This window comes from Hyperolius riggenbachi, chromosome 2 (assembly GCF_040937935.1).
Source record: "Hyperolius riggenbachi isolate aHypRig1 chromosome 2, aHypRig1.pri, whole genome shotgun sequence".
Taxonomy (NCBI): domain Eukaryota; kingdom Metazoa; phylum Chordata; class Amphibia; order Anura; family Hyperoliidae; genus Hyperolius; species Hyperolius riggenbachi.
This window is the reverse complement of record NC_090647.1, coordinates 319687643-319831821: the sequence shown is the minus strand read 5'-3', so window position 1 is coordinate 319831821 and position 144179 is coordinate 319687643. Positions and strand designations below refer to the sequence as shown.

General features: G+C 46.1%; 1 protein-coding gene across 1 annotated transcript; it reads left to right on the top strand.

The window, feature by feature from the left end:
• The first annotated feature begins 35673 nt into the window (after nucleotides 1–35673).
• LOC137544401 (pancreatic secretory granule membrane major glycoprotein GP2-like) lies at nucleotides 35674–125813 on the top strand. The gene is made up of 12 exons (XM_068265469.1): nucleotides 35674–35729; nucleotides 95923–96002; nucleotides 103696–103719; nucleotides 109858–110049; nucleotides 110162–110263; nucleotides 111000–111220; nucleotides 113665–113825; nucleotides 113943–114185; nucleotides 117487–117643; nucleotides 117763–117826; nucleotides 122196–122225; nucleotides 125517–125813. The coding sequence occupies exons 2-12, from the start codon at nucleotides 95954–95956 to the stop codon at nucleotides 125576–125578; spliced, it is 1305 nt and encodes a 434-aa protein (XP_068121570.1). The 5' UTR covers nucleotides 35674–35729; nucleotides 95923–95953; the 3' UTR covers nucleotides 125579–125813.
• Nucleotides 125814–144179: the final 18366 nt, after the last annotated feature.

Genomic DNA, 144179 nt, shown 5'->3' with positions numbered 1-144179 from the left:
TAGTTTTGGTGCCCAGCGCTGTTTTCTTTCTACTACATCAAATCAGAGACTGCGTCTGATAGCCCTGATAGAAAACAGTCTAATAACGCAAATGTCCCCCACGTAGCTGACACAGCCCACTTCCTGAACTCAGCTGCGTAGACTTCTACCGGATCCTTACCCTGACGCGAAGTCTTAAGCTTCCGGTCGGCAGTAGAAGCAATGTCCGGATCATCGTAAATTATGGCCATGCCCTGCCTGAAGGCTATATGCCCATGTTTGAGAATCCCCTGACAAAAGGGTCTTAATAAATGTAATTCTCTGTGCCTCAGTTCCTGATAAATTGGGTCTTAACTCAAAATACGACATTACTCGATTTCTAAAGTTCTAAAAGTCAGATCTATGACCAGAAAACCTTTCGGGTACAGACATACACAAGTCTGTAACTAGAGGAGATCGCACTGCATTCACAGCCGTTTGAAGGACCTGTATGGATCCAGACAAAGCAGTAATCTGGGTCTGATGACCGTCCAACACCCTGATGAAATTCTCCACCAAGGTGGTGAGTGCATCAAGACGGCTGTTGAGTGCATCCATTTTGTTTTTCAGGTCTGCCATTCTGTAACGATTGATGTCAGCACACAGAGAGAACCTGATTATTGATGATCTGCAGAATCATCAACAATACAGATGTATACTTGATTATGGATGATCTGCAGAATCACCAATAATACAATTATGACTAACCTCTGGACACCTAATGAAGTGTAAGTGTTTGGTGTAACTGTAGGCTATCTCCCGTGAGGCGGGAGACACAGGCAGCTCGGCCAGGAACCACCTGAGGGGCAGGTGGCCCTCGGCTGTGCAGGGACTATCTCCTTGTGAGAGGGAATAGAGAGAACCTGGCAACCAGTGATACTTGGTGATCAGATAACAGACTGTACGGCAGCCAGGGGACTCCAGAGGAGTAAAGGCCACTGGCTGCTAGCAGGCCGGACTCTCTGAGGAGCAGGAGTCCTAATAGCTAACTGACACTTGGTGGAATAGTGTCACAGCTAGTACAGATAGACTGAGCACTCAAGGGATGAGTGACAGCCTGGAGGGTCAGGCAGGCAAGGTCGGCAACACACGAGCAGATAAGGTACAGAGACAGAAGGCTGATTCGGTAACCGAGTACAGGCAGGGTTTGGCAACAGGTAGGCAGATATGCAGAGGTACCGATTTAGAAAGCAAGAGAGAGGTCAACAGAGCAAATAGTCATAACAGATATAACGCACAGTCCTAGGTCCTTGGTCTCGACACCCCGGAACTGGTCTAAAGTATAACACAGCAATGACCCAGTGATCCTAAGCTTGGGTGTGAGGTCCTTGGTCTCAACACCCCGGAACTGGTCTAAAGTATAACACAGCAATGACACAGTGATCCTAAGCTTGGGTGTGAGGTCCTTGGTCTCAACACCCCGGAACTGGTCTAAAGTATAACACAGCAGTAATCTGGCTAAGTGTGAATTCCCAGGTCCACCTGGTTCTAACACACTGTGGGATCTGACTGAGGTCTGAGTGCTCACACGTAAGTATTCGCAACGGCAGACAACCAGAGACTGACCAGCAAGATCTATATATACTGCAGCGCTCCTCCGCGCCGCCCTGCTCCACTCAGCCAATCAGTAACCGCGCTGGGATCAGCTGATCGACCTGATCAGCTGATCCCTCTCCTACTGGCATAAAGGGCTTGCCTTCTAGCGCGCTGTGTGCACTAGAAGGCCCAGGCAAACCAGATGTATGCTGCTGTGCGGCATCCGCCGGTCTGAACGCGGAGACAGCCGCCCCGCTGCCAGACCGCGCGGCGGCATCTCCGCAATCCATTACACACTGACATTAGCCCAAATCCTTCTAAAATTTTTCTGCCACTCCTCCAGAACAGGGAACGGAGAGGCCCTCACGGAGAGGCCCTCAAGGGGGAAAATTTGGGAAACTTCCCATTGACCACCTGAAAAGGCGCATACCCCAGAGACTCATTCCTGAGATTATTATGTGCGAACTCTGCAAATGGTAGAAACTCTACCCACTGGTGTTGGGCCTTCGCCACATAACATCTCAGGAACTGTTCCAAGGACTGGTTGATCCTTTCTGTCTGACCATTGGTCTGCGGGTGGTAACCCGACGAAAAGGACAACGACATACCCATCTTTTTACAGAAGGCCCGCCAGAATTTCGAGACGAACTGGACCCCTCTGTCTGAGACGATATTCCCTAGAATACCGTGCAATTTAAAAATGTTTTGCACGAAAGATCAGCCAATTCTTGGGCAGCAGGGAGACCCTTCAAAGGCACAAAATGGGCCATCTTACTGAATCTATCAGTGACCACCCATATGACAGTCTTTCCACTGGAAACCGGAAGTTCTCCCACAAAGTCCATGGAAATATGCGTCCATGGTTCCTGAGGGGAGGGCAGAGACTGTAAGGTTCCAGCTGGAGGGGGGGCGTGTCCGGACCTTGTCTATGGCGGACGCTTAATCTCTCAGCTCCGTGCTTCAGCCAGACACAGCGACTACAACCCCTGCCGATCCAGCAACTTTCTCACCCAAACTGACACATGGCGACGGAAGAATCCCCAATGGACACCGAGGCCTCAAAAAAAAGATAGTTTGCCATCTCCAGACCGCAGAAGCTACCGGAGATGTTCGCCGGCATACAAGCACGCGCAGGCCTCAAACATGGTGCCGGCTCTCACAGACCAGAGACCGTGCTCCACAGCGTGGCCACCGCTGACACCGGGGAACCTTCAGATCTCTCCTCTCCCCACCAAGACTCCTCTCCGGACTCTCCCTCCTCACGGAGCCCAGTGAAATCTCGCCCCAAACTGGGAGACACGTCGGTAGAGGTAAGCCCCGCAAGTGCTGCTGACCCCCCAGCTTCCTCCACTCCCATCCCGGCTCCGATCGAGCAGTTTCCTGCCTCTGACCAAAGCCTTACACAGGCCTACATGAAGGACCTTCTTCTCTCCCTGAAATCCTCACTAACCAGGGATTTCACTGACATAACTAACCGCCTACAGCAATCTCTCTCACTGGCGAACGGAGGGGGCTATTCCGGGTGTCTGGAATACCCCCCCTGCACTGAGCTGTGTATTCAGCCAGGGAAGCCCGCATAATATAAACAGTCTCATTCTCCCTCCCTTCTTACTTCTGGTGCCTCCCTCCAGCTAATAGAATGAGAGAGGCAGCCGAGCTTCCCCCACAAGAAGATGCAGCCTGCAGTGAGAGAATGTTGATTATGGAGTCTCGGACTCTCCACAGCACAGAAGTGTCAGACATGATGCATTTAGAGGGCAGGCAAGCTAGTAAATATACACAGCATGATTGCAGAGCTTGCCCTGAGGATCCGTGGGCAAACATCTGTCTGGTCTCTCCTCATTGTTAGAATGACTGCATGTGTGGATAAGGTGTTAAACAAGTTGAAAAGTTTTTGACAGTCCCTAGACTCCAGGAGGACTACTTTCTAACTTGTGTGGGAGACTGGCAGGGACAGGAGTCATATTACAGGCAAGTAGCCTGTCTGATGTGGGACTGCAATACAGATAAGTTCTCTGCTCCATCTCAGGCTATTCTCAATTTCTCCACTCCTCTCTCTGGGCTAGTGCAACGCCAAAATGACAATAGCAATCGCTAGCAATTTGTGAGTGTGATTTTGTGAAGCGATTTTCAGAGCGAATTTTGAATGAATCGCTCAAAAACATGCTACATGCAGTATATGTGCGATTTTGAAAAAGTCACAACGCTGCTGTGAGAACACTGTCATAGGGTAACATTAGCCAAGCGCTTTTCAAATCACTGTCGATTTGAAAAATGCTCAGAAGCACTCTTGAGCCTTGATTCACAAAGCGGTGATAACTCAGTTATCACGCCTAAAAGACTTTAGGCGTGATAACCTTTGCACTAGCAAAGTTATCACCGCTTTGTGCTCTAACTTGCGCGAAGCTACCGCGCGTACGCGCGCAAAGTCCCATAGGGCTTAATGGGAGCTCCGCGCGAAGCGCCGGGTGCTGCTTGCGCGCGGAAAATTCGCGCGAGTTTCTTCTTATCATGCCTAAACTGAGTTTAGGCGTGATAAAGGGGTTTTCACTCGCGTGCAAACACTTTGCACCGCTTTGTGAATTGAGCCCTTGGTGTGCACCAGCCTCCTTCATTCACCTTTGTTTCCCTCTTCCCCTAGTGATGGCTGTGTCTTCTTGTCATACAGGAAAGCTAAAAAAAAGTGCAATTCTGGTGAGGCAAAATATTATTATTTAGTATTTATATAGCGCCGCCATCTTCCGCAGATGCATTTATCCCTGCATCATATGGGTATCACTTGCGCTATGTGACACTATGTGGCATATTCCACTGAATTGTCCAAACTAAGTCTATCTCCCGTTCCTCTCTCGGGGAGTTGTTCCAGCGCTGTACCCCGTTCAAATTTGCTGCTACCAGAAGCCCTCAGAAACACTCGTGTCCTTGAGAACTTCCAAAGATAGGCAGCTCCGTAATACGCCAGCGCACTTTTTGTGTGGAGCCACCTGTATTCGGAAGCACTCGAGGACATAAGTGCTTCTGGACCTTTCAGGAATCCCCCCCTTAAAAATCCTGCGTTTGCCCCTGTCTCTCCAGCCTAGGAGATAGAATGGCACTGGTAGAAGATTCAGTTAGTGCCTTAACTATAGAACATAACAAAACAGTGGACTATATCTCAGAATCTAGCTCGGATATCTCATGGCTGAAATCTAAGGCTACGGACTTAGAAGATCGCAACCGCAGTTGCAACCTCAAATTCAGGGGGATAGCAGAATCGGTGGGAACTGCACAGCTCAGAGGCTTTATTAAGCAATTAACAGATACAACTCTTGGCCATTTATCTGAAATAGAACATGCCATAGAGAGAGTCCACAGGCTGCCGCGTCCAAAAAACCTCCCTGAGACAGTACCACGTGACATCATTTGCTGCTTCCAATTTTATACTACAACAGAAGATCTCCTTCAACACATTCACATGAAAGGGCAACTCCCAGAACCCTACAACAACATAAGTCTATATGCTGACCTTTCCCAAGCAACCCTGCTCAAACGGAAAGAGCTACAACCTGTCACGAAAATACTAAGGGAGAACTCCATCCCCTACAAGTGGGGATTCCCCACCAAAATTCTGATTCAAAAAGAAGGCAAAATGTTCGCAATCTTGTCAACTGACGACGGATACAAGCTCCTGCACTCCTGGAATATACAGATGCCAGAAAACTCTCCCAAGCCTTCAAGAGGAGCACGAGCAAACTACGTCCGATCTGGCAAAAAACACCATGAAGCTGCCTGAAGCACATGTCCATACCTGGCTGAAAACCTATGTTTAGTTGGCTACTCCTGATTTTTGTTGTGCCAACTGTTTTTCCCCCACCTGGAGATGTTAGTAGTAGTATCATGCCCAAACTGATCCCTACTGCAGGAAATATACGCTACCTCAGAGACATACCCTCCTGGAATATATATCAAACACATGTATCTCCGCACAACTTGCCGTTGTCCCTCTCCCAACCCCCTAGTCATGGCCTGATAAAACCAACCACAGTCCTCTCTATAAAGTCCCCAAACAACCCAATTCTGACCTTTCATCCACCATGACTTTAACATTTGTTTCCATCAATGCCAAAGGTCTTAACCACCCAGTGAAACGTTTCTCCATGTGGAAGGAAGCAATGCACCTTAATTCTGACATTCTCCTTGTTCAGGAGACCCATCTGGTGGAAAACAAATACCCTCCATGTTCTCACCCCAACTTTCCACACATCATTCAGAACAATTTTCAAAAGAAAAAAAGAGGGGTAATGATCGCTTTCCATAAAGATGTATCAGTTGTCACCAAGCTCATCGAAACAGACTCCCAGGGTCGCTATATCCTATTTTCTGGTTCCCTTAATAACTTTCCAGTCACCCTTCTTAATATTTACACCCCCAATACCGGCCAACAAAAATGTCTGAAAAAACTTATTTCCAAAGCTCTTGCTATACAAAACGGAGCTCTCATAATAGGTGGGGACTTTAATTGTATTAACCTCCTTGCCGGTTATCCCGAGCTCAGCTCGGGGTAACCTGCGCAGGAGGATATCTCAGGCCCCGCTGGGCCGATTTGCATAATTTTTTTTGGTTACAAGCAGCTAGCACTTTGCTAGCTGCTTGTAACTTCCGATCGCCGCCGCTCGCCGCCGATCCGCCGCAATCCGCCGCGCCGAGTCGCTCTCCCCCGCCCCAGAGCCCTGCGCTGCCTGGCCAATCAGTGCCAGGCAGCTTTGAGGGGCGGATCGGGATTCCCTATGACGTCCCGACGTCCATGACGTCGGTGACGTCATCCCGCCCCGTCGCCATGGCGACCGGGGAAGCCCTGCAGGAAATCCCGTTCTCAACGGGATTCCCTGCATACTCTGATCGCCGAAGGCGATCGGAGTGGGTGGGGGGATGCCGCCGCTTAGCGGCTATCATGTAGCGAGCCCTTGGCTCGCTACATGATTTAAAAAAAAAAAAATTAAAAAAATGTGCGGCGCTGCCTCCTTGCCGGATTTTTTAGACCGGCAAGGAGGTTAACAACCGGTCACTAGACACTACCAGCAGTCATTCACGATACAGATACACTCTTTCCAAATTTCTTCACGGAGAAGATTTGTACGACACCTGGAGAGTCCTCCACGGCAAAGAACGAGATTTTACTTTCTTTTCATCGGTACACCAAGTTTATTCAAGAATTGACATGTTTCTGACCGATAGACATACTCTACAATTAGCTAAGAAGGCCGACATCCACTCTATCTCCTGGTCGGACCATGCAACAATAAGCTTAGTTATCCAACTTTCCCCAAGACCAATTTCATCCAATGGCTTCAATTCATCAAGCATTACCGCATTCGGTAATGCTGAAAACAGCTGAGTTAACGGAGCACTTAAGAAAATGTTAATTCATCAAAGCTGTTACCGAATGAGAAGCTGAAATGACAGAGCAATGAGATAAATTACCGACTTGTGCTTAACACATGTCAGCAAATGTCAGTAAATGTTAATTCATCAAGGTTACCACATTCGCTAGCACATTCGGTGTTTATCTCCAGCTCTCCCCTGTCCTTACAGGCTTCAAAAGCCTTCTGTGTGAATGTTTTCATGATTAGCAGGAGCAGGCAGCCAATAGAAACAGCCCCTGTTCTCCTGCAAGTGCTGCTGATAGGTGCTGATAGGCGTAGGCTTCTTCACACAAGCTTTTAGACCCCCCAGGCAGTGAGCAGAGAGAACGGGACAAAAGATATCCCCAGATGTCCTTCGGTCGTTTAACCCTTTGAGTCCCTGTTTGAATATGCAAAGATGCAAGTGGTGAAATCACCAAGCATGGCATTTGTAATGTCTCCAGGAAGTTTATCTACGTTGTGGCAAATAAGTAAAATGTTAAGAAACACTGATGGACAGATTCAGAGCAGCAGAGGCAGTATAAGTAACAGTAAATATAACACGTTTACATAAAGGGATGTCTGGATGCCTTCTATTGTTATCAGCTTGTAACAACACAGAGACATTCCAAGCTGCTCTGCACCACTCTGCTGTTATCTAACAGCCTTTGATGAACTGAAGCCGTAGTACTTCGGTAACTTAACGAACCTCTACCACACATGTGAAAATATTGATGAATTAGCACAGTGAAGTGTAAAATACCGAATGCGGTATTTTAAGGACTGGGATTTTGTTATCGAACACCCTTTGATGAATTGAAGCCAATATCTGGAAAATGAACACCTCATTACTACTCCCGCCCGCAAATGTGAAATTACTAGCTGACCACATTCAAGAATTTTTTAACTTAAACTCAACGGAGGAAGTTGGAAGGAGCACAATTTGGCAGGCCCACAAAGCCTTTATCAGAGGAATCTTAATTAAAATAGGTGCCACCAGATACCCCTCAACCGTCTTCTAAATCTATAGAAGATTTCTTAAAACACCTAAACTTACCCTCCATTTCAGACCAGCAAAGAGCTAAATTAAATAACCCAATTACTGTCTCAGAAATCCTAAATACTATCTCAAAACTAAAACCCCAAAAAGCCCCAGGCCCAGACGGTTTTGCAAATGAGTATTATAAAATCTTTACTAGAATAGACGTCTCAGCCAACACCTCACTATATATTAATAAAGATCTCTCAAAAAATCAATTTATCTCATGGCTCAGAGTGGTCTGGCTATCAAATTGTAAAGTGTAGAGGAAAAGCAGAACCCATCTGCAAGCCAAAGCACTCAATGAGTCATGTAATTATCAAAAGTGAAAAATGTTTATTACATAAAAACACCTAGAAAGCAATATATAAAATCCATACATATATGGGCATAAGAAAGGGGATATATTGTTAACGGTCTAAGTGCCTGCGCAGCTCAAAGTCGCAGCCTGATTATATTGCGGTTTTCCTCTAAAGATTATAGAAAAAGTCCACATCTCGCATGTCTTCTATTCATAAGGACTGTGGCCATACAGCTTCAATGATATCAAACAAAGTTCCTCTGGTGCTGGTATACAAAGCTTGTAAACCGTGGTTAAAGTTCATAGATAACTGACTCAGGTGCAGACCAGAATGTCTTGCTGCCAAAGTAAACCGGAGATCAGATATTATATGCGAATCACAGATGTCCAATCGCAACATCCAGGTGCCTAATACATAAGCAGCCCCGTGGGTAGATAACCATTGCTCTTACAAGCAAGTTTGGGATCCATCAGAGCAATGCACCAGCATATCAGTTGCCTGTCAGTAGTAAACAACAGGCATGTGGTGTTGGCGTGCAAAAAGCTAAAAAGCAAAAAGCAGAATATTTGTATACCAGCACCAGAGGAACTTTGTTTGATATCATTGAAGTTGTATGGCCACAGTCCTTATGAATAGAAGACATGCGAGATGTGGACTTTTTCTATAATCTTTAGAGGAAAACCGCAATATAATCAGGCTGCGACTTTGAGCTGCGCAGGCACTTAGACCGTTAACAATATATCCCCTTTCTTATGCCCATATATGTATGGATTTTGTATATTGCTTTCTAGGTGTTTTTATGTAATAAACATTTTTCACTTTTGATAATTACATGACTCATTGAGTGCTTTGGCTTGTAGATGGGTTCTGCTTTTCCTCTACACATTATAAAATTTTTTCCACTCTACTAGCCCCTAAACTCCAACCCATCTTTAATGAGTTTATCTCCTCTGGCCACATCCCACAGGAATTCACCAAAGCAGTAATTTCAGTAATCCCGAAACCAGGGAAAGATACAACAGCTCCTTCCAACTACCGTCCGATCTCACTATTAAATTGTGATTTGAAACTATATGCCAAGATTTTAGCCAACCGCCTAACAGACATACTTCCAGATGTGATAGGATTGGATCAGGTGGGCTTCACCCAGGGCCGACAAGCAGCAGACGGCACGCGACGGATCATAAATGTCCTTCACTCGGCTGGATCCTGTCGAGGGCCTTCTCTCTCCTATCTTTGGATGCCGAGAAGGCCTTCGACAGGGTTCATTGGGGATTCTTAGAAGCGGTTTTAAACAAATTTGGTCTAACCGGAGCTATATTACGCGCTATTATGGCCTTATATAAATCACCTTCGGCACAGGTAAACATCTCAGGATTTTTATCTAAAACATTTATGATCTTAAATGGAACGAGACAAGGATGCCCTCTCTCGCCCCTAATATTTATCCTCATCATGGAGACCCTGGCGGAAGCCATCAGATCCAATCCTCTAATACAGGGTGTCCAGGTGAATACTCTAGAACAAAAAATAAGCCTATTTGCGGATGACGTGATGTTATGTCTATCTACCCCACTTTCCTCTCTTCCACAAGTTTGTAGCACTCTCCAAGCTTTTTCATCAGCTTCTTTATACAAAATAAATGAAAATAAATCATTATTGATGGGCATCAATATACCACCACAACTAAAATCTAAACTCTCAACCATTAGCCCTTTCCCATGGTCCCAAGACTCCATCCAATACTTAGGAATATCTATTCCTTCTTCCACAGCGGAAATTTATAACAAAAACTTCCCTAGAAAGAGTCAAAACTGACTTAAAACACATAGCCACATTTGAATTTTCCATTTCAGGGAAAATAGCAGCCTATAAAATGTCAGTTTTTCCTAAAATACTTTACTATATAAGAACGTTACCAATCCCACTCCCAGCTAGATTCTTTAAAGAACTGCGTAGGATTGTACTAGGCTTCTTATGGAAAGAGAAGAAACACAGAATTGCATACAACACACTGGTGACTCCCACAAATAATGGAGGTTTCGGCCTCCCAGACCTACGGCTATACTACTACGCTAATTTAATAGATATGTCACTACATTGGCTTCTTCCAAACCCCAAAAAGATCTGGGTGTCATTAGAAACCATTACCTCCCCCTGCCCCCTACGAGATTATTTATATCTAACGTGGTTATCTCAACCACTACCCCCTGCATCACACCCCACAATACTAGCAACAAACCTAGCCTGGAAATTTGTTACCTCCTTCTCCCAGGATGTTGACGACCCCATACAAGTTCCTCTCATCCCTCTCTCAGCATTGAAGTCCAGGATCCCACATCTAGATCTAAGGGCTTGGTTGACAAATGGTATAAATTGGGTCAACGACCTATTAGACCAAACTCTAATCTCATTCTCCACCTTACAAACCCAATATGACGTTCCAGACTCCTCCAAATACCCCTACATACAAATATACCATTTACATAAATCTTCCCCATTGAAATTCAAACGACTTCCAACCCACATATGGGAAACCATCCTTCAAAAATCCAATAAACATGAAGGAAACATCTCAACTTGGTATAAATACCTTACCCAAAAATCCTTCAACCCACTACAAAAAGCTGCTAGAACATGGGAAGTAGACTTACAAACTCCGATCTCTTCTCAAACAATTAAATCAGCCTTACTCCAAACCAAAAGATATACCCAAATGCATTACCCACACAGATACCTCAAAGAAAATCCTATATAAATGGTTCCTGACTCCTAGGTTATTATCTTCCATATCTGACAAATACTCACCAAATTGCTGGAGAGCTTGCTCTTCATCACAAGGAACCCTACTCCATATCCTGTGGGATTGTCAACTAATCAAACTTTTCTGGAAACTAATTTCTGAATTACTTTCTCATGTCCTACAAACTCCAACATCTCTTACCCCACAACTTGGCCTACTCCTAATAGGACTAGACGATTTCCCTATTTCCCAAAGGATGCGTATTACACACATCATTTGCGCTGCCAGGCAGGCAAAGTTCAACACTACCTTCCTTCTCCCAATTAAAATCCAGTATCACTCTCAATTTAGAAATGGAACGTCTCTTACATATCAGACAAAACCCAGGCAATGCAATAGATCTCTTCTCAATAGATTGGTCCACATTTCATCCCTCACACACACTAAGTGATTAGCTTCCCAATCCCTCCACACAAAAACCCACTTCAAAGACTAGCGGATCATCAATCCTCATTACTAAGCTTCTGTTCTCAACTCAATCAGTGCCCGACTGTGTATATACGGAGGGAGGCTCCCCTCTTTTCCCTCTGTCAGCCTAATACCAGGCTAGGACAAAGGTTTCGAGTAGTGCACCTTCTCCAGCAGGTAAACGTATCTTAGATATATCTGCTTGTTCTCTGGCTCTGGCTCTCTCCGTAGAGATACCATAGATTCTAGAGTACATGTAGAATGGATGTAAATACTTTGCTGTAGCAGGTATAACTCTAGGCTACATGACATATGGTTCTATTGTTGTTGGTTTGATACTACTCACTCCATTCTCTATAGGAGGTTAATGTTTTCCTTCCCTCCTAACAACGGATTTGTTTGTTTTAAGTAATTACCACTGTGATACAGCTGTTCAACATCAAGTCTTTATTGTATGTTATATGTTTAAAAATTTCCAATAAAAACCTATTGAGAGAAAAAAAGGTTCCGGCTGGAGCCTGTCGGGAGGGTTTGCTCCTAGCACAGACAGAACAAGCTTTAACAAATTCTCTGCAATCAGGTTGTAGAGATGGCCGCCAGACAGATCTATATAACAATTCTTGGGTTCTGGAAATACCAGGATGTCCGGCATTCTTATGTCCATGAAACAGTTGCAGAACATTGGTACGCAACTGACAGGGAACATACAGAACGCCTTCTGGTTTCCCCTTTGGGACCTCCACTTGAAAATGGTTAAAGGAATACTATCGATTGAAACAACTTTTTTTTTAATACTCTATATTAGTGTACACATTACCAGTAGTGCTAGGGACACTTTATTTATTCACCCAGGTCTCTCTGTCGCTATCCTTGCTTAAAAATTCATTTCTCACACAGCTCATAGTAGTTTGGGTCACCCTGAGCTGCTTGGTTACTCTGTCACACAGCTCACAAATATATTTCACTGTGTCACTGACAGCATGCAGGAGACATGAGGAGAAATAGGCTGATCTGAGGTGGTAACAGGTAACTAAATGAGCTGGAATATTGCTGGAATATAACTAGCTATACCACGAGTCTGTGTTTACACTCAGACTGGCTGCCTGCTTGAGGTGATTCACTCCAGGCTGCATCCACTTTACAAGCTGCTGAGAGGGGCAGACCACTGTCTACAATTAGCATTATTAGTATCTTTATCAGTCAAGAGAAGCAAAGATAAAAAAACACACATTGCTAGAATCTTTAACCCCTTACCACCATATCAATAAGATTCTTTCAGCAAGGTGATAATTAAACTATAAACTGAGGAGTTGATAGCAACTCCCCTGTGCAGACACATGGTCTAGCCCTCTGGGAGCTCAGTATTAGATACATTTTGTATCCAACACTGACGCCAAAACTGACGGAGGATTTTACAGCTGAGAGGAACAGCTGTGTGAGGAATCAAATTGCTCCTAGTACTTGTCCTAATGTGTGCTACAACATACAGCATTTAAAATAAATGCATACATCGATAGTATTCCTTTAAGAAGGTTAGCGAAATCTTCCACTATTTCGGTGGCTGCCAAAATGATCTCCTTGGACAGAATACTTTCTGGAGAAGGAGGTGGCGCTGTTTCAGGTTCAAAACAACGTGATAGAGCGTCTGCTTTGATGTTCTTACTCCCTGGTGTAAATGTAATTATAAAATTAAACCGGGAGAAAAAGAGAGCCCATCTGGCCTGTCTGGGGGTGAGTCTTTTGTTTTTTTCAATATACTGTAAATTTTTATGATCCGTGTATACAGTTATTACATTCTCTGCCCCCTCCAACCAGTGGCGCCACTCCTCAAAAGCAAGTTTGATGGCCAACAATTCCCTGTTTCCCACATCATAATTCCCCTGGGCTGAAGAGAATTTTCTAGAGAAAAAAGGCACAGGGATGAAGTTTACCTTGAGGACCTGAACGCTGGGACAAGACTGCTCCAACTCCAACCTCTGAGGCATCTACCTCTACTATGAATGGGTAAGCCACATCTACATGACGTAGTATAGGGGCAGAACAGAATGCTTTTTTCAAAAAAGAAAAAGCCGCACATGCTTCCTCTGACCAATGAGTGGCATCAGCCCCTTTTTTCGTCAAATTGGTAAGTGGAGTCACCACAGACAAGAAATCCTTGATGAATTTCCTATAATAAATCTAGATAAAGTCGGCGCTGAAGGGGTTCACAAGACCTGACTAAGCTGCACGTTCCTAAGAGGGGATCCCAAAACCCTCAAAAATGGGTTAGAAATAATTTAAGTTTGAAGGAACACGCGCTAAAAAGCAATTCATACTTTTATTCACAATCTAAAAATACATGATACAACCATAAATCCAACATCCATCCAGTCCACACACACCAATCTCCCCACAATCTCGCCCAGAACCAGTTTCTATCAGACCCAAATATAAAAATAAAAATAAAATAAATCGCAGAGCTGTGTAATCAATTGATTGATCAATCCTATATGGATATCAAAAAAAAAAAAAAGAGTTCTCTTTTTTCTTTCAATTTTAAGCAGTGCAAGCATCAATTCAGACAGCCGTCCAAGAAATGGAGCGGTGTTTCCAGTCTTCACAAAAAACTTTTAGCTTAGCCAAAGTCTCTGTAACTGTAAATGCTCAATCCAAATAGACTTGGTTTCTCTTTGCGGATATCAATACACAAGGCATGCGATCGATCAAGTTCTGTTTGAAATATATCTGCACAATACGGGCAGGCTTTGCAACAAAATACCTTTATGTAGCACGCTCCTCTCCCGGTCTTATGGGTTGTATACGCCGCCGGGTGCTTCAGAGCTTCTTCCCCGTTCAGCTCCTGGCGTTGGTTGGTCGCATACGTCACTTCCTACTGACAGGTTCAGCGTGACGCTCGCTCTCTCTTCCAATCCGCTAGAAGCTGTTACTTGTGGTGACGTCACCTAAAAGGTATAGGAACTTTGCTTTGTTCAGATGGCCGCTAAGCGCTATCGTGGCCGGCTGAGTTCCTAAACGCTTAAAAAACGGGATATAGTCCTAAAGGATGACCTCTACGCGTTTCAGCTAATTTCCGTTAGCCTTCTTCAGGAGGGTTAATCTCTTTGTGCAAGTTTCTTAACTTATGTAGGTTTACTCATCTGTTGCTACGCCCGTTATGCAAATTGCATTCCTCCCACTCTCTCAATCCGATGATATTCCTATTAACCATTGCCTTGCCTCTATATTGTTTCATACAACATTTGTCCACAAAAATCTGAGAAATATAAATGTATATATACACAGCCCTGCATAAAAAATATTCATACACAGCCCTGCTTTGTCTCAAAAATTATTTCATATAAACAAAATAAAACGCCAAAATAAGAATATATGTATGAATGAATAAAAGTTACTATTACCCATCGTCTCTAGTTACTCATTAAAAAAGGCAAATGTTTCCATTTCACTATTAAGGCCTTTTGGTATCAATGTATCTAGCTGGAATATCCAGCGGGATTCATTTCTAGACATTTTCCTAATAAAATCACCACCCCTCCAGCTCCAGATAGAGGAGTCTAGGAGGATAGTTGCAGGTAAAAGACGTGAGGATTTATTAGCCCCCAAAGAAAAAACAGAATGGGATGGTAGTGACTTTTCCATGATTCTGCAATACACAGCACAGTCCAGTGTTATATCTGGAATTGTCCGAAAACATTGGAGTGTGCTGAAGGAAGATAAGATTTTGGGGGAACTGTTGCCAGCTAGGCCAAGGCTGATCTTTAGAAGGGCACCCAACGTTGGTTTATCTATTGCTTTAGCTGCTAATGAGAAGAGAGGGGAGAATGAAATAAATTTAAAGGGGCGAGGCTTTAAAAGGTGTGGGTTGTGCAATAATTGCAGATCGACACAGAATCCTGGAAAAATTACGAAAGTTGTAACAACTACTGGGGTTGTGTATAAAATTAAAGATCCTATAACATGCAGCACTAAAGGGGTGATATATTGTATTCAGTGTCCCTGCCATAAAAGGTATGTAGGCAGAACTAAAAGAGCATTGCAGGAGCGTATTGGTGAACATTTTAAAAATATCCTTAAGAAAAATGAGAAACACCCACTCTCCAACCATTATAAAGATAAACATGGGGGGAGTCTAAGGGGTACACTTTTTTTCGGTTTGGAGGTGATCAAGAGGAGCTGGAGGGGTGGTGATTTTATTAGGAAAATGTCTAGAAATGAATCCCGCTGGATATTCCAGCTAGATACATTGATACCAAAAGGCCTTAATAGTGAAATGGAAACATTTGCCTTTTTTAATGAGTAACTAGAGACGATGGGTAATAGTAACTTTTATTCATTCATACATATATTCTTATTTTGGCGTTTTATTTTGTTTATATGAAATAATTTTTGAGACAAAGCAGGGCTGTGTATGAATATTTTTTATGCAGGGCTGTGTATATATACATTTATATTTCTCAGATTTTTGTGGACAAATGTTGTATGAAACAATATAGAGGCAAGGCAATGGTTAATAGGAATATCATCGGATTGAGAGAGTGGGAGGAATGCAATTTGCATAACGGGCGTAGCAACAGATGAGTAAACCTACATAAGTTAAGAAACTTGCACAAAGAGATTAACCCTCCTGAAGAAGGCTAACGGAAATTAGCTGAAACGCGTAGAGGTCATCCTTTAGGACTATATCCCGTTTTTTAAGCGTTTAGGAACTCAGCTGGCCGCGATAGCGCTTAGCGGCCATCTGAACAAAGCAAAGTTCCTATACCTTTTAGGTGACGTCACCACAAGTAACAGCTTCTAGCGGATTGGAAGAGAGAGCGAGCGTCACGCTGAACCTGTCAGTAGGAAGTGACGTATGCGACCAACCAACGCCAGGAGCTGAACGGGGAAGAAGCTCTGAAGCACCCGGCGGCGTATACAACCCGTGAGACCGGGAGAGGAGCGTGCTACATAAAGGTATTTTGTTGCAAAGCCTGCCCGTATTGTGCAGATATATTTCAAACAGAACTTGATCGATCGCATGCCTTGTGTATTGATATCCGCAAAGAGAAACCAAGTCTATTTGGATTGAGCATTTACAGTTACAGAGACTTTGGCTAAGCTAAAAGTTTTTTGTGAAGACTGGAAACACCGCTCCATTTCTTGGACGGCTGTCTGAATTGATGCTTGCACTGCTTAAAATTGAAAGAAAAAAGAGAACTCTTTTTTTTTTTTTTTTTGATATCCATATAGGATTGATCAATCAATTGATTACACAGCTCTGCGATTTATTTTATTTTTATTTTTATATTTGGGTCTGATAGAAACTGGTTCTGGGCGAGATTGTGGGGAGATTGGTGTGTGTGGACTGGATGGATGTTGGATTTATGGTTGTATCATGTATTTTTAGATTGTGAATAAAAGTATCAATTGCTTTTTAGCGTGTGTTCCTTCAAACTTAAAGAATTTCCTATAATAATTTGCGAATCCCAGGAATCGCTGCAGTGCTTTAAGCCCAGATGGTTGTGGCCAATCCCTCACAGCAGAGACCTTCCTGGAATCCATGGATAACCCTGTCGTAGAGATAATATATCCCAGAAAGGAGATCTCTTTCGTCTCAAAAACACATTTTTCCAATTTTGCAAATAATTGATTCTGCCTGAGTTTTTGTAACACATACTTGACATGTTGGCGATGATCAGTGAGATTTTTAAAACAAAGAATTGTATGGTCTCGTGGTGCAAAACTCCGACTTGAAATGAGAGAAGAGGAGTCTGACACAGTGGGGACTTTCCTTGTAAAGGAGAGTCATCAATTGCCGTCACATACAAATGTTTTTTCACAGGAAGGACAGGAATATTTAAACTTAACGCAAAATTTAAATCTATAAAATTAGCAGTGGAACCAGAATCTACAAACGCTGTGGTAGGAGAATTTTTTCCCTCCCAATTTATGGAGCAGGGCAATAATATCCTCTCTTGTTTAGGAGGTAAAACGAAGAGTTTCCCGAGTTCCTACCACAGTTTTGTGCAATTTGACCTTTCTCTCCGCAATACATGCAGAGACCTTCTCTGCGTCTTCTTGTCCTCTCAGCCTCTGTGAGGCGCCCGTGGCCTAGTTGCATAGGCTCCTCAGTCTCAACTGTTGCCGAGCTACTAGCCCCTGAACCCATAGTATACATAGGGTACCTGCCCTTCTTGTTATACCTGAGGCGTCTATCTATTCTAATAGATAACGTTATAGCCTCATCTAGATCTTTAGGCTCTGGATGGCTAACCATAACATCGGTTACTGCTTCCGACAACCCGTCCAGATACCTATCAAGAAGTGCATACCGCTCCCATCTAGAGGATACAGCCCATTTCCTAAATTCTGACGCATATTCCTCTGCTGTACTGTGTCTCTGTCTGAGGTTTTTAAGTTGGCGTTCACCCGTGGCAGCGCTATCTGGATCATCGTAGATGACCGCCATGGCCTTAAAAAATTCCTCAACGGAAGCAAGGGCAGGATGCTCATCAGGTAGACCATAAGCCCAAGTTTGAGAATCTGCATGCAACAGAGTCTTAATTAAGGTGACCTTCTGAGCCTCAGTTCCTGAGGACACAGGTTTCATCTGAAATAAGACAGAACTCTGTGGAGAAAATTCTGGAAGTCTGACCTAGCGCCTCAAAAATTTTTCAGGGATGTTTATTTTTGGCTCACTAGGAGCCGGGGGAGGTAGAACGTTAAGTGGTGGTTGCAGCCTCTGGACAGTCTCTGTCGGCTGAGTAATCTGAGCATGCTGAGTAGCCACAGTAAGCTTCAGCTGTTCTAACTCTGCCCTTACGGTCTGAAGCTGATTAACCACCTCCTCCATCTTACTTCTTTCTGGTCTGTGTTTATGTAACGATTGGTGTCAGCAAGCACAGATTTTCTGATTATTGGTGATCTGCAGTATCACCAATAATACAGATGCTATACCTGATTATATGGTGATCTGCAGAACCACCAATAATGCAAGTGTGATGATCCGCTCAGCTGGCTGCACAGGCAGACAGCTGTTTGTCCATTCCTCTAGTCTGTGGGCTGCAGGTCTCTGGAACAGAGACCTGTCTTTCCATTGCAAGTTTCTGGTCTGTTCTCTTGCTGGGGAATTTGCATACATTTGTTATGCAAATCCCCTACCTGCCTTCTTTGATGACTGGCACTATAAGAGCTTTATGTTTCCCAGAAGGCTTTGCTGGTCATTTCCTTTCCATGGTCTGTTCCTGATGGACACTGCTGGAGTGTCAGCCATTGCTATCTAGTATAGTTAATTCCTGGGGGTTGCTTTAGGCTCCCTTTCTAGCCCAGTCAGGTTGTATTATCTGTATTGCCTGTTCTGTCTTGTCTTGTCTTGCCTGTTGCCATTGTCCTGCCCCAAAGGTGGTCGACAGGAAATGGTTCTGATCTCTGTTCTTGGAGTATAGCTGGTGCAGCGGTTGCTACCAGCTATCTCTTCTGTTCTGTCTCCTGGGATCGCGCTAGCTACTTTTCGCTAGCGCTGGGGATCCTTCTGTTCTGCTACTCTGTACCTGGATCGTGCTAGCCACTTTTCGCTAGTGCTGTGGATCCTATCTCTCGCTTGTCCCTGTTTTCGTGTGTCTGTCTTGTCTGCTACGCTTGCTGGAGGCTCGGTGAGGTAACCGTTAAGCAAGCGCTCGCGTCCTCTGTTTCATGTCTGTCTGTCGATGGTTAGTTAGGCGTGCTTGTCTCTATTGTGCTTATCACGTGGAGACCGCGCATAACCGCGTGCACTGTTGCGAATGAGTGCGGTGTTCGCGGTTAGCTAGCATTTGTTATTTTCCGTATCTCCTTATTGTATTATTTGCTGTGCCTTTGCTACCCTCATATTCTATTCTGATCTGCCTTGTGTCACATCTGGCGATCGCACCTCTCGCGATCGCGTTCCTATTTCATATCTGCTGTTGTGTGTGTGCGCGGTCGCGGGGTGGCGACTGGATTGGCGCACACACATACAACCTGTCCCTTTGCTCAATCTCATTCGCAATCGCCTCACTTGCGATTGCGTTCTGCGCTTCGTACAATTCCTGTCTGGCACTTGTGGAGGTACAGAGGATTGGTTCCTCTGCACTCCCCAGCGCCATCTGCCGACAGGAATTTCCCTTTACAGGTGCGTAGCACCTTTTGCTGGGTGCCTGCAAATATACGCTTGTGGAGGATTTTCGCCGTGTCAGCGCACGCGTTGTGCGCTGATCACGGAGAAAGTTCCACAATCGTTACAGCAAGTATAGCGTGACACGGAACAATCGGATGCAAGAAGGTGCTTGGTGCAATAGAGTATCTCTATAGGGCACAGAAATACAACCTCCAGCAAACTGGAACAGCAGACAACAATGATATACAGTATGAATTCACAAGTATTGTGGAAAAGTCCACCACACAGTAATTCCTCAGAGGTGTGGTTACCTCTGAATGGGAACCCCGTGTGTGAGATCCTCCAAAGGACGTAATGGAGGAGTCTCGGCCTCTAGCAGCAAGGGTTTGCTAGAGGCAGTCGTCTCAAGAGGCGAGCCTCTGATAGAACCCTACAGTGGGAGACGTTCCACTGAAGGGAGAAAGGTCAGACAAATGAGGTTCGGCAACAGATCAGGCGGCAACAGTACAGAAACGTGAGACAAGAGAATAGTCGGAAACCAAGCCAATAGTCGATAACGGTACGGGCTGGCGAAGTACAGAATCAGGATGCAGAAGAGTAGTCAAGACAGGCATAGAATCATACACGATAAATAAAACAGTATAATATGTGTATATATTGGCGATAAACCAATACATAACACAATACCAGAGACAAGGCTGACTAGGTCTGAGTGCTGACACAGGGTATCGCAAACACAGACGAAGTGTGACTGAAAAGCACTTCCTTATTTACTGCCTGGGAGAGAAGTCTCCACCTCAGGCAGCAACCAATCAGAGCAGGCTAAAATGTCAGCTGACCTCCAGGTCAGCTGACACGCTTTCTAAGAGTATAAAGGTATGTCTGGCGTGCGCGTGCACCCCCTAGAGGAAAGATGGCAGAGCCCTGGTGAGCAGCATGCTGGTGAGTTTGGAGCAGAGTGCTCGGACGGGTTTGCACAGCGGATGCGGACGAATTTCCGCATCCCGCGTTGGAAGGTCCGCTTGCCGGACTGGATGCGACCATATTTCCGCAATCCATCCGGCGTTGCGGATTTTTCGTTACAGTAAGCCAGAGAGAGGTACAAAGTGAGCCATTCTGCTAAAACGACCGACAACAACCCAGATTACTCTTTTTTCCTCCCGAAGGAGGTAAATCTACCACAAAATCCATGGCTAAGTGGGACCAAGGCCTGGAGGGAATAGGTAAGGGCATGAGATGACCTCTCAGAGCGACCCATAAGGCTTTATTTTTGGCACAGGTGGCACAGGCTGCCACAAAAGCCTTGCAATCTTTCTTAAGAGAAGGCCACCACACATGACGAGCAGGGCCGGCCTTAGGTTTCACAGCGCCCTGAGCGAAATCTGATTTTTGTGCCCCCCCCCCCTTTCATCCTCTTCCCACGTGCATATACACACACGCAGGCACGTATACACACAGGCAGGCACGTATACACACACACAGGCCCATATGCAATTCCCCTTTTCTCCTGAGATATCTCCTAGAACAGTGGTTCCCAAACTTTTTGATGTTGTGACACATCATGCCAAATGCTCAGATCTCTGTGACACGTCACGTATGTATAATAGAAAAAATACTATTAATAACCATGAATGGATGGAAAAAGTGCGTTATCCTGAATACACTTAAAAATGAAGGCTAGAACCTTTCAGGAATATTAATAAAAACAATCAGTGGGACAGTTAGCCGCCTCCCCCCGATTTAGAATGATAGCACAGCACTGACAATTTGCACCATAGCCGCAGTGCGCCCCCCCCCCTTAAAACGCCCTCAGACTCAGTATAGGTAGGTAGCCAGGTATAGGTGCCCCCAGTATAGGATCTCATGCGTAGGTGCCTTCAATATAGGTTGCCAAGCATAGGTGCCCCCAGTATAGGAAGTCAGTTGAAGGTCTCCATCCCCCCATAGGTAGCCAGGCGTAGGTGCCTCCAGTATAGGTAGCCAGGTGTTGGAGCCCTCAGTAAAGGTAGACAGGTGTTGGAGCCCTCAGTAAAGGTAGTGAGCTATAGGTGCCCTCAGTATAGGAAATCAGGTGTAGCTGCCCTCAGTATAGGCAACCAGCTATAGGCGCCCCCTTGGAAGCTGGCGCCCTGAGCGACCGCTCCAGTCGCTCATATCAAAGGCCGGCTATGATGACGAGCCAACAGTTCCAAAGTTTAGCCTCTCCCGGATGACCTGCCAATTTAGACTCATGAAATAACTGAAGAACCTGCAAACGCAATTGCAATCGAACAAAGTCTACATCTGCTGGCTTATCAAGAGGACTGTCTGACTGAAATGGTTGTAATAAAGCATGTACATCAGGGAATTCAGTAGTCAGAACTGCGGCAAGGACTCGGTTAGGGGGTAAGATTGTTTCTGGAACGACAGGTAATGTATTCTCAACATCAAAACTCTGTGACAAAGCGTCAGCTTTAATATTCTTAAAACCTGGTTTATAAGTGATTACAAAATTAAAATGGGAAAAAAAACATTGCCCAACGTGCCTGCCTGGGGTGTAGACCGTGACTTCCCCCTCCAACCAATGCCTCCACTCCTCGAACGCCATCTTAATTGCCAGTCATTCTCTATTGCCTATATTATAGTTTCGTTCTGCTGATGAAAATTTCTTAGAAAAATATGCACAAGGATGCATATGTTGAGGTTCACCCGAAAATTGAGAGAGGATTGCTCCCACCCCAACTTCAGAGGCATCCCCCTCAATGAAGAATGGCAAGGTAACATTAGGGTGAGTCAGTATGGGAGCAGAGCAAAAAGCAGATTTCAGTTCAGTAAAAGCTTTACAAGCTTCTGTGGGCCAATGGACAGGATCAGCATCTTTTTTTGTTAAATCAGTTATAGGAGCGACCAGTGTAGAGAAGTTTCTGATACATTTTCGATAATAATTGGCGAAACCCAGGAACCGTTGTATAGCTTTAAGACCCTTAGGTTGGGGCCAATCTAACACTGCCGAGAGTTTTTCTCTGGTCCATAGAAAGACCTGAATCGGAAATTATGTATCCCAGGAAGGGTACCTGAGAAACCTCAAACAGACACTTCTCTAACTTAACGAACAGAGAATTCTCTCTCAGTTTTTGTAACACAAATTTCACATATACTCGGTGTTCTAACAATGTTTTGGAATATATAAGAATGTCATTTAGGTAAATTACGACAAATTTACCTAGAACATCTCTGAATACGTCATTAACAAAGTCCTGGAAGACAGCCGGGGCATTACAAAGGCCAAAGGGCATGACAAGATATTCTTAATGCCTATCCTGAGTGTTGAAGGCTGTCTTTCATTCACTTCCCTGACATATACGTATCAAATTGTAGGCACTCAGCAAGTCAAGTTTAGAAAAAATCCTGGCCCCTGAATCCTGTGTAAAAAGATAGTCAATTGAAGGGAGCAGATAACGATTTTTCACAGTAATTTTGTTGAGTCCCCAGTAATCAATGCAGGGACGTAGACCCCCGTCTTTTTTCTCCACAAAGAAGAAACCTGCCCCAGCGGGTGCTGTAGAATATCGGATAAACCCCTTATCTAAATTCTCTTTGATATACTGCTTCATGGCCAATTTATCAGGACCACTCAGATTGTATAGATGGCCTCGTGGTGGCATGGGTCCAGGCAGCAATTAAACTGGGCAATCATAGGGTCTATGAGGTGGTAACTTGTCTGTGGATTGTGGAGAATAGACGTCTGAGAATTCAAAATAGGGCGAAGGAATCTGGTTAGACTTCACCCCTAAACTTGAAAATGGCATAGTCTTCAAGCACTCCCCTTGACAAAAAGGTGACCAACTGGTGAGTTGCCCGAAACACCAAACGATACAAGGGTTGTGAAGTTGAACCCAGGGTAACCCCAACACCAAAGGGCTGGAAGGCATTCTGAGTGTATAAAACTGTATTAACTCAAAATGCATGACCCCCACCTGCAGAGAGACTTTAGGAGTGACGGAAATAGGAGTCTCAGGCTGCAGAGGAGTGTCATCTATGGCAGTAACAAAAAGTTAGGTCTGCAAGGGTTCAAGAGGAATACCCAGTTGAGTAGCAAAGACAGAATCAATAAAATTTCCGGCTGCCCCGGAGTCAATAAAGGCTTGACAATGTTCAGATCTACTGTTCCAGGATACAGTAGCTGGCAACAATATTGTTTACTTTTAAGGGGAGAAGACTGCTCACCCAAGTGAAGTCCCCTTACTTCACTTAGGTGCTGGAGTTTTCCGGAACCCTTTTTGCAGAGCAAGACTGAGCATAATGACCTTTTTCACCACAATACATACATACATTCTCTTTCTTTCTCCTATGCTTCTCTGCTGGAGAAAGTTTGGAATGACCTAACTGCATAGGCTCTTCAGTCAAGACGGAAGAGGCATTTCTCTGTTTACCAGAACTGGGATAAGTTTTTCCCTGTCGTCGGTACCTGATACGCCTATCTGCCCGTATGGCCTAGGAGATAGCATCCTCCAAGGTCCTAGGTTCAGGGTGACTAATAAGTACATCATTTACAGCATCAGATAACCCCAAAAGAAACTGACCCAACAGTGCTGCTTCACCTCATTTTACTGACACAGACCATTTCCTAAATTCTGCAGCATATTCCTCCGCAGTATTACGGGCAGCCATGGCTGAGATGCCAGGATCTGCATATATAGTAACCATTGCCTTAAATACATTTTCAACAGAGGTGAGTACCTCGTGGTCAGGGCTTAAGCCATAGGCCCAAGTCTGAGAGTCACCCTGAAGTAAAGTTTTAATAAGGGTGATCTGTTGAGATTCAGTTCCTGAGGATCTGGCTCTGATCTCAAAATAAGACATACAGCAATTCTGGAAATTACTGAAATCAGAACGTTGACCAGAAAATCTCTCAGGCAATGGCATTTTAGGTTCTTGAATTGGTACAATTTAGGTATACTGGGTAATGATAGTTGAGCATTAGAACTAGCAGAGACATTTAATTGAGCAAGTGTGTTAGTCAATTGAGTCAGCTGAGTCTGTTGAGTGGAGACCTGCTCAGCAAGCTGATTGACAGCTGCTGCTAGTGTCAAAATCTAGGTATGTAGCGCATCCATTTTTTAGTGGGCCTGGCCCTTTATAATATCACGCTGATGCGTGAAAGGCGTAGACGTAGTGATAGCAAGATTCAATATTAAGAGAGTAACGCAATCTGGAACAGGCCGTAGTCATACACAAAGTCAGAGGTAACAAAGTACAGAGTCGTAAGGCAATATCGTAGTCAATAACAGGCAGGATCATACACATAAGTCAGATGTCAGTCTAGTTAGAAGGATAAGGCAATAGAGTAGTCAAGGCAGGCCGAGTCAATACACGTGTATCAGATGGCAGCGGTACAAAACTATAAGACAGGAGCAAGGTCAGGAGGCAGGCAAGGAGTCGGTACACAGATAATATATAAATAGATGTTAATATAATAATACTAGAAAGAATATATACGAAAATAACAAAGACTGACTAAATGGAGTACATATATTGTGCGTCTACAAAATATATCAATGTAGCTCAAAATCACTAGCTAGACCTAGAGCCAGCGAACTGATTAGTATTAGGGCCAGTGAGCAACTGACTCACTTGGCCTAATATAGCTTAGGTGATGAGTCAGTCCAGCCCTCAGGAGGACGAGTCTACCTTTAGACACACCTCCTAAGCCTGTAAAGGCCGCTCTGACTCGCGCGCGTGCGTCTGACCGGACTGTGCACGTGCGCACACTGACTCACCGCCGAAGAGGAATCGGGTATGCCGTCCAAGGCTGATGGCGCGGAAGACCCCCCACGCGAGCGAGTCCCGCCGGAGACGTCGCAGCACCCGCCATGAGAAAGTAAGGCCGTTACCCCACTGAAGTTCACGTGTTCGCGTTCGAATACGAATCGTTCGGGTCATCTCTAGTGCTGTCCTGTCCCTCTGCTGCTATTTATCATATTCCAGTGTTCCTCTGCTGCTTTTTATGTTCTTCCAGGTTTGGCTATTTCTAGTGCAGTATTTCCATAACTCAAATTATATTCTAGGCTAAACTCTATACTCTTAACATTGCAGTGTATGCAGTTCCTAAAGTTCTATACAGTATATCTATACAATACATATACATATATATACTTTATATATATATATATATATATATATATATATATATATATATATATATATATATATATATATATATATATATATATAATGTAACTCCAAGTCAATCACATTTTGGGCTTCATTCACTAAACTGTGATAATTGATATCACGGCTGTGCTAGCGTTTTTGTCCGCATTTTCGCGTTTTCACGTAAAAATTTGTTAAAATGCACGCAAAAAGCAAAAATGCGCGCAAAAAGGCTAGCGCGGCCGTGATATGAGTTATAACGCTTTAGTGATTAAAGCCCCCTAGGCCTCGTTTCCACTTGTGCGGCGTGTGTCTGCAAGACGCACGCCGGCACTGAGCGGGTGGGTGGGATCACAGGCGAATCCCATGAGCCGTGCCCTGCATGGCTATGGGAATCGCAGCCTCCATCGCAAATTCTGTGGGGGTTCCGGCCAAATCGCTACCGCAAGCGATTCGGCCAGCGGCGCCATTCTCCCCTATGGCAGAGTTTCCCCGTGCGATTCATGTGCGGGGAAACTCTGCGTAATCGCGGCAGTTTCCGCGATAGTGGAAACGGGGCCTTACAGTATGTGAAATCAAACTGTCCATTTAGGTAGCAACACTGATTGACAATCAATTTCACATGCTGTTTTGTTAATGGAATTGGCAACAGGTGGAAATCATAGGCAATTAGCAAGACATCCCCAATAAAGGAATGGTTCTGCAGGTGATGAAAACAGACCACTGTGCAGTTCCTATGCTTTCTGGCTAATGTTTTGGTCACTTTTGAATGCGGGTGGTGCTTTCACTCTAGTGGTAGCGTGAGACAGAGTCTACAACCCACACAAGTGGCTCAGGTAGTTCAGCTCATCCAGCATGGTACATCAATGTGAGCTGTGGTAAGAAGGTTTGCTGTATCTGTCAGCGTAGTGTCCAGAGCATGGAGGCACTGCCAGGAGACAGGGCGTGACATCCACAGGTGGGGTTGTGCTTACAGCCCAACACTGTGCAGGACGTTTGGCATTTGCCAGAGAACACTAAGATTGGCAAATTCACCACTGGCGCCCTGTGCTCTTCACAGATAAAAGCAGCTTCACACTGAGCACATATGACAGATGTGACAGAGTCTTTCTTTGCCTTATTCAGAGACGCTTTTTCTGAGCCTGCCCTGTACCATGAATAACAAAATGATGTCCAATCACACTGACAATTGGGAGTCCCTTTCTTGCTTTGAAGAAAGTTCTGACTCTCCACCCTGTACTCTGGATGAGTCAATATTGCCTTGTACAATATCTCCTGCCCTGCCCCTAGAGGCTTGTCTAGGCATTGCTGCTATTTTTACCTGTCTTTCTGCAGTTTTGGAGTTGCAAGCTAGTTTGACTGCTACGCAGAATTCTGGGTGCAGCGAGATTAAAGTTAGGGAGTCAGTGTGTGGTCCAGTGAATATTCCTGTACGTTCCACTCATGATGATGAAATTCCATCTCAGTTTATGGTGGAACCTTCCCTGGGACATCCGCCCTGTTCTCAAAATAAAGTTCCAGTTTTGCCCTGTAACATGGATAGTACAGAATCCTTCTTAGAAAACTTGAAAAATGATGTTCCTGAGGTCTTGTTTGATGTTCTGGAGGTCTCCGAGTTCCTCCCAAAGGGTGCAGAACTTGTAGGAGATGTCTTCTGCCCCCCAAGTCCTTCTGAGGTGTTGCCCTCTTCCGTAGGCATTGCTGCCTTGCTGGCTACCTTTTTCAGCTCTGATGGAGCTTCACTCATATGTAGTCAATGATGATATTATTGTCACAGAAATTTCTGAATTTGTATCCGAGTCTTCTTTTGAAAGTCCAGTGCCTGTGACCTCCACTCATGATGATTCTCTGTCCGGTACTGGTTTTGGTCTTGTCGTGTCGGACTCTGAGGTTGGCAGTTCCCCGACATGTCCTGAGGTTTCTCCTGTGCTGGTGTACCCCAGTGTGCTCTGTGACCCAGAAAGCCCAAGTGTGCCTCGGTTACCAGCGTACTCAGATGCTTCCTCGGTGGAGACATGCTCTGATATGGCCTGCCTGCTTGCATGCCCAGAAGTGGTCCCTGAAAGTCTTGATCTTGATGGGTGTCCTCGTAATTCTGAATCCGGAATTGTCATTGGTTCCATGGGGGTTCTTGGTAATTCTCCATGTGAGCCTGGTGATTGTTCTGCCCTCTTGGGATCTCTGTGGAGCTTCAAAAGGTTCTGGGAGATTCCGGGAGACATTTTGCTTGGTACCCTGGATAAGATCAACGGTGGCTTTTGTGTTGTAAGGGACACTTCGAACAGGTATTGTGGCAGGTTTGGTATTTTCGGACGCTCCTTGGAAGGTGGTGGGTATTGTCTGGAGGGTGTTGATGGCTTCTTCTCTGGCGTTCACAGTCCTGATTGGTGTTATACTGAGACTGGTAGTACTGATGGGCATGTTTCGGTGGCTTCTGTTTCCGATGAGGTCGGTTTCGGGTGGACTGACTCTGGAATTGGACCTTGTCGGGCTGCCCCGACCTTCATGAGTCTTCAGTTTGAGTCTGTTGCTAAATTAGCAGTTTTGAGGGTCGTCCGGAATTTGACCCTGGAGGGGGGGGGGGGGGTACTGTGATGATTTGCTCAGCTGCCTGTGCAGGCAGGCAGCCTTTTGACCATTGTGTAGGTTTGCATGCTGCAGGACTCTGGAAAGAAGAGCTTCTGTCAGTTTTGCAGCTTGTGCTTGCAGAGGAATTGGCATACGTTGTCATGCAAATTGCCTGGCCACATTCATTGGAGGCGTGTACTATAAGTACTATGTCTTTCCCACAATGCTTCGCTGGTCATAAGGATTTCGTCCTATGTAACACTCCTGGTGGGGTGTCAGCCTTACTCTCTGTTTGGAGATCAGCTTAGAGTAATTTCTGAATCTGCGCTAGGCAGGTTTTCCCTAGTGCAGTTAGGATTGTTTATCTGTTTTGTTTGTCTGTTGCGATTGTCCTGTCCCAGCGGTGGTCGATAGGAAGTCGTTCTGATCTCTGTTCTTGGAGCATAGCTGGTGCAGCGGTTGCTACCAGCTATCTCTTCTGTTCTGCCTCTCTGGATCGCACTAGCCACTTTTTGCTAGCGCTGTGGATCCTCCTGTTCTGTCTCCTGGGATCGCGCTAGCCACTTTTCGCTAGTGCTGTGGATCCTTCTGTTCTGCTACTCTGTACCTGGATTGCGCTAGCCACTTTTCGCTAGTGCTGTGGATCCTATCTCTCGCTTGTCCCTGTTTTTGTGTGTCTGTCTTGTCCGCTACGACCGCTTGCTGGAGGCTCGGTGAGGTAACCGTTAAGCAAGCGTTCGCGTCCTTTTTTTCATGTTTGTCTGTCAATGGTTAGTTAGGCGTGCTTGTCTCTATTGTGCTTATCACGTGGAGACCGCGCATAACCGCGTGCACTGTTGCGAATGAGTGCGGTGTTCGCGGTTAGCTAGCGTTTGTTATTTTCCGCATCTTCTCATTGTATTATTTGCTGTGCCTTTGCTACCCTCGTATTCTATTCTGATCTGCCTTGTGTCACGTCTGGCGATCGCACCTCTCGCGATCGCGTTCCTATTTCATATCTGCTGTTGTGTGTGCGCGGTCGCGGGGTGGCGACTGGATTGGCGCACACACATACAACCTGTCCCTTTGCTCGCTCTCATTCGCAATCGCCTCTCTTGCGATTGCGTTCTGCGCTTCGTACAATTCCTGTCTGGCATTTGTGGAGGTACAGAGGATTGGTTCCTGTGCACTCCTCAGCGCCATCTGCCGACAGGAATTTCCCTCTACAGGTGCATAGCACCTTTTGCTGGGTGCCTGCAATTACACGCTTGTGGAGGATTTCCGCCGTGTCAGCGCACGCGTTGTGCGCTGATCACGGAGAAACTTCCACAATCGTTACAGTATGACCAGCCCAACCCAAAACCCCAGTGTAGACGGAATTTCTGATTTGTACGATTTTGTCGAGTTTGGGTCCTGTGTCTTTAAGAGCTTTAAAAGGCTAAATTCAGAGACCAAGGCGGAATTTCTTTCTGAATGTGTGAGGTTTTGCCTGAATCCCACCTTTCAGATTTCTGATCCGTCCATGTCGGCTCTTCTGTTTTCCTATGTGCTCTTAAAAGACGATTTGTTCACCTGGGCATATGATGTGCTAAAAACCAATTCTTGGAATAATAATCTGTATCAGTTTCTTGCAGTGATATTCTCTCACTGGTTTAAACTGCCTGGCTTACCACCTGCTCTGATTGATTGTGTAGCTGCTGATAAGTCAGCTGATCTTTCCCTTCCATGCAAAACCTTTCAGTATGACAATCAGTTCAATGTGTCAGTTGCCACTTCAGGTTTTAAAAAGCAGCCATCCAAAGCCTCTAAGTCTAAACGTAAAAGATCTAGGAAGGCTTCCCAGCGGAAAGATCCGTTGCCCATAGCAACCACAAATAAAGAGCTTATTTCTGTCAAGTCTGAAATGTGCAAAACCATTCAGTATAACAATGATGTTTTGTCTCCTGGTTTTTTGTCTCAATCCAGAGCTTATGTGGATCCTGCTATAGGTAGGATCGCACACTATATTAAAGCAGTTAAAAAATCTGTTCTTGTTCCTGAACTCCACCCAAATGGAGATTATCTAGATACTGGCCTGTTTGAACCCCCATTTGCTTCCTGGGATGTTGGGGCCTTGCTGGAAGAATTCGATTTTGATTGGAAAGCCTTTTGCGATTTTTACATCGCAAAAAGCGAAAATGTCTTGAATGCTTGTCTCGATTCAATGTACCTTCTGATTGATTCCGATGAATGTGACAAGGATGATGTGGATCTGGTAATTTATGTGTGGCAGACGATTTTGGATGAGTTGTACACACACCAACCAATTGATTCCAATAAAGAGACATCGTTGTCGGATGATTGTTCCTGCCTTTCTGGGGTAAAGCATGAGAGTCTTGACTTTGTGCAATCTGAAATGAATGAGTGTGCCGCTGTGGTTGATTCCTGTGCGAGTCCTGAAGGATTCTCTCCTGACAGTGTGCAGTTTGAATCTGTGCGATCTGATGCCTGTTTCTCGGATGTTCCTGCAGATTGTGATCGGAATGAGTCTGCCGGTTTCCTCAAGGATGTGTGGGATCCTTTTTCATTTAGAAACAGATCTTTGAGATCTTCCGTCTGTGACCCTGCTATGGGGAAAATTTCTCGACTATGCAGCATCAAAAGTAAAATTAATATGCCTAATAAAGTTTATCCTGTTGATGTCGCTATTTCTTCTGCAAATGATTCCCTGTCTCACCCTGTTCTCACCTGTAAGGGCCCGTTGCCTGGAGACAGTTGCTCCAGTGTTTCGGTCCTAGATGCCTTGCAGTCTGCTCCGCAGATCGCGGAGGTTTGCGCTATGGAAGCATCAGTTTCACAACCTAAAGTGAATTTTGATTCGCAGGTTTTGCGTTCTGATTCCTGGGATTCGACATTGTTAGCCGAATCTAAGAGTGAGACAGCGCTTCGGTTTTGCGAATCTGATGCTGAACCTTCTTTGCCTTATTCAGAGACGCTTTTTCTGAGCCTGCCCTGTACCATGAATAACAAAATGATGTCCAATCACACTGACAATTGGGAGTCCCTTTCTTGCTTTGAAGAAAGTTCTGACTCTCCACCCTGTACTCTGGATGAGTCAATATTGCCTTGTACAATATCTCCTGCCCTGCCCCTAGAGGCTTGTCTAGGCATTGCTGCTATTTTTACCTGTCTTTCTGCAGTTTTGGAGTTGCAAGCGAGTTTGACTGCTACACAGAATTCTGGGTGCAGCGAGATTAAAGTTAGGGAGTCAGTGTGTGGTCCAGTGAATATTCCTGTACGTTCCACTCATGATGATGAAATTCCATCTCAGTTTATGGTGGAACCTTCCCTGGGACATCCGCCCTGTTCTCAAAATAAAGTTCCAGTTTTGCCCTGTAACATGGATAGTACAGAATCCTTCTTAGAAAACTTGAAAAATGATGTTCCTGAGGTCTTGTTTGATGTTCTGGAGGTCTCCGAGTTCCTCCCAAAGGGTGCAGAACTTGTAGGAGATGTCTCCTGCCCCCCAAGTCCTTCTGAGGTGTTACCCTCTTCCGTAGGCATTGCTGCCTTGCTGGCTACCTTTTCAGCTCTGATGGAGCTTCACTCATATGTAGTCAATGATGATATTATTGTCACAGAAATTTCTGAATTTGTATCCGAGTCTTCTTTTGAAAGTCCAGTGCCTGTGACCTCCACTCATGATGATTCTCTGTCCGGTACTGGTTTTGGTCTTGTCGTGTCGGACTCTGAGGTTGGCAGTTCCCCGACATGTCCTGAGGTTTCTCCTGTGCTGGTGTACCCCAGTGTGCTCTGTGACCCAGAAAGCCCAAGTGTGCCTCGGTTACCAGCGTACTCGGATGCTTCCTCGGTGGAGACATGCTCTGATATGGCCTGCCTGCTTGCATGCCCAGAAGTGGTCCCTGAAAGTCTTGATCTTGATGGGTGTCCTCGTAATTCTGAATCCGGAATTGTCATTGGTTCCATGGGGGTTCTTAGTAATTCTCCATGTGAGCCTGGTAATTGTTCTGCCCTCTTGGGATCTCTGTGGAGCTTCAAAAGGTTCTGGGAGATTCCGGGAGACATTTTGCTTGGTACCCTGGATAAGATCAACGGTGGCTTTTGTGTTGTAAGGGACACTTCGAACAGGTATTGTGGCAGGTTTGGTATTTTCGGACGCTCCTTGGAAGGTGGTGGGTATTGTCTGGAGGGTGTCGATGGCTTCTTCTCTGGCGTTCACAGTCCTGATTGGTGTTATACTGAGACTGGTAGTACTGATAGGCATGTTTCGGTGGCTTCTGTTTCCGATGAGGTCGGTTTCGGGTGGACTGACTCTGGAATTGGACCTTGTCGGGCTGCCCCGACCTTCATGAGTCTTCAGTTTGAGTCTGTTGCTAATAGCAGTTTTGAGGGTCGTCTGGAATTTGACCCTGGAGGGGGGGGGGGGGTACTGTGATGATTTGCTCAGCTGCCTGTGCAGGCAGGCAGCCTTTTGACCATTGTGTAGGTTTGCATGCTGCAGGACTCTGGAAAGAAGAGCTTCTGTCAGTATTGCAGCTTGTGCTTGCAGAGGAATTTGCATATGTTGTCATGCAAATTGCCTGGCCACATTCATTGGAGGCGTGTACTATAAGTACTATGTCTTTCCCACAATGCTTCGCTGGTCATAAGGATTTCGTCCTATGTAACACTCCTGGTGGGGTGTCAGCCTTACTCTCTGTTTGGAGATCAGCTTAGAGTAATTCCTGAATCTGCGCTAGGCAGGTTTTCCCTAGTGCAGTTAGGATTGTTTATCTGTTTTGTTTGTCTGTTGCGATTGTCCTGTCCCAGTGGTGGTCGATAGGAAGTCGTTCTGATCTCTGTTCTTGGAGCATAGCTGGTGCAGCGGTTGCTACCAGCTATCTCTTCTGTTCTGCCTTTCTGGATCGCGCTAGCCACTTTTCGCTAGCGCTGTGGATCCTCCTGTTCTGTCTCCTGGGATCGCGCTAGCCACTTTTCGCTAGTGCTGTGGATCCTTCTGTTCTGCTACTTTGTACCTGGATCGCGCTAGCCACTTTTCGCTAGTGCTGTGGATCCTATCTCTCGCTTGTCCCTGTTTTCGTGTGTCTGTCTTGTCCGCTACGACCGCTTGCTGGAGGCTCAGTGAGGTAACCGTTAAGCAAACGTTCGTGTCCTCTGTTTCATGTTTGTCTTTCGATGGTTAGTTAGGCGTGCTTGTCTCTATTGTGCTTATCACGTGGAGACCGCGCATAACCGCGTGCACTGTTGCAAATGAGTGCGGTGTTCGCGGTTAGCTAGCGTTTGTTATTTTCCGCATCTTCTCATTGTATTATTTGCTGTGCCTTTGCTACCCTCGTATTCTATTCTGATCTGCCTTGTGTCACGTCTGGCAAACGCACCTCTCGCGATCACGTTCCTATTTCATATCTGCTGTTGTGTGTGCGCGGTCGCGGGGTGGCGACTGGGTTGGCGCACACACATACAACCTGTCCCTTTGCTCGCTCTCATTCGCAATCGCCTCTCTTGCGATTGCGTTCTGCAATTCGTACAATTCCTGTCTGGCATTTGTGGAGGTACAGAGGATTGGTTCCTCTGCACTCCCCAGCGCCATCTGCCGACAGGAATTTCCCTCTACAGGTGCATAGCACCTTTTGCTGGGTGCCTGCAATTACACGCTTGTGGAGGATTTCCGCCGTGTCAGCGCACGCGTTGTGCGCTGATCACGGAGAAAGTTCCACAATCGTTACATATATATTCGAAAGTTTGGGCAACCTTGTTAATCGTCATTATTTTCCTGTATAAATCGCTGGTTGTTACGATAAAAAATTTCAGTTAAACATTTCATATAGGAGACAGACACAGTGATATTTGAGAAGTGAAATGAAGTTTATTGGATTTACAGAAAGTGTGCAATAATTGTTTAAACAAAATTAGGCAGGTGCAAAAATTTGGGCACAACAAAAAATAAATGAAATCAGTATTTAGTAGATCCTCCTTTTGCAGAAATAACAGCCTCTAAACACTTTCTGTAGGTTCCAATGAGAGTTTGGATTCGGGTTGAAGGTATTTTGGACCATTCCTCTTTACAAAACATCTTTAGTTTATTCAGGTTTGATGGCTTACGAGCATGAACAGCTCCCTTTAACTCACACCACAGATTTTCAATTATATTCAGGTCTGGGGACTGAGATGGCCATTCCAGAACGTTGTACTTGTTCCTCTGCATCAATGCTTTAGTGGATTTTGAGCAGTGTTTTAGGGTCGTTGTCTTGTTGAAAGATCCAGCCCCGGCATGGCTTCAGCTTTGTCACTGATTCCTGGACATTGGTCTCCAGAATCTGCTGATACTGAGTGGAATCCATGCGTCCCTCAACTTTGACCAGATTCCCAGTCCCTGCACTGGCCACACAGCCCCACGTCATGATGGAACCACCACCATATTCTACTGTAGGTAGCAGGTGTTTTTCCTCCATGTATAACACCCAAATAACTCCATTTTAGTTTCATCGGTCCACAGTACCTCATTCCAAAATGAAGCTGGCTTGTCCAAATATGCTTTTTCATAGCTCAAGCGGCTCTGTTTGTGCTGTGGACAGAAAAAAGGCTACCTCTGCATCACTCTCGCATACAGCATCTCCTTGTGTAAAGTGCACCGAATGTCTGAACGATGCACAGTGACTCCATCTGCCTCAAGATGATGTTGTAGGTCTTTGGTGCTGGTCTGTGGGTTGAGTCTGACTGTTCTCACCATTCGTCGCTTCTGTCTATCCAAGATTTCTCTTGGTCTGCCACTTCAAGCCTTAAAGAGGAACTGAACTCAAAAAAAGTGGTTGAAATTAATAATTAGATGTAAAACACTTGGGAAGGGCATTAGAAATGTATATATATTTGTGCAATACAACTTTTGAGTACCAGGGATTTTTTGAGAATGGCAGGCTCCATTTTGCAGCTCTTACTCCATGGGAGGTGCTGAGTCTGATTCTGTGGGTGGTGTTAGGGCTCATTCACACTATGTGCTGCGCTGTCAGTTTTGACGCAACGCACATAGTGTACGATCCACATGGCAATATGAAAGTCCATAGACTTTCATGTTACCATTCACACTACAGGTGTGCGTTCCCATGCGTTATGATGTAACGCTTCTGGGGACATAAAATCATACGACGCACACGTTTCCCAACGGGTACAGGCTGCTGGCGTCTGCGCTCTAGCGCTCCCCGACGTGCATTCCATGCGTTGACCGCGCGATGGCAACGCAAGCACGAAATCGTGTTCATGCTTGCGTTGTGTAGTGTGAATGAGCCCTTACAGTAGGAGTGACAGTTGTGTTACAGTAGTAGGACATGCCCATACACGCCCACAGAAATAAATTTACAGCCCAGTATCATGAGGTCATCATCAGTCGCCCTGTTGCAGGAAACTGACAGCTGCGGCTTCTGCTGCGGCACTGTACTGGCACATGACTGGAAAGGTAAAGTACTATTATTTTCTCTCTAATTATTCTACCGCAGTGTGAGATCTTGTGCTGCTGACATTTAATCCTGCAGCTCTCCCCATTCTATCCTGTCCAGTAGAGGCGGGGGAGGGGGGGGGGGTAACACTGCACAGTAAATCCCCTCATATGTCACCACCCCTGCAACCCCCCCTCTTTTCTCCTATCCTTACATAGTGCATGTAATCCCGGTTACAGGAGCCTGCTGCTCTTGATAGAGGGAATCCCTTGATGTGACAATTACCCTGCCCACCATCTGGCAGCCAGCTGGTCTCCTAGATGCTGTCTTCTGTAGCTGCAGGCACGCTCTCTGCTCCAGGAAGGGAAGAGTTAGTCACACAGCCGCAGGGTGTGCTAACCTATGAGACCTCTGAAGACGCAGCATAGTGATGTATGACAGTCATACACAGTTACACACCCTGCGGCTGTGTTACTAACTCTTCACTTCCTGGAGCAGAGAGCATGCCTGCAGCTACAGAAGACAGCATCTAGGAGACCAGCTGGCTGCCAGTTGTAAGAGGGGATTCCCCCTGAACTATCTGGGAGTGGGCAGAGTAACTGACATAACATGGGATTCCCTCTGAACACTGCAGACTGGGAGGGGGTAGCTGACATAACAGGGGATTCACCCTATCATTCTACCAGCAGGCTAACATAAGAGGGGATTACCTCTGAACTCTGCATTGTGAGAGAGGTAGCTGATATAACAGGCGATTCCCCCTATCATTCTACCCACTGGGGAGGACAGGGGTGGCAGGCTCACATAGGAGGGAGTTTCCTCTGAACACTGCATACTGGGAGGGGGTAGCTGACATAACGGGATTCCCCCTATCATTCTACTGGCAGGCTAACATAAGAGGGGATTTCCCTCTGAACTCTGCACTCTGGGAGGGGGTAGCTGATATAACGGGATTCCCCCTATCATTCTACCCATTGGGGAGGACAAGGGCAGCAGGCTCACATAGGAGGGGATTCCCTCCGAACTCTGCATTCTGGGAGGGGGGTAGCTGACATAACAGGGAATTCCCCCTATCATTCTACCCACTGGGGAGGAAAGGGGTGGCAGGCTCACATAGGAGGGAATTCCCTCTGAACTCTGCATTCTGGAAGGGAGTAGCTGACATAACGGGATTCCCACTATCATTCTACCAGCAGATTCACACAAGAGGGGCTTCCCTCTGAACTCTGCATTCTGGGAGGGGGTAGCTGACATAACGGGATTCCCCCTATCATTCTACCCACTAGGGAAGACAGGGGTGGCAGGCTCACATAGGAGGGGATTCCCTCTGAACTCTGCATTCTGGAAGGGGGTAGCTGACATAACGCAATTTCCCCTATCATTCTACCAGCAGGCTAACATAGGAGGGGATTCCCTCTGAACTCTGCATTCCGGGAGGGGGGTAGCTGACATAACGGGATTCCCCCTATCATTCTACCCACTGGGGAGGACAGGGTTGGCAGGCTCACATAGGAGGGGATTCCCTCTGAACTCTGCATTCTGGAAGGGGGTAGCTGACATAACGGGAATCCCCCTATCATTCTACCAGCAGGCTCACACAAGAGGGGACTCCCTCTGAACTCTGCATTCTGGGAGGGGGTAACTGACATAACATGGGATTCCCTCTGAACACTGCAGACTGGGAGGGGGTAGCTGACATAACAGGGGATTCACCCTATCATTCTACCAGCAGGCTAACATAAGAGGGGATTCCCTCTGAACTCTGCATTGTGAGAGAGGTAGCTGATATAACAGGCGATTCCCCCTATCATTCTACCCACTGGGGAGGACAGGGGTGGCAGGCTCACATAGGAGGGAGTTTCCTCTGAACACTGCATATTGGGAGGGGGTAGCTGACATAACGGGATTCCCCCTATCATTCTACTGGCAGGCTAACATAAGAGGGGATTTCCCTCTGAACTCTGCACTCTGGGAGAGGGTAGCTGATATAACGGGATTCCCCCTATCATTCTACCCATTGGGGAGGACAAGGGCAGCAGGCTCACATAGGAGGGGATTCCCTCCGAACTCTGCATTCTGGGAGGGGGGTAGCTGACATAACAGGGAATTCCCCCTATCATTCTACCCACTGGGGAGGAAAGGGGTGGCAGGCTCACATAGGAGGGAATTCCCTCTGAACTCTGCATTCTGGAAGGGAGTAGCTGACATAACGGGATTCCCACTATCATTCTACCAGCAGATTCACACAAGAGGGGCTTCCCTCTGAACTCTGCATTCTGGGAGGGGGTAGCTGACATAACGGGATTCCCCCTATCATTCTACCCACTAGGGAAGACAGGGGTGGCAGGCTCACATAGGAGGGGATTCCCTCTGAACTCTGCATTCTGGAAGGGGGTAGCTGACATAACGCAATTTCCCCTATCATTCTACCAGCAGGCTAACATAGGAGGGGATTCCCTCTGAACTCTGCATTCCGGGAGGGGGGTAGCTGACATAACGGGATTCCCCCTATCATTCTACCCACTGGGGAGGACAGGGTTGGCAGGCTCACATAGGAGGGGATTCCCTCTGAACTCTGCATTCTGGAAGGGGGTAGCTGACATAACGGGAATCCCCCTATCATTCTACCAGCAGGCTCACACAAGAGGGGACTCCCTCTGAACTCTGCATTCTGGGAGGGGGTAGCTGACATAACAGGGGATTCCCCCTATTATTCTACCCACTGGGGAGGACAGGGTTGGCAGGCTCACATAGGAGGGGATTCCCTCTGAACTCTGAATTCTGGGAGGGGGTAGCTGACATAACGGGATTCCCCCTATCATTCTACCAGCAGGCTCACACAAGAGGGGATTCCCTCTGAACTCTGCATTCTGGGAGGGGGTAGCTGACATAACAGGGGATTCCCCCTATCATTCTACCCACTGGGGAGGACAACGTCAGCAGGGTCATGTAAGAGGGGATTCCCTCTGAACACTGCATTCTGGGAGGGGGTAGCTGACATAACAGGGGATTTCCCCTATAATTCTACCGGCAGGCTAACATAAGAGGGGATTCCCTTTGAACGCTGCATTCTGCCCAAAAGAATTCCTTGTACACTACCCAGAACACAGTGGATAAACATGCTTCTGATTGTTGGTGCACTTATCACCACAGGGCTCATAGTTGATCTACTTGTCGCCTGTAAGCTTATTGTGGAATCATTTGTCACCCAGGGGTCTCATTGTGCCAAAAACAATTGTTGTAGACTACCTTGTACTGAGAGAAGAAATAGGATTATGATTTCTGCTGCACTTCTGTTCACATTGTTCTTGCACTTTTCTCCTGTGAGGTAATTTTTTTTTTATCAACTTGTCACCTGGGGGCTCATTATTAGTGTCTAAAACAATGGGACTGTAGACAATACCTCTTAAACATAGCTATAAATTTAACACTAAAATGAATACCAACACACTCCAGGCTGGCGAAAATTGGCCGTGGCCATCTTTATTAAGGAACGTTATAACTTTAATAATAAAATGAATAAATAATTGAGGTCAGTATTAAGCTTTATTGTCATACAATTTATAATGATACATAAGAAATAACAGTTGCGTATCTGACTACCACAGCCCAGATACGGTTGATCAGTAAATAAGACTCCAAACGTTCCAATAAAGATTTTGTCCACGACGTCTTAAAGAAAGGGGAGGGGGGTGGGAAGAGCTCACCTAGTAGCCACTGAGGTGACAGGCAGCTAGTGCTGTACGGACCTTACTTATATATACCTAACTCAGCTCTGATTGGTCGCTGGACTCTGCCCTAAGCCCTAGTAACACCTGCAAAAATAAACCTGCCTGACAGCCGACCAATCAGGGGTGACCAACCTGTGTGACACACATTTACCACACACACTCTCTGCACCAAAGCTCAGCCAATCAGCTCTGACTTTACCTCATAGTGAGGGAAATATGAAATCACCTCATGACAGGCTGTATTGATCCTATTTAGGACTGTCACAGACCCATGCAGGGCCTAATTTATGGCTTAGGCCCTTTGTATGGGACTGTAGACAATACCTCTTAAACATAGCTATAAACTTAACACTAAAATAAATACCAAGACACTCCAGACTGGCGAAAATTGGCCGTGGCCATCTTTATTAAGGAACGTTATAACTTTAATAATACAATGAATAAATAATTGAGGTCAGTATCAAGCTTTATTGTCAAACAATTTATAATGATACATAAGAAATAACAGTTGCGTATCTGACTACCACAGCCCAGATACGGTTGATCAGTAAATAAGACCCCACCAGCCAGACTCCTAGGCTGGCACCCCACCCACGACCATTTCAACACAGTACTGGAGGTCTAAATTAAAGATGTCCAATCCAATTTCACTGAGGTGTACTTCATCCTGCCTATAAAGCCCTACCACACCTCCTTCTAAATCAATGTGCCTGTATGTAAGGAACCCAATTTTTGGCAAACACTTTGATGATTGGTGATTAAGACATCTCCGGATCTTTTCACAAGGAACCAGACCCGGCGACGACAACCACTTCAACCGGGGGATAATCTCAGAGAAAACTATAGTTGTTTCTTTAGAAAATGTCTGAAAACTGCTAAGATCATCCCTGATATTGAAGAATAGTTCAAGTGTCTTTTTCTTAGCAATGTTATTACCTCCCAGGTGTACTATCAAAACATCAGGTACTGGGAAAACTTCTAACAAACGAAAAAGCTCAAGTTTCAACTGAGACCACAACATTCCCCGAACACCATACCAATATACCGCAAAGAAGCGAGGATCCAGGTTCAAGTTGGATGTATAAGATCTCTTGCAGGCTCTCTCGTATGCCCAAAAGACGAAAGAGTGTCCCACGATCCAAACTATAGTTTTCTTTCCTGTAAAATATAGTTAAAAAGGTCAAGGACGAATATACAACTTGAATGCTGCCGACTTCCAACGCCCTAGTCTTTTGATAACACTATCATCCAAGCCTAACCTAGCTGCTTCAGTAGCTGCACCTATTCTAAATGAATGCGCGGTTAATCTGCAATGACCTAAACCTGCTTGCAGCGCATCTAACTTCAATACTGCATTGAACTGAAAAATTGTTAAAGGGCGACCTGACTGATGTCTAAGCAATGAACCCTGAGACGATCCTCTAACTGCCAGAAATTGATTTAAGTTTACCAAAGGACAGAGCTTGTTGCCAGGCCAGGCATTCAATACCACCAACACTCCCTTACCCGTCTGTTTTTGACCTCCTGATCCATAAACCTACCTTCCCATCAGATCTACTCACATCCTCATATCTCAAACCTGTGTCCTTGCTTGAACTTTGTGATACAAGTTCCGAAATGCGTAGCGCCGCAACAAATAGCAATAAAAAAGCACATCTAAAAAGTAATAACTCAAAATTAGATTCACAAACTGCTTCAGCCTTATCCCAAAGTAAAGAGAGGATATCTAGCGTTATTGGTTGCCTAGCGTCTGGCTGATTAGTGGCACGTTTATAACCCTTCAAAAGCTGCCGCACTGAAAAAGAGGAAGTGCAAGAAGGGATGTTATGCAATTTAAGAAAAAATGAAATTCCCGACAGCCTTTTGGAGATATGAGAATGAGAGTAACCTCTCCTAATATCTGCTGCAATAAACTTCAATACTGCTTCTTCTGACATATTCCACTCAGTGACACCCATGCTGTTAACAAATATTTTCCACTCCCTCCATGCGACAGAGTATGACTGCCAGGTCGCCATGGAAACTGACTGTTGAATTCCTAAACTGATTAGTTCCATATCAGATTCCATAGAAAAGACGGAATTTCTTCCCCACAGGGTTGAGCGGTTGGAGCCAACTGCCAGAATCTGTTCAATCGGGACAAAGAATCGGCAATATCATACTTTGAACCTGGCACATGTTTTGCTTTAATCCACACATTAAATTTCAAAGAATATAAGACCAAAATTCTCAACAACTTAACTACTAAAGGGGATTTAGAAGAAAGACAGTTTATGGCAAAAACAACTCCCTTATTGTCAGAATGAACTACTGTACGTCTTCCTGTAAAATACTCACCCCAAATGTACAATGCTGCTGTTACCGGAAATAACTCAAGTAGCACTATATTCTTTGTTATTTCTGGCTGTTACCATTCTGCTGGCCATTGAGAACTAAACCATTTTCCTGACCAGAATGCACCGCAGCCCACACTGCCGGATGCATCTGTGAAGAATTCGAGTTCTGTACTTGATATAAATTCATCCTGCCAGATTGATCTACCATTATATGACTGCAAAAACTCAGCCCACACCATCAGGTCAGCCTTTAAATCCGAAGTCAGCCTAATATGAGCGTAAGGGGATTTCAAACCTTTAATTGCCGAAAACAAGCGCCGCGAAAATACCCTGCCCATGGGCATAATCCTGGTTGCAAAGACTAAATTTCCTAGCAAGGCTTGCATCTCTTTCAACAATATTTTCTTTCTGCGCAATAACATGGATATTAAACGCTCATTTTTTTTGTATTTTACAGGCAACCTGAATTCCATTTGAACTGTATCGATTGTGATACCAAGGAATTCCAGGCATGTACATGCACCAACCGTTTTCTCACCAGCTAATGGAATACCAAAATGCTCGCATATAGCTGAAAAGAGAAGTAACAAGTTGGTGCAAGTATCTGAATCTTTTGGGCCCATGAAAAGAAAATCATCCAAATAATGTATGAATGAAAATCTTTTGGATATAGTATAAAGAACCCAATCTAAAAAAGTTGAGAAGCTTTCAAAATAATTACAAGACAAGGCACAACCCATTGGCAGGCAGCGATCAAAATAATAAGCATTACGAAATTGGAAACCGAGCGAATTGAAAGCGTCAGGGTTAATTGGGAAAAACGAAAGGCCAACTTGATAACGGCCTTTGCTAGCAAAGCCCCTTTGCCCAAAGGGCGAAGGACTTCTAAAGCATCATCAAAAGTTGCATAACACACAGATGCTAATTCACCGGAAATTTCATCGTTTAGTGACTGACCTGTTGGGAACGATAAGTGATGGATCAATCTGTAAGTACCAGGCTCTTTTTTGGGAACTATCCCTAAAGGTGACAACCTGAAATTTAGGAATGGTGGATGCGCAAAGGGGCCGGATATTCTACCTTCTTGCAATTCTTTATCTATTTTCAGCTGCACTACATCCTCCAGTGAATCTACAGACTTTAAATTATTCACCCAAATACAACCAGGGCCTTTAAACGCAGGCAACGGAAAACCTTTACTAAAACCATCAATTAGCAGTTCTGCTTTCTCCCTGTTTGGATACAGCTGCAGCCATGGCAGCATGTTTTGAAGCCTCACTGGCGTGGCCACTTTTGAGAAAAAGTTCTTTTGAACGAGCGGTCACTGAGTTTGCTTTTTAAAGCACTTTGCTATTGGGTGTGCACCTCCATAAAATCCGCATTCATGCCTATACTTGCATGTACCAGGCCACTTACACTGAGAGTCATTGTACGTGTAGCAAACACCTTTCCTGTAGTTAGAGGTTGAAGGCTGGCTAGCTTGTTGTTTAAATGTAGAGACTCGTTGCGGCATCATTAATTCCAACCAAAGGCCCACATCTTTTGAGCCCCATTTAACCTGTGGATATACTGCCATCCTTTGGCGGAATGCTTTATCGTAATGATACCACGCTAATCCGCCAAAGGATTTGTAAGCCACTAATATAGTGTCAATGTATCTGAACATATGCGGACACCTGTCTGGAAATCTCTCACCAAGAACGCTTGCATAAATACAAAACGCTTGAAGCCAGTTGTTAAAGGATCTTGCAACCGGTCTTCTGTGATCATCATCACTTTTGTTGTCAATTTTGTCTTTTTTCAAAAATTATTTTGATCCCGGAAGGAGGGATAACAAATCAATGTAGTCCCCATTCCATATTTTTTTCTTTATTGACATAGCCAAATGGAAGCCTAATGGTGAGAGATCACATGACAGGTTCTCTTTATAAATGTTTTCGGGGACCCCTGGTTTGTTCACTGGAACAATCGTGTCATTATGTGAGGTAGAAGCAGTATTAGCTACAGTGAGTGCAGGCTCAGAGTTAGAAGGAAGAAGAATGGGAGGGGGAAGCACAGGCGTATTCACAACATTTAAATCCCTTTGTCCCCCTACATGCACACTCCACACTGTACCAGCATCACTTACTACAGTGCTTCCAGCACTGGTACTCTGTTGCCTCTGCAGCGCCTGTAAAAGAGCTTGGATTAATGGTGATATAGCATTATACTCACCGGCTCCTGAAGGCTGCTGCACAGAAGATCCAGAAGGCTGTCCCAGTAGTGTCATGCTGCTAGCAGGAGCTCCGGCATGAGGCGGTGACACACCGCTGGGCGCCGCATGAGACACTCCCAGTTGCCTAGGAAACGCCTCAGCAGCCGACCCAGCATGCATACACCCGCCCCCACCGCCAGGCTCACCGCTATGGTCGGGAACTGCGGCCCGATCGGCTCCGGCTGCTGGAACGTGGAAGCTCCGCCCCTCGGAACCTCCTACCGATCCTCCAAAGGTCGCCGCCGGGTGGGCGGGACCGGCGCCATCTTCTCGTAGCCCAGACTGAGCTACTGCTGCTGTGCTCTGGACATCGCTCCGCCCATTTGCCAGCACCTCGACCCGACTGGTCGCCACGCCAAAGCTCCCGCCCAGGAACGCCTCCAGAACAGCCGGACTGGCTGAATTGAATCCTGGGGACTCCTCTGATGCGCGATTGGCCTGGACCGAGCCAACCGCTTCTCCCGCGGCCCAATTGGCCGCGCACACACCAGCCGGCTCCGCTGCAGATCGATTGGCTGCGCTCACTGCCTCCGCCTCCCTCACAGCCCGAGTGGCCGCGCTGGATCCCGCCACTTCTCCTGCAGCCCGAATGGCTGACACAGGTCTCTCCGCTGCACCCGGACCACTCGATCCTCCTCCTTTCTTCTTCTTCTTGGCGGAACGGTCACCGCCGCCACTGCCGCCACTGCCGCTGGCCATCTCAGGAGGTGCGCCGCTTCTGGCCTGCTGACTCCTCGCCGTGAAACTCCGCTGGGCGGCACCGCTGGGCTCTCCTGGCGAGTAAGGGCGCTTCGCCGACTTCTTCCTCTGCGACTGCCGGCCGGATCCTCCTGTTCCTCCTCTTCTGCCGACCTCTTCCATCCGACCTCCTTGCTCCGCTTCAGCCAGCCGCAGGCATTGCTCCAGGACCTCCAGACCTCCCGGCTCCTCCGCTCACTCCGCCAACTGCCTGATTACCTCCATCGTGGCCAGGTGAGCAACGTATTACAGCTCGTACTACAGCTCAAGTAGTAGCCACTGAGGTGACAGGCAGCTAGTGCTGTACGGACCTTACTTATATATACCTAACTCAGCACTGATTAGTCGCTGGACTCTGCCCTAAGCCCTAGTAACACCTGCAAAAATAAACCTGCCTGACATTCGACCAATCAGGGGTGACCAACCTGTGTGACACACATTTACCACACACACTCTCTGCACCAAAGCTCAGCCAATCAGCTCTGACTTTACGTCATAGTGAGGGAAATATGAAATCACCTCATGACAGGCTGTATTGATCCTATTTAGGCTTGTCACAGGCCCATGCAGGGCCTAATTTATGGCTTAGGCCCTTTGTATTCCATGTACACTACCCTGGACTAAGAGAATAAATGGGATTCTGATTGTTGGTGCATTTATCACCACAGGTATAATTGTTGATGCACTTGACATCTGGAGCCTCTTTTTTTGATCCACTGGTCACCTGGGGACATTTTTGATTCACTTGTCACCTTGGACATCATTGTTGATGCACCTGTCATCTGTGGGCTCATCATCCCTTCATTGACCTGTGCACTTACTATCTTTGCATTTGTCATTTGGGGTTTATGGATGTTGCATTCGTAATCCTGTCGGCAGAATAACGTGGCAGCTGGCTGTCACCCATAAGTAGTGGCCCCCCCATCCATTACATTGCTGTGTTTGTCCCCAGTATAGGTATGTGACTATCCAACTTCCCAAAATTAGAACAGCGGTGACCAACCACCACCCCCTTATGTGGAGAGGGCAGGTGCTGAAAGCAATTTCAACTCATCTAGCTGCCCGGGTCTGCAAACCAATGTGACCTGCATAGACACAGCATGGTGTATATTTCGTGAAGTAGAAAACTTGCTGCGGCTACAGAGGTCACAGCAGTTTGTTGTTAGTTTACACTGCTGTGGGGATTATCTGTTTGGGGCAGTATCCATGCATCTGTAAAGGTGGCCATACATCAGGCAATTATGGGCAGATTTGACAAAGAGACAAATGTATCTGTAATCGAATCTGATTAGAGATAAATTTGTCTTTTGGCTGAAGCTGCCCATACACTACAGGCCGATTCCCATCCGATTTCATGATCAAATCGTCAGGGAATTGGCAGATCCAGCCGCGTCCACACCGATGCTGTCCCCAAATGTGTAAATGTAACCCCCCCAGTGTGTGCATTAATATATTACCTGTCCTGCACAAACCTCTGCGCGCTTTACGTCCATCCTCCGGTTGGCTCTCATGTCACGCTATGCGCCGCCAGCGTGTATGCAGAAGAGCCACCCGAAGGACGGACGGACATCACGCAGAGACTGCTATAGGACAGGTAATGTATAAATGCACACAGCGGGCACATTTTATACATAGCGGCATGGTCTTCGTTGCTCGTTTCAAAAACAACTGTTGCGCAACCAACCACGCAACGTTGACATGACATATTGCGCCATGCGCGATAGAAAAAAGCAAACAATTTCCTTTCCGAAATTGGTCGCTTTGTTGCTCGGGCATGCACTTGGTGGCACCGAATTTCATCCAATTTTAATAATGCATATGAATAATGGATCGGCCATCAAGTTGCTTGATGTATGACCACTACTTACCGACCGCTCCACGTCGATTCATTAACATACCAAAGTTAATGTTAATCAAATTAGTGCATTGCTGCTTGCGTGGTTTTTTTTTTTTTCTATACAATTTCCTTCCAGGTGGACGTGAAACAGTTACGGTGCCCATACATTAGGACGAATATGGGCAGATTCGACAAAGAGACAAATGTATCTCTAATCGAATCTGCTCATACACTACAGGCCAATTCCCGTCCGATTTCAGCATGAAATCAACAGGGAATCGTCTGAGCCGCCGCGTCCGCCCCGCCGCTGCCCCCATGGTATAAATGTATGCAGTGTGTGTGCATTTATACATGACCTGTCCTGTAGCAGCTTCTGCACGGTGTCCGTCCATCTCGCCGGGTAACAGCCGCATACACGCTAGCGACGCATAGCGGCTGACATCAGACGCTATGCGCCGCCGGCGTGTATGCGGGACCCGGTGAGATGGACGGAAACCGCGTGGAGGCTGACACCGGACAGGTAATGTATAAATGCACACACACATACATACATTCATACATTGTGGCGGCAGCAGCGGGGCTTTCGTCTCGTCGCTCGTTCACAATTCGGCCGCCATACCGCCATGTACCCAACCAACCAACTTCGGCCCGACATCTCCCAGCATGCGCGATCGACAGTGTGGCCAATTTCTGTCCCGATATTAGTTGCTTTGTCAGTCGGGCATGCACTTGGCAGCACCAATTTTTATAATAATCAAATTGGATGGTTGATTGGTTGGTTGGTTGGTCGGCAAATGTATGGGCCCCTTTACAGCTGTTCAGTGCAGAATTGTAACAAATGGCCTGGTTACTGGGGGGGGGGAGGGGGGAGGGGTTAACATGGCGGTCCTGAAGTGGTTAATAAAATGTACCCAGTTGTAAATGTGTCAATGTTCAATGTTTCACTTTGCGCTGCTGAGATGTGTGTATCTAAACTTGCAGCGGTTTGGGGAGGTCACACCCTCTGAGCTCTCCTACCCTCACACCCTTTGACCTCTCCTACTCTCCCTCACACCCTATGACCTCTTCTATTATCATCCCTCTAACCTCTCCTACCCTCATACCCTCTGACCTCTCCTACCCTCACCCCCTCTAACCTTTCGTATCATCCCCCCTCTGAGCTCTCCTACCCTCACACCTTCTGACCTCTCCTATCATCATCCCTCTGACCTCTCCTTTCGGCACCCCTCTGACATCTCCTACCCTCACACACTCTAACATCTCCTACAGTCCACCCTCTGACCTCTCCTACCCTCACTCCCTCTAACCTCTCGTATCGGCCACCCTCTGACCACTCCTACCCTCACACACTCTAACATCTATCGTCTGACCTCTCCTACCCTCACACCCTCTGACCTCTCCTACCCTCACACCCTATGATCTCTTCTATCATCATCCCTCTGACCTCTCCTTTCGGCACCCCTCTGACCTCTCCTACCCTCACACACTAACATCTCCTACAGTCCACCCTCTGACCTCTCCTACCCTCACCCCCTCTAACCTCTCGTATCGGCCACCCTCTGACCTCTCCTACCCTCTTACCTCTTGTCACGGACGGTTGCGGGGCCGCAGGCGCGTCCTGTAACCGCCCGTGAAGAAAAAGAGATCGCACTCGATTCTCTGCATCGATTGCGCTTCAAATCGATAGAATCTGGATTTATTGTGTAGGAGGTCTGCAGTCCTTTCTCAGCAGAGAAATAACATCACCTTAACTGCAGGATGGCTCTTTTTTTTTTGTTATACTTGTTTTTATTTTGAAAAATAATGAGTTCTCACAAGTCATATAACAGTAGTGTCAAGTAGAACAATCAAACATGTGGTTAAAGAGAGAATACAGATAGGTAAATACCCATAGCATACAGTATATGAAAAATAAAGTGTAATCTAGAACAGAACAATAACCGGTAGCTTTCTTGGGGAATCTCCAATTTAGTTTAGAATTGAGGGCGAGTCCATTCTCAGTGAGATAAATTCAGACAAGTCCAAGGTAGAGAGCTGGAGGTTTTGGAGGGAGAAATGTCCATGAGTTTCCAGTTATGCGTTCTTGGAGTACCTGCTGAAAAGGAGGGAAGGGGGGAGGGGAGCCCCCTGTAGAACGGTGGGGAGAAAGAAGAGAAGGGGGGAGGGCATACGCAGAAAAAGAGAAAAGAAAGTATGGAAGAATAGGTTAGACAGGAGAGTAGAAGGGGATAAAGATATCTCCTAAGTAGAAGATTATAGGTGTAGGACCACAACGATACTTCTCTGGACCATGTTGAGTGTTAAAAGGGCAATCTGACATTATGACACCAAGGGCCTGGGATGGCATGAGGTTAGGGAAGGGGGTGGTGATGTCCAATATAGGGGGAACAATTGTGTGGTGAGGGGTAAGAGGGCATAGAAGAGGTATTCTGTGGCCTTTCAGGGGGGGTGATAAGTAGGTGAAGCGTATGGCCAAGCGTCCCATATTCTATGAAAGTTTAACTCAGTATCTCTAAGGGAGGCTGTAAGTTGTTCCATATTTTTGGTCCAGTCTGTTTTATGTATGACCTCTGAGATATCTGGGGGGGCTATTTTTTTCCAGTTAGAGGCTATGGCTAGTCTAGCAGCAGTTAGGATGTGGGTGATGAGGCGGTTAGTGTACTTATTAGTTTTTTTCAAAGGTCTACCCAAAATCATAAAAAGGGGGTCAAGAGGTACCCTAAGATCTGTTGTTGATTTGATAAGGTCCTGAACTTTGGACCAAAAAGGAACTATTAATGGACAGGACCAGAAAATGTGGTCTAAAGTTCCTTTATTATTACAGCCTCTCCAACAGAGGTCTGATGAGCCCGGATAGATCTTTGCTAGTTTATCAGGTGTAAGATACCAGTGAAAAATAATCTTATATATGTTTTCTCGGATTTGGATACATTGTGAAGAGTGCTTGGCATTGTTCCATATTTCCGACCAATCTTCCAATGTGATAGGGGATGGTATTATGTTTGCCCATTTGTGCATATAGGGGTGGTTTGGGGTCCGTGTTCCGGATCTTGTATGTAGAATGGCATAGATTTGGGATATCAGACCCTTTTGGTGTCCAGTTTGGCTACAGATCCTCTCAAATTGAGATTTTGTGTGGCTTGAGTTTTTTAGTAGAGATTGTAGAAAATGGGAAATTTGATTGTATTGCATAGTCGTTTGGGGCGTAAAGGGAATCTTTTCTTCCAGATGTGATTTATGATGTACCTTCCCTGTGAGGGGGTTGAGCCAGTCATTAAGGTTGAAGTATCCCAAACCGTACCATTTAGTCATAAAAGGTCTGGAGAGACCAGGGGGAAAATGAGGATTTCCCAAAATTGGGCAGAGAGGGGAGGGTGATGACCTCAACTTGGCAATATGGACAGAGGATTTCCAGATTTGTAGAGTAAATTTGATTGTGGGGAGTAAGTTTTGATCATTGATTTTTGGAGAGGGGTGAGTCCATAAGAGTGATGCAAGTGAGATAGGGAGGATGCTAGTCGCCTCTATAAGGCCCCATTTAGTAAATACTTTTAAATTGGACCATTCTGTTAGTTGCCTCAGGTGTGCTGCTTGGTAATATAACCGTAGATGGGGGACTCCTAGGCCTCCCTGGTCCCTAGGCGAAAGAAGGATGGATTGTAGGACCCTCGGGGATCTGTGATTCCAGATAAATTTAGAGAAAGCTGATTGTAGGGCGGACAGTTGTGAGGTGGGTACTAGAACAGGGAGAGTCTCGAATAAATATAGGAGACGGGGGAGGATATTCATCTTAAGGGCATATATGCGACCTAACCAAGAGATCTTATAAGCTGTCCATTTGTGCAGATCTTGTAGTATTTTTTGGATTAGGGAGGGAAAATTAGACGTGTAGAGTGACTTATATGAGGGGGTGAGGTAGACTCCTAGATACTTTAAAGAGCGGGTTTGCCATTTGTAGGGGAAAAAAGATTGTAGGGAAGCAAGGAGTTGAGGGGGAATTTTAATGGGGAGAGCCTCGGTTTTATCTTGGTTGAGTTTAAATCCTGAGAGGGATTCAAAATTTTTTAGCGTGTCGTGTAAGGCCGGGAGAGTTGTAAGTGGGCTAGAAAGTGTTAGGAGTATGTCATCAGCGAACAGTGAGATCTTGTATTCACGTTTATCGAGGGAGATTCCTTTAATGTTAGTATTTTTTCTAATGGCTGTGGCTAATGGCTCTATGCTTAGGGCAAATAGGAGAGGGGATAATGGGCAACCCTGCCTAGTGCCATTGTGGATTTGGAATGAGGAAAGAGGGGCGAAGGGAAGTTTTATTGAAGCTGAAGGGAATGAATAAATAAATTTTATCATGGAGAGGAAAGGACCTGAGAAACCCTGGTGATTCAGAACATGAAATAGAAAAGGCCAATAAAGCCTGTCAAAAGCTTTCTCTGCATCCAAACTAAGGAGCACAGAGGGGAGGTTTGATCTGTTCATTATAGATATGAGGTTTATAGCTCGACGAGTGTTATCTCCTGCTTGTCTCCCCATGATAAAACCCACTTGGTCGTTATCAATTATTCTAGTGAGGATAGGGTTGAGCCGATTGGCTAGAGTTTTCGTGATTATCTTAAGGTCGGAGTTAAGAAGGGAGATGGGGCGGTAGCTTTGTGGTAGGTGGGGATCCTTTCCTTCCTTTGCTATAACTGTAAGAAGTGAGGAAAGTATAGAATTAGGGGGTGAGTCCCCATTCATAATTTTATTAGCTAGAGATACAAGGTGTGGGACAAGGATGGAGCTGAAGTTTTTATAGTATGAGTAAGGGAGGCCATCAGGACCTGGGGACTTAGAGGAGGGAAGGGTTTTGAGTACTTCTGTAATCTCATCTATGGTTATAGGAGAGTTGAGAGCAGAGCGTTCCTGATCTGTGAGTTTCGGGAGGTCAAGTGGGGTCAGGAATGATAGGACTTTTAAGTCATATTCGGGTGAGGAAGAGGGGTCTGGGAGGTTATATAATTGTTCGTAGAAGGATGTAAAGATTTGAGCAATCTTTGAGGGGTCATGATGCAGGGTGCCTTGGGGGTCTTTTAAAGAATGGACAGATTGGTAGGAGCTCCTGGGATTTAGTTTGCGGGCTAGGATAGTGTGAGGTTTGTTCCCTCTTTCAAAAAATAGTTGCCTCGTCCACTTTAAACTTTTTTCTAATTGAGAGGTCTGGAGGGATTTAATATCTAATTTAATTCGTTGGATGTTGGAAAAGTGGGTTTGGGTGGGAGAGCTTTTATAAGTGGAGAAGGCCTTAGTCAGGGAAGAGTTGAGCTGAGCCAGCTTCTGAGAAGAGAAACGTTTGCGTTTAGAGCTCTCGGCGATGAAGAAACCTCTTATAAAGGCTTTATGGGATTCCCAAAGCAAGCCGAAAGAGGATACTGAATCCAGGTTTGTGGAAAAGAAGTGTTGGAGTTCGTCTGCACATTTGGATAGTAATGTTTTGTCTCTAAAAAGCGACTCATTTAGCCTCCAATGTAAGGGCTTGTGAGGTGTAGAAAGCCAGTCTAATTCGATAGTGACAGCATGGTGATCAGACCAGGCCATTGGTATAATATTAGAGGAAATGAGGATGGGAAGAACTGGGGTATTGGCAAAAAAGTAGTCGATCCTAGAATGTGATGCGTGTGGAGGGGAGAAAAAGGTGTATTCTACAATAATAGGATTAGCTATTCGCCATAGATCAAAGAGTTTGTATTTCCTGAGGAGAATTCTAAATTTGCGTGAGTTTCTATCATGAGAGGCTTGGGAGGAGGGGGTGTGGGAGACACTTCTGTCCTTTGAGGATGAGAAAGCCAAGTTGAAGTCACCACCCAAGAGAAGGGTGCCTTTTAGTACCTTAAAAAGTTTGACAAAAAATGTAGTGAGGAAAGTGATTTGCTGTGAGTTAGGTACATATACATTGGCCAATGTGACTGGCTTTCCCGCTAGGGACCCGACCAAAATCAGAAAGTGACCTCGTGGGTCGCTTATAGTCTTGTCAATCTGAAGCGGGAGGTCTTTCTGGCACAAAATAGCAAGACCAGCACGTTTTTTAGGTCCTGATGCTAAGTGTGCAGTTGGATAATGTTTGTTTGTGAGTCGTATGGAGTCACTAGAAGTTAGGTGGGTCTCCTGCAGGAAAGCCAGGTCTACATTAAGTTTTCTAAGATCTCGTAGTAAGGATGACCTTTTTTGCTGTATATTCAGGCCCTTGGTGTTTAGTGTACAGAAATTAATCATTGGTCATAGTATAGATGTATGTGTAGATTAGGTCCGAGAGTATTCGATGCGGTCTAGAGGGGGAAAGTAGGAGTACAGGTGAGGAGAGAATGAGAATCCATAAGGCATAAGTTATATGAGACAGCGGTTGATAAACATTTTTAAAGAAACAGCCACTGTAAAATATGTGGCACAGTGATGTGGCAACTGTAACAAGTTGCAGAGATAAGAACTGCCAAAAAAGACACAAACCCAGAAAAAATCTATGGGAGAGTGTGGCAGCTCTCCTGAGGTACATGCGGGTGAGCCAAGAGGGTCGCCCAGATCTCCTCTGCTATATAGCCAAAAACAGATAAAAGGGTCATATATTAAGCATTGCCAGTAACAATAACAATTACAATTAGGCACAGATGGTAAATATCATTGAAAATTAAAATAACAAACTAGAACAGGTTGGGAGGGAATACAAGAAATAAGGGATAAACATAATGAGGGTGATATCTACGTCTGGACATGGTGTGTGTCCGGATCAGGAAAAAACCATGACAGGATTCTGCTAATCAAGTGGGAAGAGCTTCCATGTCTTCAGAGGCCTCCGGATAGGTGAGAGTGCGGAGAGAGCCTCTGGGTCTGTCATTCATGTGACGAATCTTTCTTGGTGGCGATGTCGGGGACAGGGTAAGATCTTGTTGTAGGTTGGGTGGATGAGGGAGGCGGAGGCCTAGTTGCTTAAGGAACATGGGTGCATCATCCAGGTCTGAGACTGAGAAGCGCGCGCCATTTCTGCTGACCATTAAGCGAAAGGGGAATCCCCATTGGTATTGGATCCTAGCATCCCTCAGGAGTTGGGTGATCGGTCTGAAAGCTCTTCTCTTGGTCAGTGTGATAAGGGAGAGGTCATTATATATGGAAAGTTCATCGCCTTTGAAGGAGATTGTGGATGTATTACGGATGGCTCTTAGGAGTGCTTCCTTAGCTTCATAATAGTGCATCCTAATTATAACATCTTTAGGGCGCTGGGCTGTGGGTCTCCTCTCACCTAGTGAACGGTGTGCTCTGTCCATCCTCCACATTTCGTCGGGAAGGTCAGGGACGATTGATTTGTATAATTCTAGGAGGTGCATGGAAAGTTTTTCAGGTGTCACAGACATGGACATACCTTTAATGCGGATATTTTGCCGCCTCTCTCTGTTCTCAAAGTCCTCCTGTGTAGATCTTATTGCTTTGAGGTCAGATTGGATTAAGCGTTGCTCATCTTCCATGTCCTGCTGTTTAAGGGACATAGCATCCATTTTAACCTCCAGGGAGGTGGTGCGATCTGCTAGTGTAATTATGTCCCCCTTAAGGTCCTTCACCGCTGCAAGGATTACCTGTTGGAGCGATTCCTGTAGGGCTCTATAATGTCTCTCTAAAGCCATCTCCAGTGTTGCTGAGGTGAGTGGGGTAAGGTCTGGAGAGGCAGAGCTTTCCTCAGTGAGGTGCGCAGCTTGTTGCGGAGGAGAGGAGGACTGTGCAGCGGCGGATTCCGGAGCGTGGCCAGCGCCATCTTGGGAAGGCGGAGGGCGGAGAAAACGGTCCATGGAGCCGGTTTGTGGGGGAGCTTTAGGGTTGTTTTTTGCGGACATCTGTGCCTGTGTGTGTCCTGGAGCTGGACCCGTGTTGGCCGCGTTACTGGAGCGGAGCGGCGGCTACGTGCGGCCTGTAGTAGCAGAGGCGTGGGCTGGAGCTCGGAGCCTAAGCGGCCATCTTGAAATCGCCGCGCATGCGCCCATCGCAGGATGGCTCTTTTGATATGCTAACGAGCAGGGGCAAACCCTTGAGTTCAGAAAGCTTGTCCCAGCTGATTTCACATCCAGATGCTAATTACAGGAACCATAAGGTTCCTTTCATAGAGGGAGATCCCAAGAAGCAGACACAGCTGGACTCCAGTCAGGCTTACTCCAGCCTTAGCAGGAAGAAATGAATGTACTATATAATCTTTTGCCCATTTACAGAATACAATAAATAGGGTGGTTATGAGAGCGGTATCATTGAATCCGTAGGGTCATGCTGGATCTCTTGATACCAGTTGAGAGGGGCCCGGGGCCCCTACAACCCAGGTATGAATCTACCCAGGACCCTGATCTGCTGCACTAGCCATGTCGGATATCATATTAATCTGTATTTTCCTCCAAGTATGAAGCTGTTACCCCCCTAAATGTAACGTGTATGGTTCAGGAGTTACAGCAATTCATAAGTTTAGCTCTAAAATCTCTCAGAGGGAATGAACTGTCATTTGCTGGTAGCTCAGAGGGCATAGGGCTGGTGGCCATTTTGCTGAACTTTGAATTAAGCTCTGAAACAAAGGACACATGTGCTGGCGGCCATCTTGATTGGCCATCTCTTCTGTAGCCTGGAACAAAGAATTCTGCTGAACTTTGATTGAAACCAAGAACTTTATGATTTTCCCACAAAAGGACATATTTCCACAAACCATAAGTATTTTCTCCCTTTTTATTTCATACTGGCTATTACTGTTTTAATAATTGTTGATTTTAATAATTGTCTGTATATATTAATTATTTATATTGCGTGAATAAACGACTTTCTCCAAGTCATTCACTGTCTGCTACCCTGCTTATCAGCACACACAGAACTGATCCCGGGTCTCTGAAGATACGCTACTGTTTGGTTGTTGTTGGCTAGACAGAATATCGTGTGTTTAACCGTTTTATTCGCAGGACTAGTCAGTCAGTAAATCGGGTCCACTGGCCCATACCAGTGGTGGTGGCAGTTTACCCTGAACCAGTGGGTGAAGTTGTAATCACCCGTATCTCACAGGCGCCCTCCTGGTTTGTCTGCGGCTAATTCTAAGCGGATCCTGCGCATTGACTGCGACCAGAGTTCGCACGATCTGTGCGCTGGCACCGTTTAGAAGGCTAAGTGCGGTCAGACCACTAGGGCTCGTGTGACAGTGGTAGGCAGCGGTTGGGACCTGTGTTGTGCTGAAAGTATCTAAGATAGCGCTAGCGCTATCAAGAAACGAACTAATTCGTTGGTGTAGCTGGAAGGCAATATATTTTTTATATATACAGAGAGACTGTGTAGCCAGTACCCCTCCCCAAAAGTTTTATTTTATTTGGCGTGGAAATGTCCGGGAACTACAAGAAAATGTGCCTGGCGGACCTGCAAAATCTTTGCCAAGAGAGAGGCATTGATGTCGGCCGCAAGAAACAAGGGGACCTGGTAACGGAATTGTTTCAATGGGATACCCAGCAACTGCGGGAGCCGGGAGTGTCCGCTGAATTGGATACCAGCCCATCTGACAATCGAGGGGAACCAGAGACTGAGACTCCTGACCGTACAGAGGTTGTGCATCCTGAGGGCCCTGCATCAACAGTTACGCAGGAGAATGTCAGTGTGGACCCCAATCCCAGAGTTTCTGAATGTACTCGCCTAGAACCGGCCAGTACTGGACTGTCCGTTGGTACTGACCCGGTAATGCAGCAGGCATTACGAAAGCTGATGGAGACTGACCTGGAAAAGTACATGCAGTACATGGAAGCCCGTGAGGAGCGGGAACGCCAATCTGCAGAACGCAAGGCTGCTGCTGCTGCTGAACGCCACGCGGAGAGGGATGCCGCTGAGCGAGAACGGGAGCGCCAATCTGCAGAGGCGCGGGAGAGACGACAGCATGAGCTCGACATGGCAAAGGTTCAACAGGCCAGCCGGAGTTCACCGCCCAGCCTCCCTGCTGAAGGAGCTGCAGCACCCGTAAGTGCAAAATTTAAATTTGCTAATATTGAGAAAGACACAGACATTGACTTGTTTTTGCGGTCTTTTGAAAAAGCGTGCCGTCAGTATCGTCTGTCCCAAGACCAGTGGGCCAGACATCTGACACCTTTGCTGCGCTACAAAGCGCTTGATGCCTTCGCAGAATTGCCTGCGGAGAAGGATAATGATTATGCTGCTATAAAAGACGCTATCATTACTAAGTACCAGCTGACGCCAGACGCCTATCGGAAAAAGTTCAGGGCCTGGCAGAAAAAGTCTTCTGATTCGTACCGAGATGTGGTCAGCAGCTTGCTCACCACACTCCGCCAGTGGACTCTAGGCCTCACCAAAGGGTCTTATGGCGTCCTGGAGGACTTGATAGTCCTCGAACAATTTCTGAACATTTGCCCTGCTGATGTACGACAGTTTGTGTTAGAACGCAGGCCGGCTTCAGCCACTGTCGCTGCAGACCTTGCTGAGACTTTTGCAACTACCCGGGTGGCTGATACCCGCAGAACTGTCCCATCCAGCTGGAGAGGAGGTCAGCCCAATACCTCGGCAGACCCTCCTGCCCCTGTGAGCCGTCAGCCACAGAGGCCATCCAGCACAGCTTCTGCACCCAGGGCTGCAGCCCCTGGAGAGGTCACCTGTCACTACTGCCGCCAGCCCGGACACATGAAATTCGACTGTCCGGAGCGGAGACAGACACCACCAGCACCTGGATCATCTGCATCACCTGTACCTCACCCACAGCAGAGGCAACCCGCCAGCGAACCACAGCCTGGATCATCAGATTTTGTCCTGTTTGCCCACGGAAAGGAAATCCGCGACCGAACCGACCAGCAGCAACTTGTTAGAGTGAACGGCAAAGTTGTCACCGGATTTCGAGACACCGGAGCTGACATCACGTTAGTTCACTCACACCTTGTGCCAAAGGAGAGCATCAGCCCCAGCCGATCCCTTGCCCTTACTGGAGTAGAGGGCACCCTTTTTCACATAGCCCACGCGAGAGTGAAGCTGGATTGGGGAGGAGGGGTCCACGAAAGGGTTGTTGGGGTTATGAAGGATCTCCCAGTCCCTGTGTTGCTGGGGACTGATTTGGGCAAGCTTGTGTCCTACTATGAACCTGCCCCGACCGCCTTGTCGCTCATGGAAGGAGACGGACTCTCCACCCACCACCAGGTACTTTATACACTTGGGGGAGCACCAGGGGGAGGTGGGTTGAATGTGCCCAGTTCAAGGGTACAAGGGTTAATAGTGCCTGCTTCAAAGGTACCTGAGTTTACTGTACAACCTGTCTGTAATGAAAAAATGTCTATACCTGTCAATGTCATTACTGCATGCAATGATGATTTGAGTAATGTCCGTCTGTGCCATTCTGACAGTGTACCTGTGCTAGCAGTACCGCGCAGCTGCACTGCTCAGAACCCGAGCTCAGAACAGGTGGAGGGGGTTCCGGCCTCCTCCCCCTCCTCTGACCGCAGGGATGAGACCTTTCAGCCGCTGGCCTCGTGTGACATGAGCCAGTTGGCTGAAACTGACAGCGCCATATTCTCAGCCGCACTACAAGGTGACCCAAGCCTGGAGGTGCTAGGCAGCAAGCCGCTGAGCCCCTCGCAGACGGGGCCGCTTTCAAGGTGTACTGGGAAGGTGGGAGACTGTACAGTGAGTCTGTACAGCCCCCTACAGGTAGATCCCACGCGAATACCAAATGGCTTGTGGTCCCGAGTGCGTTCAGGGGACATGTGCTGAAATCCGCACATGGTAATCCTCTGACAGGGCACTCAGGGGTCCGCAAGACACTTGCCGGTATTCGGAAACAGTTTTATTGGCCCCGGATGAACAGGGATGTAGCAAACTACTGCAGAGCATGTGCCGTCTGTCAGGAGCTGGGAAGGTCCAGGGATTCCCGCGGGGTTCTCTTAGGTCCACAGCCACTTAGCAGGGGAACCCTGCGTGGGCTGGCTGTTGACCTAACTAACCCACTGCCCGTTGTCAGCAGTCCCGGCAGACACCACGTCCGACTGCAGTGGCGCAAACGCCCTGTCCAGAACGGTCCATGTCGGGTCACCCCTGAGGGTAGCAGACCGCGACCGGTCCAGGGGAACCGAGCCACAGGCTCCAATAGGTTTTCCCGCCGCACCGGCAACCCGAGACCCGTCAGCCAGGTTGGCCGACACGCAGCGGGCAGCCGACCCCAGAACGCCAACGGGGAACTAGATCAGATCTCGCAGGTTAGCGGCAACGACACACATCTTGCTGATGAATGTCTATCTGCCTTCTCCCCAGGGGGTGCTGTCACGGACGGTTGCGGGGCCGCAGGCGCGTCCTGTAACCGCCCGTGAAGAAAAAGCGATCGCACTCGTTTCTCTGCATCGATTGCGCTTCAAATCGATAGAATCTGGATTTATTGTGTAGGAGGTATGCAGTCCTTTCTCAGCAGAGAAATAGCATCACCTTAACTGCAGGATGGCTCTTTTGATATGCTAACGAGCAGGGGCAAACCCTTGAGTTCAGAAAGCTTGTCCCAGCTGATTTCACATCCAGATGCTAATTACAGGAACCATAAGGTTCCTTTCATAGAGGGAGATCCCAAGAAGCAGACACAGCTGGACTCCAGTCAGGCTGACTCCAGCCTTAGCAGGAAGAAATGAATGTACTATATAATCTTTTGCCCATTTACAGAATACAATAAATAGGGTGGTTATGAGAGCGGTATCATTGGATCCGTAGGGTCATGCTGGATCTCTTGATACCAGTTGAGAGGGGCCCGGGGCCCCTACAACCCAGGTATGAATCTACCCAGGACCCTGATCTGCTGCACTAGCCATGTCGGATATCATATTAATCTGTATTTTCCTCCAAGTATGAAGCTGTTACCCCCCTAAATGTAACGTGTATGGTTCAGGAGGTACAGCAATTCATAAGTTTAGCTCTAAAATCTCTCAGAGGGAATGAACTGTCATTTGCTGGTAGCTCAGAGGGGGCCGGCATTGCCACACCCCCAAACCAGCTTCATCAAAAGCACAGAGCCAGCAGGCGGGCTTGAGTCCTCCCATTCCATCCATATGAGAACATCCTGCTGCCAGCTCAGAGGACATAGGGCTGGTGGCCATTTTGCTGAACTTTGAATGAAGCTCTGAAACAAAGGACACATGTGCTGGCGGCCATCTTGATTGGCCATCTCTTCTGTAACCTGGAACAAAGAATTCTGCTGAACTTTGATTGAAACCAAGAACTTTATGATTTTCCCACAAAAGGACATATTTCCACAAACCATAAGTATTTTCTCCCTTTTTATTTCATACTGGCTATTACTGTTTTAATAATTGTTGATTTTAATAATTGTCTGTATATATTAATTATTTATATTGCGTGAATAAACGACTTTCTCCAAGTCATTCACTGTCCGCTACCCTGCTTATCAGCACACACAGAACTGATCCCGGGTCTCTGAAGATACGCTACTGTTTGGTTGTTGTTGGCTAGACAGAATATCGTGTGTTTAACCGTTTTATTCGCAGGACTAGTCAGTCAGTAAATCGGGTCCACTGGCCCATACCAGTGGTGGTGGCAGTTTACCCTGAACCAGTGGGTGAAGTTGTAATCACCCGTATCTCACAGGCGCCCTCCTGGTTTGTCTGCGGCTAATTCTAAGCGGTTCCTGCGCATTGACTGCGACCAGAGTTCGCACGATCTGTGCGCTGGCACCGTTTAGAAGGCTAAGTGCGGTCAGACCACTAGGGCTCGTGTGACACCTCTCCTACCCTCTCTAACGTCTCCTACCCTCACACCCTCTGACCTCTCCTACCCTCACACCCTCTTACCTCTCCTAACCTCACACCCTATGGCCTTTTCTATCATCATCCCTCTGACCTCTCCTTTCGGCACACCTCTGACCTCTCCTCCACCAGTGCTGCAGAATTCCTGAAACCTTACAGCAGACAAATGCTTCTGTCAGGATCTGCAGCTGGGCGGCCAGTCCATCTGGAAGGTTAGAGGATGTTCAACACAATAACAAAAAGAAAAAAAAACACAAATGTATTAAATTTATTGCACAATTTAATTTTTTAGCTATTTTTTTGAACACTATTACCTACTGACAACAAACCACTCCTTCCCTGTGAAATTGTGCACAGGTGTATTTCTACCATGCGGAAGGAGAGATTTCATGCAGGCCTGAGTGTAGTGTTGGGCGAACATCTAGATGTTCGGGTTCGGGCCGAACAGGCCGAACATGGCCGCGATGTTCGGGTGTTCGACCCGAACTCCGAACATAATGGAAGTCAATGGGGACCCGAACTTTTGTGGTTTGTAAAGCCTCCTTACATGCTACATACCCCAAATTTGCAGGGTATGTGCACCTTGGGAGTGGGTACAAGAGGAAAAAAAAATTAGCAAAAAGAGCTTATAGTTTTTGAGAAAATCGATTTTAAAGTTTCAAAGGGAAAACTGTCTTTTAAATGCGGGAAATGTCTGTTTTCTTTGCACAGGTAACATGTTTTTTGTCGGCATGCAGTCATAAATGTAATACATATAAGAGGTTCCAGGAAAAGGGACCGGTAACGCTAACCCAGCAGCAGCACACGTGATGGAACAGGAGGAGGGTGGCGCAGGAGGAGAAGAAGGCCACGCTTTGTGAGACACAACAACCCCGGCCTTGCATGAGGGCAAGAAGCGTGCGGATAGCAGGCTTTGTACCGCCATGCAGTCATAAATGTAATAAAGATAAGTGGTTCAATAAACAGGGACCACGCGGCAACGCTAACCCAGCAGCAGCAGACGTGATGGAACAGGAGCAGGCGCAGGAGGAGAAGGCCACGCTTTGTGAGACACAACAACCCAGGCCTTGCATGAGGGCAAGAAGCGTGCGGATAGCAGGCTTTGTACCGCCATGCAGTCATAAATGTAATAAAGATAAGTGGTTCAATAAACAGGGACCACGCGGCAACGCTAACCCAGCAGCAGCAGACGTGATGGAACAGGAGCAGGCGCAGGAGGAGAAGGCCACGCTTTGTGAGACACAACAACCCAGGCCTTGCATGAGGGCAAGAAGCGTGCGGATAGCAGGCTTTGTACGGCCATGCAGTCATAAATGTAATAAAGATAAGTGGTTCAATAAACAGGGACCACGCGGCAACGCTAACCCAGCAGCAGCAGACGTGATGGAACAGGAGGAGGCGCAGGAGGAGAAGGCCACGCTTTGTGAGACACAACAACCCAGGCCTTGCATGAGGGCAAGAAGCGTGCGGATAGCATGCTTTGTACCGCCATGCAGTCATAAATGTAATAAAGATAAGTGGTTCAATAAACAGGGACCACGCGGCAACGCTAACCCAGCAGCAGCAGACGTGATGGAACAGGAGCAGGCGCAGGAGGAGAAGGCCACGCTTTGTGAGACACAACAACCCAGGCCTTGCATGTGGACAAAAAGCGTGCGGATATAGCAGCAATGCTTTTTGCCGCCATGCAGTCATAAATGTAATACAGATGAGAGGTTCAATAAACAGGGCCCGGAAACGCAACACCATCCCAGATGTTCATTGGTCATGTTACTTGGTTGGGGTCCTGGAGTGTTGCGTAGTCATTTCCAATCCAGGATTGATTCATTTTAATTTGAGTCAGACGGTCTGCATTGTCTGTAGAGAGGCGGATACGCCGATCTGTGACGATGCCTCCGGCAGCACTGAAACAGCGTTCCGACATAACGCTGGCTGCCGGGCAAGCCAGCACCTCTATTGCGTACATTGCCAGTTCGTGCCAGGTGTCTAGCTTCGATACCCAATAGTTGAAGGGTGCAGATGGATGGTTCGACACAGCTACGCCATCTGACATGTAGTCCTTGACCATCTTCTCCAGGCGATCGGTGTTGGAGGTGGATCTGCACGCTTGCTGTTCAGTGGGCTGCGGCTGCATGGGTGTCAGAAAATTTTCCCACTCCAAGGACACTGCCGATACCATTCCCTTTTGGGTACTAGCTGCGGCTTGCGTTGTTTGCTGCCCTCCTGGTCGTCCTGGGTTTGCGGAAGTCAGTCTGTCTGCGTACAACTGGCTAGAGGAGGGGGAGGATGTCAATCTCCTCTCTAAAGTCTCCACAAGGGCCTGCTGGTATTCTTCCATTTTGACCTGTCTGACTCTTTCTTCAAGCAGTTTTGGAACATTGTGTTTGTACCGTGGATCCAGAAGGGTATAAACCCAGTAATTGGTGTTGTCCAGAATGCGCACAATGCGTGGGTCACGTTCAATGCAGTCTAGCATGAATTGAGCCATGTGTGCCAGAGTCCTACCAGAATCCTCATCATCCTCTTGTGAGCGTTGTGATAGTTGTTGTGATGCATCATAGTCGTCACCTTCCTCCTGGTCTGCTTCTGCTGACCATTCGCGTTGAATTGTGGAAGTCCAACGTGCACCGCTCTGGCCCTCGTCAGTGGTGGCATGAAATTCCTGCTCCAACTCCAGCTGTTCCTCCTCCTCTTCTTCGTCATAGCTGCTGGGGCCAGCGTTCCCTGAGGCAGATGGCCTGATGTTGGTACCATCACGCTGATCGTTTTCTCCTTCAGATTCCCCCAGTTGCATCATGACAGCTGTTTCCTTGATTTTTAACATCGACCTCTTCAGTAAACACAGCAGTGGTATGGTAATGCTGACTGAAGAGTTGTCACTGCTCACAAGCAACGTGGATTGCTCAAAATTTTGGAGGACTTGGCAGAGGTCCAACATGTTGGCCCAATCGGATCCACAGAAGCTTGGCAGCTGGCCGGATGCGCCTCGGTACTGCGCCATCATGTACTGGACCACTGCACTCTTCTGCTCGCAAAAGCGGGCTAGCATGTGCAGCGTAGAATTCCAGCGCGTAGGGACATCACACAGCAAGCGATGGTGGGGGAGATTGAAGCGCTCCTGCATCTTGGCGAGTGCCCCCGAAGCAGTACTGGAATTTCTACAATGTTTGGACACTCGACGCACCTTCAACAGCAGATCGGGCACGCCTGGGTATGTCCTCAGGAACCGCTGAACTACTAGGTTCATCACGTGCGCCAGGCAAGGGATGTGTGTCAGCTTAGCCAACCTTAAAGCGCGAATGAGATTACTCCCATTATCACACACAACCATGCCCGGTTTCAGGTCCAGCGGTGCCAGCCACAAATCCGTCTGTTCCTTTATTCCCCTCCAAATTTCCTCCCCTGTGTGCTGCTTATCCCCAAGGCAGATTAGCTTCAGCAACGCTTGCTGACGCATGCCAACAGCTGTGCTGCACTGCTTCCACGATCCTACTGCTGCTGGGTTAGCGTTTCCGGATGAGGTACAGCTTTGAGATGCGTTGGAGGAGAAGGAGTCAGAGAGGTAGGTGCTGCTGTTATCCAGTGGGAGGGACGGCGGTGCAGCTGTTTGTGGCGTGGGCAACACCCGTGCCGTAGCAGGTGAGGAATCGCTGCCAGGCTCCACAAGGTTCACCCAGTGCGCGGTAAGGGAGATGTATCGACCCTGGCCGAACGCACTCGTCCAGGTGTCAGTGGTGAGGTGAACCTTGCAGGCAACGGCATTCTTCAAGCTTCGGGTTATTTTGCTGACCACGTGCTCATGCAACTCAGGCACTGCAGAGCGTGCAAAGTGGTAGCGGCTGGGAACCACGTAACGTGGGATGGCCACTGACATCATGCCCTTGAAGCTGTTTGTCTCCACCAATCGATATGGCAGCATTTCGCAGGCCAGAAGCTTGGCTATGCTGGCTGTTACTGCCACGGCCCGGGGGTCATTTGCTGGCAATTTCCTCTTGCGCTCAAACATCTCCGACACAGACAACTGAACCGTAGCGCTGCACACGGAAGGGCTGTTGGTTGTTGTGTTTGATGAACACTGGGAGACCTCAAGAGCACTACTCCGGAAAGTGACAGTGTCAGCGTCGTCTGATGTTTGTGAATGTTGTGAACCACGCAATGGCTGGGCTACTGCTGCTGCTGAGGCGGGTCTGGTGAACCCAAGGGAGGCAGTGTTGTTTCTGGTACCCTGTCCTGACGCGTTTGCCCAAAGAGTGGGATGTTTGGATAGCATGTGACGGCTCATGCTGGTGGTGGAGAGGTTGTTAATATTTTTCCCCCTGCTCAGGCGGGTCTTGCACACCTTGCAAATCGCCATGGTAACATCCTCAGTGCAGTCTTCAAAGAAAGCCCAGACTTTGGAGCACCTGCCTCCTTGCTGGCGATTTCTGTTTGCTCCTCTTTTGCCTCTCACTTGAACTTCCACGCTTGTGGTGCCTGAAATTGCGCGCCGCCTACCTTGTGGCACAAGGCGAACTCGTGCAGCAGTGTGTTCTTCAACAGACTCATCTGTGCTGCTGCTACGACGGCGATGTTCTCGTTCACAAACAAAATCTGGGTCTCTGTCCACATTGTCCATACCCTCCTCTTCCATCTCCTCAAACTCGTCATATGTCATTGTGGGCCACCGCCGTGGAGTAGAGCTCCCCACAACAACCTCTGCGCAGCACACTCCAACGTCGTCTTCCAGATCTTGTCGGCCGACCTCCTGCAATTGCAACCCCTCCTGCCCAAATTGCTCTGGGATTTGGGTTTCTGAGTCCTCTTCGGACTCGCCTCGTATTTCAGTGCGCGGTACATTTCCCACAGTTAACGGTTGTGAATCCAGGCACAACATTTCTGGCTGTTCCTCCATTGACCTTTGAAAGGTGGAAGTTTGTTGGGCTGGGAATAGCTCCTGCGAATACCCCATTGTGTCCTGAGGTAATTCATCGGACTGGTTATCTGGCAGTTGTGTGCGTGGTGTCGCTGCCGGTTGTGTCAGCTTTGTGCCCACTGGCTCCTTGTAACTGGCTGAGGACTCGGACCTCGTGCGTGATGTGCTGGTGCTGCTTAACCCACTGCTGGACGCTTGAGAGGTCATCCAAGTAATTATCTGGTCCTGTTCTTTTGGATTTGTGAGGGTTGTTGTCCTGGACAACATGGGTGGTATTGAGTGGGTTTTCTTGGGTGCTCCCCTGTGGCCTGTACGTGAACCGTCAGGGGAAACACCTCTTCCCTTGCCCCTCCCTCTTTCACCGGATTTCTTCCTCATTTCACTTATCCTTACAGTACACGCTGACTGGCAGCAGTACAGTGGCAGTACAGAAATGCTATACAGTACCACTATTCCCAGCAGCGACACAGAGCACAATGCTATACAGTGACGGGTGAGCGGTGTACCACTATTCCCAGCAGACACAGAACAGTGAACAGAATGCTATATAGTGTGGCTGAGCGAGCGGTGTACCACTATTCCCAGCAGACACAGAACAGTGAACAGAATGCTATATAGTGTGGCTGAACGAGCGGTGTACTACTGTTCCCAGCAGACACAGAACAGTACACAGAATGCTATATAGTGTGGCTGAACGAGCGGTGTACTACTGTTCCCAGCAGACACAGAACAGTACACAGAATGCTATATAGTGTGGCTGAACGAGCGGTGTACTACTGTTCCCAGCAGACACAGAACAGTGAACAGAATGCTATATAGTGTGGCTGAGCGAGCGGTGTACCACTATTCCCAGCAGACACAGAACAGTGAACAGAATGCTATATAGTGTGGCTGAGCGAGCGGTGTACCACTATTCCCAGCAGACACAGAACAGTAAACAGAATGCTATATAGTGTGGCTGAGCGAGCGGTGTACCACTATTCCCAGCAGACACAGAACAGTGAACAGAATGCTATATAGTGTGGCTGAGCGAGCGGTGTACCACTATTCCCAGCAGACACAGAACAGTGAACAGAATGCTATATAGTGTGGCTGAGCGAGCGGTGTACCACTATTCCCAGCAGACACAGAACAGTGAACAGAATGCTATATAGTGTGGCTGAGCGAGCGGTGTACCACTATTCCCAGCAGACACAGAACAGTGAACAGAATGCTATATAGTGTGGCTGAGCGAGCGGTGTACTACTGTTCCCAGCAGACACAGAACAGTACACAGAATGCTATATAGTGTGGCTGAACGAGCGGTGTACTACTGTTCCCAGCAGACACAGAACAGTACACAGAATGCTATATAGTGTGGCTGAACGAGCGGTGTACCACTATTCCAAGCAGACACAGAACAGTGAACAGAATGCTATATAGTGTGGCTGAGCGAGCGGTGTACCACTATTCCCAGCAGACACAGAGTGGCAGTAAACAGAATGCTATATAGTGTGGCTGAGCGAGGTACACAGAGTGGCAGTAAACAGAATGCTATATAGTGTGGCTGTGCAAGCGGTGTACTACTATTCCCAGCAGACACAGAGTGGCAGTAAACAGAATGCTATATAGTGTGGCTGAGCGAGGTACACAGAGTGGCAGTAAACAGAATGCTGAGCGAGCGGTGTACTACTATTCCCAGCAGCGACACACAATGACTGGGGGGGACCCTGGCTAGCGTGGCTGGAGCGCGAACTACCCTGCCTGCCTACCCAAAGCTAAACCCACAGACAAATGGCGGAGATATGACGTGGTTCGGGTATTTATTTACCCGAACCACGTGACAGTTCGGCCAATCAGAGCGCGTTCGGGTCCGAACCACGTGACCCGTTCGGCCAATCACAGCGCTAGCCGAACGTTCGGGGAACGTTCGGCCATGCGCTCTTAGTTCGGCCATATGGCCGAACGGTTTGGCCGAGCACCGTCAGGTGTTCGGCCGAACTCGAACATCACCCGAACAGGGTGATGTTCTGCAGAACCCGAACAGTGGCGAACACTGTTCGCCCAACACTACCTGAGTGTTTGGCTCTCTCAGTAGCTAATATCCTCACAGAGAACCTCCTGTTCCTTATTCTCTGTCCTGGGTTCCCATCAGTAATAATGTACCCAGTGTGTGACCTGCACAAGCAGTCCCCTATGCATTCCTCAGGCTGGCCAGGACAGTAAACACTGGTGTCACACCTTACACCATCCCTGCTACAGGCACAACTGTTTGTCGGGCAACGGGGAGATGGGATAGCCTAAATGAAACTTGGAAATTGTTGCTCATGTAGCCGGCTAACAGGGGTGCCTCTAGCCTTTTTGTCTATGCCGTGTATGCCCAGCATTATGTACACCCATGCTGTTCTAAAGAAATCCCAGAAATTGCAGAAAGCAGGCATTTGCTTCATGCTGACTTTGGATGAGGCTCTAAGCACACACATACATGCTCAACTGCACACTACACCATGTGCTACTGCATACCACAGACTCACCATTTAGAGGGGGGGAAAGGAAATTGATATGTAGCACAATGTTCAACAAACAGAGAGCAGCCAGGATGACTCAATTTATTTCTAATACTCATGGCTAAAATCATACACTATCCAGCACAGGGGGAAAACAAAGTATAACAATAAGATGCCTTGCAGCGCTGGGTCACCGGTTTGAATCCCAGCCAGGTCAACATCTGCAAGGAGTTTGTATGTTCTCCCCGTGTCTGCGTGGGTTTCCTCCGAGCACTCTGGTTTCCTTCCACATCCCAAAAACATACCGATAAGTTAATTGGCTTACCCCTAAATTGGCCCTAGACTAGGGCTGAACAGTTTCACGGTTTTAAACCGAAACCGCGGTACCTAACAAGACGATGTAGAGATTGTCAGTAGCTGCGGATTTCTGGCGGCCGCTGTATGGCTCCGCTCTGCCCACTGCTGCGTCTTCATACTCTATGCTTGTTACAGCTCCGCCTACCGCGTACTGCCGATTGGTGCTCTAAACGTATCCACCCTCTACCGCCTGCCCGAGACGCATACAGGAAACAGCTGGCCAAGAGGAGTTACACAGAGTAGGCACAGAGGAGTCATACAGAGCGGGCACACACAGAGAGCGGGCACAGAGTCATACAGAGTGGGCACAGAAACACAGAGCTGACACACAGACAGAGAGAGGGCATAGAGACACAGAGCTGACACACATACAGAGCAGGCACAGAGACACAGAGCTGACACATAGACAGAGAGAGGGCATAGAGACACAGAGCTGACACACAGACAGAGAGAGGGCATAGAGACACAGAGCTGACACACAGACAGAGAGAGGGCATAGAGACACAGAGCTGACACACAGACAGAGAGAGGGCATAGAGACACAGAGCTGACACACATACAGAGCAGGCACAGAGACACAGAGCTGACACACAGACAGAGAGAGGGCACAGAGACACAGAGATAACACACAGACAGAGAGAGGGCATAGAGACACAGAGCTGACACACAGACAGAGCGGGCACAGAGACACAGAGCTGACACACAGAAAGAGAGAGGGCACAGAGCTGACAGACATACAGAGCGAGCACAGAGACACAGAACAGACAGAGAGAGGGCACAGAGACACAGAGCTGACACACATACAGAGTGGGCACAGAGACACAGAGCTGACACACAGACAGAGAGAGGGCACAGAGACACAGAGCTGACACACATACAGAGAGGGCACAGACAGAGCAGGCACACAGACAGAGAGAGGGCACAGAGACACAGAGCTGACACACAGACAGAGAGAGGGCACAGAAACACAGAGCTGACACATATACAGAGCGGGCACAAAGACACAGAGCTGACACACAGACAGAGAGAGGGCACAGAGACACAGAGCTGACACACATACAGAGCGGGCACAGAGACACAGAGCTGACACACATACAGAGCGGGCATGGAGACACAGAGCTGACACACATACAGAGAGAGGGCACAGAGACACAGAACTGACACACATACAGAGTGGGCACAGACAGAGCAGGCACAGAGACACCGAGACAGAGCTGGCACAGAGAGAAAGAGCTGGTACACAGACACAGAGCGGGCACAAAGACAGAGCTGACATACACAGCGGGCACAGAGACACAGCTGGCACAGACACAGAGCGGGCACAAAGACAGAGCTGACACACACACAGAGAGGGCACAGAGACACCGAGACAGACCTGACACACAGAGCTGGGACAGAGCTGGTACACAGACACAGAGCTGGCACAGACTGAGCTGACACACACACACAGAGCGGGCACAAAGACAGAGCTGACACACACATAGAGCGGGCACAGACAGAGCGGGCACAGAGACACAGAGACAGAGCTGACACAGAGAGACAGAGCTGGTACACAGACACAGAGCTGGCACAGAGCTGACACAAACAGAGCGGGCACAGAGACACAGAGCTGGCACAGAGACAGAGCTGACACACACAGAGCGGGCACAGAGACAGAGCTAGCATGCAGAGACACAGAGATAAATAAATACATAAAACATGTCCATTACCTCCTGCAGGACTCACTCCTGGCCTCTCTCCTTGGGTCTCACGTCTGTTAGCCTCCTTGTAATGCTGTCAGCACGGCTCTTTACTGGGTTCTTGGATGCATGCACCTCTTACCACTTTCTATCTCTGCTGGTCTGGAAGTGCTGTGAATGGAGTTCATTTGTAATGCGCTGAAGGTCGGAGCAGTGCTTTTCAGCGCTGCTAGATTTGGGTGCAGCTGGCGCCTCCATAGACTACAATAGGAATCACTCCTATTGCAGCGCTCAGTGAGTAACGTCGGCACCGTCAGTAGATGGAGCGGAGGTTGCTTAACCTTCCTGGCGGTAAGCCCGAGCTGAGCTCGGGCTATGCCGCGCAGGAAGATATCTCAGCCCCTGATGGAGCGATTTGCTCCATTTAAAATGCTGTACGCGCAGCTAGCACTTTGCTAGCCGCGCGTACAGCTTGATCGCCGCCGCTCTGCGGCGATCGCCCGTACGCAGCGGCGCAAGAGGGCCCCCCCCCCCGCCAGAGCCCTGCGCTGCCCGGACCAATGAGTTCCGGGCAGCGCTATGGGCTGGATCAGAGGTGTCTGACGTCAGGACGTCGGCTGACGTCCATGACGTCATTCCGATCGTCGCCATGGCGACAGGAGAAGCCAAACAGGGGAGCGCGTTATATACGCGTTCCCCTGTTTGCTATTGATGCCGGCGACGATCGCACTAGAGGGACACATGCGCCCTCTAGTGGTGTTTCATGTAGCTACCACTCTGGTAGCTTTACATGAAACACAAAAAAAAAAATTTAAAAAAAAAGGATTTTTGCCATTTTGGCAAAAAAAATTAACCGCCAGGAGGGTTAAAAAAACACAATAATTCGTCCTCCAGCAATCGCTGGAAGCCGAATTATTTCATTCCCCCACTATCCATGGCGGCCTGGAGGGGGAATAGTAATTAAAACGGCCCGGACTTGTGCAGAAGCAGGATCAGCCATATACCGGCTGTATTCTGCGCCCAAGTCTACCGGCGCCGATTTCAAATGTACTCCTGAAGGTGGCTGATTGTAGAAGTTTATGGTGTGTACACACTTTAAAGATAAATGAAAGATATCAGACCAATTTTACCCCCTTCCATGTAGTATGAGAGCCACACCTACACAGTCTATTCTATTGAGCTGAACTCCCCATCAGATAAAAATCTTTGCAGGATGCTACACACAAAGATGCTGTACACATTCAAACGATCATTATCTGCAAAAGATCTGTTCCTGCAAAAGATCCATTCCTGCAAAATGCATTCATAGTCTATGATATCTGCAGATCCTCATACACACCTTGTTTAATAGATGTACAGAGGCGCCAATAGGATAAAAACTACTAAAATGTTTAAAATATTCGGGTGGCGGTGGTGGGCCAGCCACTCAAAAAAGGACTTGATGCTGTCGCTTGAGAAAACAAAACAATTTATTCACATACTCCACGGACAATATCGCAACGCGTTTCACGGGCACAATCCCGCTTCATCAGGCATTCAACAATGGGAGTATTACACACGTGCAGGTCCAGTATACGCTTGGCACCTCTGTGACATTGTGCCCGTGAAACGCGTTGCGATATTGTTCGTGGAGTATGTGAATAAATTGTTTTGTTTTCTCAAGCGACAGCATTAAGTCCTTTTTTGAGTGGCTGGTCCACCACCGCCACCTGAATATTTTAAACATTTTAGTCGTTTTTATCCTATTGGCGCCTCTGTACATCTATTAGTCAAGATACCCACCCTTGGTGGAAGGGTGATAAACCCTCTTTTCTTTCTTCAGAGAGCGACATCTTAATCCTGAGTGGGGACAGGTCTAATCTCCCCACCTGCCTATACAGTGGTTACCTGAGCGGTAACCCATGTTTGGGAGTATATTACTTACTAATCATTGTCTCCCTTTAATCCAATACATACTACACCATTTTGGGCTCTCGGTTTCTCTCTTTAACACCTTGTTTAACTGACATTCATCTGCAGATCAGACAATCATCTGCAGATCTGAAAATCCATCCTGGTGGATCTGATCTGCAGATCAATTTCTGTTAAACAAGGTGTGTATGGGATCTGCAGATCTCATAGACTATGAATGCATTTTGCAGGAATGGATCTTTTGCAGGAACAGATCTTTTGCAGATAATGATCTTTTGAATGTGTACAGCATCTTTGTGTTCAGCATCTTGCAAAGATTTTATCTGATGGGGAGTTCAGCTCAATAGAATAGACTGTGTAGGTGTGGCTCTCATACTACATGGAAGGGGGTAAAATTGGTCTGATATCTTTCATTTATCTTTCAAGTGTGTATGTAGCATATAGGTAGCCATACACTGGCCGATTTGCCATTAGATTCGACCAACAGTTAGATCCCTCTCTGATCGAATCTGACCAGAGAGGGATCGTATGGTTGCCTTTACTGCAGATTGTGAATCAATTTCAGCCTGAAACCGTTCACAATGTGTGGTGGTGGTGGTGCTGCCGCCGCTCTCCCCCCCCCCCCCCCCCGCTTACATTACCTGCTCCGGCCGGCGCGACTCCCCCCGGTCTCCGCTGTCTTCTTCTCCGCTCTGGTCTGGTCTCCGGGTCTGACAGGCTTCGCTTCTTCCTGTCTGGGGGTAGTTTAAACAGTAGAGCGCCCTCTACTGTTTAAACTTCCTGCCGGGACAGGAAGAAGTGAAGACCCGGAGACCAGCGCGGAGAAGAAGACAGCGGAGACCTGGGGAGTCGCGCCGGCGGAGCAGGTAATGTATTGCAGCTGCAGCTGTATTGCGTTGGTCATCGGGCACTCGAACGCCGCTAGCGACGCGCTCCCTACTTGCGGGCGATCAACGGTAATTTCCCGCACGGAGCGATCGACGGGACCGATCTATTTCGGGACGAAATAGATCGAAATTCAGCGTTAACGTTAACGATTTGACAGCAGATTCGATCCCAGTGATCGAATCTGCTGGCGATCGGCGGGGAATCGGCCTAGTGTATAGCCAGCTTTACTGACAGGACAGGACGTTAAGCTAATTTGCAGGGCAGACAGAAGTCAGAAGTGCTTGATTAGAGTACTGAGAGAGTAATCCAATCAGCCACCTGCTGTTCAGTTTCCACATTAATACAGTCACTGCACTTTCTTTTAACAGGACAGATCTATTTTATTTGACACAACTACCAGGATCAAAGATACGTTTTAGTTGGGTTTTATTATTATTACTATTTAGTATTTCTATAGCACTGTACATATTGTCTTGTCACTAACTGTCCTGATGACCTGTTACCATGGAGTGAAAGTATGTGTCCATTTACAGATATAGTCACTTATTATTTTCCATGCAGTCAGGGTGAATTCCAATAGCAAATTACCGTAAAGGATACCAGAGCCAACTCGATAATGATTTCAGGCATTTACAATGAGCTTACCTGATGGCCAGGGCAGCCCCCATTCTCCTCTGTTCCCCACCATTGCCTGCTAAGTTCCCCACGGCTTACTGAAGATGGGCAGCACCGTGCCTGCCCTGGCCCGCCTGCGCGCATCCTACAGCATGCAATTGTGGCCAGGAGTGCTCTGCGCATGATGTAGTCATGCACAGTTGGGTTTGAGTGCTGTGGGGCGTATGCAGCCGGGCCAACGCAGGTGTGGTGCTGCCCGACTCCGGCGACCCAGTAGAAGTTGCCGGGGGGAATTTATCAGGCAAAGAAGGAGAACGGGGTAGTGGTGGGCATCTGGACAGCTCATCGTACATGCCAGCTACCTTTGTTTCTCATCATCTTTTTGGCTCTGGTGTCCTTTAGACAGATGCCGACCTCGCCAGGCATCGTCATCGCACTCACGTGGTCTAGAGCAACGGAGGGGATCACGGGACATCGAAACTGCGGCGAGGGACAGATAGACTGCCAGAGCTAGAGGAAAGCCTCAGGTAAGTAGATCTTCATTTTATTTTTCTCCTCTCGCCTGTTTTTAAAGGAGTTGTCAGGCAAAAAACAAAACAAAAAAAGCTTTACTCACCTGGGGCTTCCTCCAGCCCCTTGCAGCCGACTGTCCCACGCTGTCCTGCTCTTGCCGCACGGTGCAGAGGCCGGCCGCCGGGTCGACCTTACAGTGCCTGCGCAAAGCGCCTCTGTCAATCATGCCCACGTGGTCCATGGCAAACTGCGCAGGCGCAGAACTACTGCACACCACACCTGCGCAGTTTGCCGTGGACCACGTGGCCATGATTGACAGCGGCGCTTCGCGCAGTAAGACCCCATGTCTCCTCCTGTGTGCCTCATGTCTCCTCCTGTATCCCCTTCTGTCCGTTCCCCTTTTCCCCCCGCATGCCTCCTGAGCCCCCTTGTGTTGCGTTGTGTAGCAGCAGCTTACCTAACCCATGCACCCGTGAGGATTGCAGAACTCCGTCTCCTCTGCACTTCTCCCTGTAGTGAGCAGCTTGTACTGATGACGCGACCGTTACAAGTCATTCACTAAAGGAAGATGCAGTACCGAGACGGAGGTCTGCAATACTCACGGGGGCTAGGTAAGCTGCCGCTACACAGAGCAACACACTGCGGATCATAATGGCGGGTGTTTGTAAGTCGGGGATTCCCTGCCTTTGGAGTATAAGATGCAGTGACTTTCTCGCCATATTTTTTAGGGAGAAAAAGTGTGTCATACGACGGACAATATGGTAATGACAGAATGATAACTTCAAATTTACTAAACTTAAATGGAAAGTGGAATTTCTCCATGGTGGCACTGCTGCTGCCCGCTGGCCCCTGTGGACAGGCCTCGATCTTGATGCTGCGTGGAACCAGCAGCCTCTCAGATTTCTCCTTCATGTGCAGGAAAACGATGATGAAGATGAAGAGGCCGAACATTATGGAGAAGGTGCTGGCATAATAAGGGAAGGCTGAGGGGATGAAGCACTCGTATTGGGTGTGCTGGAGGGGACATCAAGACACTTACAAAGACAAACATACGCAACAGTGTCTCAGACATGGAGGGGGGGAGGGTTAAAGGACTTATGAGGCGAAAATTGTAAAAAAAAGTTAAATACCTATTGTGTTTTATCATCCTTAGGGGACGCCATCCGCTCTCCTAATTTCATTCCGCCATGTCTTTTTTTTTGCAACTCCCAGGCTCCTGGCAGGGTCCCGACCCGATCCCTCGGGTCGTCTTCAGCTGCCCCAATTAAGATGGCCACCAGGTTCTGCCCCGGCTGCACAGCTCTGTGTCCTCCTCCAGTCCTGTCCTCAGTCTCAGCTGTCTTGCGTGCTTTACGTACACGAGTCGATGTGGATGGCGTCCCCCAGGGATGATAAAACACAATAGGCATTTAACTTTGTTTTTTGCCTCGTAAGTCCTTTAAAGAGATGAGGTCTAATAATGGACGAGGGGTATGACAAAAAGTGCAGTGGATAGTAGGCCTGATCGATTTTCGGAAAAGATTGGTTTGCTCGATTTCTGTCCAAAATTGCAATTATGAGTCGACTCACAATTTTTGATACACAATGATCGATCAGCACACTGATTGTAAGTATGAGTGCCCCCAGTATAGGTAGCCAAGTATAGGTTCCCCAGTATAGTTTACTCCGCTTTGGGGGGGTTGCAGAGACACGAGGGAGAGAGTGAGGCATGCGGTGGCAGGCACACACAGGCAGAGAAGTTAGGGATTCCCTGATGGAACTTTTTCTCCCCATTTTTGGGGGAGAAAAAGTGTGTCTTATACAGTGGAAAATACAGTGTCCATGTGATAGATTTGATAGCACAGCTGGTTCCGGGTTACTCTGTGTAGAAGCTGGTAACGACAAGGCTCCATCTCCTACTATACTGTATCTTGGCATCACTGGACACACATTGCTTTACCATCGAGATGTACACTGCAGCAGATATGCTATGGAGATAAAGTATTAGATGGACTTTGTTGGTTCCACCCTGTGTTACTGTGAGTTTTCTCCAGAAGCTTTAGTTGCGTCCCATATCTCAAAAATATAGTGGTTGGTTAATTTACTTCCCTCCAATAAACTAAAGGTGGCCATACACTGACAGATGACCCCCAGATTCGAACAAGAGATAGATCCCTCTGTGGCACACGTGTAATTAGGGCCCAGGGAAATTTGGACACAGGGTACAGCTGAAAACCGCCTCACCCTGCTCTTGCTAAAGTCCCAGTGGCATTAATTACTTCTTCCCCTCTAGGATGCCATCGACTTGGGGTAACACAAAATCCGGCTTCCAGTAATTGCTGCCGCCCAAATTACGGTCTGTGCACTGCAATAGAACTAATTCACATTGCGGCCTAAGCCAGTGCCTGGTGAGCTTAAATTTCCAGTGCCCTTTTTGGACGATTTACCCTCTGTGATTTAAACAAAGAGGAATCAAGTACTGCCACACATTGCAAACAGATTTTAAATAGATTTCAATCTATGGAACCACCACTGCCGTACTGCAGGGTTGACTGGTGGGCCCCTCAGGTCTCCCCTATTTAGTTTTCCATCCGGGGTCCCAGCAGAGTGTTGGCAGCAGAGATGCTCAACTACAAATTCGGGTGAAATCCGGATAGTTGCTATCCGGATTTCACCCAGTTACCTGTGTGGGCCGGGCGGGGGGGACAAGCTTACCTATCTGATGTCTTCTTCCGTCCGTCCCTCAGGACCTCCCTCTCCCTATGCTGCTATTGCGGCAAGGAGGCCGCAAAAGCAGCATAGGGGGAGATATTGTGGCTGGGAACGCGAAGAATCACTCGCGTTCCCAGCCTGTCGGCGGCTGACGCCGAAACCGGAAGTAGCCGCTGGCGGGGACAGGAGGATCGGAGCGACTCTACGTGGGCACCGATCAGCTGCAGGGGGCTGAGGGAAGCCCCAGGTGAGTAAAACTCATTTTTTTTTTTAGGCTTAAGTGTCACTTTAATGAAATATGATGACAGATAGAAATAAAGAGGGTTTCTATAAGTCAGTAAGCATGTATAATGACAAAGGAACGGTACAGGTGATCTGCACGAGTCAGTAAGGATAACAGACCTAGGTACAGAGGGGTCTCCTCCGCGACAGTTTAAATGCACAATGGCAGACAGAAGTGGAGGGGGTCTCCATGTGTCAATAGGCATATATGGTGACAAACGGGTGATGTGACTGATGTGTTAGTAAGGATGTATGATGACAAAAAAGATAGAGGGGTCTACATGTGCCAGTAAGGGTATGAGATGACAGAGGTACACAAGGACTGTCAGCAATGATGTGCAACACAGGAGTATAGAGGGCTCTCCATATGTGATTGTGTTTGATGACAGGCTGGGAGGGATGGGGGGGGGGTTATGACGGTGAATGTCAGGAATACCACCACAGGGACAGACATGCACAGTACACATAGTGCTCACATTAGGCAGGATATAGTATCCATGTGTCAGTATTTGTGTTTGATGACAGACTGGGGGGCAGGGGGGGTATAATGGTGACTGTCAGTGAGACCACCACAGGGACAGACATGCACAGTACACACATTATGCAGCATATATTAGTACAGAAATGATGCACAGCAGCATAGTCTGCCACAGGCTGCTCTCTAGCAGCACCAGAGGGCACCCCCAGCCCAGCCAGGCTGGACGGCTCCTTCCAGGAGGGAATTGTTGCATCCGATGTCTTTAACGCCTAAGCGGCCAGCAAATTTTCCAAAAAGCTGCAGGCCAGTCAGTAGGATTTATCAGGGCCGGCCCTAAACTTTTTGCCGCCTGAGGCAAACATAGAAAAAATTGCCGCCCCCCCCCCAAGCCGTAGGTGAGGGGGCCGCCGAGCTGGAGAGGTAGCGGGCAGGAAGGGGGTATTGGGCCTAGCGGTGGGGAGGGGGGTTACCTGGGTCCCCCGATCTGCGCTTCCCTTCCGGCTTTAAATTGTTACGCAGCTGCCTATAGTAAGAGGGACGGGCGGGGATCACTCACCTCTTCCGGGTCCAGCGTGCGCTCCACTGACGTCACTTCCTGCAACGCCGGCCACTTACAATACAGTGGGCGGCGTTGCAGGAAGTGACGTCAGTGGAGCGCACGCTGGAACGTGGAAGAGGTGAGTGATCCCCGCCCGTCCCTCTTACTATCGGCAGCTGCGTAACAATTTAAAGCTGGAGGGGAAGCGCAGATCGGGGGACCCAGGCGAGGGTCCGACCCCCCTCCCCACCGCTAGGCCCAATACCCCCTTCCTGCCCGCTACCCCTCCAGCTCGGCGGCCAGCCTCCCCGCACCCACGGACAGGCGGTTGCCGCCCCCCAATAAGTGCCGCTTGAGGCAAAAGTTTCACCCCGCCTCATGAGCGGGCCGGCCCTGGGATTTATCCAGCAGCGAGGAACACAGTGAAGCATCCATCATTCCAGTCAGGGGTGAGCCTGGGGTGCCTGGCACCTGGGTGCAAGATTTTCTCTGGCGCCTATGGGAGTGGTTAAATTAACCGCGCCCAAACACATAACCACACCCATGTCCTGCCTAATCACACCCACACCTTCCACCTCTTTATGTATGCAGTGAGAGACAGGGACCCCCGTTTATGTAGTGAGTGACAGGGACCCCTGTTTAGGTAGTGAGTGACAGGGACCCCCATTTAGTTAGTGAGAGACAGGGACCCCGTTTATGTAGTGAGTGACAGGGACCCCCGTTTAAGCAGTGAGAGACAGGGACCCCCGTTTAGGCAGTGAGAGACAGGGACCCCCGTTTAGGTAGTGAGTGACAGGGACCCCCGTTTAGGTAGTGAATGACAGGGACCCCCATTTAGGCAGTGAGAGACAGGGACCCCTGGAGTTTAATGATTTATTACATATAATAGAGTTATTTACATATTTTAATACATTTATTGTAGTGTTTTTTCTTGCAATTTCTAGCATGAATTTTTATTGCTCTTTTTTCTGATTCTGAGTTCAGTTCCACTTTAACTTGAACTTAATCTGTGTATGGATAGAGTAGAGTCCGCACACTTCCAGGTTGAAGAGTCCACAGAAGTTTTATTTATCAATACACAGGTACAGCTAAAACGGCTGACATGTTTCGGACAACAGTCCTTACTCGAAGCCTAACAAAGACTGACATCTTTACAAGACATATATACACATGCATCCTCCAGGCACCACTAAAGTGGGCATGTCTGGGAGAACATCTGATCACTTAAAGACACAGTAATCCTCAAGGTTACATAAGATCATACTATTACACAAAGAACACATGATCTTTATTACACAAGATACATATTTGTTTGTTTATTTAGTTAAAGTAATAATCTAAAAGGATATCAGTAAATAAAATGTAAGTCCCACCTCGCATTTAAATCTCCGGGGGTTCTAGTACCCAACTTAAGGATCCAAAAAGCCTCCCTGGTCCGTAATCTTTTGTATAGATCACCCCGTCTGGTTGGAACGGTGACCCTCTCTATTCCCTGAAAAGAGAAACCCTGCATGTTGCTGCCATGCACCTCTCTGTAATGCCTTACAACATTGCTAATATTCAACACAATAGGCAAAAGTACCACGCACACAATGTAATGGATACTGCTGGGAGATTACTTAATGTTCTACTGAAATTGCTTCTAACACTGTGCCTCCACGCTGACAGAGCCTTCAAACTTTACATCAATAGAAACAACTTAACGTGGGCACCAGTTCATAAAGCTTCATTTATTCCAGGAGTAACATATATGACATTTCAGATGTTAATTCAGTAATACATCACCGCAAGTAGTTGACCAGTTGCAGAGTAGATGATATTGTCGACAATTGTTTCGCGCTTGTCAGCGCTTTTTCACAGACAGGACTCCATGGCGGGGAGAAGCTCACCGCCATTCGTATTGCTTGGCGTTTTAAACGTGACGCCAGGCCTTCCTCCAAACTTCCGGGCCATCCCCCTCTCGCGTTCCGCCCACGTTGGGGAGCGGAAGAACGCGTGCGCTCCACCATGGAGCGCACTTCAGACGTCCGCTTCCCCAATCTGACCCTGGTTACTACGGCGCACACTCACGTAATGACGTGAGGTGCGTACCATAGCCTCCGCCTACAGGCGGATTCCGTCCCACTGTGTGAGCCAGGGATATGGCCAACAGTGATGGGACGTTTTAGGAAGGTCCTTCATAGCGGGCTAGGACAAGAAAGGGGTGGGATCCAGACGGCTGGAGTACAGGCTGCAGTACACACCCCAAATGTAAACACATTATACAAGTGGATGACCATTATATACCTAACTAAGGACCCAAAGCACACATGAGCGGACAATAAGTGTAAGTCTAAACACCAAGAGATAAAAAGGAAAGAGGGAGAGAGGCGAAGGAAAGAGAAAGGCTAAACATATTTGTCCAAAAATACACTTAATTCATTACGGTCATTAAAACCCAGAGGACCCTCAGCATTGGTCCTCGAGATCAATAGTGCCTCCCTTTGGGAGAGTATCCTTCCCTTATCTCCTCCCCGTCTGGGAGTTTTAACCAATTCTAAGCCAACCATGCGCAAAACATCTGCATTAGCATTATGAGCCTCTCTAACGTGGCTAATTAGTCTTTGTGCACCAACCCCATTCGCGACAGACCGGCGATGTTCTACCAGTCTCTCACGAATGGGGCGGGTGGTCTTCCCAATATAAAAGTAGGAACAGGGACAGAATACACGATAGACAACAAATGCTGTCCTGCAAGTAATAAAATCCTTAATTTGATGCACATATGCCCCCAATCGTATGGAGGTAGTTTTAGTCATAAATTCACACGTGGGACAATTTCTACAGGGAAACGATCCTTTTATTGGGTTCTGACCCAACCAGGTGGATGGACTTTTGGGGACATATTCACTCTGTGTGATCATAGATACTATAGTAGGTCCACGTCTAAATGAGACGAGGGGACCTCCCAAAACACGTGGGGTAATACCCTCATCTCCTTCTACCATCTGCCAATTTCGGGATATTATTTCTCTAATCTTTCCTGACATGGGGGAATAATCGAAAGTAAAGACAAATTTGTCCAATTCTTCTCGATTTCTAGTCTGTTTCCTAATCAATTCAGTTCTATCTAATTCACGTACCTTATCTAATGACTGATCTAGCATTACCGGATCGTATCCTCTATTGATAAATCTATCTCGCATTTCTTTTGATTGAATGTCAAAATCTTCACCTAAGGTGTTATTTCTTTTTAAACGTAAAAATTGACTGTATGGAAGTGACTTTTTAACATGATTGGGATGATAACTCATACTATGCAGGAGAGAATTTGTTGCGGTGTTTTTGCGAAAGCCTCTAGTGATTAGTTTACTGCCCATCACCTCTAAGGTCAGATCCAGAAAAGAAACCTTCTCTCCCCCCCACTCTCCTGTAAATTGCATGTTCATATCGTTTACCTGCAGATATGAAAGAAATTCATCAAATTTATCTCTGGTGGATCCCCAAATGACAAGCACATCGTCCACGTACCTGGACCATGTCCTCAGATAACATCTATAGGGATTTCTTTCTCCATAGATGTATATATCTTCCCATTTGGACAAAAAAAGGTTCGCGAATGTGGGGGCCACCGACGTTCCCATCGCAGTACCTGATATCTGTTGAAACCACTCCCCTCCAAATCTAAATGCGTTATTTTCAAGTACAAAATTGAGACAACGGCACAAAAACTCACTTTCCAGGAGATCACGATGTCCCGTTTCAATGAGGATGTCAAAAATCAGGCTGACTCCTAATCGATGCGGTATCCTGTTGTACAGGTTCACCACATCGATGGTTGCCAGCCGATCTCCTTCACACCACTCCATCCCATCCACTTTTTGTAACACATGTAGCGTATCTTTGAGATACGAAGGAATTTGGGACAGGAGCGGTCTAAGGACATGGTCCAGGTATCTAGAGAGGGGCTCGGTGACCGAGCCCCTCCCAGAGACAATGGGCCTGCCCGGGGGATCCACCATAGATTTGTGCACTTTGGGGAGAAAGTAAATAACTGGCTTTTTTGGAAAGTCAGGAAATAAATCATTTCCCATTTTCTGACTCAAAAAACCTGCCTGCACCCCACTTCGTAACAGAGTGCGGAGCTTATTCTGAATCCTAAGGGTGGGGTCTGACCTAAGCCTAACATAGGTGGTGGGATCGTCCAATTGACGTCTCGCTTCGTTAATGTATTTCGCAGTGGACTGCACAACTATATTTCCCCCCTTATCCGCCTTTTTGATCGTCAGATCTTGACGGGATTTCAGCCAATTAATGGCTCTCCATTCTCGTGGAGTAAGATTCCTGTCATCATGGGGGTACATTAAAGCTTTTGTCTCCCTCAGTACCTGACGCTGAAAGAGATCAATTGCTGATCCCTGTAAAGGCGGATAAGGGGTAATGGACCTGCATGCAATAAATGGTTTCCCCAATTCAACTACTGGTTCTACAGTCAAGTCGCCCTGAGTGTTCCCTTCATTAAAGAGCTCCTGTAGGTCCATCAAGGGTACTTCATCTTCCGGTTTCAAAGTAGGTAGGAACCCTAAGGGTCCAATTGAAGATAATTGTGGCCCCATGGGCTTATTCCCGAATTGACGATAAATGTTCATCTTTCGTATATTTTTGTATAAATCAATCTCAAATTTGGTGAAATCGAAAGTTTTGGTAACTACAAAGTTTAGTCCTTTCTCCAACACATTGACCACATCTGGTGAAAGTGCGACATCAGAAAGATTGATAACTTGCATCTTGTCAGTCTCATGAGATTTGGATTTTATTTCAACAGCATCATTACATTCTATGTGGGGTGTACCCCCTTCCAGGACACTTTCTTTACACATTCTTGGTCCTCTGCCCCTTCTTCTACCTCTCCTGACTTTTTTCCTCCCAAAGGGGATTTGGCTCTAGATTTTTTCGGCCTTTTTACTTCACCCTCAGACTCTGATCCTGATTCTGAGGTCCAGTACCCTCTCTTTGGTTTGCGAGGTCTCCCTCTAGGTTTTTTTTGGGCGTCCCTCCGGTTGTGACCACTGAAAGATATTTCCTGACTGGAAATCTTCTTGGTCTCTTAAGTACTTGCCCAACTTTCTTTCCTTCACCTCTCTCTGTATAGGGATTAATTTCTTATCTACCCTTTCTACAATACTCTTTAGCTTCTCCCCTGGTGCTACTTTCTGCAACTGTGTTTTAAGATCATAGACTTCTTCTGTCACTTTGTCATGCTCTTTTTCAGAACATTCCAACACTATCTCATTGAGTGTTGTAGCCAAGGTGAGAAATGCATTTTTCCACTTGTCAACAAACTCGGGGTCGTCTTTATATTCAGATGGTGCCTTATAGAACCGAAATCCTCTAGAGGCATAACCTTTCTCTTTATATCGTTTAAGGGAGGCCACGGTCCAAAATAAGCGCACCTCTTTCTCAGACGCTTTAAGCAGCCTGTATTCCAGTCGTTTGGAGTTTATTTCTCTGTGTACTGGTGTACTGCTGCAGTCATCAGAGAAGTAAGTCTCCCAGTCTGATCTCTCTGTAATGAAAGTCTCACTTGGTAACGTTCATGGGTTCCCCCTGTTCATCTTGTGAGCTTTGCTGCATTGGTGCGTTAGGTAGAGGACAAAGTTCAACACAATAGGCAAAAGTACCACGCACACAATGTAATGGATACTGCTGGGAGATTACTTAATGTTCTACTGGACTTGCTTCTAACACTGTGCCTCCACGCTGACAGAGCCTTCAAACTTTACATCAATAGAAACAACTTAACGTGGGCACCAGTTCATAAAGCTTCATTTATTCCAGGAGTAACATATATGACATTTCAGATGTTAATTCAGTAATACATCACCGCAAGTAGTTGACCAGTTGCAGAGTAGATGATATTGTCGACAATTGTTTCGCGCTTGTCAGCGCTTTTTTCACAGACAGGACTCCATGGCGGGGAGAAGCTCACCGCCATTCGTATTGCTTGGCGTTTTAAACGTGACGCCAGGCCTTCCTCCAAACTTCCGGGCCATCCCCCTCTCGCGTTCCGCCCACGTTGACGCGCACTTCAGTTGTCCGCTTCCCCAATCTGACCCTGGTTACTACGGCGCACACTCACGTAATGACGTGAGGTGCGTACCATAGCCTCCGCCTACAGGCGGATTCCGTCCCACTGTGTGAGCCAGGGATATGGCCAACAGTGATGGGACGTTTTAGGAAGGTCCTTCATAGCGGGCTAGGACAAGAAAGGGGTGGGATCCAGACGGCTGGAGTACAGGCTGCAGTACACACCCCAAATGTAAACACATTATACAAGTGGATGACCATTATATACCTAACTAAGGACCCAAAGCACACATGAGCGGACAATAAGTGTAAGTCTAAACACCAAGAGATAAAAGGGAAAGAGGGAGAGAGGCGAAGGAAAGAGAAAGGCTAAACATATTTGTCCAAAAATACACTTAATTCATTACGGTCATTAAAACCCAGAGGACCCTCAGCATTGGTCCTCGAGATCAATAGTGCCTCCCTTTGGGAGAGTATCCTTCCCTTATCTCCTCCCCGTCTGGGAGTTTTAACCAATTCTAAGCCAACCATGCGCAAAACATCTGCATTAGCATTATGAGCCTCTCTAACGTGGCTAATTAGTCTTTGTGCACCAACCCCATTCGCGACAGACCGGCGATGTTCTACCAGTCTCTCACGAATGGGGCGGGTGGTCTTCCCAATATAAAAGTAGGAACAGGGACAGAATACACGATAGACAACAAATGCTGTCCTGCAAGTAATAAAATCCTTAATTTGATGCACATATGCCCCCAATCGTATGGAGGTAGTTTTAGTCATAAATTCACACGTGGGACAATTTCTACAGGGAAACGATCCTTTTATTGGGTTCTGACCCAACCAGGTGGATGGACTTTTGGGGACATATTCACTCTGTGTGATCATAGATCCTATAGTAGGTCCACGTCTAAATGAGATGAGGGGACCTCCCAAAACACGTGGGGTAATACCCTTATCTCCTTCTACCATCTGCCAATTTCGGGATATTATTTCTCTAATCTTTCCTGACATGGGGGAATAATCGAAAGTAAAGACAAATTTGTCCAATTCTTCTCGATTTCTAGTCTGTTTCCTAATCAATTCAGTTCTATCTAATTCACGTACCTTATCTAATGACTGATCTAGCATTACCGGATCGTATCCTCTATAAATGAAGCTTTATGAACTGGTGCCCACGTTAAGTTGTTTCTATTGATGTAAACATTGCTAATATTGTCGGTACTCCATGTGGCACCATTATAGTGCTCCGAAACCCTCTGTCTGAGGGGACTGGTAGTGCAGTCGGCATATTGAAGGCTGCAAATCGTACAGGTGACAACATAGATAACCGACTTGGTATTACAGTTAATAAACTGCCGCAAGTCAAATGTTTTCTTATTGCCGTTGAAGATACAGTACGAGAGGATGAATGACAGAAACAATATCTGCAGGTGGAAGTACCACACAGTGGTGACCTCAGATTGTGGACTGAAGAAGACTGGGAGAGAGGGTCACCGCCAGCGAGGGAGCCTTTTTGTAGGCGAATTTACAACCCAATTCTAAAACCTTCTGCAACTTCTCATCTGCCAGTAAGACAGGAATATGTTTTCTGACCACATCAATAACTTTATTATACCGTTGACTATATGTCGTAATAAAATGTATCGGCCTAACTTCAGTTGCTTGGGGAATAAGTCTACCTGATCAGTTTGTAACAAGTCATCCCTATTTCTAGATTGCTATATTAGAGGCTCGTTGTATATCCACTTCTGAATACCTCGTCGAAAGGAAATGAGGAAATGAGATTTCAGGTTAGTGAATTCCTGTGCCGTGTACTCGTCTGTGGAGCAATTTCTCCTGGCTCTTATATACTCTCCTATTGGTACACCTCTAATTGTATGTTTAGGGTGACAAGAAGTCGCCTGTAAGATCGAGTTTCCGGCAAAAGACTTCCTGTAGGTTTTGGTCAGAATTCTGCCAGTCTGTGGGCAGTCCAACAAAGTAACATCCAGGAAATCAATCTGGGCATCACTGGACGCATGGGTAAACTTCAAATTCATTTCATTTTCATTTATATCGCTCACAAAATGTCCCATAGCCTAATCTGATCCTTGCTAAATCATGAGAAGGTCGTCAATGAATCGACCATACCAAAGAATGGATTACAAGAAGGTGTTCATCTCTCCAAAGATGCAGATCTCCTCCCACCACCCCATATAGAGGTTGTCACCCCCATGGAAGCTCCGCATCTCTGGAGGTAGAACCTCCCTTTTGAAAAGGAAATAATTGTGTATGAGTAAAAGCTCGGCAACCACCTGTAAATAAGCTTGCAAAGGAGCTGGAAAGGAACTGTAGCGAGAAAGGTGAAACTCTAGGGCCAAAAGTGCTAGATCATGAGGGATAGATGAATATAAAGCCCTTACGTCCAGAGTTAAGACTTGCCAGAACATGCTTAGTGTCTTTGATAAGACCAGGAAGTCTCAGGACCAAAGGTTGCAGGTTATAGTCCAGCAATTCCCCAAACCTCTCCCCAAGGGAACCAATCCCAGACACAATGGGTCTACCCTGGGGAGGAAGACCCGGCTTGTGTACCTTGGGGAGATGGTGGAAGATAGGAATGACTGGACTCCGCACTATAAGAGAATCTCCCATGCTCCTGTTAATCTGCATGTTCTGCGTTGTATCAACAGTACCCGATGCATCGCAATGCAACTGATGAGGTGTGGACTATTAATAGACTTTGAATCACTGCATTACAGTGTGCAAAACAGTGTCTGTGGCAACGTGTTAGTGTGAAAGTAGTAAGGAGAGAGGGTCTGCTCAAAAAAAGGTTTATTATGGACTTATCCCAAAACAGCAATAAGAACATACAGCTGAAATGTTTTGGATCATAGTGTGAAAGTACACTTAAAGGGGCACTACAGCGAAAAACTGTAAAATGTAAAATATGTGCAAACATATACAAATAAGAAGTACATTTTTTTCAGAGTAAAGTGAGCCATAAATTACTTTTTCCTATGTTGCTGTCACTTACAGTAGGTTGAAGTAATCTGACAGAAGTGACAGGTTTTGGACTAGTCCATCTCTTTATAGGGGATTCCCAGAGATATATTTATTTTCAAAAGCACTTAGTGAATGGCAGTTGCTCTGTCCAACTGCCCAAAAACTGTGTAGCGAGCAGGGAAGCTGGCCAGCATCATTGTTTAACCACTTGCCGACCGCCCACAGCCGATGGGGGGCGGCAAAGTGGACGCCGAAAGGACCGCAATACGCCCAAGGGCGTTGCGTCCTTTTGGCATGCCAGGGTGGCGATCACGTCATTGATGACGCGCGTTTCCCCCGGCAACTGACTCCGTCCACCCGCAACGACAACCCGCCCGCCGTTCGGAAGCGCCGGCGGGTTGTTAACCCCGCGATCGCCGCATACAAAGTGTATAATACACTTTGTAATGTATACAAAGTGTATTATACAGGTTGCCTCCTGCCCTGGTGGTCCCAGTGTCCGAGGGACCACCAGGGCAGGCTGCAGCCACCCTACTCTGCACCCAAACACACTGATCTGCCCCCCTGCCCCCTGATCGCCCACAGCTCCCCTCAGACCCCCCCTGCCTACCCCCCAGACCACTGTTTGCACCCAATCACCCCCCTAATCACCCATCAATCACTCCCTGTCACTATCTGTCAACGCTATTTTTTTTTTAATCCCTAAACTGCCCCCTGGGGACTCCTGATCACCCCCACCCCTCAGATTCTCCCCAGGCCCCCCTCCAGACCCCCCCCTGTGTACGGTATGCATCTATCCCCCCTGATCACCTGTCAATCACCTGTCAATCACCCATCAATCAAACCCTGTCACTGCCACCCATCAATCAGCCCCTAACCTGCCCCTTGCGGGCAATCTGATCACCCACCCACACCATCAGATCGCCTGCAAACCCGCAGTCAGATCATCTCCCAAGTGCATTGTTTACATCTGTTCTCTCCTCTAAACACCCACTAATTACCCATCAATCACCCATAAATCACCCCTTATCACCACCTGTCACTGTTACCCATCAGATTAGACCCTAATCTGCCCCTTGCGGGCACCCAATCAACCGCCCACACGCTCAGATTGCCCTCAGACCCCCCTTATCAATTTGCCAGTGCATTATCTACATCTGTTCTTCCCTGTAATGACCCACTGATCACCTGTCAATCACCTGTCAATCGCCTATCAATCACCCATCTATCACCCATCAATCACCCCCTGTCACTGCCACCCATCAATCACCCCCTGTCACTGCCACCCATCAATCAGCCCCTAACCTGCCCCTTGCGGGCAATCTGATCACCCAACCACACCATCAGATCGCCTGCAGACCCGCCGTCAGATCACCTCCCAAGTGCATTGTTTACATCTGTTCTCTCCTCTAAACACCCACTAATTACCCATCAATCACCCCCTGTCACCACCTGTCACTGCTACCCATCAGATTAGACCCCTATCTGCAACTAGGGCACCCAATCACCCGCCCACACCTTCAGAACGCCCTCAGACCCCAGCCCTGATCACCTCGCCAGTGCATTGCTTGCATCTATTCCCCCCACTAATCACACCTTGAAACACCCATCAATCACCTCCTGTCAACACCTGTCACCCCCTAGCACACCTACCCATCAGATCAGGCCCTAATTTGCCCCATGTGGGCTCCTGATCACTCGGCCAAACCCTCAGACCCCCTTCCGATCACCTCCCCAGTGCATTGATTGCATCTATTTTCCCCTCTAACCACCCCCTGAGACACCCATCAATCACCTCCTGTCACCCACCCTAGCACTCCTATCCATCAGATCAGGCCCAATACAACCTGTCATCTAAAAGGCTTCCCTGCTTATGACCGGTTCCACAAAATTCGCCCACTCATAGACCACCTGTCATTAAAATTTGCAGATGCTTATACCCCTGAACAGTCATTTTGAGACATTTGGTTTCCAGACTACTCACGGTTTTGGGCCCGTAAAATGCCAGGGCAGTATAGGAACCCCACAAGTGACCCCTTTTTAGAAAAAAGACACCCCAAGGTATTCTGTTAGGTGTATGACGAGTTCATAGAAGATTTTATTTTTGTCAAAAGTTAGCGGAAATAGATTTTTATTGCTTTTTCACAAAGTGTCATTTTTCACTAACTTGTGACAAAAAATAAAATCTTCTATGAACTCACCATACACCTAATGGAATACCTTGGGGTGTCTTCTTTCTAAAATGGGGTCACTTGTGGGGTTCCTATACTGCCCCGGCATTTTAGGGGCCCTAAACCGTGAGGAGTAGTCTAAAAAACAAATGCCTCAAAATGACCTGTGAACAAGACGTTGGGACCCTTAGCGCACCTAGGCTGCAAAAAAGTGTCACACATGTGGTATTGCCGTACTCAGGAGAAGTAGTATAATGTGTTTTGGGGTGTATTTTTACACATACCCGTTCTGGGTGGGAGAAATCTCTCTGTAAATGGACAAGTGTGTGTAAAAAAAATCAAAAATTTGTCATTTACAGAGATATTTCTCCCACCCAGAATGGGTATACAGTATGTAAAAATACACCACAAAACACATTATACTACTTCTTCTGAGCACGGCAGTACCACATGTGTGGCACTTTTTTGCAGCCTAACTGCGCTAAGGGGCCCAAAGTCCAATGAGTACCTTTAGGATTTCACAGGTAATTTTGAGACATTTGGGTTCAAGACTACTCCTCACAGTTTAGGGCCCCTAAAATGCCAGGGCAGTATAGGAACCCCACAAATGACCCCATTTTAGAAAGAAGACACCCCAAGGTATTCTGTTAGGTGTATGACGAGTTCATAGAAGATTTTATTTGTTGTCAGAAGTTAGCGGAAAATGACACTTTGTGAAAAAAAAATTAAAATCAATTTCCACTTACTTGTGACAAAAAATAAAATCTTCTAAGAACTCACCATACTCCTAACGGAATACCTTGGGGTGTCTTCTTTCTAAAATGGGGTCATTTGTGGGGTTCCTATACTGCCCTGGTATTTTATGGGCCCTAAACCGTGAGGAGTAGTCTTGAAACCAAATGTCACAAAATGACCTGTGAAATCCTAAAGGTACTCATTGGACTTTGGGCCCCTTAGCGCAGTTAGGGTGCAAAAAAGTGCCACACATGTGGTATCGCCGTACTCGGGAGAAGTAGTATAATGTGTTTTGGGGTGTATTTTTACACATACCCATGCTGAGTGGGAGAAATATCTCTGTAAATGGACAATTGTGTGTAAAAAAAAAATCAAAAAAATTGTCATTTGCAGAGATATTTCTCCCACCCAGCATGGGTATGTGTAAAAATACACCCCAAAACACATTATACTACTTCTCCTTAGTATGGCAATACCACATGTGTGGCACTTTTTTGCAGCCTAACTGCGCTAAGGGGCCCAAAGTTCAATGAGCACCTTTAGGCTTTACAGGGGTGCTTACAATTTAGCACCCCCCAAAATGCCAGGACAGTAAACACACCCCACAAATGACCCCATTTTGGAAAGTAGACACTTCAGGGTATTCAGAGAGGAGCATCGTGAGTCTGTGGCAGATTTCATTTTTTTTTTTTTGTCGCAAGTTAGAAGAAATGGAAACTTTTTTTTTTGTCACAAAGTGTCATTTTCCGCTAACTTGTGACAAAAAATAAAATCTTCTATGAACGCACCATGCCTCTCAGTGAATACTTTGGGATGACTTATTTTCCAAAATGGGGTCATTTGGGGGGTATTTATACTATCCTGGAATTTTAGCACCTCGTGAAATATGACAGGTTGTCAGAAAAGTCAGAGATGCTTCAAAATGGGAAAATTCACTTTTGGCACCATAGTTTGTAAACACTATAACTTTTACCCAAACCAATAAATATACACTGAATGGATTTTTTTTTTTATCAAAGACATGTAGCACAATAAATTTGGACAAAAATGTATACAGAAATTTTTACTTTATTTGAAAAATGTCAGCACAGAAAGTAAAAAAAAAAATCATTTTTTTGACAAAATTCATGTCTTTTTTTGATGACTATAATAAAAACTAAAACTCGCATCAGCAATCAAATAGCACCAAAAGAAAGCTGTATTAGTGACAAGAAAAGGAGGTAAAATTCATTTAGGTGGTAGGTTGTATGACCGAGCAATAAACCGAGAAAGCTGCAGTGGTCTGAATGGAGAAAAAGGCTCTGGTCCTTAAGGGGTAGAAAGACTGTGGTCCTCAAGTGGTTAAACCTTTTTAGGGAATATCTTTATAAACAATAAAAGCCTTGCTGAGAATCTCCTATGAAGAGATAGGCTAGTCCAAAACCTGTCACTTCTGTAAGATTTCTACTGCCTACTGTAAGTGACAACATTATAGGAGAAAATTAATTTATGGCTCATTTTACTCTGGAAGAAACGTACTTCTTATTTGTATATGTTTGAACATATTTTAAATTTTACAGTTTTTCGCTGTAGTGCCCCTTTAAATGTACCCACACTTACATATAAAACATCCAAAATGTTACTATCCACCCTCCACAATATCCCAATACATTCTGACATCTGTGTGTCAGCCATAATCTGGCAGCTTGCCACTGGCAAAGTAGGCACATTACAGGTGAAACTTGAAAAATTAGAATATCGTGCAAAAGTCCATTTATTTCAGTAATTAAACTTAGTTTAAATGAGAAACTAATTGATGAAATAGACTCATTACATGCAACGCGAGATATTTCAAGCCTTTGTTTGTTATAGTTTTGGAGATTATGGCTTACAGCTTATGAGAACCCCCAAATCAAAATCCCAGACCATTGGAATATTGTGAAAATGTTCAATATTTTAGACTCAAGGGACCAATTCACTTTTTCACCTGAGTTTTCTCCTAGGTGATATTTTTAAATGTGTCAATAAAATGCCTGTTAAGCCACCAGCAAACAAGAAAATACTCAGAATAATTTTGATAGCACTTTTGCACTTACTTCTCATCACTTTTTCAGTTGAAAAGTGCTGGAAAGTTATTTTAAATAGAAGATGAAAAATTATCTCCTAGGAGAAAACACATGAGAAATGTGCAATTGCATATGGGGCAAAGTGTCAAACTTTAATCAGCTAATTAATCTAAAACACCTGCAAAGGGTTCCTATTTCATATGTTAATTTCATTTTCAAGCTGAATTACTGAAATAAATAGACTTTTGAATGATATTCTAATTTTTTCGAGTTTCATCTGAACTTTCCACTTAAATGCTTCTACTTTTTACAATACATTTAAAAATGACATTTTCTTATTTGTCTTTATATATCACCGGTGTCAAACTCCAAGCTCACAGGCCGAATGTGGCCCTCCTTGCCCTTTGTATATGGCCCTCGAGAGCTTCAAATGCCCATCGTTGTGACTGTAAAGGAATTACAGCATTCAGCCTTCCCGTCCAGAAACAGTGTCGGTTTTGGTGCAAGTTGTCGGGATGAAAGTTGGTGACCCACCAAACAAAATCGGTGTGAGCCCCCCTCCTGGTATCCGAATCTAAGAGCTGGACTGGCGAGCAACTAGCAAGGACAGAATTTTACAAAGGAAATCTTGACAGGAGCGGCAGTGTTTGGTGGCGGCAATCTGCATATCAATGGAGGGGTGAGATGGTAATGATCACTGAGCGGCTCGATAAGCGCTGAGAGGTGTATGGGCAGTAAGAGACAGAGACTCGCTGTAGCGGCTCTCAATGCAGGGGCGTAGCAATAGGGGGTGCAGAGGTAGCCACCGCATCGGGGACCTTGGGCCAAAGGGGCCCCAAAGGACCCTCCCTCAATGACACTATTAGCTGTCTATTGGTCCTGTGCTCATAATAATCACTTCTATAGATACTTTGAATAATGGGAATCATTAACAAACTGCTCCCCATCCCCTTCTTGCACCTCTGACACTGTAGTTGCCATTGGCAGGTTTTGGTGCGCCGTATCAAATGTTAAGTATAGAGTTCTTGGGGGGCCCCATTGTAAAACTTGCTTTGGGGCCCACAGCTCCTTAGCCACGCCACTGTCTCAATTCATGAAGAACTTGTCTTTATGCTGCTGAGCTTCACTGGAATTGCTAAGGCTGCCCCCCTGCCTGCTTCCTGCTTAAACTGCTTCTGTTCCTTATCTGTGCCACCGACTGTTTGTATGCTGGTCTGAGCTAACCTACCTGGAATACTTATGTGCAGTACTGTGGTCAATCTAAGAGTGTTGTTCCTTTGAAAGGAATCAACAAGTGAGTGGTTAATCGTGTTTATGGACCCTTCAATTTCAAGGAATGTTGGGATTCATGGAGCAAACTTTGTGAATGGAATTAATTATTGAGCTGTTGAGCTCTAACCAAACATATACATACATCTTAATTCCTTAAAGGGCCCTCTCTTTCTTTTCTTCATCTGTCCTTTCTGGCATAGACGCCTGGTATGTATAAGCAAGCACAGGGGGACTGCCTGAGACACTAGCTGTCAGTGGGCTGTATGCATAATTATGGACCAGCCAACTGACTTATTTATGTGGATCAAAAAGCCCCAAGAACTAACAAATGTGTAAACTACTGTATTTTTATTGTTATTTATGCCTGATTGGCTAGAGGGAGCTGTGCGAGCTTCATTTTTATCTAATCAATAGATATCAATAAACGTATTTTGCATTTTTGTAAACTAGTGCGTTATACCGGCTTTTCAATTTTTTGATTCTCTATGGTATCCGAATCCCCCTGGTAACCCATTTCTTGCCACTCTTTCTCCACATTGCAGAGTAGCAGTGTAATATATACCTGCTCCAGTGATGCGTTGTGTCTCTTCTGTTCTTCCTGGCAGTAACATGCTCTGTGCTTCCATACCTCCTTCTCTCAATCCCGTGACATTCCACAGGAGCCAGAGGTATACAGCAGATAGCATGTGGCTGTCAGGAAGATCAGAGGAGACCCAAAGCAGCGCTGGAGCAGGCAAATAATAAACTGCTACACTGCGCTACTCTGCAGAAGGGGCATGAGCGAGCTCCCCACAATCAATATAGTTATGCCTCTTAACCCTCCTGGCGGTCTATTAAAAACCGCCAGGGGGCAGCGCAGCCGTTTTTTTTTTTTTTTTTTTTTTTTTTAAATCATGTAGCGAGCCTAGGGCTCGCTACATGATAGCCGCTGCTCAGCAGCATCCCCCCAGCCCCGCCGATCGCCTCCGGCGATAGGCGATCAGGAAATCCCGTTCAAAGAACGGGATTTCCTGGAGGGCTTCCCCCGTCGCCATGGCGACGGGGCGGGATGACGTCACCGACGTCATGGACGTCGTGACGTCTAAGGGAGTCCCGATCCACCCCTTGCCGCTGCCCGGCGCTGATAGGCCAGGCAGCGCAGGGGTCTAGGGGGGGGCTGTGTTGCGACGCGGATAGCGGCGATCGAGCGCGGGGCGGCGGCGATCGAAGTGCTGATGCAGCTAGCAAAGTGCTAGCTGCGTTCAGCAAAAAAAAAAATTACTCAAATCGGCCCAGCAGGGCCTGAGAAAACCTCCTGCGCGGCTTACCTCGAACTACGTTCGGGGTTACCGCCAGGAAGGTTAAGGTGGCCACACACGATACAATAAAATGATCCGATTTTACGGTAATTCGATAAAAACGATCGGCTCTCCCGAAAAAATCGAAAGCTTTTTTTTCATTCGACAGAAAAATCCGACCAGATTTCCCGTTTTCTTTGATTTTTATCGATCTTTTTCTTCAATCTTTCTAAAGATTGTATAGTGTGTGTTAGATTGCCAATTTATTAATATACACACCCTAGCAATTTTGTCAGAGTATCCAATCATTTTTATCATAATTGGGGAAAAAAATGTAACATAGGTGTGTGGTACATTGGTCATATTTTTGAAATGTTACAATCAGTCAGAAAAATTGATTGCAATTCTTAAATTGAACAGATATTTAAAAAATTGTATGGTGTGTGGCCACCTTTAGTTTGAGACTGTTCAATAAATGTAAAATCTTAATAAAAAATATTGACCTTTGACTTAGGCCTCGTTCACATCTGCTGCGCTGAAAAACGTGGTAAAAAACGCATGCGCTTGGGCGCGCTTTTGTGTACATCTCTGTGCGTTGCGCTGCGCTTCTTTAAAGCACGTTTAGCTTACTGTAGCAGTAGTTGTTGTCAATAAAACTTTGTTTTTGTATGTAAATGTATTTTTTTCTTCAATCAGGGGTAAAAAACGCATGCGCATCTATGCGCTAAAAAAGCGCACCCATTCACTTGCATTGATTTCCGCTTTACAGCTCAATGCACAGAAATGCATGCAACACTACGTTTTTGTAACGCTGCTCAGCGCAACGCATAGATGTGAACCAGCTACATTTAGTTACAGGGGAAAATCAATACTTTGCTGATCGCACAGGGCAGTGCGCTGTGAAAAGCGCACAGAAACGGCCCTGATGTGAACGAGGCCTTAGACTATGTTTAAGATTTTGGCCTCTTATATGATTGAGTTTGACACCCCTGTTATCTATGGACACTGAATATGAGAACTAAAAACAAAGAAAATAACACTCCCACCGAACACTCTTTTCTTTGTGTTTAGTTGCCTTTAGGAAATCCCTGAACAGTGCAGCTCATTACAAGGATCCCTACCCTTTGAACTTCGGAGCCCAGCGTCTTGTGACTTGTTCATTAGGAACTGATTTCTTTTGCATCTGTGGGAAGTTGGGTATTTGTACAATGAGCATGAGAAAACTGTTTTAGATATATTTCACTGAATTTGCCCACTTGCAGATATGAGATAGGACAGGTTTTTGAATATAGACAATGTGTTGAAAATAAAACAGGCATGTAAAACTCCAGTGAGATTAAACTTTGCAACATGCGTATGCACCTGACTGTATCCATCCATCTGTCATGTGAAGGAACATACCTAGATATATCTGCTGATGAGTGCTGACCCTTACGTTACCTCATTCCTCTCTAAGCATCCCTTGAATGACTTTTGACGTGCATGTCATTGTGTTCTAACAAAACATACCACTCCTTTTCTATAGAGTCCTTTTTCCCTTAAAAAGTCACTCCATTTAGGTGTCAATCAGCACATGTACTGAATGAAACTTCCCTCCCTCTAGTCTCTATATATTGTCACAATATTAAAGCTTGTTCTATTTGACTAAAACTGTTGTCATAGGCATATCCCATCAGAAGAAACAACAGCCATCATGATTGCCCTGTATGTCTTAGTGCTCATATCTGCATTCGTTGCCAAAGGTATGCTTTTTCAATCACTTAAATGTATATATCTGTAATCTCTTATGGTCCTGAACATAAATTAAGGGTGGCTATCAATCCACTAGTCACTGATGAAGCACAGTCTTCAGTATGCAATGCTAGGGTTGGAGTTTCTCAACAGGTTATGAAGCTACCTGGCACTTTGTGCAAAGATCTCGGCATTCCTGAAGCGTACTACTTAGTTATTGTGTGCTGTGTATCTGGGAGGATTCTAACTCCATTCTTTAATTCAAGATGTTTACCGTAATTTTAACTTCAATGCTAGAGAAAGTGGATCCTCGTAAAATGGGGATTCTCTGGATAAAATGACTTCATAATTTGCCATTTTGTTTCAGCAACTTGGCCTGTATTCTTACCTTTAGGACTGAAGTTGGACACTTCAGTCTTGTATTCAAGGTTATTATAAATAAATTATATAAATGTATGGGTTGTGATATGTCATTGTATACCTTAGGAAGGACCTACAGGTCCACAACGTGTATTGTGCTTCTCGTCCAATACAAACATAGCTGCCTAAGCCAGCGGTGTCCCCATTCTGTTGTGGTTGACTTCATCTCCAGCCATCTATTTAAATTAAATCATGTAGGAACTTGTAATGAATGGTTGCTGGTAAAAATGGCTGCCTCAGAGAATCAAAACAGGTATCACAGAACATAAGATATATATGTGTGTGGGTGTGTGCGTATCCCTTTACACACTTCCCTTCGTGCAACTACTGTGTAATATCTATTGTATAGCACCATGAAAGATGGTGGCACTATATTAATCAATAATAAAACATCAGGCCCACTGTGGATCTCTCTGAAATGTATTTCCAAGAGACTGTTTATAAAGGCGGTAGTACTGAGCAGTACACACGGCTCAGCACCACTGCTGTCTGTGGTGGAATATAAAAAAATGCTGCCCCATTCAGTAAAAATGAACAGGACCTTCCATTTCCACAGCAAAAATGCATAGAACAGGGCTGTAGTGGAGAAAAGGAGGTCAGGGCAATGCAGCCCCTTACAGTCTATCAAACTGAACAGATAATGGCCTCAATTCACTAAGATCATGCTGGAGATAATAAGGCAAGTAAGAGAGTTATCTTATCTCTTCATTCCTTACGTTACCTCTTCTGTAGTTAATTTACCTCCTCTGTAGTTAATTTACCTCCTCTGTAGTTAAGTTACCTCCTCTGTAGTTATTTTCACACGCAGTTAATGAACAGCCTGTCTTTAACTCTGGAGTTATTTTAAGGATTAAAGAGTTAACTTAAAGACAGAAGAGTTAACTTTAGGTTTGTCTGAGGTAAAATGTTTCCTGAATACTACATGCCTTATCACCATGGTGATAACTCTAGAAGAGTTATTAAAGACAGGAGATAAGTTTAGTGAATTGAGGCCAATGTTATTTGGTGTACATAAAGACTCTGAATCCTGGTACACACATCCAATTTTGATTGGCTAATGATTGGACAGTTTTACCACTTCCATGTAGTATGAGAGCTTACCTGCACAATCTGTTTATAGTATTCAAAATCTGGTTGGCCCTAACACTGCATGGAAGTGGTAAAATTTGCCGATCATTGGCCAGTGAAAATTGGATGTGTGTAATTACTTCATGTCATGTCAAAAGCTTCCCTGGAGTCTCTATTTTAGAGATTTGCCAAGGCCAAAATGTCAGGGTTTTCCCTGTGTGCATTATACATGTAGAGTTACTCAGCATTTAGATAGGCATGGCGCAATTCAGCAGGTGAAGGATGCTAGCCAAAGAAAAACAATAGGTCACAGACCTACAGCCTCATCAGAGGCTACATTATATAGACTTAGGCCACACATACTGTAGCGGCACAAGTGTGATTCCTATGTTTATTTCATGTGCTGCAGATCTGCTTTAACTTCCAACACAAGCTCTGGAAATTAATACTGGGAAGGCTTTTTTCAGTACTTGATTGGATGTTGAAAGAAACCATATTGAACTTTGCTGTCTTTCACCTTTATTAATTCACCCTGATTGCATGAGAAGGAGGTCTGTTTATTCAGTATACAGATAAGCTCGGTTCCAACTTGCACCAAAAATGTACCAGTTCGGTACGTTTTTGGAAACGCAGCACTGATCCTGTCCAGGGATCCAATGTTAAAAACAACTTGTGCTTCCACTTATATTTTTAATGGATTTACTTGATATGCAACATACCAAGGAGATCCGTGAAAAATCTAAACAGAACAAAAAGTCTGCGCCTGCCCACTTTCCTAATAGAAACCTATGGTGGAAATGTATTCACCCAAGCACAAGCAGGACAAGAGAATGGATCGGACACTGAACTGATCAACTTCAAATGGGCCACGTGTGTGTGTTTTATAATTCAATTTTTTTATTAGTTATATGTAAAGGTGGCCACGAATTATCCAATCTTTTTCATACAATCTTACCAAATCTATGTAGTAGGAGAGTAAACTGAGCGAATATATTCAATAGATACTTTAGGGAGTCCCTTAGATTACATAGCAATGGTTAGATTGGGTGAAAAAGATTGGATCATTAGTGGCCACCTTAAGAAGGATGTATAATGGATGGTTTGTTGCACATCTAATTATTATAAATGCAACTTTTAAAATGTAATGAATGTAATTACCCACTTGCCGACCGCACACTCATAACGTGCGTCGGCAAAGTGGCAGCTGCAGGACCAGCGACGCAGTACTGCGTCGCCAGCTGCAGCCTAATTAATCAGGAAGCAGCCGCTCGTACGAGCGGCTGCTTCCTGTCAAATCACGGCGGGGGGCTCCGTGAATAGCCTGCGGGCCGCCGATGGCGGCTCGCAGGCTAGATGTAAACACAAGCGGAAATAATCCGCTTTGTTTACATTTGTACGGCGCTGCTGCGCAGCAGCGCCGTAAGGCAGATCGGCGATCCCCGGCCAATCAGCGGCCGGGGATCGCCGCCATGTGACAGACCACATCCTGTCACTGGCTGCACAGGACGGATAGCGTCCTGTGCAGCCCGGAACACCAGGGGGAGGCAGCAGGTAGGAGAGGGAGGGGGAATTTCGCCGCGGAGGGGGGCTTTGAGGTGCCCCCCCCCGCCACCCACAGCAGGCAGGAGAGATCAGACCCCCCCAGCACATCATCCCCATAGGGGGGAAAAAAGGGGGGCAATCTGATCTCCCTGCCTGCACCCTGATCTGTGCTGGGGGCTGCAGAGCCCACCCAGCACAGATCAATCAAACCAGCGCTGGTCCTTAAGGGGGGGGTAAAGGGTGGGTCATCAAGTGGTTATTAAATTGGTTTAAACCTTATGAATTGAGTAAGATTGGAGAACACACTGGAGAACCTGATGCTCATTGCCCAGTCCACACTACAAGGAAGCCAGCAGAAGCCACATCTGTACTGTATGGATGTGCAGTATAGTTCCAGGGGTCCAATGTACGGTCCTCTGCCCCTTGAAAGTGGATGCATGCCATTCATCTGATGGGGATAGTTACAAAATGCCTATATAATTGATTTTTATGACTAGCTGTTTAACATACCAGTGGACATGGAGCCCTTTATTAAGTCAAGTATTGTTTTCAGTAAAAGAATGGAAAATATGCAGAGTGCAACTATTTAGAGCAACCAGGCATGTCAGAGAAAGATGCGCTGTGACTTAAAGCGGTTTAAAACCCTGACATAATATTCAATGAAAACATGTTTACCTACTTTTTATATGCCGTACGGTTATCATATTTGCATTTGTGCATAAGTATTATTATTCATTTAGAAGTTATAGGTTTCCAAAAGTACAGTTTTTTGCTTTGTCAGCTGACTTTGCATTTTATTAATAACTGGTTTTATTAATTGCCGTTTTGCAGGGAGACAAGCTTTCAGTGTCTCTCTGTCTCCAGCAGCTTCTCTGCAGTCAGAGAATGTGTAACATTCCTCACTTGATACATTTAAGTAAACACAATATAACATTATCTGAAGTTCGGATGCAGCAGCATTTCACTGCACTGAACTTGCAAGCTCTGTGTGTAACCCTTCGAATGCTGGTCTAGTAAAAAAAAAAATGCTGGTTGAGTATAATATGCTGTAAATAATGTTTTAGTGCAAAGATGAAATGCAGGGTTATATTCCACTTTAACGCTGCAAGGTATTGCCCTGTGAACTCTGCTTTAGGTCTTTTTAATAAGATTTAAGTCATGTACACTTGCTGGATGATATGACAGAGAAACGAAAAGCTATAGTGTGTACAGTGGCCCCTGATGCTCCCATGCCTAGTGACATGCCTTATACATGTGTACAAGGCTTATGGGTTTGATTTGCTAAGATTCACCTTAAGACCTTAAAGGACTACTGTAGGGGGGTAGGGGTAAAAAATAGTTGAACTTACCCGGGGCTGCTGATGGACCCCTCGCTGACGTCCTGTGCCTGCACAGCTCTCCCCGCCTCCGGTTGACTTCTGAAATTTCCGAAGGCACAGCCGTGCAGGCACAATGGTTTTCCGACTTTAAAGTTGGAAATTCCAGAAGTGAGGGGTCCATCAGAAGCCCCGGGTAAGTTTAACTCTTTTTTTACCCCTACCCCCCTACAGTAGTCCTTTAAGGTCTTAAAGTGAATCTTAGCAAATCAAACCCGTAAGCCTTGTACACATGTATGAGGCATGTCATTTTCCGTCAGGCATGAGTGGCCTGGCTGCGCACCCCCTATCGAGCTTCCATGGCCAGGAGTGTTCTGCACCTGCACAGTAGTACAGTAGGCCCAGAATGCTCCTGGCTATGGGTGTGTGACAGGTGCGCATGCGTGGCTGGGTCACACATGCGTGACAGAGCGCGACTGGCCAACTTACTGGGCCTTACTGCAGAACAACGGAGCAGCTCAGGAATACCGCAACAGGGACAACCGCGTGCATAGGGCTGAGGTAAGCCCCAGGTAAGTATTAATGCTGCTGTAAACGTGTTCATGTTAAATAGTAGAAACAAATCAGCAACCTTTCAATGGCTCCAATAAAACATCACTTTATTAAATATCAAACAGGACAGACAAAATGGCTGATGCTTTTCAGACAATGATGTATCTTTAATCAAACTACTTGTACCAGCCAACTTTGGAAAGACACCTTTTCCAGCACCTCCCTGATATGTTTAGGGTATGAGCGGTGTCATTTACTTTGAACGGCTAACTGATGGCTTACACAATACAATATTCTACTGCTAGTTTTAAGTGTTGTGACACAGCTGGAAGAGTTCTCTGGTATTTTTATATGAGCAGCTCTTTGCATCAGTGTTTCTCTAACCTTTCAGGGCATTCCTACAATTATGTCCTTAGCCCATATGCAATTGACTTTAGGACCTTGGGAATAGAATGCCTTCCAAACCACCAGCAAGCAAGAAAATACTGAAAATAATTTTATAGTACTTTTAAACCGACTTCTGGTACTTTTTCATTTGAAAAGTGATTTTTACATTTTTTTTAATTGAATAAAGGCCCGTGCCTCATATGCATTTAACTTATTCTTCTGAGATATCTCCTAGGAGATAATTTTCATATTCTCTTTAAAATAACTCTTAAGCATTTCACAATTTAAAAAGTACTTAAAAGTTGGGGGGAAAGTACTTTAGTATTTTAAATATTTTCTTTCTTGCTGGTGGTTTAAAAGGCATTTTATGCAATTATTTATTTTCTCCTAAGTTTTCTTCAAGGTGATATTATCCCACCTTGTAAATACAATGTTTTTAAACAACCAGCACTCAAGAAAATAATCAAAATAATTTTGATAGTACTTTTTCATCTAATTTTTGATACTTTTTCAATTGCAAAATGCTGAAAAGTTATTTTAACCACCCTGGCGTTCTATTAAAATCGCCAGGGTGGCGGTGCAGCAGTTTTTTTTAAAAAAATCATGTAGCTAGCCTTGCACTAGCTACATGATAGCCGCTATGCCTCCGGCGATCAGAGCAAACAGGAAATCCCGTTCAGAACGGGATTTCCTGTTTGGCTTCCCCCGTCGCCATGGCGACGATCGGGATGACGTCATCTACATCATCTACGTCATGGCGTCGGAGGGAGTCCCGATCCACCCCATAGCGCAGCCTGGCGGTGATTGGCCAGGCTGCGCAGGGGGTCTTGGGGGGGGGGCTGTAACGCAGTGGGTAGCGGCACATTGGCAGCGGCGATCGATCACAACACGCAGCTAGCAAAGTGCTAGCTGCGTGTTTTAAAAAGAAAATTGTAAAAATCGGCCCACCAGGGCCTGAGCAATGCACCACGGCGGTAATGGACGAGCTGAGCTCATCATTACCACCAAGGTGGTTAAAAAGAAATTGAAAATTATCGCCTAGGAGAAAACTCAGGAGAAAAGTGAATTGCATTTGGGTACAGGTGTTGCTTATAGTGGCTCTGAATAATGTGGGATGCTGATAATAAAGATAAGGAAATTTGATCTGATTACACAATATAAATTTAAAGATAAAGTCATAAAAGTAACTTTAGAGAGCAGCAGAATATTAGGGCAGAATCCAACCATCTTCAGGGTTCTCCCAACAGCAAATAGTAACTGTAATTAGAATTCAGTACGTTCAATGAAGTTGCCAGCATCTAGGTTCTATTGACTAGTTCTAGTGACTAGTTACCAGTACTAGCAATTACTCACAGCAACCAGTTGATATGAATAATATTGGTAAAAATCCATCTGCCAATATGACATGGCTTTTACCCCTACACATAAGGTTATCATCGAGTATGATCAAACATAGCCAGACTATTTATCTCATGTTTATAGTTACTTAAGCTTTATGTACTAGATAATGATGATTGAATTAATCATAACCCTATTATAATGGTTGCTTACAAGTAGTCTTATTAGTGAAATTCAGCAAGGCAAGAAAAGATTATATTTAGTATCTTTAATCATGCACATTTACATTACACTATAATTGAAAAGTATAAAATGGCATATCACAATGTAAAAGAAAAAAAAAACACCAAGAAGCCATTCCAATAGTTTGAAAAGTTTAGCCACCCACTAAAGTGGTATTATGATGTGGAAATCCCCTGTAATATACACTGATTTGATGATGTTAGTTGCCACAATGGCTGCTGTTTACAAGCATTGATCCATACAAATCCTCTGTTTTGGTCGCAGACTACATGACCGCTCCCTGATTAGGTGACATTCTTGGAGGATCACTGAGCAGGTCTGCTCTAAGACAGGACAACAGTCAGTTTGTCATGCAGTCTAAAGACAAGTAAAATCCCTTTGCTTTCCAACAATGGGGGGAATATGTGTGTGTTGTAATACAATACGTCAGCAAAGCATGTCAAGCTGTAAATAACTTGTTTTCAAATGGTGTATTAGGGCTGACTGGGAGTGATTTACCAATGATAAGTTAAGCAAAACTGTGTTCTCTTTAAAAGGGTTCTGTGTAGCCTATTAAAAACAAAAACCTGACACTTTAGCTGGGACTTCTATCGGCCCCCTGCAGCTGTAATGTCCTGCGCCATCCTCCTATGATTCTCTGTTAGCCACCACCGGTCCTGGTCTAATTCTTCCTGAATTAGAACTGTCGCTGCCCCTTTAACCCCTTTAAGCGTACAGTCATGTATAGAGGACTTTAAAAAACAAGTGCTAACAGTTAGTAGTTTGCAATAAAAATTCACAATATTACAAAGAACCTGCATTTATCTAGATTTTGTTTTCTTGTTTTCTCTTTCTTTAGGAGATGCTGCTTACACGTGCTATGGTAAGTATTCAGCTTTTGTATATTCAGTGCATTTATACTATATGTAGCATGACAAGGTATACATACATTATACAATATTTTAGTAGATTAGATGTTACACTCATTAAATTTACAAAACGTAATGCTCTTTTTATATCAAGTATTTGGAAAGAGCTGATATTTTTGTGATCCATTAAAGAAGGGGCTATGGGCAGGAACATTATGTGATTAGCCTCTTTACAACTTTGTACTGCATCAAAGCACAAAGCTACCAGTGGAAGAGGTGCAAACAATATTATATCAATATATTCTTGCTGGGGTCTGTTTTACTATCAAGTGGTGCAAGGCGGTTGTCCAGGGAAACAACTGATAACATGACATATCAACAATATCAACAATTTACCTGGCCTAGTACAAAAGACATATAGCCAGATAAGAAATGTAGGTAACTGATGTCATCCATGGAATGGTCAGGAGAATAAATTCTAGGGCATGAAGCCCTGCAGTAGCCTGAAATCCTGTTGTTAGGGTGGTTCTGTAATGCGGTGTGCACATTGATAGATGTTAATGCAGTTACCTTAAACCTTGTACACATGCTGCCAACAATCTACTGTGCATACAACGGCCCCCAGGGGCAGGCCGAGGGCATTGTTCTCCTACTTGCCCTGCTCACTCTGTGCCACTACTTCAATCACCACCACGCCATTGGCCCTTCACCCCTCTCCATAGCAAAAGAACCCATCACTAGTCTGTACAGAATTGGGCCCCGAACAGTCGCCTTTAGGCTTGAGTCCCGATAAGAAGGTGTGAGGAGTAAATGAAAACTTTTCTGCTAACTAGAGAAAAGTTTGTATTACATAGTGTAAGGCTAGATTCACACTGTGGACACTGCATAATGTGTGTGATCTGCAATCGAAACTGGATATAAACCTTAATTCAAAGCCTGCATGCAACCAGTTAGAATAACAAGCAGGGCCGGATTTCTGGCAAGGCCACATAGGCCATGGCCTAGGGCACCAGAAATGTAGGGGTGGCTCAGTGAGGGGAAGTAAATCTGTTTTATGCAGCCATCCCTATCTACAAGGAAAGCTTTAACCTTTGAACTCTCTGTCCTGTACTTGTGTCATCCCTGCAAGTCCTGTAAGCGCTATCCTGCAGGTACACATCAGCCTAACTCACATGGAAACAAAATAGGTCCATCATTAATGAGATGGCAAACATAACATAAAAGAAGTTAAGGAAAACATAACTTATAATCTATATGCATATTACTGAAATAGCTATTGTCTGTGACATCCAATGATAGAAAGTAAGTAGATTTCTCATTGGGGCACACAGAAACAACAACCATACAGATGGTATACTGTAGTTGGCCTTGGGCGGTAAAAAGTACAAATCCAGCCCTGATAACAAGACATTACAACGATGTAAGCAGGCTCGTAGAATTGTATGGGCAGTAAGCTGACATGCACAATGATTCTGCACCACTACTGATAGAGTGTGAAAAGACCCTTCAGCTAAATAGTTTGTTATGCTTTTATAAAGACAAAAGAATGATAGCAAGTTTTCACCATATTAATCTCATTTGAAAAGTGAGCATGTTAGCAGAGATTTAAATATGCAAAACACTTATTTTTAACACAGGAAGCATACAATGACCTCGGCAGTACCATAGCCTGCAATGTTAATTGCAGCTATAGTGAGCTGGGCTGCTTAGAGTCTTCACCACTCTGCAATAGATTAGGCAAGACTCGGCAACCGAAGGTGCAACAGTATTACAATCGACAAGCAGACACCATAGATTAGTAAGTAAGGTTACTGTTAGGTGTAGGGGTAGGAAGGTTTATGTAAGGTGTAATGGCCAGTGGCATAGGGGATGCAGAGGTTGCGACCACACTGGGGCCCTTGGACCAGGAGAACCCATTAGGGACCCTCCTTCATCCATCTTAACAGCATTTCATTGGTGCTATGGTAGAATGAACACATCTGGATGTGCATTGAATAGTACTAATCCATAACCAACTGTTTCCTTACTCAACTTACACCTCTTTGACATTAAAACTGTCTTTGGTAGCTTTTGTGGCTTCATATCATTAGAGCGGCAGTAAGGTTAGTGTTATGTGTAGCGGCAGTGAGGTAAGTATTAGGTGTAGCGACAGGTAGGTTAATGTTATGTGTAGCGGCAGTTAGGTAAGTATTAGGTGTAGCGACAGGGAGGTTAGTGTTAGGTGTAGTGGCAGTGAAGTTAGTGTTAGGTGTAGTGGCAGTGAGGTTAGTGAAAGGTGTAGCGGCAGTGAGGTCAGTGTTAAGTGGAGCAGGAGTGAGGTTTGTGTTAGGTGTAGCAGCAGTGAGGTTAGCGTTAGGTGTTATTGGGAAAAAGCATTATATTACTCCTAATTGGTACACTTGTGGGAGTATCAAATATTGGTGAAATGGTTAATCAACCCATATCAGAATAGTTAATCAAAGAAAGAAAAAAGACTCCCTAATCAGTAGCCAGACTTGTAGATCTCATGAGTTTGGCTACTAAATGGGGAGTCTTTTTTTCTTTCTTTATTAGTTTTAGGTGTAGCAACAGTGAGCTTAGTGTTAGGTGTAGCGGTAGTGAGGATAGTGTTAGGTGTAGGGACAGTGAGGCAGTGGCGTACCTAGGGTATTTGGCACCCGGTGCTGATTATCCACAGACACCCCTCCCCCCCCCCCCCAATCAGGAAGATAACGTGCGGCGCGCTTAGCCGAAAAATGGGGCTACATTGTGCGGCTGTGCTGAAAAATGGGTGTGGTCATGGTCGAAAATGTGGGTGTGGTCACGGGTGGAGACAAATTTACATGAACTTACCAATGGTGGGACATTAGATTAGGACAGTGGTGGCGAACCTTTTGGAGGCCGAGTGCCCAAACTGCAACCCAAAAGTCACTTATCTATTGCAAAGTGGCAACAGCAGTTTAAACTAAATACAAACATTTTAACTCATACGTGAACATTATGGAAAATCCAAGTTGAAAATAAACTGTGAAGATAAACAATTTCATCCATCCTATTCCTGAAAAATGTATTGTTTTAGAAACCCCCTCCCCCCAGTTTTAATTTTCTGTTTTAAAAAGCTAAAAAAGTAGATTATGATTCAGCTTTTCCCATAGTCTCACAGTTAGCAATCATGAGGCCCCCAACAAGACAAATTCAGCAATCATGAGGACCCCAACAAGTCAAATTCAGCAATCATGAGGCCCCCAACAAAACAAATTCAGAAATCTTGAGGCACCCAACAAATCATGAGGCCCCCAACAAGACAAATTCAGCAATCATGAGGCCACCAACAAGACAAATTCAGCAATCATGAGGCCACCAACAAGACAAATTCAGCAGTCATAAGGCACATACATAGATAGCATTTCACATAAATGGGCAGAATGCCCCCTTAATATGGTAGACACCTCTCACCTGGCTTCTGAATTCTCCTCTACTGGCTGCTGTGCCTGGCTGGCAATACTGTGTGGACTGAAAGGCCTGGCAGTGATGCTGTGGCCTGGCTGGCGGTGATGCTGTGGCCTGACTGGCGGTGATGCTGTGGCCTGACTGGCGGTGATGCTGTGGCTGGGCTGGCTGGCGGTGATACTGTGGCTGGCCTGGCTGGCGGTGATGCTGTGGCTGTGCCTGGCTGGTTGAAGTAAATGCTGGCCTGACTGGGGGTGATGCTGTGGCCTTTTTGCCAGCGATTCTGGGCTGGTTGGCTGGTGGTGATGTTGGGCTGGCTGGCCTAGATAGTTTAGGTAGTGAAAGGTGCCCCCTAGTTTAGGTAGCGCCAGGAGCCAGTGTAGGTAGTATAGTAGTCCCCAGTACAGCTAGTATAGTGGCCCCCAGTACAGCTAGTATAGTTTCCCCCAGCCAGTATAGCTAGTATAGTTGCCCCCAGTAAGTATAGCTAGTATAGTTGCCCCCAGCCAGTATAGCTAGTATAGTTGCCCCCAGCCAGTATAGCTAGTATAGTTGCCCCCAGCCAGTATAGCTAGTATAGTTGCCCCCAGCCAGTATAGCTAGTATAGTTGCCCCCAGTAAGTATAGCTAGTTTAGTTGCCCCCAGTAAGTGTAGCTAGTATAGTTGCCCCCCGCCAGTATAGTTGCCCCCAGCCAGTATAGCTAGTATAGTTGCCCCCAGTAAGTATAGCTAGTATAGTTGCCCCCCGCCAGTATAGCTAGTATAGTTGCCCCCCGCCAGTATAGTTGCCCCCAGTAAGTATAGCTAGTATAGTTGCCCCCAGTAAGTATAGCTAGTATAGTTGCCCCCAGTAAGTATAGCTAGTATAGTTGCCCCCAGTAAGTATAGCTAGTGTAGTTGCCCCCCGCCAGTATAGTTGCTCCCAGCCAGTATAGTTGCCCCAAGTAAGTATAGCTAGTATAGTTGCCCCCAGCCAGTATAGTTGCCCCCAGCCAGTATAGTTGCCCCCAGTATAGCTAGTATAGTTGCCCCCAGCCAGTATAGTTGCCCCCAGTATAGCTAGTATAGTTGCCCCCAGCCAGTATAGTTGCCCCCAGTAAATATAGCTAGTATAGTTGCCCCCAGTAAGTATAGCTAGTATAGTTGCCCCAGTATAGCTAGTATAGTTGCCCCCATTAAGTATAGCTAGTATAGTTGCCCCCAGTATAGCTAGTATAGTTGCCCCAAGACGGGTTAAAGCAGCGCTAGAATGAGGGGCAGTGGGGGCAGCGGTAGGGAGGGGGGAAATTTCCCCGCTCCCTCACCTGGGACCCCTCCTTCTGCCTCTCTCCCCCTCCATAGCTAACTGTCGGGAAGTGCGGGGCGGCCGGAGGCGTGCTAAGAATTACTCACCTCATTTCCGCATTCCAAGCGTGGAGCGCAGCGTCATGTCGTTACAGGTCTCCGCCTTCAATGCCGCCCACTGTGCTTCTACTAATCAGGAAGCACAGTGGGCGGCATTGAAGGCTGAGACCTGTAACGACATGACGCTGTGGCTGCGCTCCACGCTTGGAACGCGGAAATGAGGTGAGTAATTCTTAGCACGCCTCCGGCCGCCCCACACTTCCCGACAGTTAGCTATGGAGGGGGAGAGAGGCAGAAGGATGGGTCCCAGGTGAGGGAGGGGGGGGGGATATTTCCCCCCTCCCCACCGCTGCCCCCACTGCCCCTCCTTCTAGCGCTGCTTTCACCCTCCTGCTGTGCTGCTGGGGGGGGGTCGTGGTGACACCCCCCTGGGTGTCTGAAACCCGGTGCGCCCCGCCCCCCTGCGCCCTATGATAGGGACGCTACTGCAGTGAGGTTAGTGTTAGGTGTAGAGGCAATAAGGTTAGAGTTAGGTATAGCAGCATTGAGGTTAGTGTTAGGTGTAGGGAGTAGGGACAGCGAGGTTAGTGTTAGGTGTAGCAGCAATGAGGTTAGTGTTAGGTGTAGAGGCAATAAGGTTAGCGTTAGGTATAGCAGCATTGAGGTTAGTGTTAGGTGTAGCAGAAGTGAGGTGAAAGTTAGGTGTAGCAGAAGTGAGGTTAGTGTTGGGTGTAGTGGCAGTGAGGTTAGTGTTAAGTGTAGAGGCAATTAGGTTAGTGTTAGGTATAGCAGCAGTGAGGTTAGTGTTAGGTGTAGCAGAAGTGAGGTTGATGTTAGGAGTAGTGGCAGTGAAGTTAGTGTTAAGTGTAGGGGCAGTGAGGTTAGCGACAGTAAGGTCTGTGCTAGCTATTGAGAATAGAAAGGCTAGTGGCTGGATGGTGTAATGGTTAAGGACTCTGCCTCTGACACAGGAGACCAGGGTTCGAATCTCGGCTCTGCCTGTTCAGTAAGCCAGCACCTATTCAGTAGGAGACCTTGGACCAGTCTCCCTAACACTACTACTGCCTATAGAGCGCATCCTAGTGGCTGCAGCTCTGGCGCTTTGAGTCCGCCAGGAGAAAAGCGCGATATAAGTGTTCTGTGTTTGTTTGTAGTGTGAGAGGTAAAGAATAGGATAGTTTAGGATCATCGTGTGACATGAGCTAAGTGCTCCATAGAATAATATTGATAATAAAAAAAGCATAGATATTACTATCGGCAGCTCACACCAAACTCATTAGCATCTATGCTAAATGTACTGGTAAATATGGTATGTAGACTGTACTTACTTCAGAGAAATACTTCAGTGCTTCAACCATCTATAATATGTATTTCATAGGTCCAGTAGCTGCAACAGATCCACCCCTTTGTTCCTCATGTGGTGGCGGAACCTGCACACCAGACAATGGATGTTCTTGCAACAATGATGGTGTTACAACCTGTGTTCCAACAACTGAATGCACAACTATCGGCACCAATATATGTTGCCCTTCAGGTTACTATTGGTCATCAGGTAACCCCTGCTGCACATGTAAGTAGAGTCATAAAGTTCATCACAGTATTTTTTGATGGAAATTGCCTTCCTAAAATGGCAATAAGTCTTCTTTCTTATAATTATGACACATCACCTTTATCTATTGTAGCTACTGTGATCTGCAACCCTTCCTGTAAAGTTGATGAGACATGTTCAAGCATCAGCAGTGTAGCCACTTGTGTCTGTAATACTACATACTACAGTAGTCTGAGTAAGTATTAAAAAAGATTGTGCTAGTTTATACTAGTTTGTTTAGTTTATTATCTGCTTTAGCACATTGCTGATTAAAGCTAAGACTCAAGAAGTGACTATGATTACTTTGATCTTTAGGTATTTACCTGTTTATATATATATTTTTTTCCACTATGAAGATTAAATGTAATAGACATTACAATGCACTAGAGCATACATGTCAACTCTTGCAGAAAGAGCCATTCAATCTGGGCCCCAGTGGTTTCCCCGCATTGCATTATGGTTGGCTCCTTGTCTAGACCACCAGGGAAGCTATATTGGAGGTGAAGCCCTAGATCACCAGGGAAGCCATATGGGGAGGGAGGGGGAAAGGTGTTCAAGTTTTACTGCTGGCAGCTATTTCCCACAATGCAATGAGGTTCACAGACAGGAAACTGCCAGGATCATGGCCCTCACAGTTTCCTGTGGGACAGGTTTCACCACAATATCAGCCATACAGCGCCCCCTGATGATCTGTTTGTGAAAAGGAATAGATTTCTCATGTAAAATGGGGTATCTGCTACTGATTAGGATGAAGTTCAATTCTTGGTTATGGTTTCACTTTAAATTTTTCTTTATAGACGTTTTGCTTAACCAGGTTAAGGATTGTAATGGATATATATTGTCATGTAAACAGATGAGTTGAATGATTGTTCCATGAAGCAACACATCTAATATAGTTATGTATATATTGTTATATATTTTTTTCCTTTTAGATACCTCATCTCTGTCTCCTTCAATAGTATGTAATTCGAGTCTAATTACGGTTTCTCTCAGTAAATGCATGCTGGAATCATTGGGATATGATTCAGGTAGTTTTACTCTGAACGACAACTCGACTGCTTGCACTAACGCCTACCCACAGTCCCTTAATGGCATTACCATGGAAACCATCCAGGTTCTACCACAGACAGGATGGTGTGGAAATAATGTGTCCGTAAGTGGATTATGTACATTTCTTTACTTTCATGTGTATAAATGGCAACACCAAGACAGAAAGATAGCCTTTATTGCAAACATTGCTCACTGCTATTAATAGAAGAACATGAACCGTGCAGTGACTGCATCTTTTATTGTATGTGGTTAGAGACTAGCTTTTTCTTCAGAAATCAAAGACTTGGCGTGATTTTGTTAATGCTCAGTCCTCTTTAATGGACATTTGTGTTTACTTTAAACATCAACATGTGTGCAGGGAAAGTGCCTGTTCTTTAAAGGGACACATAAGTCAAACAAAAAAATGAGTTTTACTCACCTAGGGCTTCCAATAGCCCCCTGCAGCTGTCCGGTGCCCTCGCCGTCTCCCTCCGATCCTCCTGGCCCCGCCGGCAGCCACTTCCTGTTTCAGTGACAGGAGCTGACAGGCTGGGGACGCGAGTGAATCTTCGCGTTCCCAGACACATTAGCACCCTCTATGCTGCTATATGGTATATGATATATGCTATAGCAGCATAGTTGGCGCTATTGTGGCCAGGAACGCGAAGATTCACTCGCGTCCCCAGCCTGTCAGCTCCTGTCACCGAAACAGGAAGTGGCTGCCAGCGGGGCCAGGAGGATCGGAGGGAGACGGCGAGGGCACCGGACAGCTGCAGGGAGCTATTGGAAGCCCCAGGTGAGTAAAACTCATTTTTTTTGTTTGACTTAAGTGTCCCTTTAAGTCCCATTCCCTTCACCCACCCATCTCCCACAGCCCAAACTGCATTAGTGCTGACTATGCCCCATCAAGCTTATACCCCAGAGTATGGGTGGGTGGGGCCTGGTCTTTGACATATTAGTTGCTTTCACCTCCCCAGCCAAGACTGTAGCACTCTTCTAGAACTTCCGGTACCACTTCCTGTGGTTCTGGCTGCCATAGACTAACACTGGCTTGTGTGTTATGATCTGAAGGAAACTTATAATTAGTCTATGAAAGCTGGACTGCTGGAAGATGTGCTGAAACAGAAGAGGTGCTGTGGTCCTGACTCCTGACTACAGGTGAGACAGCAACGAATGCAGCAAAGATCAGGCCCAACCCTCTCTCCCTATGGAAACATGGTGGCGCAGTGCTGTGGCTCGTTAGGCTTGGTTCCCACTTGCGACAGATCAAAGTAGCCTGTTCGGATTGGAGCAGACCAGATCAGTGCTCGCATCTCTCCGGTTTCTCATCTCATTTGAGTCCAGAACGGATGCATTTTCACCATGGGTTTCTCTGTGAAACGCATCGATTATCTGGTAAATATGCCTCAGGCTGGGACTTTGCTTTTAGTTTACTGCAATGCAGCAAATGGACCTGTTTTGAAAAGCTAGTGGAAGCAAACCCTATTTTCTGCATTGGATCTGTTTCCTGCTTTTTGCCGCTCTGCAGAAAACATAGCCAGTGGGTACATTTTCTGTGCAAGTGGGAACCAAGCCTAAGACCCCTGGGGAACTGGTCATATACAGTTTTGTTTTATTTTATTTCACTACATTTTTTGTACAACAAGCATTTTTTTTTTAGACGTAAGATCCACATACATGCTTGTCTCTTGATCTGGGGCTTTAGTGTTGAGATATGTCAGCTGAACAATGGGGCAAGCTAATTTGACACCCACAGCCATAGGTGGCCAGCTGACTGAGTAAAGCACTAGTTTAGTTTCATTTCTTTATGAATTCAATTAATACAAGTTTTAGGTGGCAAAAAATTGCATTTCAAATGTAGCAAAAACACATTTTTTTTTTCCAATAAAAAGTCCATTTACCTGTTGCAGTGGATTTCTGATGCCCAGCTACTCCTCAATGCTAACACATGTATGCCTTTTTATCCCTTTACCCTACAGCAGTAAGAGATCAGCCCCCATCCAGTCTCATGGTAACTGCAGTTATGTGGACTTTGCAACAGGGGAGTGGTTCCAACTGCAGTCTCCACTGCAGCCCGGCCCACCTAGTTACTGACAATCTAGCCATAGCCCTTCCACTCCCCCTGTTAGATAAGGAGAGCTAAACCATGATTTAAGTTAGATAAGAAGAGCTAAACCATGATTGAAGTTAGATAAAAAGAGCTAAACCATGATTTAAGTTAGATAAGGAGAGCTAAACCATGATTGAAGTTAGATAAAGAGAGCTAAACCATGATTTAAGTTAGATAAGGAGAGCTAAACCATGATTTAAGTTAGATAAAGAGAGCTAAACCATGATTTAAGTTAAATAAGGAGAGCTAAACCATGAGTTAAGTTAGATAAGAAGAGGTAAATCATGAGTTAAGTCATTTAAGGAGAGATAAATTGTGAGTTAATAAATAAGGTGAGATAATTTAACAGAAAAGCTTTGTGAATCAGGCCCAATGTGTTTAACCCAATACGAGTGGCCAAGTAATAAAAGTCAGACAAGTCTTTTGCCATAAAATGTTATGAACATCTTCTCTTCCAGACTGACAGCTCAAAAGTCTACTATTCAAATGTTCTGCACATTGGGACTGTGACCAAGGCTAACAGTCTAATCACTGCCAGTCCTATCAATATGACTTTCTCCTGCTCCTACAACTTGTCAATGCAGACCAGCCTGGCTGCTTCTATAAGGCCTGTTTCAAAGTAAGAACAGCTTTAAAAACTGACTGCACTGTTATGAGATGATGGCTGAAAAATGATTCAACATTTATATGGACTGTATATACAGTAAATGATTGCTATTATTCTTTCTTTTCACAGCACTGTCAACCTCACAGTAAGTGGGGCAGGCTCAGTAGTAACTACAATGGCAGCATACTGGGATGCAGCCTATTCCACTCCCATCCAGAGCACTGACAATGTACCCATTGGATCAAACGTCTACCTGGGCGTATTCACAGATTTCGCTGATGTCAAAACATTTGTTTTGAGGACAGAGAGTTGTTATGCCACACCTGACAATAATGTCAATAATGTCAACAAAGTGGCCATTCTTAGCGGAGGGTAAGTTTCCTCTTTTCTTATATTAATTTTTTAAAATAAAAATTGGAAAAACAGAAAATGAGTTGTATATTTTAAGTTTATTCCTGAGTTACTTTATACACTACATTTTTTTTAGAAGATTAGAGACACCTCTTATATGAAACTAAACCAGTCTTAAGGGGCCCAACAGCAGCGGCAGCTCCACCGATTGTGATCGGTTTCAGGCTGAAATCGATTCACACTCTGGTTGCAGTAAAGGTGGCCATACGATCCCTCTCTGATCAGATTCGATCAGAGAGGGATCTATCTGTTGGTCGAATCTGATGGCAAATCGACCAGTGTATGGCCAGCTTAACAGTGACGTAGAGTGATGTAACATTGCAGAGTTGCTTATATAAGGACAATGTAGTTATCACAAAAGTTAATGGGTAAGACAAGAGGCTTAAGTTACTTTGAACAAGGGTTGTCAGTGCAAGAAGAGCTGGTGCTAGCATCTCTGAAATGGATTTTCTCACCCAACAGTATCTTGGGTGTTTAGAGAGTGGCAGTTGAGAAAAAAAACAAACTTCAAGTGATAAGGACTATTCTGGTTGAAAAAGGCTGGTGAACAAGAGATGTGAAAGACGACGAGTAGCAAGCATAGTCTGCAGCAACAGAAAGGTAACAATATGACAAATTACAGCTGAAGTCAATGCAGGTGCATCACAAAGCATACTGTTTTTCAATTCACAACAAGACGGACTTTGCAAAGGATGGGCTTTAGCAGCAGGAGACCATCAATAGCATCAAGAGTGCCTTTGGTATCACAGAAAAATAGGACAAGACATCTGTTGTGGGCCCAGAAACAACAAAATTGGTCACTCAAGGACTGGAAAAACGTAGCCTGGTCCGATGAATCTCGTTTCCTGCTCCATCATGCAGATGGCAGGATCAGAACAGGAAGCAAAAAGCACCAATTATTGGAATCCTCCTGCCAAATTACAACTCTTCAAGCTGGTGGCAGTGGAATTATGGTGTGGGGAATGTTTCCCTGGGGTACACTGTGGACACAACTTGATATCTGTGGACACAACTCTGAACAGCACAGCTTACCTCAACATTGTTGCCAATTACATCCACTTGTTTATGGCTATTTTCCCTTAAGGTGGCCACACACAATACAATAAAATGCTGCGATTTTACGGGAATTCGATAAAAACGATCAGATTTTCCCAAAAAATCAAAAGCTTTTTTTTTATTTGCGCAAGAAATCCGATCAGATTTCCCGTTTTTATTCGATAAAAGTCTATCAGGAGTGCTGGATTTTTCTGTACAATTTTTATGAAAATTTAATGGTGTGTGGTAGAATGTCAATTTCCTTATATATACTTCCAAGCAATTTTCTCAGCTTTTTTAATCATTTTTTTCATAATTGGGTAAAAATTGACCACACGTGTGTAGTACATTGGTCAGATTTGTTAAATGTTACAATCAGTAAGAATAATTGATTTCAATTCTTGAATTGAAAAGATATTTTAAAAATTGTATGGTGTGTGGCCACCTTTATGAAGATGGTCACTTTCAGCAGGACAATGCACCTTGCCCCTGTGCTTGATCGTTCTCAAATTGGTTTGAGAAACGACAATCAGAGTTTAACCTGCTCAGTCCCCTGACGCCAAACCTATTGAGCATTTGTGGGACGAAGTGGAAACATCACTTCAAAGCTTGAAAACGCAACCATCCAATCTGACCCAACTTAGAGCCGCCATTATGTCAACATGGGCCAACATTCCACAGCATGGTATCAGCATCTTGTTGAGGTCATGCCACAAAGAATATTGGTTGGTTGTGACCAACTTGTTAATAGAGGTTGCCTCTAATGTTTTGGCCACTTAGTGTAATAGTGTGATCTGACTTTCAACACAACTTATGTAACAAAAAATAGTATGATATGTATCAGCACTACATATGACAAAGACAAGACAAATAACATTTATATTGCGCTTTTCTCCTGGCGAACTCAAAGTGCCAGAGCTGCAGCCACTAGGACACACTCTATAGGCAGTAGCAGTGTTACACCAGCCAGCCACATTTGGTAGTTTAATATCAAGGATTATCTTTATATATTAGTCTACAGCCAGCTATGAACATTACAGTGACGGCATACTTCTGTCTTGTTAGGGTCCTCACTTGATGACCTCATCAAGTGGGGGCCCTTAGAGGAAACCTAAACTGAGAAGTATATGGATTTTTCTTTTAAAATATTACCAGTTGCCTGGCTCTCCTGCTAATTCTGTGTCTCTAATACTTTTAGCCACAGCCCCTCAACAAGCATGCAGATCGGATGCTCTGACTGAATTCAGACTGGATTAGCTGCATGCTTGTTTCAGGTGTATGATTTAGCCACTATTGCAGCTAAATAGATCAGCAGGACTGCCAGGCAACTGGTATTGTTTAAAAGGAAACATCCATATCCCTCTCAGTTAAGGTTCCATTTAAAGATACAGGATAATGCCATCACTGTAATGTAGAACACAGCTGCTATCAGCTACTGTTTGAATCTTACATGGGAGGGTGGGAGGGAGAGAAGGGACAGAAGTGGAAGGCACAGCATCAGAAGGGAAGAGCAGGGTAGTACAGGACTTCTGATCTGAGGAAGAACAGTTGCCAGGGTCTGGCAGTGCATGGGCCCCTGCAGAAGTCGGGGGCCCTGGGGAAATTGCCCCCTTTTGCCTCTATGGCAGTACTGACTCTGGGTACATGCTGTAGTAATGTTTAAAAAAATTCACCTCCTTTTACTCTCTAGTCCTTTTCAGCAGTATGAGCAAAGATAAATCGCTGCATCCACGCAGCTGAATGATGTATTTAACCCCCCCCCCCCCCAAATCCCCGGGCCAAAATCCTCCGGTACTTCCTGGTAGAGGCAGAGCTTTGGGCTGTAGCTCTGCCGCTGCTTGCGTCAATCTCCGCTGATTGCCGACTCTCCCGCCCCTCTCAGTCGTCTTTCACTGAGAGGGTCGGGGAGAGGCGGCGATCAACGCAGATTAATTGGACTGGAGGCAGAGCTACAGCTCAAAGCTCTGCCTCCCCTGAGCAGCAAAATTCATGACTTAGAAAGTCGTGGAATTTTGCCCTGGGATTTTGGGGGTTAATACATCGTTCAGCCGCGTGGATGCGGTAATTTATCTTTGCTCATACTGCTAAAGAGGAATAGAGAGTAAAATGAGATAATTTTATTCGCTTCAGACTCTCTTTGAGAGTAGGTAAGCAAAAAAATGGGGTATGTCTTAATGATTGATAAGCAGTCCAACTCTTTTAATTCAAAATATATGTTAATCCACAGGTGTCCTGCTAACCAAGGAGTCAGTGCCCAGGTCCAGTCCAATGGACAATCTCTTGAAGACAGAGTCCAGTTTAGCTCATTTGCATTTCAAGGGCAGGCGTTGGTTTACATCACCTGTACTGTACGACTGTGTAGCACAAATGCGACCTGCACCGGGGTAAGACACGGATCTGCTCAGTTAATATATATGCATATAAATGTCCCATCTTATGATAGCCTTTCTTATGGCATTGCTACATTAGGTAGACCATAAGTTAACATGTATTTCCGTTACAGTGTAATGCTGCTCGTTCAAGTGATAATACAGAGGCTACATTACAGATCCCAATCAACTTCCTGGGTATGTATCTCTTTGAGTCCGTTGTCCGTTTATGTGAGTATTTCCATCAGACCTTTTGTTTGGTTACAAAGTTTTCAGTTCTTTTGGTCCATAATCTATGGTGCTGCTTTCGACTTTGAACACATATACTTACGCAGTACCTGCATCCCTTTTGCTTACAACGCAAACAAGATCTGGAATGAAAATTGAATACAACACAAAAAGAGCAAACCGAGAGCCCAATTTAGTGTAGTAAGTTAGTAAATGGTGGTGAATTTATATTGGTGGATTACCTCAAAGGCCACCACTGTATCAGCTATTGGGGAGAATAAACTCAACTCTACTCAGGTTAAGAAGTTTCTCTTTGTTGTTGGAATTTAGGAGGTAACACCTCTTCACCAAGGGGGGTTGACAATCAGTAGAATAATAGGATAACAGGGCACACACAAGGATAAAATACATTAAAAACAGTCTAAAAAGAGGTAAGGGTGGTCTTACATGCAGAAGAATGGCTCTATTGTCTTTAACTACTTGCCGACCGCTCCACGCCGATTGGCGTGAACGCGGCGGCAGCCCCAGGACCTCTCCACACCGATTGGCGTGCACGGCTTTCAATGGGGCTAGCAGGAGATTGCACGTGTATCTCCGATTGGAAGGCTCCGCCTTCAGTCTCCCAGTGGCGATCACCGCTAGGAGACTGTTAGATGGCGAAACAGCCGTCTATTAACATAGTAAATCGATGTACTGGAGACAGCCGTGTGACACGACTGTCCCCCTGGGACACAGGAGAGCGATCAGCTCTCATAGGCTGAAGCCTATGACAGCCGATCACTGTGATTGGCTGGCTGGGGGGAGGGATTTAAGAAAAAAATAAAAATGAATAAATAATAGAATGTATTTAAGAAAAAGAAAATAAATATTTACAGAAAAGAAAAAAAAGGCGTTTTGCAAGATGTACTAACTTCCTCAGGCAAAATGAGGGGGAGTATCTGTGATAAAGTGTACGTGAGCTCGCCATCCTTACCTCTTTTTATACTGTTTTTAATTATTTTTTTTATCCTTGTTGGCACCTTCGTTATCCTGTTATTCTAAGGATCTGGCATTGTCTGCCTTCATGCTATTATTTTAGGATTTCCTAAAACGTATTGGTCAGCACACCTGGAAGGTACACTTCTACTTACGACCCTTTTCCCATTGCAGGAGAAATCAGCTGGAAAGGAACATGTCCTGTCCAACTGCTCCAGCGCTATGTGGGTATTCCTTCCTGCTCAGCCTGTATTTAGCAGAGGAGGCCAGGCACTGTGTCAGATCCCAGATTCCCAATATACACATAGCCTTATTAGTAAATATTACTTCATTTTTTTCCCCTGTTACTCTTACTTGTGCAGTTTTTGGAGTTTTATAACATATACCAGCTGATGACCCGGCGTTGCCCGGGTATGTATTTGGCTGGTGTTGGCTCCTCCCACTTTTTCGAACCCTGACACACAAACACTCAATGACCAAGTTTGTGAGCTTTGGCATCAATAATTTGTATATTCCCATAGAAATTAAATAAATCAGATTGGCAGTTTGTGACTCTGCCTCTCTCCAGCATTTGAACCCCAGTCACCCAATGACCAACTGTAGCAGGTTTGAAGCATCTGCTATTAACAGTGTAAAAATGGCAGCAATTTAAATATTCCCCTTGAAAATCAACAGGTGAATTTTGGTTGGCTATTATAGGCTCCACCCACTTTCCTGAACTTCAGTCACCCACTGACCATTTGGGCAAAGTTTGAAAATCCTGCCATTAACAGTGTAAGAAGGCCTGCATTTTACATTGTCCCGGTGAAATTTGTTTTTGGCTCTGCCCACTTTTTGTAACCTGGACACATGGTCATTTAATGACCAAGTCCTTGGCATCAAGAAAAACAAATCTGATTGGCTGTGGCTCCGCCCCTTTTCTGAATTTGAACACCATTGAACCAATGACTATCTGTACCAGGTTTGAGACTTGTGTCATTAACTGCAAGAATGGCTTTTTAATATTCCCCTTGAAAATCAACAGGTGAATATTGATTGGCTTTTTTAGGATCCACCCACTTTTCTGAATATTAATCCCAGTCACCCAGTCACCAACTGTGCAATGTTAGAGAACCCTGCCATTAACAATGAAGAAGGGCTGCAGTTTACATTTTCCCATGGAAATCTGTTTTTGACTCCACACAGTTTTTGTAACCTTGACACACAGTAACAACACGCACACACACTGTACGCACACTGTACACAGACACACATACACTGTACACACACTGTACACACACAGACACCACACACACTGTACACACACACTGTACACACACACACCACACACACACACACACACACACACACACACACACACACACACACACACACACACACACACACAACACGCACACACACTGTACGCACACTGTACACAGACACACATACACTGTACACACACTGTACACACACAGACACCACACACACTGTACACACACACTGTACACACACAGACACCACACACACACTCACAGATCCTGCAAACTCTCCTCTCCTGTACATCTCCTGGTGGGTGCACTATGGCTGCTGTCTGCATGCTGTCCCGGGGAAGCTCCAGCCTCAGTTCACACTCAGTGTTGGCAGCTATGGGAGGGGGTGGGGTTAATCTGCCTGACATCAGACACAGCCTCGCAGACTTGCACCGAAGTTTTCCAGCACTTGTCAGCTGCTGAGAAGCAGCCAGCAGTACTGGTGCAGTCTGTGGAGGTCTGTACACAATAAACACAGAGTGGAGGGTAACTGTACCTGGTCCTGTTAGGATACACAGCTTCTCCACTCCTCATAAGTTGTATGTGCTGTGCAGCCAGCCAATCACCATGCGGCTTCACTCCCTGCAAGGTGATTGGCTGGCTGTATGGCTCATGCAACTGCTAAGGAAGTGGAGTGAAGGAGCTGTTGTATCATAACAGGACGAGTAAAGTATAATTACCCTCCGCATTGTTTATTATCTACCGACCACCCCCTCTCCTCCAAGCTGCAACCACCCTGACCTCCTAGCTGCCCTGCCACTGCAGCAGAGCTGCACAACATGCGGGGACACCCGGAACTATCGGGGAGACCACCTGGGGGGCCTACCAGGGTCAAGTATGAGTACACCCTCTCTAGGGCGGCTGGGGTCACCCCACCTGGTGCGGGTCGCACCCCCTGCACCACCATCACGACGCTAGTGTTGTCAGGTTCCTAGCATCAAAAATATGTGAACGGAAGCAGCTTATCCAGCAAAGAAAACTGATTGGCTATTTGTGGCCCCACCCCATTAGTGAATTTGGACCCCAGTCACCCAATGACCAACTGTAGCAAGTTTGAAGCCTCTTTCATAAACAGTGTAAGAATGGTAGCAGCTTAAATATTCTCCTTGAAAATCAATAGGTGAATTTTGATTGGCTGTTGTACGCTCCACCCACTTTCCTGAATCTTAATCTCATTCACCCAGTGACCAAGTGTGCCAAGTTTGAAAACCCTTCGATTAACAGTGTAAGAATGGCTGCAGTTTACATTTTCCCATTAACCCCCTTGCCGGTTATCCCGAGCTCAGCTCGGGGTAACCTGCGCAGGAGGATTTCTCAGGCCCCGCTGGGCCAATTTCTATCAAATAAAAAGCAGCACACGCAGCCGGCACTTTGCCAGCCCGTGAGCAGCGGCGAAAGAGGGTCCCCCCAGCCGCCCGAGCCCAGCGCAGCCGGAACAAACAGTTCCGGCCAGCGCTAAGGGCTGGATCGGAGGCGGCCATGGCGACGAGGAAAGCGAAACAAGGAAGGTCGCTCATTGCGGCCTTCCTTGTTACTTTTGATCGCCGGAGGCGATCGAAAGTGCGGATCCGGAGCGCCCTCTAGTGGGCTTTCATGCAGCCAACTTTCAGTTGGCTGCATGAAATAGTTTTTTTTTTAATTTAAAAAAAACCCTCCCGCAGCCTCCCTGGCGATTTTAATAGATTGCCAGGGAGGTTAAAAATGTATAGCTGAAATTTGATTGGCTGTTTTAGGCTCCGCCCAATTTTCCTGGATTTGTAACCTCGGTCACCAAGTGACCAACTGTGCCAACTGTGGGGACTCTGGCTTGATTATTGGGAGAATGGAAGCCTTTTTCATGTATTTCCATTGACATAAATGGGGGAAATCTGAGTTGTTGTTTGTAACTCCGCCCAGGTAATCAGGGGGGACGCGAGACCCCCAGGACATATCATCCCAGGAAGTAATGGATCTGTATACATACACACATACATACATAAATACATACATACATACACACACACATACATACATCCGATTTTATATATATATATATATATATAGATTAACTGAATGTTGAATTTTACTTTCAGATGGCTACAGCAGCTCTGCATCTACCGCAGGTGAGATTTAACAAAATAAATTTGATATATTTTATATGATTTCTCCAGTACTTTCAAGTAAATTAAAGGATACATTATGCTATGACAACCTTAAAGAGGAACTTTAGTGAAAAGGGGTAAAAAATAAATCAATAGAAGAAAGATCTAGAAATTATTGATATTTATTAGAATTCGCCATATAATTTGTTCATGTTGTTTGATCCACAATCAGCCTGCACAAAATCATCGCTACTACTGGCAGAGAGGATAAAAACTAGATAGCACCAACTGCCATTATTATAACCTCCCCCCCCCCCCCCTTGCCGATGATCTATTCAAGAAAAGGTAAAGATTTCTCATGGGATCCGATCAAATTCTGATTGGATTGGCTGGATGATGTACTGGTTAAGGGCTCTGCCTCTGACACAGGAGACCAGGGTTCAAATCCAGGGCCGGATTTAGGCCAAGGCCACCTAGGCCATGGCCTAGGGCACCACAGCAGCAAGGGCACCAAAGCAGCAGGTTAAACTGGTGCAGCATTTGCAAGCTTGCAAATGCTGCAGTGCAGGGAGATCAGGTGAGCACCTGACTGTGGTACTCTGCTGCTAGCTGCCTGTGCAGCAGCCACCTTGCTCTCTGTGCACGTTTGCATTGTGACCGGTGGCTATGGACTTGGGCAGCATTGGAGACGGAAAGAAAGAGGACGCTTCTGCACTGGAAATGAGCGTAGAAATGAGTGACACTGATGGCTGCTGCAGTGTGAAGGCGAGCTGGCTACCTATACTATAAGGTGGTGGTGGTGGGGGTAGGAAAAGGAGGGATTAAGGGAGTCATCAGGCTAGCTATACTGGAAAGAAAGGTGGGAGGGGTCATCTGGCTACATATACTCATGGCCGGATTTCTGGCAAGGCCACATAGGCCATGGCCTAGGGCACCAGATAAACAAGGGGCGGCCTGCAGACAGTGGGCATTATTTGCAGGGCATTATTTGCAAGTGTCCAAACAAATGAAAGTGGTCAGGATAACTGCACTATTAGTACCAGCTGGCATCTGCCTGTGCTGTGCTACAGGCAGCTGCAGTCCGTTAACCAAATGTTTGTGAACAGTGTGTGACTAGCAAAAAGCCAGAGTCCAATGACATAGCAGCAGCTCCAGGCAGTTACAGAAGGCCGGGTCTCACACACTTGGTGTGGGTGATGAAAGGACCAAGGGCAGCACCAGCAAATAGTACAGAATACAGAAGGCAGCCTCTCACAGTACCCATTCCTTAAATATTGATTGGCCAGCGCTGTTACCCTGGAGACAGCAGTGGGTACAGGACTCACTTTTACGTGTTGCTGACCCCACACAATGTCCAATTGTGAGCCACTTTTGACTATGTGTGTGTGGTGGAACGCTCCCACCACGCCCATCACCTTTAGATCGCTTGATTGACCAGTTCCCCCGCGTGACATGATTGATTCACTTCACGTTGCCATGGAGACCTCGGCACTAGCCCCAATAGTGGACACCATCGGCCCAAAAATGTTTGGATGGGTGTGTGTGGAGAGAGGTGGTAGGATACGGTTTCGGTTGGGGCGGCTGGTAATAGTCGGCCTTGGGCGGTAAGAAGTACAAATCCGGCCCTGTTCAAATCTCGGCTCTTCCTGTTCAGTAAGCCAGTAATTCAGTAAGGAGCTCTTTGGGCAAGACTCCCTAACACTACCTACTGCCTACTGAGTGCGCTCTAGTGGCTGCCTTGCAAGCGCTTTGAGTCCGACAGGAGAAAGGCACTATACAAAAAAAGGAATTATTCTTAAAGAGACACTGAAGCGAAAAAAAATTATGATATTATGATTTGTATGTGTAGCACAGCTAAGAAATAAAACATTAAGATCAGATACATCACTGTAATTGTTTCCAGTACAGGAAGAGTTAAGAAACTACAGTTGTTATCTCTATGTAAAAAAGCCATTAATCTCTACGACTTTCAAAGTCGTGGAGAGGGCTGTCTTCTGACTTTTATTATCTCAACTGTAAGTGAACAGTTTTCTTTTTATCTGCCAGAGGAGAGGTCATTAGTTCACAGACTGCTCTGAAATAATCATTTTGAATGCTGAGTGTTGTGTAATCTGCACATATTAGAGAATGATGCAATGTTAGAAAACACGCTACATACCTGAAAATAAAAATATGAGAATATTTTCTTTGCTGCTAATCTTCTAGTAATTATTCATAGTACACAACCAATTCATTATATCATATATTTTTTTCGCTTCAGTGTCTCTTTAATTGACCTTGCATGTCAGGCCTCAATCAACACATGTATTGTAAAATACAGCTGTATTTTCTACTTTTGTCAGCAAATTATACATGCAGGAAGGTGGGAATCTGGAAATAATTTCTATATCAAAGTTATTCATAGCTGAAAAGAAATGAATTATGAATTTCTTTGCACTTAAGTTTTAGAAACTTTCAGAAACAGTTAATTTGATAAAATCAGAATAACTGGAATCAGGTTACATAAGCAATAAGTGTAAGAGCTGAGACTTACCGTAACATTTCCACTCTTAACCTCCCTGGCATTCAGTTTATGCTGGATTTAAGTGCAAAAAGTGATCACATTAATTTGTGATCAAAGTGACTCAATTGATCCAATTAATTAATCCAGTTGTGCTCTCCCGCGTGTACACTTCTGCCCCGAGTGTGTCCCCTTCTGTCCCTTGTGTGTCCCTTCTGTCCCTCGTGTGTCCTCCTCTGCCCCATTTGTCCTCCTCTGTCTCCCATTTGTCCTCCTATCGCCCCGTCCCCCCGTTTATCCTCTGCTACTCCCCATTTGTCCTCCGCTCCTCCCTCTTACTCCCCATGTGTCCTCCTCTGCCCCCGTGTATAACTATGAGAAGCGGAAATTTGGCTTAACTAACCAACTGCTCCAGCGGCGATCACAGATCTTTCCTCTCCTTCACGGCTCCCCTAGTGTCAGCTTCTGATGATCACGTCCAGGGGTATCAGACAATACCAAAATTATTCTTCCTGCTACAGGAAGTATGTGTATATTTTCTGTAGTTGGCTGATAATATTAGCACATGCGAACCATTGGTTGTTTGTGACTAACAACAAGTTCGTTATTTTTCTCTTTCTTTCTTTTTTTTGTTTTGTTTTGTTTCATTAGCTTTAATGCAACTACAGGTAGTGATGAAAGGCATAAAAAGTAAAGCACTATAATTCATATAACTGCAATAGAGGGACCTATAAATAGCAATGATTGTACAATAACAACCCATTTGAGCTAATGCTATTTTATGTAACTCCTTGTCTCTTGGTCTTTCCTAGGTGTGTCCTGGAGCATGCTGATTGGTTCCTTTCTCATGTTTCTGTCTGTGAAGCTTTTCTGAAGAAAAACTTCTTGCAACGTGGGCTATAAATAGAACTAGTGGTCGTGGGACTTACTCATAAATAATGCTGTATTCTGTGTAATTTATTTTACTGCCGCTACATTTACCGTATATACTATGCAGGGCTATGATATTGCTTTTTAACTCTGTGAGCATACATCTGGTTCAAAATTTCCTTTACCCATCACATAGATCAAGGACTCTGTACTGTTTGTAGAAACATTATGTGTCTCAATAAACCGCCAATCCAAAGAGCATTGAAAATCTGCTTACATGTTCTGTCTTTCATCTCTTGTATAGAATAAAGTTATTTGTAATATATGATTTTGGTATCTGGCTCTTTGAGGACATTTTGTATAAGAATGTAATTGTATTGCTAAACTTATGGTACCCATACATTTATTTGACCAAAACGATCGAATCGAATGAAAATCAAAAAAGAGGGGGTTTTTTGGATCAAGAAAAACGAACGATTATCCCATTTTTTCAATAAAAATTTGATCAGACATGTTGGAAAAAATCTTTATATTTGATCTAATGGAATAATCAAACAAAAATATCTAATCAAAAAAAAAGAAAAAATTGTACCATGTATGGACACCATATGTATTACAGAATGATGTGTGTTACAAGGTGTGCTATAAAAAGCTGGTCAATAAAAATGCACCAAAATATACTGTAGTCTATGGGAAAGTAGAATTTATTATGCTTTATGTTAGTTTCTTATAGATAATCCCCAGAATCCACCCCACAGGAGCCTATAGGCACAGATGTCCTGGCACCTTCACTCTCCATGAACCTACAAACCCCTGTGGAACTGCACTGCAAGTCTGCTGGCTGTCCCAGCTGTAACTTCTTCCTTACTTCCCTTGCCCGTCATAGGTAGCTACAGATGCCCCTTAGAATTAGGTAGCCAGAAACACCCTCAATAATAAGTAGTTAGAGGTTCTCCCAAATATTAGGTAGCTAGAGGAACCTCAGTATTAGGTAGCTAGAGGTAGAGTTGTCCCGAACGGTTCGGCCGTGAACTTACTTATGCGAACATCGCTGGTTCGCGTTCGCGTTGAAACGCGAACTTTATGGCGAGTTCAACCCGCCTTTATACTACATTATTGGGCTAAACTTTGACCCTCTACATCACAGTCAGCAGACACATGGCAGCCAATCAGTTTGCACTCCCTCCTGGAGCCCCCCCCCCCCCCTTATATAGGGCAGCAGCGTCGGCCATGATCTCACTCTGTCTGCTGCTGTAGTAGTGAGAGAAGGGAGAGGTTGCTGCAGATACCTAGGGAAAGCTTAGTTAGGCTCTTGTTAGGCTTGTTAGCTTGCTCCTTGCTGATACGTATTGCTAAAAAGCACCCCAAAACAGCTCTTTTGAGAGCTAATGTTCTTGTGATGTGTGTGGCCCACTGACACTGCATATACAGCCCTGTCTGTCACAGCTGGCCCTTGCTAATTGCTATACTGTGTCTGGCCCAGCACATTCAGTGCCTACCTTTTCACTGCACCTGTGTGTGTGACAGCTGCACATTTGTAATACCAGTCTGTGCTGTGCATACCTTTCACTGCACCTGTTTAAAAGCATGCAGTTTTATATACCAGTCACTGCATACCTGTTCACTGTACTTGTGTGTGTGACAGCTGCACATTTGTAATACCAGTTCGTGCATACCTTTCACTGCACCTGTGTAACAGATCGCAGTTTTATATACCAGTCACTGCATACCTGTTTACTGTACCTGTGTGTGTGACAGCTGCACATTTGTAACACCAGTCTGTGCATACCTTTCACTGCACCTGTGTAACCGCACATTGTTGTACCAGCAGTCACCTTTTCACTGCACCTGTGTGACTGCACATTGTTGTACCAGCAGTCACTGCAACCTGTTCACTGCAAATGTGTAACCGCACATTTTTGTACCAGCAGTCACCTTTTCACTGCACCTGTGTGACCGCACATTGTTGTACCAGCAGTCACTGCAACCTGTTCACTGCACCTGTGTGACCGCACATTGTTGTACCAGCAGTCACTGCAACCTTTTCACTGCACCTGTGTAACCACACATTGTATTAGTCAAGTCAGTGCATACCTTTCACTTCATCCCCCCCAATATGAACAAAACAAGAGGCAGAGCCAGAGGCAGGCCACTCAGCAGGTCTGTTCGAGGTTGAGGTGGCATGATTTCATGTGGCCCTGGACCAAAGTACAGTGTTCAGTGTTAGAAATCACCTTTTGCTCCGGCACCAGCACCCCCTTAAAGGTGCACCTCACAGAATGTGAGTTGACTCGACTCTCCTCCCAGCAAGCATTACAGGAAATAGACTTTCTTAGGCATCTTCAAGTTCCAAGTTGTTTATTCAGGAAACAGATATACAGATACAGTTTGTTACATCTTAGCAAAGCAGATTCTTGCATTGCGTTACAGCTTCGTGATTACCTTCCTGCTGAAGGTAATCAGGTCATCTTATATCTATACTAGGTTACATCTAGACTACCTATGTACAGCATACATTATATCAGATTACATAAATAAAGGCAAATAATTAGAATGCCAGTCAGCAGATAGAGAGCATGAAAGTAAGAGTGCCCTCCGTTGGCAAATCATGACCCTTAATACTGACCAGGAAAGAGTTAACTGTGTCATCATCTGAACCATCTATGATTGGTTCAGATCCCTTGTGATGTCATGATACACACCTACTTGATTAATATTCTATGAGCCCCTTGGTCTAGTTGCAAAGAATTTGATATTGATTAAACATGGCTGTGTTTACTGTTCTTGTGGTTTACATGTTGAGGTCAGTGAGACCTGTGGCCTTGTCCATAGAACAGCTTCTTGGTATGTCCTAGTTCTGCTGACAGAACTGTAGATTTTTTCTCTAAGAGAAAATCTCTTTAAAGGGCAAGTCTGCACCCCAAGCCTTTTTGACTAACTCAGTCCAAATCACTGAGGCCTACTTAAATTATAACATTCAGAAGGCATGTGTCATCAGCTCCCAAGATTGCCAGGACGTAGTTGACTATTTAATACAGAACACCTCATCTTCCTCAGCTTCCGTACGGAACCGTGACATATCTTCCTCCGCAGCCACCACTGCTACTACTAACACCACATCCGCCCCATTTAAAACTTTGCAGGAGTTATTTGGTGGGGAATTAAGTGATTCACAGCCATTCTTGTTACAAGATGACGGCACTAAGCATGTTACACCACCACCGACCTCATATGTCTGAGTTAGGCGCCAGTATGGACGTAAGGTGTGATGATGATAAAGTACCTGTTGTTGGTGTAGTTTTGGAGGTGTCTGATACAAGCGAAGCTGTGGAGGATGATCATGAAGATGATGATGATACTGCCATGGATGTCACGTGGGATCCTAATAGACATGATAACCAGGGGGACAGTTCAGAGGGGGAGTCAGAGAGGAGTAGGAGGAGATGAGTTGCTGAAAGAAGCAGGGGGAGCTCGTCATCAGAAACAGCTAGTGGCAGTGTCCCGCGGCATGTATCGCCACCTATGGACAGCCAGCCAACATGCTCTTCAAGGTCAGCTGCTGACGCCACCACCACAGTGCCATCATTCCAGGGCTCAGCAGTGTGGAGTTTTTTTGTGTGTGTCTGCCTCAGATGAGAGCAATGCCATCTGTACTATCTGCGATCAAAGATTGAGTCATGGAAAGACCAAGACCAGCGTAGGGACAACTGCCTTACGAAGGCACATGGTGAAAAAGCACAAACGGCAATGGGAATACCACCTGAGGAAAAGCAGCAAACAAATGCAAAGCCACCCTCCGCCTCCTCTTCCTCCTTCAGGTGCAGCATCTTCTTCAGCTGCTTTATCCCTTGCACCCTCATAGCCACCCTCCTCCACTCCCCCTCTCACCTTGAGCACTTCCTGCTTCTCTGCCCACAGCAGCAGTCAGGTGTCCGTTAAGGAAATCTTTGGGCGGTAGAAGCCAATGTCTGCCAGTCACCCCCTTGCCCGACATCTGGCAGCTGGCTTGGCGGAGCTGTTATTGTGCCAGCTGTTACCATACTGGCTGGTGGACCCTGAGGCCTTCCGAAAATTTGTGGCGATTGGGACACTGCAGTGGAAGATACCAGGCCACAATTACTTTTCTCAAAAGGCGATAACCAAACTGTACAGTGATGTAGAAAGGCAAGTGGTGTCATCTCTGGCACACAGCGTTGGGTCAAGGGTCCATCTGACCATGCATGCGTGGTCTGCCAAGCACGGTCAGGGCAGGTACATTACTTATACATCACATTGGGTCAACCTAGTGACCGCTGGCAAGCAGGGAGTACATGCCTGTGCAGCGGACCTAGTTGTGACACCTCTATGGCTTGCAGGCAGGCCTGCTGCCACCTCCTCTCCTTCTCCTCCTACTCCTTCTGCTACATCCTCTTTGCTGTCCTCTTCTTCCTCCTCGGCTGAGTGCTACTCTACTGCTGCATTCTCTCAAACTGCACACCCCCAGATCCCCAGGGCCTATGCTGCATGCCAGGTATGACGGTGTCACGCCATCTTGGACATGTCTTGCCTCAAAGCTGAGAGTCACACTGGAGTAGCTCTCCTGGCTGCTCTGAACAAACAGGTGACTCGGTGGCTGACCCCGCAAAAACTGTAGATCAGCAACGTGGTGTGTGACAACGGCAGCAATCTCTTGTCGGCTTTGAGTTTGGGAAAGTTGACACATGTACCCTGCATGGCACATGTGCTCAATCTCATAATCCAAAGATTTGTGTGCAAGTACCCAGGCTAACAGGAGGTCCTGAAGCAGTCCAGGAAGGTGTGTTGGCATTTCTGGTGGTCCTACACGGCCATGGCGCGCTTGACCGATATTCAGCTGAGGAACAACTTGCCGGTGAGGGGCTTGATTTGCGATAACCTGACTTGCTGGAATTCAACGCTCCTCATGTTTGACCACCTGCTACAACAGGAGAAAGCCGTCAAACAGTATCTGTACAACTACAGTGAAAGGTCATGTTCTGGGGAGTTGGGGATGTTATGGCTGAAGTACTGGACACTCATGCATAATGCCTGCAGGCTCATTCGTCCATTTGAGGAAGTGACAAACCTGGTGAGTCACAGTGAAGGCGCTATCAGCGACTTGACCCCATATGCTTTCTTCCTGGAGTGTGCCTTGCGTAGAGCGGCGACTCAAGCTGTAGAGGAGCGTGACCAGGAACAGCAGAAGGAAGAGTTTTTGGAAACATCACCTGCAGCATCATCAACACCTGCGGCATCACAGAGGAGGGGGAGGAGGAGTCGTCTGGGGAGGAGGAGTCAGAGAAGGAAGGTGTTTTGTTTGAGGAGGAGATGGAAGAACAACCTCAGCAGGCGTCGCAGGAGGCTTGTGCTGCTTACCTTACCCGTGGTATTGTTCGTGGCTGGGGGGAGGAGGAGCCGGGGTGCTTAGATACCCCTTTTCAAAATCCGAATTGATCCGGATCCGGATACCCAGATATCTGGATCGGATATCCGGATCCGAACATTATGATATCCGCGTACATGCGGATATCCGAACGCATTATCCGGGCTATCCGGGCGGATTCGGATATCCGGATAGAAAAACCGGATATCCGGATAGAAAAAACGGAAGTGGCCTATAAATAGCTTCCAAAACGTTTTTCAGGTAAATGATGCATGTAGCATTATGTTTTTCAAAGGGAAACACTAATTTATTATGTGGGGAGTTAAAAAACAAAACAAAAAAAAATGGCTGTAAATTAACATCAGGAGTAGGTTCCAGACAGCGGTCGTGCAACCCACATTGTGTCCAAAGTCCAACCGCACATCTGGGACATGACAGTTTTCAGCTCAGACATCTCCCAAAAAATTACACAGCAATTGTGTTTACATAGTTCACCATGGCACTTAGTGTGTTGGTACCACGGCTCAGTAAAACATTAGGAGAGGTTCCAGGAAGCGGTCGTACTGCCGCAGTTGTGGCCTCCCCACAACTCGGACAGCACAGAAACCTCCCAAAAAATTACACAACAATTGTGTTTATATAGTTCACCATGTCACTTAGTGTGTTGGTACCATGGCTCAGTAAAAATTTTTTGAACCAGGCTTATGACTCAAGATGGAGCCTGGCGGTTGTGGTGGTAAAGGGAGGTAAGGCAGGCATAGTGATTTCCAGCCACTTCATTTCCCCCTCTTGCCAACAACAGGGGCCAGGAATTCACCACCCACCCAAGCCTGGTTTATTTTGAGGAACGTCAGTCTGTCCACAGGGGTGGACAGACGAGAGCGGTTCTCAGTGACCACGCCACCGGCCGCACTGAAGCACCTTTCGGACAGCACACTGGAAGGGGGGCAAGCAAGGACTTCGAGGGCGTACTGCGCCAGCTCCCTCCAAATATCCAGGTGCTTGACCCAGTAATCCAAGGGGTCCACAGGGGTGTCGCTGCCAAGCCCGCTGTAGGACCCCATGTAGTCTGCCACCATCCGGGTCAGGCGCTGGTTCTGGCTTTGATAGTAGCCACATGCTGCTGCAGGCACCTCCTCAGCCGGCAGCTGTACCGGCGTGGCGTACAGCACCTTTGTGAGAGACAACAGGTTTGATGGGTGCCTGCTGCTGATGGACGCAGGCACTTGCTGCTGTGCTGGCTGGACTGTGACAGCAGCGGGATGGGAAGTCTGGGGGAAGGCTTCCTCCAAGCGCCGAACCAGGGACCGCTGCAAGAACATCACACAGGGTCTCCTCCTGCAGTCAGGAACTGATGCAGCTTCCCCTTTAGCCATGGGTCCAGCATCAGGGTGATCCACATGTCCTCCCGAGCACGCATCTGCTTGACCCTTGGGTCACTGCGCAGGCACTGCAGCATGTGCGCTGCCATGGGGAAGAGGGCTGCCATCTCTGCTGACACATACTCTGAATCACCACCCTCAGTACTGTCCTCCTCCTCTGATTCCTGAGTAGAGATGGCCCGAACCTCCGATTTTCGGTTCGCGAACCGGGTTCGCAAAATTCTAGGGAAAGTTCGGTTCGCACGAACTTTTGCGAACCGCAATAGACTTTAATGGGGAGGCGAACTTGGAAAACTAGAAACACTTATGCTGGCCAGAAAAGTGATGGAAAAGATGTTTCAAGGGGTCTAACACCTGGAGGGGGGCATGGTGGAGTGGAATAGACGCCAAAAGTCCCAGGGAAAAATCTGGATTTGACGCAAAGCAGTGTTTTAAGGGCAGAAATCACATTGAATGCTAAATTGCAGGCCTGAAGTGCTTTAAAACATCTTGCATGTGTATACATCAATCAGGTAGTGTAATTAGTGTACTGTTTCACACTGACACACCAAATTCACTGTGTAACGCACCGTCCGCAAACAGCTGTTTGCATAGTGACTAGTGACGGCCGTGCTGGACTACTGTGCACCATGGCGAGATTGCTCTTCCTCACTCAGTGATGTCAGGTTAGGTAATGTCTGACTGCCTTATCAACTTTCCATGGTTCTTTCTCTACCATTGTTAAAGCTTACATCTATTTTTTTTTACATTACATTTTCTGCTTGCGGTTCAGTACCTGCTACGAGAATCTATTATGGAGGGCAAATCTGCCATTGTGACCACGGGTAATGACCGGGGAATCCTGGTTCTATTCCGGTCCGCAATTGGAGCCTAAGAAACGGCTACCACCACACATCCAAGGAAGGCAGCAGGCAGGCATGCACGTCCTGAGGTAGTGACCAAAAATAACAATACAGGAGGAGGACTTTCGAGGCCCTGCTGTGTATGTGAAATTAATCAACTTTAAATCCTTTAACGAGAATCTGTTATGGTGGGCAAGTCTGATGGTGCCTTCACTGCGATTCACCAGGTTGGTCTCCTCCTCAAAGAGGCAAGAATCTTTTATGGAGGGCAAGTCTGCCATTGTGAGTGACCACAGGTAATGGCCGGGGAATCCTGGTTCTATTCCGGTCCGGAGTTGGAGCCTAAGAAACGGCTACCACCACACATCCAAGGAAGGCAGCAGGCGGGCATGCACGTCCCGAGGTAGTGACCAAAAATATCAATACAGGAGGAGGACTTTCAAGGCCCTGCATGATTGTGAAATGAATCAACTTTAAATCCTTTAATGAGAATCTGTTATGGCGGGCAAGTCTGATGGTGCCTTCACTGCGATTCACCAGGTTGGTCTCCTCCTCAAGGAGGCGAGAATCTTTTATGGAGGGCAAGTCTGCCATTGTGAGTGACCACAGGTAATGGCCGGGGAATCCTGGTTCTATTCTAAAATAACAATACAGGAGGAGGACTTTTGAGGCCCTGCTGTATTTGAAATGAATTCACTTTAAATCCTTTAACAAGATTCTGTTATGGCGGACAATGATGACACCACTTGCCTTTCACGAGAATCTGTTCTTGAGGGCAAGTCTGCCATTGTGACCAGTGGGTAATGGCCGTGGAATCAGGGTTCGATTCCGGTCCGAAGTGGGAGCCTGAAACCCATGCTGTATAAGTAATGTACCTGCCCTGACTGTGCTTTGCAGACCAGGCATCTGTGGTCAGATGGACCCTTGACCCAGCGAAAGACAAACCAATTTGAACGCATTTGCCAAGAATGTGTTATGGAGGGCAAGTCTGCCATTCATTCAACTGTGTGAAACTTTTGATGGTACTTTCTCAGTACCATGGTGAATGACCAGGGGTAGTGGCGGGGGAATCGATTCCAGTCTGGAGTGGGAACCTAAGAAACGGCTACCACCACCACACATCCAAGGAAGGCAGCAGGCACGCTGTGGGCAAAGGAGCAGGAACGGCTACCACCACACAACCAAGGAAGGAAGCAGGGATGGCATGCACGTCCCGAGGTAGTGACCAAAATAACTGTACAGGAGGACTTTCGAGGGCTTGCTGTATTTGAAATGAATTAACTTTAAATCCTTTAACGAAGACTTCCGGTTCCGGCGCCCGCATGGTGGAAGCGCGAGGCTAAAGCTCCGGCTTACCGCTCCACAGTTTGACCCACTATCCAGCAAATAGCCCGCCGGCAGACGCAGCATTCCTCCCAGGATGGAAAGGAGACCCCCCATCACCATCAGATATCGCGCATGGACCGGTACCTAACAAGGTTAGAGCACAAACAGCGCCGAGGACAAGAGGGGGAAACTCCCAAGAGGGCGGGCGGGAGATCAGCGCGGAAGAACGCTAAACAGGCAGAAGCTGAAGCCCAGAGAGGTGAGGGCAGCTCAGAAGGGGAATCAGACAGGGGAGAGACACAGGAGGAGTCTGCACAAAGATCGCAGATACACATCAACTATAAGAGGCTAGCGGAGGAGGTGGGGAAGGCCCTAATGCCTGAAATACAGGCCACTATCCAGGAGACCATTAAAACATCTCTTCAAGGGATTAAACAAGATCTCCAGCAACAGGCCAAGCGCATTAAGGGAGTAGAACAGAGAATAAGCGATTGTGAAGATGACCTAAAGAAGGTCAATACTACAATAGGCACACTTAAAGATAATGCCACAGCGTACGCCCGCATAGAGGACTTAGAAAATCGCTCCAGGCGTAATAACATAGAAGTAATTGGCCTCTCAGAGGACATCCCTGACGATCAGCTCTTTGAAATTTGTGCCTCAGAAATACCAGAAGCTTTGGGGCTGGAATCACACATTAAAGTGGAATGTGCACTTAGAGTGGGCCCGCTACACAGCAAGAAAACACGTGTCTCCCCTCGTATGGTGATGGTTAGATATCTTGACTTTGCTGACAAAACAAGAATAATGGCGGCATACAGGAAAGCAGCAAAAGAGCTAGAATTACGTAATTGTTTGATACGCCTGTTCAACGACTACTCAGCGATGGTCTCGAAAAAACGACAGGCCTTTGTATCATCCTGCAACTCACTGGCCAGCAGGGGAATCGAATTCATGGTTTTGTATCCAGCAATACTACGGGTCGTCACCTCTGAAGGTAAACAACTCACCTTTGACACACCAGAGGAAGTCCAAGATTATTTAAAGCAACAGCAATCTTCTTCACACTCCTCACCAGAAAGACGTTCACCATCTCCTAGGGATGATCTGGCTTGATCTCTCTGGGACACTTAAGTATAAAACTAAAGCAATGGAAGCCTTAGCACTTTTAAACTGGGTCTAATTGTGGAGTAAGACGTTACGGAGCTTAGAAGGAATCACCATCGGGGAAGAAGTGAAGTCACTTTACGAGAAAGGTTCTATGCCCCCACAATATATTCCTTGGTTTATCTTTTGTGTATGTTTTTTCCTCTGGTTTGAGGGAAAAGGTTTAGGGGTTAAAAGGGGAAGGGGAGGGGACGAGCTTTCACTGTGTCAAGGTTTAATAGAAATGGTATTGCTTAACAAATGTTGGTTAATGTCTTGTTGTGGTCTCCATCCGGGTAGTGTCGCAAAATTCGCATAATTTCATGGAATGTTAAAGGCCTGCAATCTGTAGGAAAACGATCACGCATATTAAGCCACTTGAAAAAATGATCCCCAGACATTTGCCTACTTCAGGAAACACATCTAGACAGCAGCCAGTTTAAATATATGAGGAAAAAATGGGTAGGGGAAGTTAAGTCAAAAAATAAAAAAGCAAGAGTACTAATACTGCTACATAAATCTTTACAAGTCGAAATGCTGAAATGCGACACTGACCCGAATGGAAGATGGATCTCTCTAACACTCAAATTTGCTGCAGAAACTTTTAATATTTGGAATATTTATGGCCCCAATGAACAAAATCAGCCTTTTTTTGACGCCCTGCTCTCTAAACTTTCCAAGATAGATTCGCCTAATCTCATAGTGGGAGGAGATATGAATACAGTAGTTTCTACTGCTGAAGATAGATAAAAAAAGGAAATATAGATAGGTCGCATGATAAAAGACTTGTCACTCTTCTAGAAGCCACCAATCTGGTAGACACCTGGCGCTTCTTAAACCCTACAGATTGGGAATATACCCATTACTCTTTTAGGCATAAATCTCATTCACGCATAGATATGCTTTTTATGAGAGAATCTATATTAGGGAGACTTCAGAAAGCCTCAATACAAGATATGGTCATCTCAGATCATGCGCCAATAACAATAGACATTTTAGACACCATCCCAAAAGGTAATAATTTTATATGGAGATTTTCCTCTCAGTTTTATGCGGATGAAAACTTTACGAATCTATTGAAGACTTGGTGGCAGAAATACCTGAGTGACAACTCTCTACATATGGATAATCCTGTACTTTTATGGGAAGCGTCTAAAGCAGTTTTAAGGGGTAAAATAATGGGATACGTGAGAGAGAAAAAAGTAAAATCCAACAAACGCTATGGAGAAGCGGTGAAACTGGTTATTATTATTATTATTATTTATTAGATTTATATAGCGCCAACATATTACGCAGCGTTGTACAATAAATAGGATTACAGACAATGATAACAGGGTTGACAGAACAATACAGGTAACAGACCATAGATACAACAATACAGGTAATAGCAATAAGATACACAACACAATGCAGATAATAGTACAATGCCAGATCATAAACTGGAGAGGTAGTGGTAGTGGTAAAAGATTACCAGTTCCAAATTCTGGGTAAAGTGCACACAGTCAAGTATGATACACAAGGGGAGAGGGCCCTGCCAAAGGCTTACAATCTAGAGGGAGGGGCTGGTGACACAAAAGCAGGGGGTGCAACAAGAAGTTCTTGGCAGAAAGGATTAGGGCAGTGTTGAGTTGATGTAGGCCTCCTTGAAGAAGTGAGTTTTGAGTGCTTTTTTGAAGGTGTTGAAGGTGGGAGCGAGCCTGATGGGCAGTGGGAGAGAGTTCCACAGGATAGGGGCAGCTCTAGTGAAGTCCTGCAGTCTGGCATGGGAGTGCGAGATGCGTGGGGTGGTTAAGAGGAGATCGTTGGAGGAGCGAAGTGGGCGGCCAGATGTATATCTGCTGACCAGGTCAGAGATGTAGGTTGGGCAGGACTTGTGTATGGATTTGTATGCCAAACATAGGATCTTGAAGCTGATTCTGAAGTGAATTAGAAGCCAATGAAGGGAGTTGCGTAGGGGAGTTGTGGAGACAGAGCGGTGGGAGGAGTAGATGAGTCTGGCTGCTGCGTTCATGATGGATTTTAGGGGGCGATGCGGTTTTGAGGAAGGCCTGACAAGAGGGAGTTGCAGTAGTCCAGGCGGGAGATGATGAGGGCATGGACAAGGAGTTTGGTAGTGTCTGGGGTCAGGAAAGGCCGGATCTTGGAGATGTTGCGTAAGTGGAAATAGCTGGCTCTAGCTACGGTTTGGATGTGGGAGGTGAAGGAGAGGGCCGAGTCTAGGGTGACACCCAGGCAGCGGGCTTGTGTGGTTGGATGAATGATTGTGCCATTGACAGTGACATAGAGGTCAGAGGGGGGTGAAGCAGCACGGGGCGGGAAGATTAGGAGTTCAGTCTTATCCAGGTTTAATTTTAGGAACCTGGCAGCAGGGCCGCCATCAGAAATTTTGGGGCCCCTCACACATCATCAGGCCTGGGCCCCCCGAACCGTCAGAGATGGTCGCTGGGCCCTTAGGCCTCCTCTAATGTAAATAGTGGTCCCCCGGGTCCCCCGCAGAACATTTTCAGTGGAACGCACTCACCTGTCCGGCCGGCTTGCTCCTCTGTGTGCTTCATCCTCATGGGTGCCTCATCTCTATTACCTGACAGCATGTATTCAAGTGCTCATATAGATAGATGAGGCGCCTGCGAAGATAGAAAAATGCACAGATGAGCGTGCCAGCTGAACAGGTGTCTGTGTGCTCCACTGTGAATACTCAGAAGCTCCGGGGGACCTCTATTCACTGTGAGAGACCAGGGGGGTTCACCAGCTGCCTCAGGGACCCTCAGGGGAAACATATAAGGAGGAGGGGCATGCTGGGATCTTTGGTGCCTCTACAGAAGCCAGGGTAGCATGCTGGGAACTCTGGTGCCTTTATGGAAGCTGTAGTGCCCTTATAAAGGGGGGGGGCCTTGCTGGGAGCTGTAGTACTTTTATGAATGTAGGAGTGGGGCTTGCTGGGAGCTGTAGTACTTTTATGAATGTGGGAGGGGGGCTTGCTGGGAGCTGTAGTACTTTTATGAATGTGGGAGGGGGGCTTGCTGGGAGCTGTAGTACTTTTATGAATGTAGGAGTGGGGCTTGCTGGGAGCTGTAGTACTTTTATGAATGTAGGAGTGGGGCTTGCTGGGAGCTGTAGTACTTTTATGAATGTGGGAGGGGGGCTTGCTGGGAGCTGTAGTACTTTTATAAATGTGGGGAGGGGGCTTGCTGGGAGCTGTAGTAGCTTTATGAATGTGGGAGGGGGCTTGCTGGGAGCTGTAGTACCTTTATGAATGTGGGGGGGCTTGCTGGGAGCTATGGTTCCTCTACAGAAGTGAGGGGGTGTGGGTTGCTGGGAACAGTGGTAGTGGGGAGGGGGTTCACGTACTCACGAGCATGCAGGCCAGGGTCACAGCAGCAGAAGGCATTCTCAGTCAGGAGGCAGATCATACAGCTTTCTGCAGCCAGCGCTTCTTTCCCCATGCACTGTAAAAGGCTGCTCCCATTCTCAGCGTGAGCTGAACTCCTGTTCCCTTCAGCTGAGCACTCTTCCCTTCCCCCGAGATTTGCAGCCTGGAATGGGGGGTAGAAAACAAACAGCTGCAGTGCCTGTGTCCCTTCTTATCTTTGCAGGATGCGAGTCTTCAGACTCCACAGTCAGGGGCCAGGCTGACCTGCAGGCAAGGCTGTGTGTGTTGTCTCTGCCAGCACGGCTCTTCCACAGTTCCTCCAAGTTTCTACCATGTGTTCTGAATTTCTGACACCCGCCAACCAGCCCGCTGTGTGACACTCCAGACCACCTGGTAATTCCCTCTGCAGCTGCACTCATCTCCACAGCTCGTGGCCGGGACTCAGTGCTAGGAGAATGGGAGCTGCTGTTGTACAGTAAGTGTACAGGGGCTGCGCGCGATATTTCAAAAACAGGAAGTCATCCTGTCACTTCCAGTTTACAGCGCTGTCTGCCGCTCTCTGGGCACCGGGCCCCGACCACCACTGATCTGGAGTTTGGTTGTGCCAGCAGTGCAGGGAGCTCGGGAGGAGGCTGCAGACAGTACAGGGTACTGTGTGTTCAGTCGGGTGGGCGGGCGGTGGCAGGAGAACCAGGCGGCCACACTCCTAGAAGTAAGTAGGAGGAGGGGGGTGGCGGGCGGGCCCCTGGGGGCCCCGGGCCCCTGACGGAAGTGATGGCTATCCCCCCCTGATGGCGGGCCTGCCTGGCAGACATCCATGATGAAATAGCTGAGAGACCAGAGGACACCTTCTCCATGGTGGTGGTGGAGAGGTCAGTGGTATGGAGGTAAATCTGGGTGTCATCTGCATATAGGTGATAGTTGAAACCCAGAGAGGAGATGAGTTTTCCGATGGAGGCTGTATAACTGGAGAACAGCAGGGGACCAAGAACAGAGCCTTGGGGGACCCCAACTGAAAGTGGGAAGGAGGTTGAGGAGGAACCATTGAAGGAGGTCTTGAAGGAGCGATTTGCGAGGTAGGAGGAAAACCATGCTAGGGCATAGTCTTGGATACCCACAGATTGCAGGGACTGGAGTAGCAGGGAGTGATCAACAGTGTCGAATGCTGATGAGAGTTCTAGGAGGAGAAGGATAGTGTATTCTCCTTCGGCCTTGGCAAGCGTGAGGTCATTGACGACCTTGGTGAGGGCAGTCTCGGTGGAGTGGCCTGGCCGAAATCCTGATTGTAGGGGGTCAAACAGGGAGTTGGAGTCAAGATAATGGGTCATGCGTTGGTGGACTAAACGCTCCAGGAGTTTAGATGCAAAAGGGAGTAAGGAGATGGGACAGTAGCTGGATGGAAGTGAGGGGTCTAGTGAGGGTTTTTTAAGTAGGGGAAGTACAGTGGCCTGTTTGAAGTCAGAGGGGAAGGTACCCGTGGAGAGGGAGAGGTTAAACAGAGTGGTGAGGACAGGAGCCAGAACAGGGAAGTGAGGACGGAGGCATTTGGATGGCACAGGGTCTAGGGGGCTGGAGGTGGCAGGAGAAGTGGCTAGGAGACGGCTGACTTGGTCCTCTGTCTTAGGAGTAAAGGCAGTGAGTGGTGGGTGGGGTGGGTTAGAGAGGCCTATAGCCGATACAGACTAGATCCATCAGAAATCAATAGGAAAAATTGGATTAGAACTAAGATAGACAGCGACACCTGGTTTAGAGCTAGGGAAGAGGCACACAGACCATATATAAATTTGCATTATTATAGGCATGGTGAAAAATATTGGTAGACTGTTAGCCTCACTAGCAAAGAAAACCTCCTCAACCCACAAGCCAATAGCTATAAAAGATGACAGGGGAGTGCTGGTTCATCACCCGTCCAGAGTCTACGACATATTTGCAGATTTTTATCAACAACTATATTCTTCCAAATCCCAACCACAAATTGAACTGCAAACTTTCCTAGATAAATTAACGCTAAAGACACTCACAGACGATGAAAGAATGGAGTTAAATGCAGAAGTGACTCTGGCAGAGGTCAGAGGGGCAGTCACATCCTTGGCCTTAGGTAAAGCACCAGGACCCGATGGTCTCTCCTCGGAATACTTTAAATCTCTTAAAGATGAGATATGTCCTATTCTAGTTAAAGTCTTTAATAAAATACTTCTTACAGGAGAATATATTCCCACAGGACACCTAGCTCACATAAAATTAATACCTAAAGAAGGTAGAGACACAGAACAAGTGGCCTCTTTTAGACCAATTTCACTTATTGATCTAGATGCCAAGCTCCTATCCAAAATCCTAGCAAACAGGTTGGCAAACATCATGCCCAGATTGATTCCCCCTTAATCAGGTGGGCTTCACGAAACAAAGGGCAGCAGTAACAAACATTTGTAAAGTACTCTCAGTACTAGAAGAAGTGAGATCCTATCCTTTAACCCATAAAACGGTGGCCTTACTAAGTATAGACGCGGAAAAGGCCTTTGATCAGGTGGAGTGGGATTGGCTGTTCGGGGTCCTTGCTAAACAGGGATTTGAGGGTTCCTTTGTCAACGCCTTGAAAGCTATGTATTATACTCCAAAGGCTCGAGTGGCCATGCCAGGCTTTTTGTCCAAACTTATTGATCTTAAAAGGGGTACGAGACAGGGATGCCCCCTGTCTCCGATTCTTTTTAATCTGGCCCTCGAGCCTTTGGCAATACTCTTAAGGAAAAACTTAGGGGGAATCGCAGTGGTCCAACAGGCTTTATTCGCGGATGACATACTTCTTTTCCTCTCTGATCCAGTCACTCAAGTCCCAATAGCATTAAGAACTATAGAAGAAGTAGGTAAATTTTCTGGATTCGTAATTAACCCTCAAAAGAGTGAATTAATGCCACAATCTTCTAGAGCAGAAATTATAGGATGGCCTAACTTGGGGGTAAAACTTAACACAACAACTATTAAATACTTGGGTGTGACCTTTTCTAGAGACCCTACACAATTGTACAATTTAAACTATACCTCACTAATACGTAACATTAAACTCCAACTAGAAAAATGGCATAATCTGCCTATAGGCTTTGCCGGCAGAGTGGCATTGATCAAAATGATATCCATGGGAAGACTTTTATACCCGCTGCAGACCATCCCACTCCTCCTGAAGCATGGGGATGTGGCCTCACTCGATACAGCCTGGCCTAAATTCATATGGCAGTCCAGAAAACCGAGAATTTCTAGAGCCAAGCTTGCTTTGCCAAAACATCTAGGGGGTCTTAACCTACCCTCAATTAGGGACTATTACTTGGCATCTCTCCTTTGCCACTCGCATGATTGGATTCTCAAAACTAATCACTACTCTAATGTTAAACTGGAACAGGAACAGGCACTCCCCTGGTCATTATAGGGCATTTTACATGCCCAGCTGAGTAATTTACCATTCCTACTGAAACATAATGCAATTTTTAGAGATACCATAGCAGCCTGGAAAGCAGTCAGGAAAAAGTGTGACCTTCCTTATAAATATTCCAAGTATCTCCCAATATGGGGTAATCCGAACTATCCACCCAGTACTCAGCAGAAAACCTTCGCTGCTTGGGACGATAAAGGGCTTAGATGTTTGGGAAACATGATTAACATCTCTGAGGGCAGGTGGTTGTCTTTTAGGGAACTGAAAGAGAAGTTTAATCTCCAAGCAGGGGACTTTCTCCCATATGCTCAAATTCGGTCTATGGTCAAGAAAGGCCTAATTAGGCAGACCTCCATAATGTCTGCGACAAAATTTGACGGGATCTTGAAACCAGGGCTCTCTTTCAGATCTCTGGCAAATTATTATCTGGCTATAAGAGAATTAGATAGCAAAAAAATAGCAGACTGGGCAATGGGAAAATGGGACGAAATCTTGCAAGAAGAAGGGGTTGGGGGGGGGGGGGGGGGGGCGTATATTAGAGGGCAACTTAGTGGTAAGACAAGTAATTAAAAACGAGAAATGGAGATCTTCACATCTTCTGTTCATACATAGAGGCAAGTACGCCTTTAATATTAAATACAAAACACCACCCCCAAATTATGCTCCATATTGCCCTAAGTGTAAATTACCTAATGCAGATCTTTTTCATTGTATGTGGTCTTGCCCTAAGATTCAACTCTTTTGGGATAAAGTTCTCAAATATGCAAACAAGATATGTAAAAAGAAAGTAAGTAAGTCATATTTACTTTGCCTCTTTAATTATATCAAGCTCCCTATTGATGATGTCCAAGCCACCCCATCAGCATTATATCATATTATACTAATAGCGGCAAGGAGAGCCATATTATGTAGATGGGTAGAACCTACTAGTCCGGATATTACAACTTTGGAACAAGAACTACTCTACATCTTCCATATGGAGCGGTTAAACACCCTGCAACCTAAGGAACTAAGAACTAAATCTTTCTTCAAGATATGGAGGAACTTTGTCTCACATCACTTCTCTCTACAACAACTCGAGGCACTGATGAGTGACTTTATGTTAACTTCCTGGTACTGTTTGGAGTCACTGGGGGGCACCCTAGGCAAGTTAGAGGTTCCAAGGGCCTCTGGTTCATTAGACAGACCTTAAATATAGCTATTACAAGACACAGTGAAGCTCGCAGGGTGGGATGGGGTGGGAAAGGGGTGGGAAGGGGGGGGGGGGGCGTTCAGAGTTTGCATGCGACAACTGTAAACAAAATATTATTCTAGTGTGTGATCATTTCTTTATTGCAAATTCTGTCTGGCTTTGTTTTGAAAACCAAATAAAAAGTTATTTAAAAAAAATGTCAGTTAAATGTATCATATAGGAAACACACACAGTGATATTTGAGAAGGGAAATTAAGTTTATTGGATTTACAGAAAGTGTGCAACAATTTTTTTAATAAAATTAGGCAGGTGCATAAATTTGGGCACTGTTGTAATTTTATTGATTCCAAAACCTTTAGAACTAATTATTGGAACTCAAATTGGCTTAGTAAGCTCAGTGACCCCCGAGCCCTACATACACAGGTGAATCCAATTATGAGAAAGAGTATGTAAAGTGGGGCCAATTGCAAGTTTCCCTTCTCTTTTAATTTTCTCTGAAGAGTAGCAACATGGGGGTCTCAAAACAACTCTCAAATGACCTGCAGA

What these genes read in the sequence shown, in the direction of transcription:
- LOC137544401 (XM_068265469.1), top strand. Translation starts at nt 95,954, where the DNA reads ATGATTGCCCTGTATGTCTTAGTGCTCATATCTGCATTCGTTGCCAAA. An exon ending in AGGTAACCCCTGCTGCACAT is followed by an intron (nt 110,050 to 110,161) that starts GTAAGTAGAGTC and finishes TATCTATTGTAG; the next exon opens with CTACTGTGATCTGCAACCCT. An exon ending in GATCCCAATCAACTTCCTGG is followed by an intron (nt 117,827 to 122,195) that starts GTATGTATCTCT and finishes TTTTACTTTCAG; the next exon opens with ATGGCTACAGCAGCTCTGCA.